The sequence below is a fragment of the Siphateles boraxobius genome, unplaced genomic scaffold (genome assembly GCF_051911475.1).
Source record: "Siphateles boraxobius isolate OS27281-9 unplaced genomic scaffold, OSU_SipBor_1 20, whole genome shotgun sequence".
NCBI lineage: Eukaryota > Metazoa > Chordata > Actinopteri > Cypriniformes > Leuciscidae > Siphateles > Siphateles boraxobius.
In genome coordinates, this window is record NW_027508811.1 from 9,282,002 (window position 1) to 9,403,897 (window position 121,896).

The window sequence follows — 121,896 nt, forward strand, 5'->3', positions numbered from 1 at the left end:
GCTAGGCCAGTCACTCACTGTGAGACTGTTGGGCTTCAAGGCAGCAGCGTCCAATATGATACCCTTTGGTCTCCTGTAAATGAGACCCTTGCAGTGGTGGCTCAGGACCAAAGGGTTTTCCCCGAGGGGGAAACCAACTTCTTATGATCAAGATCACGCGTCGGTGTTTCCGCACCTTGGTTATATGGAGGAAACCTTGGTGCCTATCCCAGGGTCCGGTGATAGGAGCTCTTTTTCATTGAGTTTCGCTCTCAACAGATGTTTCCATCACTGGCTGGGGAGCGGTAATAGCCCTCAGCTCAAGGTCTGGGGAGGAGTCATCATCTTTGAGAAGGGAACGAGACGCTGCATCACTTTGCCATACTCCCTGCATTGCTGTGATCGACTTGCTTCGGCTAAATCGAAGCTAACACCGGTCAGACCGGATGTGCTTTTTATCCTTTTTTTGTCATTGAGTTTCGCTCTTAACAGATGTTTCCCTCACTGGCTGGGGAGCGGTAATAGCGCTCAGCCCAAGGTCTGGGGAGGAGTCATCATCTTTCGTGGCACATAAACTGCCTGGAGATGATGGCGGCCTTCAATGTGTTGAGACACTTCCTTCCAGACCGGAGGGTCCATCGCGTGCTCCACATTTGGGGAGTTTTTGGCCAGGCAAAGGTGGATCTGTTCGCGTCTCAGGATACGACGCACTGTCCACTTTGGTTCTCCCTCACACACCCAGTTCCCTTGGGGATGGACGTTGTTGTACAGACATGGCCGAGGCTACGTCTGTATGGTTTTCCCCGATTACTCTGCTCCCAGGAGTACTGGAGGAGGTCCGCCGAGACGGAATAAGCCAACTACTAGTAGCACCGTACTGGCCGAGCTGACGAGCTGACTGATTCTCTAACCTGGTGTCCCTCCTCGACGGCTCTCCCTCAGAGATTCCGGTCAGGAGGGACCTTCGGTCTCAAGTTGGAGGGGTGATCCTTCACCCCAGCCCAGAGATATGGAACCTGTAGGTTTGGCCTCTGAGTGGGCCCAACTCATAGACTTTGGTCTCTCAACTGAGGTTGTGGAGACCATACTTCACTCCAGATCTCCCTCTATGAGGAAACTGTATGTTTTGAAGTGATGGGTTTTCACTTCATAGTGCGGATCTCGGACAGTGGGCCCCAGTCAGGGGCACGGCTAGAAATGTTGGGTCCTATGAAATAATATGAGGTTGGGCCCCCTACCCCACCCATTCCATTAATAAAATTGATCTCTGGGGGCCCCAAAAGTGTGTGGGCCCTTAGAATCGTCCTAACTTTCCCCCCCTTAGCGGCACCCCTGGCCCCAGTTAACTGCCCGATTGGTACAATGCTGGAGTTACTGCGGGTTTGTTTTCTGAAGGATTATCCCCTTCCACACTGAAGGTGTATGTGGCGACCTTAGCTGCATACCATGTCCCTTTCGGTGGTGTATCCCTGGGGGCAAACCCATTGGTGCATGTTTCCACCGTGGTGCTTGTAGGCCAGGACAGGAGTATGGCGGCTTAGAAAGCCTTATTATATATGGAGTTATCCCCGCAGGATGTGGTATGCAGCAGGCTGGTCCTCTCCGCTCACATTTGTAAAGTTGTACAACTCTAAGTTATGCTCTCAGTATTCACACAGACAGGCTCTGGTTCGTATAGCGTCCGGGCATTCTCGTTCCCAAAGCGCCATCGATGCAGTGTGAGTTCTCTCAAAAGGGAACGTCTCAAGTTATGACTGTAACCCTAGTTCCCTGAGAAGGGAATGAGACGCTGCATCACTTTGCCATACTCCCTGCATTGCTGTGATCGACTTGCTTCGGCTAAATCGAAGCTAACACCGGTCAGACCGGATGTGCTTTTATCCTTTCCTGGGCGTGACGTCACCTGCCCGTGACGCTCACTCTCGCCGTTGGACTTGTTGACACAAGGGCTTCAGACGCAATCAGGCAGGGGCGTTCCCAAAGCGTCATTGACGCAGCATCTCGTTCCCTTACAGGCCGGGTCCAATACAGGCCGGGTCCCTTAGGGAACTAGGGTTACAGTCATAACCTGAGACGTTTGTTCCTCTATTAAAATGGCATTTTAAGGCATGTCATAAGTGTTTTTAGGCTTGAGAAGTACTCTGCTCTTCATGACAAAAGGCATATTGAATGATATGCAAATAAAGAAATTAATTTGCATTGAGTTAACACAACAATAAGTCATGGAAATTTACTTAAATTTACTTATTACTTAAAACAATTACGTGAAGGAATGCAACTCAAAATAACCTTGCAAACATTTTGTTTTTAATGAAAACTCAGCAGAATGAATACACAGAAGTATGTGGTGGATTGCAGGAATCTGGTGAAGTGAATGAAATGACCTCAAAATGACTAGGCAAGTTACACATGGATAGAAATGGTTTAACCTCACCTAAAACATGAGACTGCATCCGCATTTCTAAACTCTAAACATTCCGTGTTCCACAGTTCCGACTTCCAGCTGACCCTCTCTAGACGCGATGGATTGTGGCAATTGACCTAGTCCCACTTCACCTCTGTGAACCTAAAAGCTTTTAGGCATATTTATTTATTCAAAATTAAAATTGGGGTCACTCATTGTTCGAGTTAAGTAAAATCTTCATAATGTTCTGTATAGTTTGCAATCTACACGTGGAAATCATTATGTAAATTAACAAATGTGTCTCTGTGACTCTGTCTCCAGGATCAGGGTTTGAAGACACTTCACTAAGTAGTTAATCTTATTGTTAAATATGTTAAATCTGATTAGGCTGCATAGATTAGGTCAGCTGGAACCAGGGACACTTCTTATAATACCGGATGTACTCGTTACATCATAAGAAGAATGGAATCTAGGTTAATGTTAGTATTTCTGTTTATTGCGAGGTTTACTGAAGTCAGACGGATCTGGGCCGTATCCAGATCAGATGGTGGACCTGCGCCTGGACCCATCCACAACGCATCCCTGAAGTGCCAGCCTCATCAGCCCTGTCATAGACACGATAGCCATCGGTAATGATCCTCAACAAACTCGTCTCCATACCGGCGTGTTGACTCCGACTTCCAACCAGATGGAACTGGATAAATATTCTGAATGTTCTGATCCAATCTGACCTCTGACTTGTAATACTGCCTGAATCATAATCATACACTGTGTTCGATCTTTGGCCAGATGAGAACTGACCCCTGACTGAGCCTGGTTTCTCCCAAGATTTTTTTTCTCCATTCTGTCACCTGATGCAGTTTTGGTTCCTTGCCACTGTTAGCTTGGTTTTTGGCTTGCTTAGTTAGGGACCTTTAATATTCAACAATATTATTGATCTGCCTTACTTAAGGTGGACGATGATGCAGTTTTCTTCTAGAAACAAACCTTGTTGTATTATTTTCATGTTATCACTGCAAAGCTGTTTTGATACAATCTGTATTGTAAAAAGCGCTATATAAATAAAGGTGACTTGACTAAATTGACTTAAGAAGCTTTGACAAAATATTTAACATGTGACTTAAAAGCACAATATCAAATTTAAAAAAATGACAGTACAAAGTTAGAGCAGCAGTTTTTGTAATACTTTCTTTCAGAACATAAACTGTGGTTAAAAGAATCCAAGGCCACAGACTTACTGCAATAATCATTATAGACTCATTGTCGTTGCACAAGGTTAAACCGTGTTTTCTCTACGAATAATTCTGGGATTCCTTGAGTTACAGTTGTAAGGCCGTCTAACTCGATCCAATGGCGGTATTCGAATTAGCGGTGAAGGTCTTTGCGTGTTACTGTCTTTTCTCGTGGCAAAGTATTTTTGGTTAAATGCAATACATTTTATCTTATGTATTAACTCGTTTCATCTGACTCCATAAAATGAAAAGGTTTTTCAATGATATCTGTGCCTCACTAAATATATGTTAATGTTTGACTATTCCTTTTAACTCCAATGAAAATAAAGTCAAAGTCTGTTAGAATAATCAAATATAACAATTTATTATGTCAGGTAAATGTATTATTACAATTCCATAATCAATTGAAAGATAATCAATGCAAACCATCAAATGTTCTAGAACAAAGGGGAAAAAGTTTACCCGACAAGAAATGCGTGAGGCTGAGAGTCTCGCAACTCTCAGCCTCACGGGCCGATCTCAGATATAGAAAAGGCCCTGAGCTCTCGCTGCGTTTCATTATATACCCAGACCTCATTTCAAATCTAAACATCATTCACAGTGGAAATTTACCTGTAAGTCACCATTTGCTAGCAGTGGAAAATTAGCATTCAGTCAAATGGTCGAAGGTGTTAACTCAAAGACACACCCTCCAGTATTGGAGGGTGTGAAAGATATTTCTAAACTTCCTAAGAACTTTATCACCTTTTGGGTTTACTTCTTTGGGAATGAGACATTTGTACCAGTCGTACTGTGACATTTTAAATAATACTAAACATGAAAATACTCTGTGATAATCATTCACATTAAAACTACATTTTCTTGGGTGCATTCAGGTGGGGGTGAGGGGAGATGTAGATGAAGTTGGTTCGGAGGTGAGACTTTCGTCTCAATGGTGCATGAAGGCCAGTTCAAATGGTAATCTCCAGAGAGGTCCTTTTGTCCTCTCAGTGTCTGGTCACCCCCGAAACAGACTGTCTGGAATTTCCTAATTTATCAATTCTTACAGTTCCCTCCTTGACTCTGTGGGTCAAATTCAAATGAGCTCCTATGGAGTCACTTATAAACGTCTGTTGTAATCCTTGAGATGTCACAGAAAAATTGTCTTTTCAATGTTAGTATCTGTAGAAGCTTGCAGATGACTGTGTTCACCTGCAGAACGCCTGGTCTCACCAGGTGTATGTAGCTTGAGTTCAGCAGGTGGATGAATGCGTTCAGGTTTTCTTCTTGCATTTCAGCCTAGAATGTGAGCAAAGTTCATAAAGTCAATCTGGACCTTTGTGACTTGTTCAGTCGACGTGTCATTCCTTCATAGAGAAACTTCTGCTTCTCTGGCACCTTTCCCATGACGATAATCTGACCCTCTTGACCAATCCTGTCACCTCCAGCAGTGTGGTTGTCTGGGCAGACCTCGATGGATGAAGGGGCTCTCCTTGGCTTCACACTGCCTTGTGTGAGACATCTGAAAAGCATCTTAAATGTCCGCTTCACGATTGAACACATATGAACTTGAACTCGTGAAGAAATGCATAGAAACGCATAATGCAACAAAACAAAATCATGTCATGTTCAATGTAAAATACCATGTTCTTGTCAGCAAGTGCGAATGGTACATCTGTCTCATATGTTTCTGAAGGTCCTGAATGGTAAGGATGTCTCATATTAAATATAAGAATAAATATTCTTAAATATATATATTTTTTGGTCTGAATTATATAAAGAAAATGCAGCAAGAGGTCAGTGTAATCAAAGCAATCAAATAGATTCTATGGATCAAGAAGTCATGTAATAACAACAATACTATTCAATAAATGCATGTATATAATAATCAGTGTTTGTTCAGGAATCTTCCAATGCCAGCCACTTATGCAAATCTAAGAAGTGACTTGGAACATGCTTAAATGTATTCAAGAATGGAGATTGTTCATTCCTTGCAACAGGTGTGAGAGTGTGTGTTTGTGTGAGGGTGTGTGTGTTTGTGTGAGGGTGTGTGTGTGTGTCTGTGTGAGTGTGAGAGTTTGTGTGAGAGAAAGAGAGAGAGCGAGAGAGAGTGTGTGTGTGTGTTTGTGTGTGTGTGTGTGTGTTGTTGGCTAAGTCACAGTCAATGACAGGGTTGAATTGTATGCATTGCACTGATTTGTGACTGTAGCCATTAATATGTATATTCCAGTGTTTTCCCATGAGTTGGCAGAGTGTTGTGAATCGCGTATGCTATGTCATGGGATCAGCTTTCCCATCCTATGTGTGTGAAGCTATCCGGATCTGTTAATGTGAATATGTACAATAGGTCTTTAGTGAGGTGATCTTCTTATGATGTATAGTGTTCAGCCTGGATAGATTTGATCTATTCCAGGTGATGGTGATGTGAGGGTGTAGTGATGGAGGAGTGTGTTCAGTGTTCATGTCTAGGAGATGGGTGGAATCTAATCTATAATAATTGTGTTGTAAATTTAGTTCCAGTTCTATACTGGGAGGCCATGCTTATATAGTGGTGTGCTATTGTGTGATGTTAATGGCCTCTTGAAGTGTCTTTTCACCCATCTCCCGAGTCTTAGGTTATGTTCTAACAATCCCGCTGTCCTGGCTCTGATGCAGGTTGGGTCCGGCTCATCCTGGCATCCGTCCTTCAAGGAATTGCAGTAATACACCTGAGACAGAAACAAATGCAGAGAGAACCACAGTTAATTCTGATGTTTTCAACAGTTTCAAATTCAGACATGTGGAATTCTTCTCCTTGCTCCATTATCATGTCCATTCAGTGCAGTGTGTGACACCTAAAAGCTGCTCTTGCAGTGGAGCCTTCACAGTCTGCTGTGTCATGAGCATTAGAGCTCCCAGTTCTGCTGGGGAAATATTCTGGATTAACCAGAGTTTTTCAGACTCATATTTTTATAAAATCAAATGGGTCGATGCCCATGGCTTTATTTCAAAGTTGCTCTCTTTACAGTCAGATCTGTGGGCAGAAATTAGTTCACCTGTTTCGGCGCTGCCCGCTCAGCATTTGCTTTTCTGTGGTGTCATTCACACGTGTGCAGATCTCTTGTGACATGCAAAAGGCTGTGATACTTCTGTTCACATCCTCCTTGTAAATTTAGTTCTCTGATCAGATTCAATTTTAGTTGGTGCGTCCCAGTCAAGGATGATTTGGTTTGCTATTACCTGTGCCACACTTCTGGTTGTGTTTTTGTAAAGGCAAAAAATAAAAGCACATCCCCTCCCCTTTTGGCACTGGGTAGCAGGCCAATGAAATCGAATTGAAAGAATTAATGTCACACTTCTCCAATTAATGCCCTGCTTGGCGATTACAATATAATGTATATTATAATTTGAGTTATAATACAATTATATTATATAAATTAGGAATATAAATTAAATTATATTGTTTCTGGTCTCTAAAGAGTCTCTGGAACAACTTAGTTGTCAAAGTGTCAAAGCTGTACTGGTCAGTGCATTGTAGGCTATGTACAACAACGGCCAGGCTGATAGCCAATGAGGAATTCTGTTGTTGTTAACACCCAATGACCACAAGCACATGCTAAACACATGGTCAAATCTCTGCTCATTCTCATGTCAATACATTTGAATATGAAAAGGTTTCTTGGCTCAGGGCTGATTAGAAGCACATTCGCGGTTTCTGATGTAGATTTCAAATGCCTGTTCGTTTAATTTAATCTTTTTAAAGACTACATAAAGGCAACGTGGCCATTTTAACTTTTGATTATTCTATTTACTCTATTTTATATTTTCCGTTTATAGATCAGGAAACTATATCACTTTGCAGTCCTTCTTCTAAGGATGCACGACACAATCTCGCCAGTCTGACTTATCAAAACAGAGGTAATTGGCTAAATATCTGAGATGTGCCGTATTCACACGTACACAATAACAGACACTTGAATAGCCCCCTTGAATGCCACCTCAGGAACTTAAATTAATTGTTTCAATTAGTAGAGGTCATGATCTAATAGAACATTAAATTAGAACAGAGGTTATGGAACGCACCCGAATCCAGGTTGATCAAACAGCATTTTGCTGATTCTGGACGGAAATAACTCGTTCCCCTCATTCAAGTACACTTGATTCTGATATTCAGTATTAGTCATCACTAATGTCTGGCGCAAACTTGTGGAAATATACGAATCCGGTAATCTATTTTGAAAAATAATTTCAGAGCAATCCAGAATTAGTTCAAACGTGAAAGGGTTTTTGTTTCAGGATTAATGAGATGCGCGTTTGTTGTTTCTCTTTTGTAGATTTCAAATGCACTGTGAAAACACATTGTAGCCACATGGCAATCCTATGCTCCTGTACAAGGAGGCAAACAAATTTCTCATAGACACGTTTACACCGTATACACACGATACATGGCCTAGAATGCATGTCATCTACAGCCTTAACCTAAGTGCTACAACCAACACTTACAGTTAAGTAATCATGTGTTTCAAAGAATAAACTTAACTAGCCTATGTGCACATATAGTAGCACAAACAACCATAAAGTGTGTTCTATGAGCACAATGTGTTAAGCACAATTACAAATCCAAAACTACAAACAGAATTATTGCATGCTCTTTTAGTCCCATATCCTGTTAATCATTTTTGGGAGGCACATGGTCATAGCATTAGCTTAATTAGCCTTGGAATCTGACGCATGGTCATAGCATTTAGCTTAGCTTTGAAATCTAAATTTTAACCTGTGATCATACAATCCTATTTTTTCCCAAATTGCTTTTCATAAACAAATGCATCGACTTGCCTTTTTATATAAAATCACATGTTTTCCGATTGTTTACAAACTTAGAATTTTCTTTCTGTTGTTTGCTCATTTTTAATCACGTGTTGTTCATTTGTTTCAACAAGGCCATGCAACAATGGAGAAAACATGCTGACTTTAAATCTTGAGGCTCAAATTTACAGATCTTAATCGAATAATAGAATATAATTTGGAAGATGTTTTCAACTTTTAGGTTTCGTTTCTCGTTGCGTAGGCAAACAAGGATATCTTTAAAATCTATAAACAAGGGTTTTCATTCTCCATCTGCGCCGCCACTATCACGTCCTCACGTGTTTCAGTTCCGGACTAAACAAATGGCTTTCCGATCCGTAATAATGCAAACAACATTTTCTCAACACTTCTAAAAAAGGGCAGAAAAAGTTGACTTACCATAACGGCGGCTTGTGATGCGAGATCACGGAGGCTGGTCACCACTTTGTAAGGCCGTCTAACTCGATCCAATGGCGTTATTCGAATAGCGGTGAAGGTCTTTGTGTGTTACTGTCTTTTCTCGCGGCAAAGTATTTTTGGTTAAATGCAATACATTTTATCTTATGTATTAACTCGTTTCATCTGACTCCATAAAATGAAAAAGTTTTTCAATGATATCTGTGCATCATTAAATATACGTTAATGTTTGACTATTCCTTTTAACTCCAATGAAAATAAAGTCAAAGTCTGTTAGAATAATCAAATATAACAATTTATTATGTCAGGTAAATGTATTATTACAATTCCATAATCAATTGAAAGATAATCAATGCAAACCATCAAATGTTCTAGAACAAAGGGGAAAAAGTTTACCCGACAAGAAATGCGTGAGGCTGAGAGTCTCGCAACTCTCAGCCTCACGGGCCGATCTCAGATATAGAAAAGGCCCTGAGCTCTCGCTGCGTTTCATTACATACCCAGACCTCATTTCAAATCTAAACATCATTCACAGTGGAAATTTACCTGTAAGTCACCATTTGCTAGCAGTGGAAAATTAGCATTCAGTCAAATGGTCGAAGGTGTTAACTCAAAGACACACCCTCCAGTATTGGAGGGTGTGAAAGATATTTCTAAACTTCCTAAGAACTTTATCACCTTTTGGGTTTACTTCTTTGGGAATGAGACATTTGTACCAGTCGTACTGTGACATTTTAAATAATACTAAACATGAAAATACTCTGTGATAATCATTCACATTAAAACTACATTTTCTTGGGTGCATTCAGGTGGGGGTGAGGGGAGATGTAGATGAAGTTGGTTCGGAGGTGAGACTTTCGTCTCAATGGTGCATGAAGGCCAGTTCAAATGGTAATCTCCAGAGAGGTCCTTTTGTCCTCTCAGTGTCTGGTCACCCCCGAAACAGACTGTCTGGAATTTCCTAATTTATCAATTCTTACACAGTGAATGAAACAACTGTCAGACTCAGACTTCTCTGAGATGGCAATGTTGGCACCACTTTTATAAATTAAGGGACAACTTAAACTAATTTTTATACCGTGTAGTTTTCAATAAGGAGTTCTGGATTTTGTTTTATAGAGGTAACCAGAGACTGTCATTTTGTGATACTTTGCACCTACTTTGGTTGAGATCACGATAGCAGGGACAGATTTATAAAACCAGAACATTAGCTGTAAAGATCTGCAAATCATGCTAACTCGAGCTTGTACAAATAAGGACAAAAGAAATTAAATTGTCAATAGAAACAAAGAAAGAGGGATTTACAAAAATCAAAACCCAGCTGACAGTGGCTGAAGCAGGCAGGCCAGTTTGAATGGTAAAGAATTAAGTTAATATTTATTATATTAAAAAGTATATTCTTTATAAGAATTTAAAGTTTCATTCAAATGTTAAAAATGCATTCAAATTTAGCCTATACAACCAATAAAACATCAAAACATTGTAAAACATCTGAATAAATAGCTACAACACAGGACAAAACAAACATACATAAACTGAAATGCAATATTTATAACCGAAATTAAGTAATTCCAATGTTTTTTAAATATAGATATAAAATGATCCGCAAAACAATGTCAAATAATTGCATATAAGTGTAAAACAGACAGAAAAGTATTCCAAATACAGTAGTCGCCTTGCAAGCACTGTAATTAAATTAAAAAGAGAGAGAAAACAAAGGTTGTTTGTTTCTTTCAAACCCGTTGTCCTCCCTACAACTGCGATTGGTGGATGCGCGAGGCCCCGCCCTAATTCGCAGCGCTGTAGAGAGTGACGTTTGTTTATATAATCTCCGACAGCATTCGATTTGACGACATAAGGGAGAAGAAGGTCAGCCGAGTCAATTAATACAGCTTAAACATGCATCTTAAAATGATTGTGGCGTTTCTGGCGGTGATGTTGGTTGTGGCGAGCGCTGGGCTGGTTGGAGGTCCTGTGGATGCAGACATGAACGACGAAGGAGCTCAGAATGCGTTACAGTTTGCAATGGCCCAGTACAACAGGCAAAGCAATGATGCGTTTGTTCATCAGGTTTCCGAAGTCGTCAAGGTTCAAAAACAAGTAAGTAGCCCTACTTTAAACGTGTGTTTTGTAATTTATACTCGGAACGTCGCTAAATCACACCCAGTGAGAAACATCGGCCGCTGTCATGGTGGCACGTCCTGACTTTGCCGAGACGCGTTACTTTGTTACATAGTCTATGTCAACATTTTTTGTTGATCCTGGTACAACTTTCCTGTCCGTTTTTTAGCATTAACTATATCCCTACACCTAAACCCTACATAACATATAAGTAAGGTTATCCCTAAAATCAGAGGGAAATGATAGGTGAATAAGAATTGTAGAACCAAACCCTGGTTGTAAGTGTAAACCTATCAGTCAAATCTGATTGATTGAGTGGAATGTTGATCCAGGAACATGTTACACTTGGTGAAATCAGATTCTGCGTCATGGTGTGTATGACTGTCACATGGCGAGTATGACTGTCAACAAACCTGATTTAATTGACATAAGCCTGTTTAAAACAAGGCAGTGAGAGTCACAAAGGTGTGACAAGATATGACTGTATACAAATAAATGTATAAAAAAATAAATATTTTTTTTTAAAACTTATTACTTTTTTAATAGTAAGTAATCCAGTAGCAACTAGTATTCAGCTAGTAATTCCATATGTCTATGGCAAACGATTGTTAGTAACAATGGAATAAGGTATTTATTATCAATATTGTTAAAGTGATTTGTAGCAAAGAAGTTAACACTGCCATGAGGAAGTACTTAGTATCTAATGAATAGTTACTAGAGATGTTGGAAAATATACTAGGAATAAATAAAGAATATATGTTAAATAAAGAATATATGTTAAAACAAATACACTTTTTTTAGAACCCTTGACATTTTTGCCAGTTGTATCCAAAGTAATATACAAAGAGAATTGTTGGCCCCAACATGGAAACTATTTATATTATAGGCCACATATGGAATATATAGGCTATATATTTTTAAAGGTAAGACAGTAAAGGATTTTTCAGATGTGATGTTTTAAACAGTATTTGAACTGAAGTATGACCAATGTTTTTTGAAAATTGACAAAACTACAAAAAATTGCTATGAATAACTTTTTACTGCTTAAAATGTCCTCCTTGCTCACATCATGATATGATCATGGTAAGAGGAGACTTTTAAGCATCCGTTAATGTAGGTTGGTTTTGTGAAAGTGTGACGCATTACATCAAGGTTTACTCCGCAATGTCTGAACATGTTTCTGGTTGCTCTAGGTTGTCTCGGGCCTTAAATACATCTTCACTGTGAAAGTGGCCAGAACATCTTGCAGAAAGACTGGAGTTGAGACCCTGTGTGCCGTTCATGAGCACCCTGCTGTTGCAGACGTAAGACACACTCTCTCATTTACAGTATTACAGTTACCTGTTTGCATTTCTCAATTTCCATATTAAAAGAGATTTACTTTTTTTACTTTTAGGTCACTCAGTGCAAAATTGCGGTCTGGAGCCAGCCATGGTTAAACTCAATTAAAGTAGTGGAAAACACCTGCATCTAGAGCATGTTTCTAGTGCAGTTTAAGGCTTTTAACAATCATGCAGCAATACATTTTGTATTGCTAATTATGGTAAACTAGTGTTTACTATTCATAAAATAGGAATTTGATTTGACTTGATACCCTTTGATGTCAACAACAAATCATGATATAAGAATGCTTTACTAACACAATAATCATGTAATCTCATTAGACTCAATTGCTTTGAAAAAAAAATCTACTATTTGTAAGAATTTCTAAATAATAAACTGCATTTTCCTATTTGTTCATCCTTTATTAAAACATGGTTGAATGAAATATGTATGTGCACTGTTTTTTGGTTAAATACATTTTGGGAGTCATACTCATTTGGAGGATTGAGAACACTGTATTTTGTGAATGTATACATAAACAAAGAAAACAACCCAATAGTATTTATGAGTTAATATATCTGGTACAGTTAAATACCAGAACTGATAAATTTGTATGTGATTTAATTAAATTTTTTTTGTTTTATAAATACCTCAATCTTGCACTCACACCTTTTCTCTGAATATGAAATAAACCTCTGCGGAATTAATGCAGTGATACAAGCATTTTGAAACAAGCGTTGAAAACATTTATTTTGTCACAACTGCAAAAGAGTTTGATCAGCTTTATAGTGTTTTGTTTTTCTTTCCCTCATAAAAATGATGAAGGATAATAAGGATATTTCATTTTTATCATGCATGTTCCAATAATCCCTATGGTGTTTGTGTGACAAGCCAGTGGTATGCAGAAATTTATACTGATTACACTGTAGCAATGTAAGGTGTATAGCAGAATTATGTTATTTTAATTTCAGCATAGCTTAGTTGGTACTCTGCTATGAAGCTAATCTATTAATATAGTACCTTCAAAAACATTTCAACAGGAATAAATTGCAATGAACAATTTTGTATAATGTTTGTTATGATGCGAATTGTCAGTTATCGTTTTTCATTACTACTGTATGTTACTACTATTTATGTCTTTTAAAATACATTGATCTTGCCATGTGTCACAATCGGGTATACACACACAATGAAGATGAATCTCCAATAAAGTCTTTGATATGCAAACACAGATAAAGGTAGGTAAATCGAAATAACAAGTATGCATTGGCGAGGCCGAACAACTGCTCGCAAGTCCGTGATGCAGGGAAAGCGACATCCGACCAAGGTGGAGTCAGAGGAATGAGGGAGGCCAATGGACCCGTAAGGCCGAAGGTCTCTGGTGGAGGGAGCAACGAGCTGAGGTGGCAGGAGGCGGAGCCAGGGGATCCACTCGCCCTGCCTGGGCGAGTGGAGGGCCAGGAAGGCGGATCCATGTCACAGAGGGGAGACAGAGGAGGAACTGAGGGGCTGATGGAAGACAGCTAAGAGATGGCGGGAGAGGGAGGCTGGGCAGTGACACTGAATACTTTGTGCTGAACGGGACAAGCAGGGATGCAGGGCTGGCTGGGATCAGTGGGGGTAGAGGCTCATCCTCTCCAAACACCAGCAAACTTTCTACTACAGAGTCCAGCAGCGACTCACTCTCAGTGGAGGGAGAGTAAGTGGGGCTCCTCTTCATACCTTCGTACTCCACAATAGGCTTGTTCGACTTCATACAGCGCTGCACAGACCAATCGGTGGCTGACTTGAAGCAGTGCATGCCGGTTAGAAATTGTGTCCGACTTGAGACAGCGCTGACACCATGTGACTGTGACGGCATCAAAGTACAGCGAGAGTGATCGAGAGCTGCACAAGCTCTGATGACCACACAGCTGTTTCACGATTGGCCAAATCTAACACATGACAATGATCACGTGTGTTTCGTGTTAAATCAAACACCTTCAGTTCCAATAATATTCATGTAACGCAGTTCATTGTTGTGGGAAGAAGGAGGTGGGAACCGGCAAACATTCAAAGACTTTTGTAAAATAAATCAACAACAAAACGAAAGTAAAGGCAGCAGTCCATCACGGACGACTGCTGCCACATATAATAAAACAAAACATCCAATAAAATAGTCCAGGCCTGGTCCTCGCTCATCCTCCACGATCGGCCGCTCCTTTTATGCTAATGCTCCTCCGTGAGAGATACGAGACCGGTGCGTTACGCGTTCTCTCACGGCCCTCTGTCTCATCCTGCTCCCCACAGTTCACAAATCTGTTTTTTATATCAGTAAAAGCATTTTTCATGTAGTCGTGATGTTATATTGTGTCATATTTACAAAAATAAAACTGATTAAAAAACGTAGACCCCACTACATTTGTATAGTATAGGCATGCATACTAACTAATGAACTCAGACATGAAGGAAAACAGAAATGAAAGAAAACAAATTCAAAACATTACTGTACCCTACATAACCGAGAAACCATGAAAATAGCCATCGATGTTGTTGGTATGGCAATAAAACACACTTCAAATAAAACAAATATGAGCAAATTTGATAGCCTAAATAAAACTGTATGTAAAAAATATTTTAACATTTTCTAATCTTATTTTAGTAAGCTTTTAACTTCCAACTTTTTAACTTTTCAAAAATGTCTATTTTATGTTTATATGTAGGCATACAAACAGCTATATCTATTACTTTAACAACGCGAATAGTTAGTGACTTGCTTGAAACCATAGACTGTAGAAACCTTGAAACCTATAATGGTGTGTCTCTTGATAACTTATGATGATAGATAGTGCTCTGCTCTGTCCAGCACCATAGACAAAGTAGCAGCGTGCGACCAAGTCATTAGTATAGCTTGCAGCCCCCTCTGTTGGAGAAAATAAATAAGCACTAAACGATTGCTCTTGTAACCAGCAGACAGTGTTCGTCAGGAGTGTTTGTAGTGTATCTTTTACTGTCTATGTGTATTCGCTGTATAGACTGAAAAATATGGACGTAGTGTCCGTGACGTCAGACCGTTCTGAAGAGCGTTTTTGGAAGCCAGCCAGCGACACGCAGCGACAAAGCGACATGATCCCATTCATTTCATGGAGCACTGGCGTGGCGAGTGACTTCCGGCGACGACACGAGCGACATTGACCGTTGGCGACAGAATGTGGGCGTGTCAAGCGACAAGAGACAAGCGACAGAAGTTGAGAAATTTCAACTTTATGCAAATGAGAAGCGATTTTCGCGAGCGACAACCTCGCGGACGTCTCGAGTGGCAAGACAGAAGACTTCGAGGACGATTTGACTGTTTTATATGAGTTAACTGTAACCACATGTGACCCTGTATCACAAAACCAGTCTTAAGTAGCACGGGTATATTTGTGGCAATAGCCAACAATACATTGTATGTGTCAAAATTATATATTTTTCTTTTATGCCAAAAATCATAAGGATATTAAAGATCATGTTCCATGAAGATATTTTGTAAATGTCCTACCGTAAATGTATAAAACATTTATTTTTGTGAGTGAATGCAGCACAATAGCGAACATAAATGGACAACTTTAAAGGCGATTTTCTCAATGTTTCGATTTTTTTGCACCCTCAGATTCCAGATCTTCAATTAGTATCTCGGCCAAATATTGTCCTATCCTAACATCAATGGAAAGCTTATTTATTCAGCTTTCATATGATGTATAAATCTCAATTTCAAAAAAATTACCCATATAAATGGTTTTGTCATTCAGGGTCACATATATGGATATAATAAAATGATGCATAGAAAAGAAACTGTCGACTGTAATGTTTCCCCTGAATTATGTTGTCTATTAGGGACAAGAAAATCGATTATTTGTCATATTCAAATGACGTTTTAGTAATTTAGGACAGTATGAGTGAGTTTAATTTGTTGATTGATCGATCATTAATCTAGTAAATTATTTAATCTACTGAACACTGCTGTGGTAATATAAAAACACTCTCCCAGCATATAACAGCATACTGTTTCTTTTTTTTTTTTTTTTTTTTTTTTTTACCTTTATTTATCCAGGTAAACTGTTTGAGAACCACTTCTCATTTACAAACATGACCTGGCCTTTTGAGCCTAATTCCTAGTCAAATTAAAATTGTATAGTTGTATATATCACTTGTGATGGTATTTTGTATAGATATGGCCAGATGTGCAGTCTACCAATAACATTAGAGCGACAGTACAAACGCCCACAAGCGACTTCACAGAACAGAGCCTAGCGACATACAGCGACAAAGTCGCTGGCGGTGTGGGCGTGTTAAGCGACAAGAGACAAGCGACATGAGTTGAGAAATTTCAACTTTATGCAAATGAGAAGCGATTTTCGCGAGCGACAACCAATAGGTGAATTTGACAAATAATCGATTTTCTTGTCCCTAATAAACAACATAATGCAGAGGAAACTGTAAAATGAACTGCAGCAGTGCTAAACTTGCATTATAAAACTAGACCACTCGAACTATAAATGTATGAATTAAACTCACTGAGACTGTCGAAAGTTTCTTTTCCATGCATCATTTTATTATATCCATGTGGTTACAGTCAAATCATATAAAACAGTGATATCGTCCTCGAACTCTTCTGTCTTGCCTGCACTCGAGACGGTGACGTGAGCTCCACTGAAAGGCTTCTTTCCTATTGGTTGTCGCTCGCAAAAATCGCTTCTCATTTGCATAAAGTTGAAATTTCTCAACTTTTGTCGCTTCTCGCTTGACACGCCCACATTCTGTCGCCAATGGTCAATGTCACTCGTGTCGCCGGAAGTCGCCAGCGCTCCATTGAAATGAATAGGATCATGTCGCTTTGTCGCTGCGTGTCGCTGGCGGTGTGAACGGGGCTTAACGCTGCTGAAACCACTTGTCCATGCGACACTTCTGTTGCGCCGCACTCCACTTTATTCCTATGGGTGGCGTCAAGCGACTTTGTCGCGCCCGCAAAGCATTCCAGGAAGGCGGCGCTTCATTTTGAAAATTGTCGAGCGTCAAAAAGCTGGCCAATGCCCATCTTTATGCAAATGAAGTTCGTTGAACGTGACGCGTCTATCCAATAGAAGTAGAGCATATGGAGACGGGGGGGGCAGTCTCTCACAGGTCCTCTGTTCTGATACGGAACATTTCACGCTCTGTGAAAACAATGCCCATAGCGGTAAACAGAGGAACGCCCATCAACGTACAAATGTGGGGGAGGCGTCGCGACACCACGCGACAGTCGTGTCGGACAACTGGATCAGCACCTTAAAGTAGGCGCAGCTGGCCGTCGCCATCTTGGCAGCGCGTCACTCCCGGATAACAGAGGGTGTTTCTCGAAACCAAGAATGCAATGATGAATGATGAAATAGCGTACGAAATTGTAGAAAAACGACTTACTGACCTGCCTCTCTCTGCTTCCCGCTCCTTCCTCGAATGCCGAAATGAATGCTGGGATATTTCTGCCGTCAAATTCACAAAATCAATGCATCCTCGGTAAAATGTCCGTGTCAGGAACACTTCCGGGATTTTTAACCATTCTTGCCAAAATGCAAAGTGTGTATTGGGACAGTACTTGGGCCACAAAAGATGACGTTTCACAAGAACACAAGAACAGAGATTGAGAAAGGCCAAGAGAATGGGCAAAGAAGCGGGGCCTGGTGCTGAGACCACGCCAAATATCGACGCGATATTTGTATCATTCATGAGTCATTATTATTCTGCAAGTTAAAATGTATTATCATACAGTAACTTTCGATATTGATTGAGCGTGTGTGTTACAGATTTATGCACATACATGTCAGTCAGCACCGCATCGCACATCAAGTTCGTAGAAAGCTTTATTCATATTCAGTGCATTTTAAATTCTGATTTTGGCCGCCTCTCAAATCAGTCAAACCAAATAATATTTTATTTAACACTAAGAAATTAAATAAGCATACAGTATACCGTTATCTGTTCCTTGAGAGCACTGCAGAATGAGTGTAGCCTCTATATCTATAGACGTTTTTAAATCTGAAAACACTAAAAGCAACAAAATTGTCAGTTCTCAGAGGAAAACATCTGAAATACAGCGCTGGTTGTTCTCTTGATGCGCGACAACGACTGAATCCAATGGCGCTGGCAAAGGTGTAACGTTAATGCGTGTATTAAATTGTATGAAATAATCCCCAAAAAAACGCAAACACGGCAGAGATGCAAAACCTGGGGTGGTGATGGCGCTGTGGATAAGACACATGCCTTTGGTGTGAGAGACCCGGGTTCGAATCCACTGTGAGACACCAATGTGTCCCTGAGCAAGACACTTAACCCCTAGTTGCTCCAGAGGCGTGCAACCTCTGACATATATAGCAATTGTAAGTCGCTTTGGATAAAAGCGTCAGCTAAATGTAAATGTATAATGTATGTATAAATTCAGCAGCTGGAATTAGCTGAGGTGACGTGACGCAGACAAACGGCTCGGCTAGCAATGACCACTGATCAGCGGAAATTTACCTGTGTCACTCAAGTGCAGTTAATTATGCAGAACTTTAAGGCTTAATATAATGTGAACAGATGAGTTATATTAAAAAATCCACCCCCTCACAGTCGTCATGAAGGGAGAGGGAGTAAACTCTTTCCGTGGCAGGGGCAGCTGCCACTGAGACCTGTCACTCCACCCGTCACAGCTATTGACAGCTGTCACTCGACCCGTCACCGATATATGTGACTGTCACTTGACCTGTCACCGCTATATGCGCCTGTCACTCGACCTGTCACCGCATGCGCCTGTCACCCGACCTGTCACGGCTATATGCACCTGTCACTCAACCTGTCACCGCTATATGCGCCTGTCACTCGACCTGTCACCCCATATGCGCCTGTCACTCGATCTGTCACCGCTATATGCGCCTGTCACTCGACCTGTCACCGCTATATGCGCCTGTCACTCGATCTGTCACCGCTATATGCGCCTGTCACTCGACCTGTCACCGCTATATGCGCCTGTCACTCGATCTGTCACCGCTATATGCGCCTGTCACCCGACCTGTCACGGCTATATGCGCCTGTCCCGCGTCCCGTCACGGCTATATACGCCTGTCCCGCGATCCGTCACGGCTATATGTGCCTGTCCCGCGACCCGTCTCACCGCTATATGCGCCTGTCACGGCTAAATGCCCCTGTCACTCGACCTGTCACGGCTATATGCGCCTGTCCCGGGACTTGTCACGGCTATATGCTCCTGTCCCGCGTTCCATCAAGGCTAAATAAACTTATCATTGCATCTAAACCAACAACATGTTTATTAGATCCAATACCCACCAAACTACTGAAAGAAGTGTTACCTGTAGTGGAAGAGCCTCTTCTTAATATTATTAACTCATCTTTATTTTTAGGTCATGTTCAAAAAATATTCAAGCTGGCAGTACTAAAACCTCTCATTAAGAAACCGCAATTAGATCCAAATAACTTAGCAAATTACAGACCCATCTCAAATCTTCCATTTATGTCTAAAATACTAGAAAAAATTGTGTCTGCTCAATTGTGCTCTTTCTTGCAAGAAAATGATATCTATGAAAAATTCCAGTCGGGATTCAGACCGCATCATAGCACAGAAACTCCGCTAGTTAAAATTACAAATGATTTACTTTTAGCTTCTGACCAAGGCTGTATCTCAATACTAGTTCTACTCGATCTTAGCGCTGCGTTCGACACTATAGATCATAAAATACTCTTGGATCGACTACAAAACTACACTGGTGTTCAGGGACAGGCATTAAGCTGGTTTAGATCGTACTTATCAGACCGTTACCATTTTGTCTGTTTAAATGGGGAAAAACCGAAGATAACGTCAGTAGACTATGGAGTGCCGCAAGGATCGGTGTTAGGCCCTCTGCTATTCTCAATATACATGCTGCCACTTGGTAATATTATAAGAAAACATGGAATTAATTTCCACTGTTATGCTGATGACACTCAATTATATATCTCATCACGACCAGATGAAAACACTAACTTATCTAAATTGACAGACTGTCTAAATGATATAAAATGCTGGATGACATGTAATTTCCTGCTATTAAATTCAGATAAAACGGAGGTACTACTTATTGGTCCAAAAAACTACCCACAAAATCCCTTACAATACAACTTTAATTTAGAAGGATGTCCTGTTACTTTATCCACTACAGTAAAAGACCTGGGTGTTATACTAGACCGCAACTTGACTTTCGAAAATCATATTTCATATATTACAAGAACAGCCTTTTTCCACCTTAGAAACATTGCTAAGCTACGTAACATGCTATCTGTTTCTGATGCAGAAAAGCTAGTTCATGCATTCATGACATCCAGACTAGATTACTGTAATGCATTATTAGCTGGTTGTCCTGCATCCTCAATAAACAAGCTACAGTTAGTGCAAAATGCAGCCGCTAGAGTTCTTACTAGATCAAGAAAATATGATCATATAAGACCTATTTTATCATCTCTACACTGGTTACCTATTAAGTTACGTATCAATTACAAAGTATTCCTACTGACCTATAAAGCCCTAAATGGTTTAGCTCCTGTGTATTTAACAGACCTTCTATCGCCATACAATCCATCGCGCTCTTTAAGATCAGTAAATTCGAGGCTTCTGGTCATTCCTAGGATATCGAAGTCCACTAAAGGAGGGAGGGCGTTCTCACATTTAGTTCCTAAACTCTGGAATAGCCTTCCTGATATTGTTCGAGACTCGCTGTCCCAGTTTAAAACTAGATTAAAGACGCATCTCTTTAACCAAGCATTCACTTAATGCTTAACCTTTAATACTACTGCTGAATCAGTTCGAATGAATTAACATTATGAACATCAGCTATGCTAATTATTTCCCATCTGCCTTTCTGCTGTTATCTCGGGACGCTAGTCCCGAGGTAAATAGCGTTCGTCAGCTCCAGTTTGTATCCAGCCTCTCACGGAGACTTCAGATGCCCCAACGCCTGTGAAGAGACGACTCGACGCCTGTGAAGAGACGACTCAAAGCCGGCGATATGTTATGCCATAAATTAATACATGATTAACTGACTGTATTTTTCTATGTACATTTCCGAAATGCACTTTCTGTAAAGCTGCTTTGAGACAATGTGTATTGTGAAAAGCGTGTAATGGAAATTTCTTTTGAATGTATCTTTTGAAACTTATATCTGCTTGTGTGTTTTACAAAACATAGATGTGTTGAGGAAGTTGCAGGATGCATTAATATTCTTTGCAAATAGTTCGATAGTGTCTTCTTTGCAAAGAGGTCAAAGGGACAGTGCAAGGGGACAGAATGATTAGTTTTTCTTAGCAATAGATAATTTAGAGTGCATCAAGAGCGAGACATGTTTGGTTAGGTGTTTCTTAAAGTAACATTTGTGCTGACTGTGGAGATGCATTGATAAGGGTAGGGGAACTGAAAACTGTCCACGTGCAGGGGCCTTAGTCCAAAGATCTTCAGAGGAGGGGTGATCTTTTGGGTATATAAACTCTGTGAAAAGAGAAGACTTTTGCCCTTCTCATGTCAGACTCTGTCTGTGTGTGAACTGCCTTTCTTGCAAGAAATAAATACGTATACTTATAACTTTCGAGATCTTCATTTGTTCTTCAACTGTTGTATAAGGTGTTGAAAGAATTTCCACAACAATCTGGCGACGAGGATGGGATCGCAAAACTGATGACCTCCGTGGGAGAAACAATTGACTGATCACCCCAAAGACAAAAAGTCTATGGCTCCAAACCCCCAACTTTGAGGGACGGGAGAATTGTGGACACCACAGAAGGCCTAGGTGGACGCGATCTTGATTAAAAGAAATCACGCTGCAAAAAGCACGGTGAGAAACATTTTTTACATTAATAAGATATTTCTAAAAGGGCCAGTGAGACGTGCACATTTCCCAAAAGGGCCAGTGAGACGTGGGAGTCTCAGTAAAGACCAATAGTGACGATTATTGGCGGGGTGCGGTGGCCGTACTGGGAAAGTCTCAAAGTAAAGACCAAGTAGTGACGGACTACTAGGCAGGGTGTGGTGGCCACACCGGAAAATTTCCGGAACGGTATACTCTGGAAAAAGGCTAATTAATGTAAAAAATGGGTAGTAGTAATAGTAAAAAGTCGTTGGAGACAGTGGATTTCTCGAAAGGAAATTATAGTTCTATGACAAAGAAAAATGGAACATGGTGGCATCACAGGATACCACAAATGATTAAAAAATATGGGTTTAATGGGGGTTTGAGTGTAAGCCATCTGCAAAAGACTAAAGAAAATTGGACAAAAACAAGTCCAAAAAGAAAAGAAAAAGATGATTATGACCTTGATGGTCAAATTATAGATATATGGTTAAATGAGGCAATTATCAGACAAAGAAAACAGATAAATGCAGCATTAGCACCATTAGGAAATGCAGATAATAAAAATGAAAAGGCAGAAGAGGTCAGAAAAACTTTACTAAACTCTGTTTCTTATTCTTCTGAGGAAATGAGATGCATGAAAACCCGCCTGGCTGAGGATGACCGCTGTCCGGCTCACCGCTCCCCCTACAAACCGCAACTGCCAGTCGACAATGAACCGCAAAGACAGCCAGAGGCGGCTGGAGGACAAGACCCTGACGAAGATGACAAAGAAGAGGACAAGTCAACACCCGTATATCCAAACCTGACAGCTTCAGGTACTTTTCCCTCTGCCCCTCCTGCCTATGCTCCTCCAACACAAAGTTTTGCTGATTCTAAATCACCGACAAAAGGAGGACTCAAAAGAGGGCTCCAGGAAAAACCACCAAGGACAGGTCGAGGTAAAGGAGTTATTAGACCCCAAACCAGATCATTGACAAGAGGTGATTCAGGAAAAAGATTCCTGATCCTGAATGCGGAGGACGATTGGAACACAGCGGAGGAGGAAGATGAGGAGTATGAGGAGATGATGATCAGAGCACCCATGATCGAAGTCGCGGGACACGAAGGTCCAATCCTGATCCACAGACCATGGACACAGGCGGACATCAAAGAAGCAGCCTGTCATTTGTCTGAACTGGACGCAGGAGGAAAACAACTGGGTGAGGAAATTGAAGCATTCTGCAAAGAATTCAGACCAACCATTGATGAACTGATAAGACTTTTGAAACTGAAACATGGTCCTACCAAGCTGTGAAAAATGACTGGGCGCTGGCCCACAAACGCACGCTTGGTGAACCCAATCTGGGAGGACGCGGGCAACGCTGCCTATGTGGGCAAAATCAACGCGCTAAAAACCTCACTTGCAACAGCTTTTCCAACTCACGTCCACACCGACAAGATCAGAGCGTGTAAGCAGAAAGACGGAGAGGACACCGAAGATTTTTTTCAAAGACTGAAAGCAGTATTTGACCAGTGCAGTGGTTTGACTGAACCAGGTCCACCAGCCGAGGGAGCTGTGGTCCCGCCCGGCATAAGTACGTATGAAGAATATTTAAAAACTGTTTTCCTAGATGGCCTGGACCCTGAAATAGGGAAAAAGGTGAAAACATCTTGCGTGGGCTATCATCAAGCGCGCCTGGAAGAAATCCGACGACACGCAACCCATCAACAACAGCTGCTAAGAGATCAAGCCAAGACTAAGCAGAAAAAGACTGACAAAGACACTCAACTTGCTCTGCTGAAAATTGGAAGTTTGATGATGGAAAATCATCCGAGAAGAGGTGGAGATGGAGGTAAAAGAGGAAGAAGGCGAGGAGGAAAAGGACGAGGAGTGGGTAACAGACCCGCAATAGACTCTGAAGCCTGTTTTAACTGCGGACAACAGGGACATTGGAAAAATGACTGTCCATATCCTCCAAGGCAAAAAGGAGTTCAGCAACATCAACAACCAGAGAAGCAAGGAGATTGAGAGGGGGAGGGGAGCGACGGTGAGAGGTCTGACTCCCAGGTGGTAAATATGTCTAATCTCATTTCTATTTCTGCTTCTTGCAATGAAGAAATCTTGCTTGCAAACACTGTACAAATGTATAAAGCATCTGCTAGATTACCAATGATTGAAGTAAAGGTTGAGGGCAGAAAAGTTAAGTTTTTAATTGATTCAGGAGCAACAAACTCCGTAATTAAGCATACAGAATTGCCTGATTTAACTGTATTATCTGGTAAATGGGCAACCTCCAGGAGTGCCACAGGGCATCTGGTGAGGGAACCATATACTACAGATTTATCTTGTCAGATTGGTGATCACTTATTTGCGCACGCTTTTCTTGTGACAAAAACTTGTCCGTGTAATCTGCTGGGCAGAGATTTAATGTGTAAGCTGAAGTTGAATTTGTACTGTGATGACAATGGCCTCACTGCTGATATGACTATGATACAAATGCCTGCTGAAATATTGTATGTGTTTGAATGGAGCACTCCTCAAAGTGGGCTAAAAATCAAAGCCACAAATAGGATGTCTCCTAACCATGATTTCATGGAAGAAAGTGATTTGCATTGTACATGTCACGTCAGCAGTGAGCCAGATGAAATTTTTGCTGAAAAATGGACTGAAATAGAGATTGAGGAACTGCAGTCCTCAGAGCTATTCTGGTCAGATAAGTGGTGTGTTGTAAAGATTGAATTGACTGATAGTCAGCTTGCACTGTATGATGTGGTGGGGGCCGTCCCACACATCTCTCTTGCAAAACCACACACTGCTGAGTGGCAAGATTTGGGGCCTTTTGTGAAACAGTGTGACTCATTAACAGACTGGTTTCCAGCCACTGACAAGAATGTGTGGCAATCTGAGAGCACAGGGTTTTACAAACAGCCACAAAGAAAACAAATAAAGGGGATTAGGACTGTTGAAGTGTTGTGTGATAATACAATGACCAAAAATGAGGAAATGTCTATTCCTGAGGGTTTAGAAGCAGTTCCACAGGGACTCTGGGCACGTGACAAATACGACGTAGGTCTGATTAAAGGGTGTGACCCTGATAAAATCACTCCAAAAAGTGATTACAGACCTAAGAAGATGCAATATGCTCTAAAACAAGAGGCTATTGATGGTATCACTCCAGTATTTAATTCATTACTGGAAAAGGGCGTAATTGTGCCGTGTCCAGATTCACCTGTCAGAACACCTATTTTCCCAGTAAAGAAAAGGGAAGCCGACTGAATGGAGATTCGTCCAGGATCAAGCGGTCAACAGCGCTGTACAGGCCAGAGCTCCGAACGTGCCAAATCCGTATACAATACTGTCTCAAATTCCGCCCAAGACAGTCTGTTACACTGTGGTAGACATTTCAAATGCCTTCTTCAGTGTAGCAGTTGATAAAGACTCTCAATTCTGGTTCGCTTTCAATTTCAATGGAAAACCGTATACGTTTACAAGATTGTGTCAAGGGTATTGCGAAAGCCCAACAATTTATAACGAAGCGCTGAAACGAAGCTTAGAGCCATTATACCTGCCGGAAGGCGTCGCTTTGTTGCAATACGTCGACGATATTTTGCTATGCTGTCCGTCACTGGAAGTATGCAAAGTTGCAACAATGGCTCTGTTGACACATTTGGCTGAGCAGGGTCACAAGGTTAACCCTTGCAAAGTGTCTGTGGCACAGACATCTGTCGTATTTTTAGGACACGTCCTGTCAGCTGAAGGGAAGTCACTCTCAGACAAAAGAGTGACAGCCATTCAGAATATTCCAAAACCTATAACAAAGAAACAAATGATGTCTTTTTTGGGTATGACATCATATTGTAGAACGTTCATCTCAGGTTATACTGATAAAGAGGCACCATTAACAAAAATGATTTATGGTAACAGTATGGCTGCAAAAGATACGTTGACATGGACTCCTGAGGCTGAGCAGGCTTTTGTTGATTTGAAACATGCTTTGCAAACTGCCCCTACTCTTGGGATACCGGACCCAAGCCGACCTTTCACACAAACTGTGGATGAAAGAAAAGGGCATATGGTTTCAGTCTTATTACAGGAGCATGGAGGAAAACTGCGCCCAGTGGGCTATTTCTCCTCCAGACTGGACAGTGTTGCACAGGGACTTCCTCCCTGTCTGAGAGCAGTAGCTGCTGCTGAAAAAGCTGTCATGGCTTCAAATGAGTTTGTGGGGTTTGGGGAATTGACTTTATTAGTCCCTCACGCTGTGGCCATGATTTTGCTAGAACAAAAGACATCACATCTATCAACAGCACGATGGTTGAGGTACAATTTTGTGTTGCTAGAAATGCCAAATGTTCATGTCAAACGATGCACAGTGCTAAATCCAGCTACACTTCTCCCCATTGAGGGGGAGGGGGAGCCCCATTGTTGTATTAGTGTTCTGGAGGAAGTTTGCAACCCCAGAGTGGATTTGCAGAGTGAGGCTTTGATGAACCCCGATCTCATCCTATTCGTGGATGGCTCATCGAGTCGGGACGAGTTTGGCAAAAATAGAGCTGGGTTTGCTGTGGTCTCATCAACTGATATTCTGGCTCAGGAAGCTTTGCCTCCTTCCTTTTCAGCTCAGGGGGCGGAGTTGGTAGCACTCACAACTGCATGTACCCTGGCTGAGGACAAACGTGTCACCATTTACACGGACTCCAGGTATGCTTTTGGTGTTGTGCATGATTTTGGGGCATAATGGAAACACAGGAAGTTCATGAAAGCTGATGGTAAGCCGATCCTGAATCATTCCTTGGTAAAAGTTTTGTTGGATGCTCTTCTACTCCCCTCTGCCATTGCTGTTTGCAAATGCCAGCCTCACACTACAGGCCGAGACGAGGTCTCAGAGGGTAACAGAAAAGCTGATTTAGCTGCAAAAGCTGCAGTCCTGCTTCCTCTTTCTGTGACTCGTGCAGTTAAATTGGCTGTGCGCCCAGAACCTCTGGGTACAGTTCAAGCCATGCAACAATTTAGCTCTGATATTGACAAGAAACAATGGAAGCAGGCAGGGGCTACTTACATTGCAGGTATCTGGAGGGGACCTGATGACAAACCATGTTTACCTAAACATTTCTTTTCAGCTTTTGCTAAGTTGACGCATGGATTGGACCACACGTCAAAAGGAGGGATGCTGAAATGTATGCAAAATAACTGGTTTACAAAAGGTTTTTCCACAGTGGCCCAGGAGTATTGCAGCAGATGCATGATTTGTGCAACAAATAATGTGGGTAAGGGTCAGGCAATGAAACTAGTGGGGCATCCCAGCCCAGACAAACCTTTTAGTCACGTCATGATTGACTACATTGAATTAACACCAAGTGAAGGGAAAAAATACTGTGTGGTCGCAGTAGACATGTTTTCCAAATGGGTCGAAGCAATGCCAACAAAGCAAAGGGAGGGTAAATCTCTCCCCGTTTGAAATCCTCTTTGGGAGACCACCACATATGGGCTGGGAACCACACGATCAAAGAACATTGCCTGACACTGCTTTGTGTGAAAAAGATATGCTGAATTATTGTGTTGAACTGGATAAGGTTTTCTCTGATATATCTCGACAGGTAAAGGCAGCTGTACCGGAGGTGGCAGACGGACCTCTGCATTCCATCCGGCCTGGAGATTTCGTGGTCATCAAGGACTTTAGAAGGAAGCACTGGAAACAAAAGAGGTGGCAAGGGCCATACCAGGTGCTACTGGTCACTCACACTGCTGTGAAGGTCGCAGAGAAGGTGCCGTGGATCCATGGGACGCACTGTCGAAAAGTGCCAGCTCCTGCGGTAGCTGCAACGGTGCCAGCTCATGCGGTAGCTGCAACGGAAGGAGGATCCCATTCACAGCTGACGAGTACGAAACAGGTGCCAGACTAACCAAAGTTGCTTGTCAGCCTGTCGGTTACTCACTAGAAGACCATCGTCATTGGAGAGAGGACGAATCAATAGTACAGGACGATTCTGCAATTTTAGGAGTAGTACGTACCGCGTCAAGAACTCTGTGGTGTTTTGACGGAGTGGGCATTGCAGTTAACTGTCTAATAATATCTACTAGACCTGCCCTGAGACCAACGAGACATAGGGAAACAGGACTCATAGCATTTTCACAAGAACATTTCTTGGCCTGGTGTGGTAATACCAGGTGGCAATATGTTACTAAAAGTTATCCTCTTAATTAGTGGGTGCCTCCAGGTGTTCGGACAGGAAGGTGTCCAATTGGGTATGACAAAAGGGAAAGGATCTAAACTCACAATAATATGTGACCCCATCTCAGCATCAGGGTATGCACAGGAAGAAGCTATTAGAGAGTGGGGAAAGGCTATATATTTTTGTAAGAAGCCATGTGCCTGGAAAGATGTTTATGGGGGTAACCAAGAAGCCATAAAGGCTGTTAAGGCTTGGGCTGTTAAAAAATGCAGGGAAAAGTGAAAATCAGATGGTTTATAAAATGAAATTTGGGGAACTAATCGAAAATCATAATGTAAAATTGAAGGTTACTCTGACTACAGGAAATTGGGGAGATGGTGACTGGGGAGGTACATATTTTTGTGTATGGTGGACTTCAGGAAAAGGCACGTATGTCCCATTTACTATAACAATGCTTGAGCAACCTGAAAATGGAGGGAAATTTGACTCAATGATAAATGACAAAGGTGTAGACGAAGAAGAAGAACAATGGTTAGAACACCAATTTGGGCTAGACCATAAAGATAGAACAGTTCTGCATGCTAGAGCACAATGTGAGGGTAACAAAGCCTGTATGTTGAGTGTTTTGCAGAGACAAGCGCTGGAGATAACAGAATCGTGTTGGTGGTGTCTACAGATGGATAGAACTTGGAAAGCACATCCGTTAAAGAGCCAACACCTGAACGAATTAAAGGGGTTAATTTCGTGTGGAATGTGGGAAACATTGAGAATGACAGAGGTAATGAAAAATAGAAGTAGTGAAGAAAGGGATGTCGGCTGTACAAATCCGACGGAGCATTACACAGGTGGAAAAAAGAATGTATGGGCAGTAAAGCCGCAGGTTGGAGATATATGTATGTGTAGAAAAGGAGGGAAAGAAGTAGATGGGAAAAGACTGATAAAGCTTGGACGATCTTATTGTCATACGGAAGTAGACTTGACAGATAAAGGATGTGAAATAGAGGGAAAAGGCATTGATTGCGCTTTAACAAAGAGTTCGTTTAATGACAGCACCGCTGCTACAGTGTGGGTATGTGGACAAACTGCATATCACTCTTTACCCCAAGATTGGATTGGATGCTGTTATCCAGCCCTTTTAGACGTAGGTACCAGTATATACAGGACAGATGGTAAACAACAACCCAATGACAACCGCAGGGAGAAAAGAGCAGTGTCAAAGAGTATGCCTATGATGTATCAAGGAACAAAGCTATGGGACCCATGGACTAGCAGAGTAGCAATGACAGGATGGTCTTTCTTACCAGGGGGAGGAACTGCTGCAAGTCTGTTAAAGATTAATGGGTTAGCATGGCAGGTTTTAAAACTAGCTAACGATACTGAAGATGCTTTAAATTTGTTAAATGAAGAATTACACGGAATTAGAGAAGCTGTAATCCAGAATAGGCTTGTCTTGGACATGATTACCGCAGTAAAAGGCGGAGTTTGTAAAATGCTGGGGACATCATGCTGTTTCAATTTACCTGATATGCATAAAAATGTGTCAGATATTATCCAACACATGAAAGACACCATAGCCACTCCACACGATATGGGAAGCTTTCTGGATGAGTGGTTTTTGGGGCTAGAAGGGTGGTCCAGGTGGTTAAAATCCATAGGTGCGCCTGTACTGGGTATAAGTCTGATAGTATTAATTTCAATACCGTGTGTAATTTCTTGTACTAAATCAATAATTTCCAGGATTGCAACAAATAGGCTGATGGAAATAGACCTGGGTGGTGAATATGTAACGATGAGAAAATTCAGGCCACGAAACCTGATTAATACAGAAATTCATTCTGCTGAGGTTTTGGATAGTGTGGAAGTAAATGCTCATGAGTTTGACTAATGAAAATGTTATGGGAAAGGTCGGACCGGCAAACCATGACGATGGATGAATATCAAATAGTGTGGTGTTTTCTTTCATCTATTTTCTTTTACTTAATCAAATAGTGTGGTGTTTTTTTTTCTTTCTTTTTTTTTCTTTCATTTCTTTTACTTCATTTCTTATTTTTGTATTATGATTACTTTTATAAATGAAATTTCTGTTTTGTTTTTATTTTCAAGATATGAAAAAGGGGTGGAATGTAATGGAAATTTCTTTTGAATGTATCTTTTGAAACTTATATCTGCTTGTGTGTTTTACAAAACATAGATGTGTTGAGGAAGTTGCAGGATGCATTAATATTCTTTGCAAATAGTTAAATAGTGTCTTCTTTGCAAAGAGGTCAAAGGGACAGTGCAAGGGGACAGAATGATTAGTTTTTCTTAGCAATAGATAATTTAGAGTGCATCAAGAGCGAGACATGTTTGGTTAGGTGTTTCTTAAAGTGACATTTGTGCTGACTGTGGAGATGCATTGATAAGGGTAGGGGAACTGAAAACTGTCCACGTGCAGGGGCCTTAGTCCAAAGATCTTCAGAGGAGGGGTGATCTTTTGGGTATATAAACTCTGTGAAAAGAGAAGACTTTTGCCCTTCTCATGTCAGACTCTGTCTGTGTGTGAACTGCCTTTCTTACAAGAAATAAATACGTATACTTATAACTTTCGAGATCTTCATTTGTTCTTCAACTGTTGCATAAGGTGTTGAAAGAATTTCCACAACAATCGCTATACAAATAAATTTGAATTGAATTGAATTAAAAGATGCGCCGGTCCCGCGACCCGTCTCACCGCTATATGCGACTGTCCCGCGACCCGTCACGGCTATATGTGCCTGTTATGGCAAGCCAAAGTATTCGCCTGGTCAGGCGAATGATTGCACACTGACCTGTCAAAAACGTGCGTTTCGACAGATTTACCCACAGATTTAGGCAAATTATAGCATGCGCTTTGATTCTTTCCATACATTTTTATATGTGTTTGAATTTAAATCAAATATTAACATTACTGCCCTAACTATTTCTGAATAGGATGTGTACTTCATAAATATTTGGAATAGTATGGGAATACAAGGTTCAGATCACTAAGAACATGTATGGAAATCGAAGAGTCATCGGTGGAGTCTGGATGTCATAGTGGAAAAGTTTGGTAACGTTACTGTGCACAAAAAAATCTTCCCTAAAGCTCATTTATTAAGACATCAATCTAAAATCTGGCCCAGAACTTGTTCAGATATGTAGTATTGGTTTTCTTGACGTTTTAGAGTTGAAAATGTTTTGTAAATATATATAAAATACAACAATATGTATTTTATATCTTTTTTTTGAATTTTCATAAACTTCTAAACTTTTAAACTTTACTTTTACAACTTTGTTTTTCTTCTTTAATAATCTGAGAAGTGTGCCCTTTTAGTATCCTGTTAGTTCGCAGCAGGGGTGCCGCTAAGGGGGGAAAAGTTAGGACGATTCTAAGGGCCCACACACTTTTGGGGCCCCCAGAGATCGATTTTATTAATGGAATGGGTGGGGTAGGGGGCCCAACCTCATATTCTTTCATAGGGCCCAACATTTCTAGCCGCGCCCCTGGTTCGCAGTGCATTAAGTAATGTTAACAAATACAACTTTTTATTTTAATAATCAACGTAGTAAACGTTGAAATTAACATTAGCAAAGATCAATAAAGGCTGTAGAAGTGCAGTTCATTATTAGTTCATGTGAACTAATGTAGTTAAATAATGTATTGTAAAGTGTTACCAAAATTACAACTGGACAATTTGCGATATGGTCTGGAATGAAGGGATTAAGGGACTGTCCGGGGTGCTGAAATAAACAACAGTGAACTTGAAACCGAGAGTTGTTTTTCTTTTCTTGTTTCAAAAATACTTCTGAGGCATAAAACCCCAGCCGACAGAAACAATCTCATTATGTCAAATTCCCCCACGACCATTTGAATGAAAAGTTTCATGTTCTCTTAGCAAAACTGTCTGTTTTCTTTCTTTCTTTCTTCTTTTTTTTTACCTAAATGCTAACTACTGGATTATCATTACTCACCAATTATAATCCTCTCCTCTGTCAAATTTGCCATTAAAGTCCCCGTGAACCGGAAGTTGCAAACGACTTTTCTCCAGTGTTGTGACGTATTTCCGAGAGAAACGGAATACTAAATGAGGCAAAATAGTGTGCGTGGCTTTTTTTCCAACTAGCACCTGATTGGATCTAGAAAAGTAGGTGTTTCAATTCAGTACAATGCCTGTGTACTGTCAGTTGGAGGGGCGTGGTTACGGATGTTAAGCAGACACCTAAACCGTCAAACCTACGTCATCAGGGAAGGTCCTCCAATGCAGAGGGGAGGGGAAATTTCAGATTTTGATTAAAGATTACGAAGCCAAAAAATTTTTTTGTGTGGATTGACTTGCATGGATGAATTGTTCACCACAAAACGATCAATTTAGGCAAACAAAGTAAGTATGGTCAATTTTGAATTCATGGGGACTTTAATAATTCCATGCCGTTTTGCTTTGGTTTAATGATAATACAAAAGTCCTAAACCACATAGGCACAAAAGCATGACAGACTCGATCAAGAAGTGAGCACACGCTTTCGACGTGCGATTTCGAGAACACTAATGAGGACGTTCTTTTCGCCCGTTTGTACACTTCACACACGTTTGCACTGCCTGTTAGGTTTACCAGTTTACACGTTCATAACTGCGTTTTGTCCTAGTCTACTCAAAACACACGAATTCGACGCCCATTTTTGTTACGATAAACGCGTGTCAAAAACGTGCGTTTTCGGTGACCCCACCCAGATAGCAAGCACAGTTGGGCCAATTCCGGCCGAAATACGTTACTGTCGGCTCACTGTCGGCATCGGTGAACAGATAATGGGCCAGATCCGAGCCGACTGTGCATAACACATCTGGCTGACTGACGGCTTTTTCTGTATGGGCCAGTATCGGCTGAAAGCAGTTGTACTAGTGTCAGGTCCATACTCAGTGTATTTACCATCAGCCCGAGTTCGTTTTGTCACAAGCGGGCCACTACTAGAATTAAGGAACTCAGCCGCCTGAAAAAAGGTTTTGGCGGTTAATTTAAATCCTGAGGGGATCATGCAGACGCAGACCGACGTTTTCGAGAGGAATCATTCAGCTGAAGAAAACGAGTAAGTAATTTAATTCATTTATTGTTCTAGTGTTGTTTGATGTTTTAACTGTCAAGATAAAAAATAGTTTGTTTTAATAGATGTTTGCGATGATAATTGTGTCTGTAACATCAGAATACCCTTCGGTCCCGGAGGGAGTGTTGATGAGAAGGCCTATAGGCATAGGCCTACGTCTCTTTTTAGGATGATTGTGTATTTTTTTTATTACAAAAACTGCTGTGATGTATCCAGTGCACTGTAATGTTAGCTAATTAAATGATATTGAGTTATATTCCATTTTGTTTGCTAAAATTTAGTCAGTCAATTCGTCTTTTTCAACGAGTGATTAGTTATCGTAGTAAGTTAACGTTGCGCTTTCAGCGCCGTATTTCTCTATTAAGGCAACTCTTTCTGATTTGATTCACTAACCTTTCAAAAGAGTCATTTATTTGTGAATCGAACTACACTGACCACCATGTCATTGCTCCATTAACTTACACCCGTGTAAGTTACACTCTGAAATTAAACAATTATTTTGTTTTAACACTGCTGTGGGGAACTCCGAGTCCGAAACAGAAAAGCGTTATAGATAACGTTAGCTACATAAGAGAAGCTGCCAAATAAGTGCAGCTTCTTGATTCATTGTCTTTGGCACGTCTTGTGTTCTTGAATGTAACGTAATCTGCTTTAGAGCAGGTGCACTTCAGTGAAAGAAAATAATTAAAGCGTATCTCTGTATTACTTAATTAAAATGGCAGTTCTTAAAATTTTTACCACAGTGGGGATGTTAACGTTACTATGAATATAAGCGAAAGTAAACTGAAGTTTCATCTGAACACACTGTTTGGAATCTGACACCAACAGTTTTTACAGATATTTTGGTAACACTACAATAAGGTTTCATTCGTTAATATAAGTTAACTAACGTTACATTATTTAACATGGACTAAGAATGCACAATACTTAAGCATTTATTAATCTTAGTTCATTTTCATTTTGACATTTACTAATACATTATTAAATCAAAAGTGAACAGTTGTATTTTTATTAACTAATGTTAACAAAGATGAATAAATACTGTAACAAATGTATTGTTCATTGTTAATGTTAGTTAACAATAACTAGCTTATTTTTAACAAATGAGACCTTATTGTAAAGTTTTACCGATATTTTAAACTGCTGCGTGAACTTCTGGCAACAACATTTGTCAAACCTATGTGCTTAAACTAATGCTTAAGATTTAATATTGACCTCACAATTTCTATTCCTTTATTTAAAAGATGCAGTTCAGAGAAACCCTCATGTCTAATGCTGCAGAAATGGAGATCGATGGATGAACTGGCAGCAGATCGAGGGGCAGACACAAGATAAGTTTAAATCTATATTAAAATCACACCTCTTTAACGTAGCATAAACATAACACACTCTCACATTTCTATAATTTACATCCGTTAAAGGTAGCTTACACCAAATGTACTTGTTACATCATAAGAAGAATGGCATTTACGCTAATGTTAATCTCTCTGTCTCATTCTTATCCCAAGGTTAGGCTACTGTAGTCAGCCGGATCTAGTCCGCATCCAGACCAGATGGTGGACCTCCACCCTAAGATGACCAACAGCCTGAATGCCAGACGAGAACATCACAACTAGACGGGACCTAGAAACATACTTCTGTGAAGACCTCGTTGACACAACAGTCCTCGGCACAGTCATCGGATCAGATCCACGAGAACAGACCAGTCCACCACACAGACCAAACGGCCAGCTTCAACTCCCCTCTCATCATCGCCGGCGTGATCTCATGAAGGTAAAAGAGGAGCAAAACTCCAGAGCATGTAGATGTGAATTTGAGAACTTTGAAAACCTGTTGAATGTTGAGATTTTTCACTCGCAGACAATAATCACAAACCTGTATTCTGAATTTGAAGCTGCAGACAAGTAGTCACAAATGTGTAAAATGCCATTCACAGATATACAATGACCATTCACATTCACAGTACAACCTCAATTAGGCATTTGCAACTTCTCATCTGCCAGTGCTATTTCAAATCTTCACGCATTGACTTTGCAACTATTTTCGCGATAAATTAGATGCGTAACTAACTTGTGCACTTGATTAAACAAAATGCAATGGCAGATTTGAGAAGTTGCAAATGCCTAATTGAGATTTTCACATTGGAGCTGTGAGTGTACATTTTATTTTACAAATATTTATTGTACAAGTTCTCAAATTCACATTTGCTCTTGAGTTTTGATACTCTTTAACCTTGATGTAATCTTTTCCAATCTTCGAGCAGAAACAGCTGAATAAAATACTCTGAATGATATCAATCCACAATCTGACTTGTGAAGCAGCCTGAATCCGAACACACACCATGTTCGTTGTTTGGCCAGAGGAGAACTGCCCCCCCGACTGAGCCTGGTTTTTTTTCTTCATTCTCTCTCCTGATGGAGTTTGGGTTCTTGCCACTGTCACCTCTGACTTGCTTAGTTGGCGACACTTATTCTTAATTTTATTGATCTGCCTGGATTGACACCATTATATGAGAACTGAACTGAGCTGGACAATGACATCACTGTTTTCTCCAGAGCTGCTTAATAATGAAAATTAACTCTTTTTATAATTGATATACTTTATACAGTTGTTGAACAGAACTGAATCAACACTGAACTGAATTCAGCTGAACAATGACACTATTTTCTTTTTAGAGCAGCTTTGCAGCCAAATTGAACTCTGTTTGCATCATTGATCATTTTCCTGTTTAACCCTGTTAAGCTGCTTTGAAACAGTCATTACTGTATATAGCGATATATGTTTAATGATGACTTGACATTTGCAAAAGTAATTAATTTGGTGTTAAAGAGAGTGAAAAAGTTTGTGTGGGAAAGAGAATAATGTTTTCCTTTTAATCATATACAGTAAATAATTTACTTTTTATTTTGTGGTTTAACAATTGTGTTAATATATAGTGTATTTTGTTTATTGTTAATACATGTTTATATTAAAGTGTATTTGTTAATTTTATAATAAAAACCCTTAAATGGTTGAATTTGTGTTTCACTGTCTGCCAATTTCTAGGCCACATCTGGGCCGGGGACCCAGCCGACTCTCAGCCAGATCTGTCTTACAGGGCCTGGGCCAGACCTGGGCCATATCAATAAATAAGAGTCATTTCACAGGGTGTGGGCCACATCTGGGCCAGAGGAAGTTGTTTGAGTCCGTTTCCAGTGTGTTGGACCAGTTTTGGGCCGGGGACCCAGCCAGAACTGGGCCAGAATTGAAGCAAGGGTGAGGCCCAGAGGTGGGCCATACAAATTTTGCTATGTGGGCAGAGCGCATCGTCGATAACGTTTGATGCAAAAAACGCGCATTTTTTGCGCTGGGGGGATTTAACCTTTACAGGATAAAGTCAATGTATCCTGATTGACTTTATGATTAGTTAAATCTGTTTTGCACATGCATCGCCACAGAGTTAACCATTTCAGACAGTAGGCTACCGGACAACCTCTGTCTCGTTCAATTCACGTCTGTGGGCTTTACGCACAGCTCAGCGAGGCTGCTCCAATTTACCTTCAATGAAATCTAACCTTAATGTAATTGACAGAATTACTAAAAAATATTTTGCTACATAAAAATTAAAGATTTTTAATAAAACTCAAGAGATGGTAGATATGTCCCAGATAGCAAGCACAGTTGGGCCAATTCCGGCCGAAATACGTTACTGTCGGCTCACTGTCGGCATCGGTGAACAGATAATGGGCCAGATCCGAGCCGACTGTGCATAACACATCTGGCTGACTGACGGCTTTTTCTGTATGGGCCAGTATCGGCTGAAAGCAGTTGTACTAGTGTCAGGTCCATACTCAGTGTATTTACCATCAGCCCGAGTTCGTTTTGTCACAAGCGGGCCACTACTAGAATTAAGGAACTCAGCCGCCTGAAAAAAGGTTTTGGCGGTTAATTTAAATCCTGAGGGGATCATGCAGACGCAGACCGACGTTTTCGAGAGGAATCATTCAGCTGAAGAAAACGAGTAAGTAATTTAATTCATTTATTGTTCTAGTGTTGTTTGATGTTTTAACTGTCAAGATAAAAAATAGTTTGTTTTAATAGATGTTTGCGATGATAATTGTGTCTGTAACATCAGAATACCCTTCGGTCCCGGAGGGAGTGTTGATGAGAAGGCCTATAGGCATAGGCCTACGTCTCTTTTTAGGATGATTGTGTATTTTTTTTATTACAAAAACTGCTGTGATGTATCCAGTGCACTGTAATGTTAGCTAATTAAATGATATTGAGTTATATTCCATTTTGTTTGCTAAAATTTAGTCAGTCAATTCGTCTTTTTCAACGAGTGATTAGTTATCGTAGTAAGTTAACGTTGCGCTTTCAGCGCCGTATTTCTCTATTAAGGCAACTCTTTCTGATTTGATTCACTAACCTTTCAAAAGAGTCATTTATTTGTGAATCGAACTACACTGACCACCATGTCATTGCTCCATTAACTTACACCCGTGTAAGTTACACTCTGAAATTAAACAATTATTTTGTTTTAACACTGCTGTGGGGAACTCCGAGTCCGAAACAGAAAAGCGTTATAGATAACGTTAGCTACATAAGAGAAGCTGCCAAATAAGTGCAGCTTCTTGATTCATTGTCTTTGGCACGTCTTGTGTTCTTGAATGTAACGTAATCTGCTTTAGAGCAGGTGCACTTCAGTGAAAGAAAATAATTAAAGCGTATCTCTGTATTACTTAATTAAAATGGCAGTTCTTAAAATTTTTACCACAGTGGGGATGTTAACGTTACTATGAATATAAGCGAAAGTAAACTGAAGTTTCATCTGAACACACTGTTTGGAATCTGACACCAACAGTTTTTACAGATATTTTGGTAACACTACAATAAGGTTTCATTCGTTAATATAAGTTAACTAACGTTACATTATTTAACATGGACTAAGAATGCACAATACTTAAGCATTTATTAATCTTAGTTCATTTTCATTTTGACATTTACTAATACATTATTAAATCAAAAGTGAACAGTTGTATTTTTATTAACTAATGTTAACAAAGATGAATAAATACTGTAACAAATGTATTGTTCATTGTTAATGTTAGTTAACAATAACTAGCTTATTTTTAACAAATGAGACCTTATTGTAAAGTTTTACCGATATTTTAAACTGCTGCGTGAACTTCTGGCAACAACATTTGTCAAACCTATGTGCTTAAACTAATGCTTAAGATTTAATATTGACCTCACAATTTCTATTCCTTTATTTAAAAGATGCAGTTCAGAGAAACCCTCATGTCTAATGCTGCAGAAATGGAGATCGATGGATGAACTGGCAGCAGATCGAGGGGCAGACACAAGATAAGTTTAAATCTATATTAAAATCACACCTCTTTAACGTAGCATAAACATAACACACTCTCACATTTCTATAATTTACATCCGTTAAAGGTAGCTTACACCAAATGTACTTGTTACATCATAAGAAGAATGGCATTTACGCTAATGTTAATCTCTCTGTCTCATTCTTATCCCAAGGTTAGGCTACTGTAGTCAGCCGGATCTAGTCCGCATCCAGACCAGATGGTGGACCTCCACCCTAAGATGACCAACAGCCTGAATGCCAGACGAGAACATCACAACTAGACGGGACCTAGAAACATACTTCTGTGAAGACCTCGTTGACACAACAGTCCTCGGCACAGTCATCGGATCAGATCCACGAGAACAGACCAGTCCACCACACAGACCAAACGGCCAGCTTCAACTCCCCTCTCATCATCGCCGGCGTGATCTCATGAAGGTAAAAGAGGAGCAAAACTCCAGAGCATGTAGATGTGAATTTGAGAACTTTGAAAACCTGTTGAATGTTGAGATTTTTCACTCGCAGACAATAATCACAAACCTGTATTCTGAATTTGAAGCTGCAGACAAGTAGTCACAAATGTGTAAAATGCCATTCACAGATATACAATGACCATTCACATTCACAGTACAACCTCAATTAGGCATTTGCAACTTCTCATCTGCCAGTGCTATTTCAAATCTTCACGCATTGACTTTGCAACTATTTTCGCGATAAATTAGATGCGTAACTAACTTGTGCACTTGATTAAACAAAATGCAATGGCAGATTTGAGAAGTTGCAAATGCCTAATTGAGATTTTCACATTGGAGCTGTGAGTGTACATTTTATTTTACAAATATTTATTGTACAAGTTCTCAAATTCACATTTGCTCTTGAGTTTTGATACTCTTTAACCTTGATGTAATCTTTTCCAATCTTCGAGCAGAAACAGCTGAATAAAATACTCTGAATGATATCAATCCACAATCTGACTTGTGAAGCAGCCTGAATCCGAACACACACCATGTTCGTTGTTTGGCCAGAGGAGAACTGCCCCCCCGACTGAGCCTGGTTTTTTTTCTTCATTCTCTCTCCTGATGGAGTTTGGGTTCTTGCCACTGTCACCTCTGACTTGCTTAGTTGGCGACACTTATTCTTAATTTTATTGATCTGCCTGGATTGACACCATTATATGAGAACTGAACTGAGCTGGACAATGACATCACTGTTTTCTCCAGAGCTGCTTAATAATGAAAATTAACTCTTTTTATAATTGATATACTTTATACAGTTGTTGAACAGAACTGAATCAACACTGAACTGAATTCAGCTGAACAATGACACTATTTTCTTTTTAGAGCAGCTTTGCAGCCAAATTGAACTCTGTTTGCATCATTGATCATTTTCCTGTTTAACCCTGTTAAGCTGCTTTGAAACAGTCATTACTGTATATAGCGATATATGTTTAATGATGACTTGACATTTGCAAAAGTAATTAATTTGGTGTTAAAGAGAGTGAAAAAGTTTGTGTGGGAAAGAGAATAATGTTTTCCTTTTAATCATATACAGTAAATAATTTACTTTTTATTTTGTGGTTTAACAATTGTGTTAATATATAGTGTATTTTGTTTATTGTTAATACATGTTTATATTAAAGTGTATTTGTTAATTTTATAATAAAAACCCTTAAATGGTTGAATTTGTGTTTCACTGTCTGCCAATTTCTAGGCCACATCTGGGCCGGGGACCCAGCCGACTCTCAGCCAGATCTGTCTTACAGGGCCTGGGCCAGACCTGGGCCATATCAATAAATAAGAGTCATTTCACAGGGTGTGGGCCACATCTGGGCCAGAGGAAGTTGTTTGAGTCCGTTTCCAGTGTGTTGGACCAGTTTTGGGCCGGGGACCCAGCCAGAACTGGGCCAGAATTGAAGCAAGGGTGAGGCCCAGAGGTGGGCCATACAAATTTTGCTATGTGGGGTGAAATTTCATGATTTATGAGTGACGTTAGAATTTTCAAAAAAAATATTTTGCTACCTAAAAGTTAAAGGTTTTTTGTGTCACACATGCATGCATCTCCATTTCCCTCATATTAAATATAAAACTCATGTGGACTGATATTTTTCCAATGTCTGGACTCCTTTATTAATGGAGTAGGCTATATAAACTGACGTTTCAATATATTGGTATTAAATGCATTTTCTGAGAATTTATATTTCAAGTCTTTACTGCAAATGTCGAAATGCGCGCTCTTTGGTCCATCAGTGCTCGAGTCACTGATCACATTAGAATAAAATATCTTTTATGAATGTATGCATAGTTCTCATCAGTCGGAAATACAGATAAACGCTTTCATTTGTTGTATTTTTGATCATGAAAGAAAACAGAACAACAGAAGAGCGAATCATAGGCCTACATGGAGTTGTACGTGTGACGCTTAAAAATAAGTTAAAAAACTTAAACATACGTTTCATATATAGCCTATGTTTAAATAATATAATGTTATTTTATTTATTTCATCTATGTTTATTATATGTAAAGGGAACCGCATTAGATGAGTAGGCTAAGATTGGATCATAAGATGCCCAATATACCGGAAAACATTTGGAATGGGTCAGACATAATTTTGACCACTTATTAAGTTTTGTTTTAAGTGAATTTCGTTTTGTATAAATTGTATCTTCTTTTTAATCAATGTTTCATCAACAAATTTACTGGATTAATAAATAAGAAGCAAATATAGTAGACAATATAATTAGGACACGGAGGCGCCGGCGCGTGAACTGGAGCGCGTCTCATAAATTAACCGAAAACTGACAGAAAACACCAGTTTATTAATAAACAATTCAAATGTTTAATGCATAATCCTTAGGTTGGCAGTTTTTTGTGGCAAGCTTTGAGATGCGGAATAGGCAATAGGCTATAAAAATGTATACATAAACACTGGTGTGATCATACGCTCCAGGGACCAGCCTAGACTGATTACACCGTAATCAGTCTTAAAAACAAGGCTTAAAAACAAGAAATTTTATGACACAAACTTTTGAAATGTAGGCTTAAATCAAACACATTTTAATTCAGATTTTGTATTTATACATATATAAAAAAAACAACTGAAAACAAAAACAACGAAAAAAACAGCTGGCTGCTGTTCCAACGTCTATGTAGCCTTGACAGGTCGTGTGACAGGCGCATATAGCGGTGGCAGGTCGGGTGACAGGCGCATATAGCGGTGACAGGTCGAGTGACAGACGCATATAGCGGTGAAAGGTCGCGGGACAGGCGCATATAGCGGTGGCAGGTAGGGTGACAGGCGCATATAGCGGTGACAGGTCGAGTGACAGGCGAATATAGACGTGACAGGTCGGGTGACAGGCGCATATAACGGTGACAGGTCGAGTGACAGGAGCATATAGCGGTGACAGGTTGAGTGACAGGCGCATATAGCGGTGACAGGTCGAGTGACAGCTGTATATAGCGGTGACAGGTCGAGTGACAGGCGCATATAGCCACGACAGGTCGGGTGACAGGCGCATATAGCGGTGACAGGTCGAGTGACAGGTGCATACAGCGGTGACAGGTCGCGGGACAGGTGCATATAGCGGTGGCAGGTAGGGTGACAGGCGCATACAGCCATGAGAGGTCGGGTGACAGGCGCATATAGGCGTGACAGGTCGGGTGACAGGTCCATACAGCCACGACAGGTCGAGTGACAGGCGCATATAGGCGTGACAGGTCGGGTGACAGGTGCATACAGTCACGACAGGTCGGGTGACATGCGCATATAGCTGTGACAGGTCAAGTGACAGGCGCATATAGCGGTGACAGGTCGAGTGAGAGGCGCATATAGCGGTGACAGGTCGAGTGACAGGCGCATATAGGCGTGACAGGTCGGGTGACAGGTGCATACAGTCACGACAGGTCGGGTGACATGCGCATATAGCTGTGACAGGTCAAGTGACAGGCGCATATAGCGGTGACAGGTCGAGTGAGAGGCGCATATAGCGGTGACAGGTCGAGTGACAGACGCATATAGTGGTGACAGGTCGAGTGACAGGCGCATATAGCGGTGACAGGTCGGGTGACAGGCTAGTATAGCCGTGAAAGGTCGAGTGACAGGCGTATATAGCGGTGACAGGTCGAGTGACAGGTGCATATATAGCGGTGACAGGTCGATAGACAGGCGCATATAGCGGTGACAGGTCGGGTGACAGGCGTATATAGCGGTGACAGGTCGAGTGACAGGTGTATATAGCGGTGACAGGTCGAGTGACAGGCGCATATAGGCGTGACAGGTCGGGTGACAGGTGCATACAGCCACGACAGGTCGGGTGACAGGTCAGGTGCATATAGCGGTGGCAGGTAGGGTGACAGGCGCATATAGCGGTGACAGGTCGAGTGACAGGCGCATATAGCGGTGACAGGTCGAGTGACAGACACATATAGCGGTGACAGGTCGAGTGACAGACACATATAGCGGTGACAGGTCGAGTGACAGGCGCATATAGCGGTGACAGGTCGGGTGACAGGCTCGTATAGCCGTGAAAGGTCGAGTGACAGGCGTATATAGCGGTGACAGGTCGAATGACAGGCGCATATATAGCGGTGACAGGTCGAGTGACAGGCGCATATAGCGGTGACAGGTCGGGTGACAGGCTTGTATAACCGTGACAGGTCGGGTGACAGGCTCGTATAGCCGTGAAAGGTCGAGTGACAGGCGTATATAGCGGTGACAGGTCGAGTGAGAGGCGCATATAGCGGTGACAGGTCGAGTGACAGGCGCATATAGGCGTGACAGGTCGGGTGACAGGTGCATACAGTCACGACAGGTCGGGTGACATGCGCATATAGCTGTGACAGGTCAAGTGACAGGCGCATATAGCGGTGACAGGTCGAGTGAGAGGCGCATATAGCGGTGACAGGTCGAGTGACAGGCGCATATAGGCGTGACAGGTCGGGTGACAGGTGCATACAGTCACGACAGGTCGGGTGACATGCGCATATAGCTGTGACAGGTCAAGTGACAGGCGCATATAGCGGTGACAGGTCGAGTGAGAGGCGCATATAGCGGTGACAGGTCGAGTGACAGACGCATATAGTGGTGACAGGTCGAGTGACAGGCGCATATAGCGGTGACAGGTCGGGTGACAGGCTAGTATAGCCGTGAAAGGTCGAGTGACAGGCGTATATAGCGGTGACAGGTCGAGTGACAGGTGCATATATAGCGGTGACAGGTCGATAGACAGGCGCATATAGCGGTGACAGGTCGGGTGACAGGCGTATATAGCGGTGACAGGTCGAGTGACAGGTGTATATAGCGGTGACAGGTCGAGTGACAGGCGCATATAGGCGTGACAGGTCGGGTGACAGGTGCATACAGCCACGACAGGTCGGGTGACAGGTCAGGTGCATATAGCGGTGGCAGGTAGGGTGACAGGCGCATATAGCGGTGACAGGTCGAGTGACAGGCGCATATAGCGGTGACAGGTCGAGTGACAGACACATATAGCGGTGACAGGTCGAGTGACAGACACATATAGCGGTGACAGGTCGAGTGACAGGCGCATATAGCGGTGACAGGTCGGGTGACAGGCTCGTATAGCCGTGAAAGGTCGAGTGACAGGCGTATATAGCGGTGACAGGTCGAATGACAGGCGCATATATAGCGGTGACAGGTCGAGTGACAGGCGCATATAGCGGTGACAGGTCGGGTGACAGGCTTGTATAACCGTGACAGGTCGGGTGACAGGCTCGTATAGCCGTGAAAGGTCGAGTGACAGGCGTATATAGCGGTGACAGGTCGAGTGACAGGCGCATATAGCGGTGACAGGTCGGGTGACAGGCTTGTATAACCGTGACAGGTCGAGTGACAGGCGTATATAGCGTTGACAGGTCGAGTGACAGGCGCATATAGCGGTGACAGGTCGAGTGACGGGCGCATATATAGCGGTGACAGGTCGAGTGACAGGCGCATATAGCGGTGACAGGTCGGGTGACAGGCTTGTATAACCGTGACAGGTCGGGTGACAGGCTCGTATAGCCGTGAAAGGTCGAGTGACAGGCGTATATAGCGGTGACAGGTCGAGTGACAGGCGCATATAGCGGTGACAGGTCGGGTGACAGGCTTGTATAACCGTGACAGGTCGAGTGACAGGCGTATATAGCGTTGACAGGTCGAGTGACAGGCGCATATAGCGGTGACAGGTCGAGTGACGGGCGCATATAGCGGTGACAGGTCGGGTGACAGGCGCATATAGCGGTGACAGGTCGAGTGACAGGCGCATATAGCGGTGACGGGTCGAGTTTATTTTTTATTGCAGATCACATTTGTTACAATTTGCCGAAAAAAGAAATTGAACTTGTAGTACAAAAATCATTTAGTTACAGTTCACGCTTTCATAAAGAATAATAATAAAAAATAAAAAATAAATATAGGCTACATCAGCCAATAGATTGAGAATTGAGGCAAATATCATATAAGTTAAATAATCTGTATAAAAATTATAAACAACAAAAGTACATAGCCAGAGTATCAGACATTAAATATAAGTTAAATTAATTATAAAGTTAAATTAGATAAACATTACATACATTTTGCTGCTGATTTACTATCTAATCCAGAAATACAGTCTATATAATTTTTAGGTCAAGTTTAAAAACATTGAAAAGAGGTTTGTTCTTCACAAATTTTGATTTATGAATAAAGAATTTTCCAAGCAAAATTAATAAGTTGACTATATATTCTAGGCCTACAGAGGAGTTTGAGTCAGAAAAGTAAAAGAAGAACTAGATTAATGTATGTTTGAGCCAAAGGGTCCATTAATTCACTTCCGTGTTGGTTTCAACATGGGTTTCAACAAGAGAGAGACAGGGAGGTTGCCGCTTGATTTGCTGGGTGTTTTGTAGGCTAACTTACATGCTGTCGAACGTGGACATTTTCGGGAACAGCTCTAGTCGGGGACAGCACACATACAAACAAAACCCGGCATTGTCCCGAGAAAACGGTGACCGACGTCACGCTAGGTTAAATATTAGCCTACACATTTCACCAAGAGCTTTTTAAGACGGTGTTTGACTTTGTTCTGGATAAAACATATTTGCCACCTCTGGCAAAATCTTTTTCACATACTGGCAAAGTCAGTTTCACTTTAAAGAATTGACGGATTTTACTATGAAACATGAAACTTTTAAATTCAGATGAGTTAAAAATAGCAGAGACTACTTTATATGCGCATCTGCCTAAATCCATAAAGGTAAGTAGCCTACTATGTTTATTTTATGTCACGGTAATCCGCGAATGCTTACCGTCGCATTTAATCAAATACTTTTTAATTTTTTAATTTTTACTTTTTTAGGTTTATGGCTTTGTTTTTGCTATAAACAGACGGAAACCACACACTTTGGAAGTATTGGTGGATAAGTGGCCAGCTTTTACCACTATCATTGTTCGACCAGATCCAAATGTGAGATTGCGTTGTTTAGCCTATATTAACTATCCAAAACTTTGTCCATACAGTCAACATCACTAATGTTCATCTTAAATCATTAGAATAATCGAGCAAAGGACTTTTTGAAGAAGGTGACTCTTTACAGTAAAGATGAAGACGTCCTGAGAAGAATGCTGACTGTGGAAAATGCAACTGACTGGAGCACATACTTCTTAATAGGAGGTATGTCTTTTCCCCCAATTCTATATTGTATTATTAATGCGACTTCCTGTTGTTTTAATTAGCCTACATTAATGCTAGGATGTGATCTACGTCATTCACCAATGCTGAAGGAAATTGCTGCTTCTCGGGGTGTCATTATGAAAGGTTTCTCCTTAGTGCACCTTATGATATTATCTGATCCCAGTCATTTACCTGAGCTCATTACCAGGTACGATGGTCCCTCTATTTAGTCTGTTTTAAAAGGTTATGTCATAAACTCATAAATATTTATTTTTGTTGCATTATATGCATTTAATTGATAAGGCTTAAAATTTCCCTTATATCTTCGCTTCCTTCCTCAGTGACCTTGAGACCAGAGTGTCTGTCTTGAATGAGTCACATGCCGATGTAGTTAACAAGACGTGGAAATTTGGTGGGGATGACAAAGGTTACAGGACCATCCTGAATCTCATCAGCCATTTCCCCACATGCTGCATTACAGATGAGAACAACCAGCCTGTGTCCTGGGTACTATTGTATGATTACTGTGCCATTGGAATGTTATACACTCTACCAGAGCACCGTGGGAAGGGATATGCCAAAACCCTGGTCACTACAATGGCAAAGAAGCTCCATTCTCAGGGCTATCCTATTTATTGTTTCATAGAAGAATGCAATCAGCTTTCCTACAAACTTTTTACAAGCCTTGGTTTTGCAGAGGACTGCTCTTATAGAGCTGCCTGGTACAAATTCATTTGTTAGAATGAATCCTCACTATTACTCCTATATGTGACTGAAAAAAACCCTCCTTGAATTTCAGCATGAAATCAAAATTGACTATTCTCATTTTTTAATGCGTTTATTATAAATGATTTATTCGTGCACGTGATTATTTTCAAAAAATACAAATGCACTTGTAATCTTTAATCAAAAACATTAACTTTTCCTACCCTTATAAAGGTGCAGTCACTTTCAAAAAGATCTATTTTATACACAGTTGTAACATTTTCTATACATTTTGATGATGACATTGTGTTCTAGACCTTTCAATAAAAATGTTTTATGAATGAAGGTCAAACCACTAAACTTATGTTTGAACATCAGAACTGACGATTACACACGCATAGGGTAATGACACTACTTGCCTCATGTTAGGGGAAATCTCTGTTACGTTAAGTATTAAGTTGAGTTATTGGAGAATGCCTGAGCAATTTCCATTTTAAATAGAAAAATAATTAGCCTAAATACATTTACTCAAATGTAATGATACAATATCCCATCCAGAGTTGTATTTTGCTGGAAATTACTTAGTTTCTCAAATATATTTATAAACCAGCCTCAAATTTTCTGTTGTCAAACTTGAGGCTGCAGTAGCATCTTATTCTTAATAGCCTACATATTTTTGTGGGGGAAATCCTTTTTAATTTTATTTATAAAGTGGGATTCTCAATTCTAGGGCTCCGTGAGATTACTCATTTCTTTTTCCCCCCCGAATGGTGCCAGTGAAATAATATTTCCTCCATCTGGAGACAAAGGTAAAATCGACCCACTGGCACACCTTACCCCACAGCTACCATTTTGGGGGAAAATTTATTTTAAATTTTAATAATTCATAGCTAATCTTAAGTGAAAAAATACACATGGTTCAACACTGACAATTTAACAAGGATGAAGTTTTATTTTTAGACCTGCTTAAAAATTGCCCTGACACAGAATGCCCATATGCATCTCTCAATTACAGGCACTTTAACCATATACATATATATATATATATATATATATATATATATATATATATATATATATATATATATATATTTCATAAAACTATTCTAATTAAATATTGTTCACAAAGGAAATAAATAAAGGTCCCGATCCAGAAACGATTCCACGCTGGGCGCTGTAGATTTAATACGTTGCATGAGCACTTGTGAACTCTCAACTTTAACTTTTACAAACCCATAAATAGCAACCCCTTCCTGCCTACCTAGTACGTACTGGGCAGGGTTGCCAGCTTTGCGTTAAAATCAACACGTACCAAAAATCACAGTTTTATTAATGGTGGAATATATCATTTTTCAATACAAGCATTTGAGTGAAACACAATTTATGCAATACGTCAAAACTTTAATCCGCGGAGAATAAAAAACAACCCGCGGCAACAGTTCAGAAGTAGGCCATTTCCTTGGGAAAACAGCCGATATGGCAACCCTGAAAGCTGGTCTGTTTTGTGGTCCGTAGACTTACCGTTTACACGAAGGGAAAACGCAGATATTTCCCTGCGGGCACTGCGAGGACGCTGACGCCGAAAGAAGAGACCCTCCACAATGCGTCAGCTGACTACTGAGGATCTGAAGACACTGGAAGTAGATCTTAAAAACTACTTTCCACAGTCACTGCAGGTTTGAAAGCATTTATTAAACTAATAAAGTAGCACCTTTAAATGATTATGTAATCAGCATAAAGCCCTATTCGCACGGTATTAGTACTATCTGGGGACCTCGTGTGATTTAAAAATTACCCCGCCACATCTGAATTTCATGTGGCGCATTCGCACGGGATAACCGAAGCCTGTGATTTTACTCAAATTTACCGACTTATCTCCCGGATATGACGTCAATATGATATTGCTTGGAAATGTATTTTCGTTATAGGTCTAGCTGTATGATATATTATGACATAAACAGAATAAAGTTCCTTACCGCATGCTGCTATAGCTACATATCATTCATCTCCATCTAATCATTCTTTTTGTTTTTGCTCTTCTGATGATTTTCAGCTTTCACTTTCTGCAAATTGTGTAGTTGTGTATAGCGATATGACCCAGCACCCAAAATACTATCAAAACACTCCAAACCAGCCTCCATTCTTCGCGAAAGATAGATAAAAAGGCGCACATGAAACAAAAACCTTGAAAAAATGATATACGATCCGGCCAAATCACAGAGATGCCGACGGGACTAATATTATCACAGACCTTGGTGTTAGGCGAAATATAGTAGGTAATTTGCGGGGGAATTTTTACTTTACAAATTACAGACATGGCCGATTCGCACGGGATTAAGATCTCAGACAAACTCCGCAATTATTACAAATGACTAGAGGTCACCAGGTAATACTTATCCCGTGCGAATAGGGCTTAAGTTTGCTACCAAACCTAATACAAAAAATTACTAAAATTCATAGAATGCTTTACTTTAGGCCCACATGCAACTCAACTGTCAGCGTTAGCAGTAAACGTTGTATATATATATATATATATATATATATATATACAGTATATAATATTTTATTTTGTTCTGGATACATATAGGTATATGGATGTGTTGTTCAACTCAACAGAACTGGACAGAGAGCTGATCCTGTTAGTGTGTTTGTTGACCTGTGGCCAGACTTTAGAGTTTTACTCATTAAACCAGAAATTCGTGAGGTATAAGTAATATTGCAAAATTTAAGTGATTGATTGGATATTTCACAATACTTAGGATATGTTGAACAAACCTGTTACCTTTTTTTCTACAGACAGGAGACCTTTTCAAAGACTTGACTGTGTTTTCAAAAAACGATGTCTACCTCAGAGACCTGCTGGCACAGACAGATGTCATTGACTGGAAAATGTATATATGCTTAGGTACTTGTATCTCTTTTCGCAAGTTTTTTTACATTAGTATAAATAACTGAAAAGGTCTCAAACTCTTTTTTTTTTACATGTAAATCTTTGTCTTAAGCCGCTGAGCTTCATCATGAAAAGATGCTGGAATCCGTTGCTATAAACAGAGGTGTGCCCGTGAAGAAAGAAGCAGTGTGCCTCAAGTTGGTTCTTCGAGAGCCATCAAAATGTTCACAAATTGATAGGTGAAGTATGTCCACTGTAATCATTAATGCCGCACTTCAGACACAATTATATGGCAGTTCATAGTTCAAGCTATGTTGCAGTAATTTGTCACTGAGTATAAGCACTGTAAGTGAAACATGTAACCTTTTAATGGCTCATCGGTTGTTGTCATCATCATTGTATCTCACTCTTAACCCTCTGTTGATCTTAAGTAATTTTCAAATGAAAAGATTATGAATTTTCAATTTTTTTTACTTCATTGAAATGGTACGAAACTTGTGTCATTTGCTATATGAACATAAAAAAAATTGTAGACCTTATTAGAAAAGGCTAAATGGTCTTAAAAATATCACACATATGATCTTAACAGTCAAAATGAATGCCATTGGATATAAATGGGAAATTTGAAAATACAAAGCAATTTTTGAGTACATTCTACAAATAAGCCACAATCAAGTAGTCTTCTTTTATGATGTCTAAAATATATATCCAATGCAAAACCTAATTGAAGTAAGTGATAATGTCTTAAAAACATTTTTTATAAGTAACTAGGGATTACACAGCCCAATTATATACATGTATACGGCTATATTGGTATCTAGTGCACTATGGTATTGCATGTGATTTTCTTTATGTTTCCCACCAGATGACACCAACCTGCCTTCCATGCATTGGATTTATAAATAGGGCTACCTTTTTAACAAACTAAATCTACTTAAAACTTAAAAGCTTTTTAAACAACTACAAACTTTCTGGATGGCCAACATAAAGTTTGTCTCAAACATTTTAATCTAGTTTTTCTCATATTTGTATTATTTTAGTGTATAATTTAGAGGTTATGTTGTCTAGTACCGTGAAATCCCCTCAAAATGCAACATACTGCATAATACTGCAATAATTTATTAAAAACAAATGCTACCTTTTTTTCTTTGGTCTGTATTGACCACCAAGGATCGCAAGTGTGACCCCTAAAGGCAGGCTCAAACTCACCATACAGGACTTTTGGCTGGATTTTGCTGTCGCAGACAGACTTCAAAGGTCTGTGACAAAACCCCTGGATCGCCACAAAAATCAGTGCTCGTTGCTGTCACTGAAGCTCGTCAAATATGAGCATGTCAGTGATGTGATCTGAGTCTGTCTCCAGCAACCACACACGCTGCGAAATTTTCAAACCTATTGGATATTATCGCCACGTGATCTTGTAGTGTTAGTGATTAAACAACATGGTAAACTGCTCTAATGATATCATGCACCTAAACGTACATGAATACAAGGCGAAAATTTGATCATAATTGTTTTATACTAAGAATCTAACAAAAATATATATATTAAAAATGTAAATAAGTGGTCTTTGCTCTATACTTAACATTATGATACATTTTATTTACCATCAGTTTTTGCTGAATAGACATGGGCAGCCAACCTGCGTGTATGTCTGCCCACATTTTTTTTTGTATGATCTTTTTTTCTGTACATATGACTTGGGCAGCAAGCATGAGTGGCTCTCTAACGTCTCGCATGAATTCATGTGGAAAAATATTTTTTTACGTTGTTGGTTGGGGTTGCCGCTTGGCCAAAGATCTTGTAGTTTGTGCACCATATCAGAATGTGTTGTTTGGTATGAGCAATGGTAAGACAGGAAGACCACAAGAAAATTTGTTGTGTAGTGTTTGCACTGTGGTGATTCACGTAGCCTCATAGTGCTGCGTGAGCCTGCCTTTAGTGTGGAATATCAGGTTAAACTAAAAAAAAAATTCTTTTTCCTGCAGTTTATCACTGAAGCTGTCTTCTCTCAACGAGTCTCATCTTGCACTAGTCAACAGTAGCTGGAAGTTTGGCTGTGAACACAGCAAAGTAATGATTAAGAATATGATTTTGAACTTTCCCTCTTGTTGTGTCCTGGACGCAGATAATCGACCAGTAGCATGGATATTAACTTATCCCTCCTGTGCTCTGGGAATGCTGTACACGGTTCCAGAACACAGAGGAAAAGGCTATGCAAAAGCACTGGTCAACATTATGTCAAAGAGACTCCACTCTCAAGGCTATCCAGTTTACTGTTTTATAGAGGAGAAGAACCAGTTATCCTACAGGCTCTTTACAAGCCTAGGTTTCACAGAGGAACCGGATTACAAGGCAGCATGGTTTGTATTTAATGATTTTTAATTGGGCCATATCAGTACAATCAATCAGAATTGTTTAGCTTCTGTCTGAAATACTGTGTATTATGTAAAAGCTGTTTTCTGATATAATGTAGTACACAACTTTAAAAAACTTCCACAAGGCCATATCCACAACCAAAACAATTGATTTATAAGGAATTCATCACAATAAAACGTGTACAACACAACTATTTATTCTTTGTATCACATGTAAAACAAACATTTACAGTTAAACTACACATTGTGTAGCATCAGCTTGATTTGTAAGCTGTTTTATTTTTCTGCATACTCTTCTAGTCGAAGCAGCCATTTCTCCCAGAATGGCCTAATCTGCTGTGAGTTCAAGAAGTGAGCATGTGCGGGTGATCCATCTTTGTAGGCCACCACAATTAAACCGTTTTTTACCTATGTGTAAACAACAGAAAATGGTCAACTTCAATAAGCCGTTTAAAGAGAGTAAAAACCTTTAGGCCCTGTATATACCTGGCAAAATGTTCATTGTGTGTTAACATGTGACCACTTTCAAATAGATTTTGAGGGGAGTGGTTTTATGACTACATAATGTGTACATACATGGTACATACACTACTGTAAAAAAGGTTTAGTGTAGGTAAGATTTTTTAAATGCTTCAGGAAGTCTCTTATGTTCATCAATGCAGTATTTATTTGATCAAAAATACAGTTAGATTTTGTGAAATATTACAATTCAAAAAAACTTTAGCAACTTTTAGACTCTACCTTTTTTTAAAAGCTAGCGACAAATCTAGTGACTTTTTGGACTGCTGGTTAGCAAGTAGTCAGTCACTATATCATACTCTTTTCATAATTTGACAGAAAATATGTAAATGAGAACAGTTTTTTGGGATATACGACTATGTATTGTATTAAAATACAGTATGTAAGCACGGATAAGTTGAAAAACAAAAACGGATAAAGTGCCGACAGTTGGCGCATTATGTCATCTGTTTATCATTTTACTTCTTTTTGAGCAGGCTTTTTTTTTTCAATCCTAGCACAAAATTGATAGTTCAAGCTGAATTCTCATTCATGTACCTGCATTAATTAATCTGTGCTACTGTATGTTGACATCAGGCAAAATGTAGTTCTGTGATGTCTTGTGCATATAATAATAATTTGTTACATTTATATAGCGCTTTTCTTTGCACTCAAATCGCTTTACATATGGAAGGAAGAAATCTCCTCAACCACCACCAATGTGAAGTGGCAGCCATACTGTGCCAGAACGCCTACCACACCAGCTTATTGGTGGAGAGGAGCTAGAGTGATGAAGCTAATCAGTATTTATATGGGGATGATTTGGATGGACAGAGGCCAATGGGAAAATTTGGCAAGGGTTAAACCCCTACTCTTTTTCGAAGGACATCCTGGGATTTTTTATGACCACAGAGAGTCCGAATTTTTTTGGTGTGACAGTATAGTGTCCGCATCATTATACCGGGGCGCTAGGACACCCTGCTGGCCTAACTAACATATATATGTTTCAGATCTCAAAACCAGGTGTAAATGGGGTTAGATGTTTACCTGGTAGCTGTAGTTGTTGTCACTGTTCAAGGCTCCAATGTATGCAGCTACTTGTAATGGATTGTCATAAGTATGGCGAAGCAAGGGCTTAGGCTTTTCAGAGGTCTTCCAATCAATGACACACAATGAACCTCTGTATGAAAGCAGATGAACTTTAGTTTTAGGGGACAATTCAACATGACCAGCATATAAAAAAGGACTGAATAACAATGTCAACATGTGCAAGAAAGCATTAAGAATAAATGATTTTAAAAAAAATCCAGGATTCAAATACATTAAAAAGTGTATGATGAATCTGATTATGAATTTTTATATGACTTTTTGATTCAAAGAAATTCATCTCACCTGTACTGTGCAATACAATCTACAATCCCCAGGTACTGTAACGTAGAATGATGCACAGCACTCTCAATAGCTCTCACTCCTGTTATATCATTCAGCACATGAGATGCACTCTCTACAAATCCAGACACCTCCAATAGGCGATCAGGGTCCTCTTTAGAAGGGGTTTCCTGGGTGAAATGGTCCTCAATGGCAGAATGGAACAGCTGTCCTTGTCTGAAAATGTCTAAAACACAAAGCATTAATTAGGAGGAGTATTTATTTTAATATTCAATTAAAGAAAATAAATATTCTTACTCAAGCTGTATTTCTTAAATCCCTCCTCTCCGAGTTCAGCAATCATCCTTCTCTTCCACCTCTCCAGGTAAAAGGCTTGGTCAGGTGGCATGGTCTTCTGTAGGATTCGGGTCACACTAGGTGATGTCGTATTAGAGTCCCTCTGTAATGTTATACGAGCCAAAGGTCCCGGCACATATTCCGACAGACCTTTGGCTTCATTTAACAGTGGATGCAGGTTTTTAGGTACTCTGGGCTGTTGTGAGGGCGGTCTGGATCTTATTACAGGTCCGTACAGCTGACAGTCCTCATCCTCGATGCTCGCAGGAGTCTGGGAGCTGGGTTTTGAGGACAACACAGCGCGCACCAGAGACGAGTATCGCTCTGTGTCCACTGTGCTGTATTGACTGAGCTTTTTGCGTGCTCGCCATTGACAGCTGGTTGAAAAGTTGTCCACACGCGAGAACTGACCAGAGGGGAAGCCCATTGATCTCGCACACTTGAATTGTATCAATAGCTTCAATACTTGCATTGTAATCGCCATACGTAATATTCGTATCCGGTTTCTATGGGGATGTTTACATCTACTTCCCCATGCTTAGGTAAATGGATAGATAGATTTAAATAAATAAACAAACAAAAAAGTTAGCGATCACGATGTTACTACATTTCAGATTCAAATGGAGCGCAGTTTGAACTGGATATACAGGGGAATTATGGGGATTGTCGTTTTAACTTCACCGAACGTACGTTGAACACGTTCCCATAAAACAGCATTTCCCACAATGCAACTTTTAGGAATAGGATTTGAAAGTAGTTTTTATATTTAATTGACAGCAAACGCATACGTTTTATACACAGGCTCAACTTTCTGAAGTAGAAATTAAATAAACAATTGTACTGAAATTACTCGAAGCTTTTTAACACGTTACGACGGTCACAACACGTCCACTTTATATATTCTACAGAAGCTTCTCACAAGTCACATGTTGTTAATGAAGTTATTAATTAAATATTATTAACGTTCTATAAATCGGGCATGTTATATATTTTTCTCTCTCTCTTTTCACGACGATATGTGACTTGTGAGAAGCAGCTGTAGAATCACAATTTCTTTCAAACAAGTCACAACATGAACAACAGAAAGTTTTAAAGACTTTTACTTTGACGTGTTGCCTTGCCAGAAAAAATCGAGCCGGATGTCCACAGTGACAGGCGAGAGTGGAAAGTGAGGAGCACGAGCAGCAGTTGGAAAGTTAAAAGTACAGTTTAATGTGCAACACAGAGACGAAAAAATAAGTGAAATATCTTCTGAACATGACATCTATATCAGAGGACAGTGATAAGGAGAAGGTAAGTGTTGCCATATCTCTCTATTATAGAGTCAAAGTTTGTTAATGAAGACTGTTTTAAGCACTCGTCTTGCTCGGTTGCCTAATAACCGCCCAGCTTTGCTTTGTACTTTATAACTGTTAGTGATTAATCGCACGTTTGTCTCTCACTGATAGCTTTGTCTCTTTACTAGCTGTGTTCCCCAATAATAACAACGGCAAAACAACAGTTTTAAAGCCGTTTTCGTGTCGTAGTTTATCTATCTGTCGTCCGTCCGTCTGTCTGTTTGTTAATAATGAAAATATTTTAGCTGGCTGTGTAATTAACAGTTAGCAGCTATATTGGTGTGATATTGGCCAATGCGTCAGTTGTTTTTGTTTTGTCAATATGTAAAAACGTATCGTCAAATGATGTATATTATTATTCTACATTCTCATTTCTGTAGAAATAGTTTGAATTGAGGAAGTTTCTCTAACTGCTTTTTCCGAATTCTATGACCGTTTACTGCACTGTTTATCTAGTAAACAACAGTATGTTTTGTTGAATATGTGACTGAATAACATTTTTCTTACCAACATGGTTTCATAGGCATATATATATATATATATATATATATATATATATATATATATATATATATATTATTATTATTTTTACAGTCTATGGCATAGACAGAGGAGTAAAATATATATTTTTAATTTACTTGAAACACCCCTCCCTAAATCCATTCAGCAGACAAGACATAAGTACAGTTCTCAGTCTTTGTTTAAAGCGCTCTTGATTTGTCAGATTGAGTTTTTAACAAATCTTGTTTATTATAGATGCGTTCTGTATCAGTCGACTTGAACCACGATGCATCTCTCCTCATCGATATTCCAGATGCCCTCTGTGAGCGTGATAAAGTCAAATTTACCGTCCACACCAAGGTGAGCCAACAGATCAAATTTGCAGCCATTCAAATAAGTCAGTGCTTGACTAGCTTGCATGCATTATGTATTATTTGGTGTAACTTACCATGATCTATAATAGTTTGATTGTCTGTCAGTGTTTTGTCAAATACATTTGATTTAGTTTCATAGTTTTAGATCAACTCATTGACTCATACTGTCAATTTGCTCTACAATTCCTCTCAGACCACACTTAGTTCCTTTCAGAAGCCAGAATTTTCTGTGCCACGACAGCACGAAGATTTCATCTGGCTCCATGACACAATTGTGGAAACTGAGGATTATGCTGGCCTCATTGTAAGTTTAAAACCCATATCTATATTGTCTAGATTTATGAATGCTCATCACCAGCAACGGAAGGCAGATGTTGGCCAACATGCAAACCACAGAGTTTCTCTATTGACCATTTGCATTGTACATGGTTGGAATAGCCAAGTAGTCTCATATTGAATTGGCTTGCTTTTACTGTGTACTTTTCTCCTTCCTCCCTTGTTGATATTTCTTAGATTCCTCCCGCCCCACCAAAACCTGACTTTGAGGGTCCCCGGGAGAAGATGCATAAATTGGGAGAGGGGGAATCGAGCATGACAAAGGAAGAATATGCCAAAATGAAGCAGGAACTTGAGGCGTGAGTCAAATTCTACATGATAAATTTATATTTTTACTTTTTTCTTCTTTTTTGCACATAGGTTGTGGCATTACTGACATTAAAATGTGTATAATTAAATCAGTGTATCGTTTCAGGGAATATCTCGCTGTTTTTAAGAAGACAGTGCAGGTTCATGAAGTTTTTCTTCAGCGACTCTCCTCCCACCCCGTCTTCAGCAAGGACAGAAACTTCCAGATATTCCTGGAATACGACCAGGATGTGAGTCTTCCGCTTTGTCTAAGCCAGTCCTGTTCTCCTCTGACCAGGAAACAGAGAGACAGTGAGAGGGACTGTTGGCATTGTTCATTTCCTGTGAAGCTGCTATGCTGGCAATTTACACAGACATGGAGATAGGTTGGAGTATGAGTGCAGAAGATAAAGTGGGAGGGGAGGAGGGGAGGTTCTCTTCCTGCTTAGTTCAGCACAAAAACTGTCTCTGACTGGACAGCTGTTAAGTCTTGTATTGCACTGATAAGTGTCAGTTATGATAACAAAGACACGGATAACCTTCTTGGATCTCAGCCAGTGGCGATAAAGAGTGCAAACTATGGTTCTGCCTTCTGATCGGTTCATATCATGCTTGACTTTGGAATTCTCTTTTCATTTGTTGTTTAGCTCACCGTAAGGAGGAAAAATGCTAAGGAAATGTTTGGAGGGTTCTTTAAGAACATGGTAAAGACCGCTGATGAGGTCCTCATCTCAGGGGTCAAGGTCAGTGAGTCAATCACAACTGGCAGCTTTGTTCTGTCTCATGTCATGATATGCCAATTTTTTTATTCTTTTTGCAGGAGGTTGATGAGTTTTTTGAACAGGAGAAGACTTTTCTGTTGGATTATTCCGTTAAGATCAAAGATTCCGCTGCTAAGGCTGAGAAAATGACCCGTTCACACAAAAGTGAGACCATTTCATCCAAACGAATCATCTGGCTGAAAACGTTTTGGCTATTTGTTTATGCTAAGAGATATTCATATTCACAAAAAGATTGTCTTTCTTTTTTTAGATGTTGCTGATGATTATAACCACATTTCTGGGGCTCTAAACAGCACTGCTGCAGACAACAACTCTGCCTTTAAAAAGTGAGAAGTGTATTTCATCTTGCTTCCCATAAAAACAGCATTATCAAAGAACAGCAATAAATGTTTCCTACATTAAGCAGCGTAGCATAATTAATTGATATACAAGTGAAACTAGTAAAGTTAGTAGTTGCATTTATTAGAGGGTTTTCTTTTACTTCCCCTGCCAAATTTTTCACTAGCACCATTGCAAAAAATTTAAACATGTTCTTTTTTTACATTATTTACTTTTAAAGCAGCAGAATTTATAACAACAAATACATTCCACAAAAACAAGTGTTGAAGCTTGATGTAAGATTTTTTTTCTCCTCCCAGGCACTTAGAAAAATGTGCTGACGTGTTTGAAAAGCTTCGAGTGAGTACCTCTGTAGGATTTATCTTACCAACTTACAAACTGACTGTTGCCATGTTCAGAAGATCAAGTAACATGCTATGTCATGTTTGTGTTTTGCAGAAAGTGGAGGACAGGGTGGCATCAGATCAAGAGCTCAAGCTGACAGAATTGTTAAGATACTACACAAGGGACATCCAGGCTGCTAAGGTGAAACCTTCCCTCTGTTTGTGTAACATCAGTTGTATATTAAATGGATTGTATAATTCAACCAAGTATATTAGATTGTATGTTTTATAGTTATTTCCAGAATGTGTTCATTGTAGGGTGGAAACTCACATTTTTGCTCACCAGACCTGCCTTGGTTTTTTTGCCAGTCAGTCAGACATGCACATCGTTGTGTTCCTCAAGTGCAGATCATTGGTTCTTACAGCAACAGAATTTCTTTTTAATCTGATAAATCTTATACTGTAGCTCGCCTGGCTGCCATTGTGTAAAGAGAACCCACAATTGGCTGACCACTCTGGGTCATTGTTTACTGACACTTAAATAAGTTGATTTATCCAAATGATAAGTTTATCAATAATGTATGCCATTGCTTCCTTAAGGACCTTTTGTATAGACGTGCACGGGCACTTGCTGATTACGAGAATTCCAATAAAGCTCTTGACAAGGCTCGACTGAAGGGTAAGGACATTGCGCAGGCTGAGGAGAACCAGAAGCAGTGTCTGCAAAAGTTTGACAAGCTCTCCGAGTCTGGCAGGAGAGGTGTGTTTTACAATCAAAACCTCTTTTTATTTATTACTCTTATGGTCTGAGTTTATAATATATGAAGAGTTAATATGGTGTTTATAGATCCAGGCAGGTAGCCAATTGAATGTAGGTTTGAATTCTGCAAGGAGTAATCTCTATGAACTATTGTAATTGTGCCTGGTAAGCTGGTTAATTGCAGAGAAAGTTGGAAGAATATTGTTGAGTTATCATACAAGAGGTTCTGTTTTAGGTGAACTTCCTTTAAGTGAGTAATTAGGCTACTAACATTGACACCTACACACCTACTAACATTGATTTCATATGTTTGTAGAGCTCACCAGCTTCAAGGCAAGACGTGTTATAGCCTTTCGTAAGAACTTGATCGAGATGACTGAGCTGGAAATAAAACATGCCAAGGTGAGGATAATGAAGTGTCATGTGTCCAGGTGGCACATATGTTCCTACAGTCGTGGAACACCTAGTAAATCAGAGAATTTTAAAGTTGTAATTATACACTACCATTTAAAATAAATAAATACTTTTATTCAGCAAGGAATATTTTTACTGACCCCAAACATTTAAACAGTACTCTATAAAACAAAAGTTTTCTATTTCAAATAAATGCTATTCTTTTTAACTTTCTTTTAAAAAAAAAAGTATTACAATTTCCTAAAAAAATATTAAGCAGCACAGCTGTTTTCAACAATTAATATTATTAAAAATTAGAAATCTTGATGTGACACTGAAAATGATGATGATGCAGCAAAATTCAGCTTTGCCAACACAGTAAAAAATTACATTTTAAAATATATTAATTTTAAATTTTACTGTAAACCTTTGAACGGTAAACCTTTGAATGGTAGTGTACATCTTTCTAGATATACTTAGCTATAACATATATCAACAACTATGAATGTTTATCATTTAAAAAGAAAATTAAATAGAGTAATGTATAGTAAATATAGTAAAATGATCGACTAAGAAACTCATGAGTATCTGTTAAAGGTCCAAATTTTGTGCACAATGTTTTATTTTAGGTTTTGATGTCCTTTAGAATATATATTTGTGGATTTAAGTACCAAAAACCACCCCAATATATTTTTACAGCTCCTGCTATGCTAAGAACAGGTCGATTTTGGCCTTTCTAATTAATATTCATGAGCCTCTCTCTGATTGGCCTGTTGTTTTCTGAGTGACGCACGGCCAGGCCAACCACAGGTAGTTAGGGTCATGTATGCTGTAGCCTGCTGTGGCTTGGTGATGCTCACAAGTAAGGTAAATAAAACCCTAATGACATTAGGACATTATCCGGCCTTATATCTTTGAGCCGGAGTTAGAGTCGACGACAGAAGACAGCCCACCACCTCCCCAAATGCGCTTACAGAAGGCTGTTTCAGAATGGTAATTAATGTTTTTTTTTTTGTTTTTTACTCTCGGCGTTATTGTAAAAGTTTTATAATTACATCAATGCTGCACGCAGATTTAACGTTTATGCTAATTTAAACTATTTGTAAACAAAATCAGATTTTTTTTGGCCAAATTCGATGTAAATGTCTAAATTATGTACATTAATAGCTAGTTATACTGCTTTTATAATATATGACGTTAGCAGACACCGAATAGAGTAAGCTACGTATCTATTGGTTTCCTACTGATACAGTTAGTTGACATGCTACAATTTCTTTCACAATGTTACTTTTTTTATTTTTTTTACCAATGCCATGTCTGTCCCACAGACAAAAATAAAAACACAGAGACTGAGTGACCTCAATCTCACCGTCTTTTACTCAATAAAAACAGGGTCGGTGTCTGTAACTTAGGAAAACAAACAATGTATTTTGTCTTGTTTCCAACAGATATTCTATCAAAGCTTGTGGCAACCATAGACTGTACAAAACAACACTTCAGCATCTATTTTAGCAACACGTTAGTGTTGCATATCCGTTTAAAAACTATAATTTCAGATTATGCTGGCTCCATAATATAACATAAAATGTGTTAGAAGTTTACTTACGGGTTGTGAATTTGAGGTCGGACCGAACAATGTAGGGAGTGTAGCATCTTTGATGAGAAGCTTCTTTGAAAAGCCGGCATTGAACTGTGCCTGATTGACGAAGCAGTCACTTTTGAAATGTGCAGAACAGACGGTTAAGGTCGAACTAAATTGCTCTGTTATTTCTGAATAAATAAACAGTAGCCACTGGTCTCTTACATTAATGTTGTTCGGAAGCCTGGGCAATGATGTAGTTTCCTGACATCCATCGACTGAACAGCGTTTTCTCGACATGTTACCGTGTTGTTGTTGCTCAGCAACCGCATGGACGCGATGTTGTCTGGGGTTGGGCCAAAGGAGGGAGGGACGCTGGGCTGAGCTCGGGAGGTGACTGAAGGCGGTGACTGAGTAATTCCGACATCACATTTATACGGAAGTCACAACGGCTCGTGAAAAGGCACAGCTATTTTTGTCCAGGCTGTGTGCATTTGTCTGTTGATTGAATGGTTTGAAACGTATATTTTAGTTACATAACCCCTAGACCTCTGTTATCATGAAAAAAGCCAGGAAATTTCAGTTTTGACCTTTAATCAATCGGTGTGAGAACCTTGATTTTTAACATGGTTTGGCCCAATATGTTGACTTTCTTCCATCTGTTCTCTCTCCCTATTTTACTCTGTCGTGTTCTCTGTTCTCTACACTCACTACAGAACAGTGTGTCCCTTCTGCAAGGCAGCATTGAGATGCTCAAAGGCAACTGACCCACACGATGAGGTCACTGGACCATCTTGAGCTTCTAGCATTGTTACCAACCCAATAGAGGGGAACCTGGATGCATCTACTTCAAATGTCCTTAATGTGATTCAATATTCACTCTAAAACGTAAAACAGAGCCACCACCAGCAATGTCTCTTCCATGTTTACACTATATCTATATTTTTTTCCTCATGCCCATTTTTACTGCCTGAGTCTTGCCACCTAACTGAGGGCAGTACACGACATCACCCTAAGCTCTCCCATTTATTTAAGTTCAATAACACAATTGCTGTGTTTAGTATTCCAGGTCTTGCAAGCATTAGCTGAGATGTTTTAGCTCAGATTATGCAGACAGTTATAAACCACCACAATGACAGAAGAAACAAAAGCACACAATGTGATTTTCTTTTGTTTTTGACTGCAATTTTGTACCTTTAAATGTGATTATTTTGCTTTTTGCTGTCACACTGGAAAGCTGATGCATAATAATCATAAACTGATATATAAAACTTGCCATGTGATGACAGAGCAGTATAAATCACAGAAGTGTGGATTTCTTCAGATATCTTTGTAACAATTTTCTCTTCAATTGAGACTCATCTAAAGACACGACCCAATTTGTCATAGATTACTAGACAAAAATATAAGCGCCATGGGAATGTTGACATTAATTTACATTCTGTAATATGCAATACAATACAAATTCTGTCAAATTACACTGTCAGGGTCAAAAACAGCACTATTTGTATTACATTTGGTTATTTTTATGTTAAACGTAAAGGACGGACTGTGAAATTGCAGACTGACTGATGTCCCCTTTTGGTTTATGTGGGTGAATCTTTCTTTTTGTTTTGTTACTATTAGTAGTTTGTGGAATCCAGATTTTTATGGTAAAGGTTATGCAGCCATGAATAAGATGGTGCTTGCTTCCATTTATGTTTTCCTCAACCTCATGTTTCCCCTGAACTCATACTTTTTTGATGACTGAAGTCAGATCCTATAGAGTCATGTGAAAAATGCTAATTTAGTTTAATAGTTTGCATCCACACCCTTTCTCTATCAAATATAAATCAGCATTCTTTATTCAAATGTATTTTTTTACTTCACTAAATGTTTTCTCTTGATGTTACTAACAATTTAAGACTTGCTACATTTAAATTCAGAGGACCAATATGTGTGTAAAGTTTGGTTTTATGTAAAGCCACAAAAATATGTAACTGTGCTGTTTTTATTATGGAGATTGTTTTGTAAAAGCACTATTATAATGTTGTGCAAACTCAGATGACAAATTTTATAAATGATTGTATAGATGAAAAGGGTGTTTTCATATGGAGTATCATCATTTTTATGAAAACTTGCAATAATGAAAATGAATATGCCCTGCTTCCCATTTTGTGGTTTTTTATGTCTTTTCATTCCTCCTTTTTTATGATGTAAATGTGAGTTTTTAAATATGAGATGTTGATGTCGAGTGGTCTAAATTTCAACGTGAAGATTTACCTTAAGGTTATTTGATTACAAACCTACATATTCTCACATTTAGTCTCATTGTTCATTGAATGACATTTGGTCTTTCAAACATCAGTTATTAATGTTTTAAATTAGCCCTTTTTTCCACCAGAGGGTGTCGGTGCTTAGGTATTTCAATGACGTGTCACTTTACTTTTGCTTGCTGTGAGAAATGCTAAATATCAGACATCAGAGCTGAGATTAAAAAAAGTTAGGACACACTCTAGCAGCTAAAAAAAAAAAAAAAATAGCTCCTTACCCCAATGGCTTTGGAGGAGCCTTTATTATATTTTATGGATACCACCACAGCTGGAGATCAATTAATGGGACTAACAGGCACAATTACTGCATTGTCTTCCTCATTCCCTTTTGCCAAAAGCACACGGACTGAAGTTTTTCTCAACTTTTCGGCAGTAGGGCTCATTACATTATCCACTGATTCATATTTTTCTGTCGATGAGAAGAGGAACTGGTTACTTCTCCATTTATGTGATTGTTTCACTGTCATTGGCCTCTGAACTGTAGGTCTGCATGCCTTAATTTAGACTTCATGGCCCACTATTTTTGGATATTGTTCAGCTAATGTTCCCAGAGACACAATGACTTAAATATTTGTTAAAGAAAAAAAACAGTATTTAGCTCATTAATATTATATAATTATAGGGGAGGGGCAGACCAATGTGCCATGCTCTGCCAAAAAATAAAAAGCTTAATTTGTTAAATCAATGAAGAGGGAAGCTGGACTTTCAAGCAAGTGGGAAAATGTTTTCATTTCAGTCAGGATGTGGGTCAGCTCTTCCGAAGCACAATAGATATTGTTGATGTCAGCAGTTGAGGTGGACATTTTGTGGTTTTACATTCTAATTGTTGTACATAAGTGTAGAGTTCCTCATCTTCTGTATATCTGGAAGCTAACCAGTGACTATTAGATCAGATGTGCAATTCAGTGATAAACAACCTAGTAGCACTAGGAGTTTTTATGGTCTTTTTTTACTATCCACTATGTTGTGCTTTGACCCTGAAGCATGATTGAAACTTTGAACAACAAATTAATGAAAGACAAAGCCTTTAGCCCAAATAACAGAAATTGAATATCCATTTATTTGTTTATTTGATAGCCTATATTAAAAAATGAATTAATGTTAGTCTGTTGATCATAATAACAAAGCAATCCCCCACAGGGAGTTCGGGACCCTGAAGGGAAGTGCGCAGACTGAGTGTACATTCTTCCTTACATATCCAGTAGCTACAGCTGAAAGAAATATAAGATGCTAATTGGGTCATCCAATACAATTCCTCCCACTTTCCAGTCATACTAGACTTTCATTGTGCACTTACGATGTCATTAAATCTTTATATAGGCTACTTGTCCCAGTTTCCTTTTAACCACAATCTAAAAATCATTTTAAGGACCTACTTTTCTACAGAATTTCAATATTGTCCTTATTACCCAATCACATGTCAGAATTCTGTGTCAGAGTGTCTTGTCCCGTGTCAAAATTACGGCACCTGCACAAAATAGGAGACAGCATAGGATGGGTTCCCAAAATGGGTTCCCCGGCCCTACCTCAATGACTTTTGATAGAGAGAGAGAGAGAGAGAGAGAGAGAGAGAGAGAGGGAGGGAGGGAGGGGGGGGGGATGCAATGAATCACTTAAAAATAGCCTTGGGTAAAGTTGATGTTATAGGCTATGGCACTTCTTGGTATTTGTAAAGTTACGGGTTTTAAAAAAAAATCATTTTTAAAGTGATGGTTGATTACAGTTTAATATTTTAGGTTTTTTAAGTGGACAGAACTTAAATCTTGAAACTAACAAAAGAAACAGTGAAGTTGATAGTGACATAAATGCGAAACTGCTGCGTTTCACAATCACAGCCAAAAATAAGATATTTATGAGTATATATTTTCAATGTCTATTAGGCTATATTTCCTGAACAATAAGGAGCATGTATTTAGACCAATGAGATGGGCGGGGCTATCCAGCAAGACACTACAAAGGTTTGTAGTGTCTCGCTGGATAGCCCCGCACATTATGAAATCTCATTGGTCTAAAAACATGCTCCTTATTCACACTGACAGACAAAATATGCTGTAAACCAGACAGCACGGATAGTTAGAAACTCAGTTGCTTAAAGTGCATTGAGGTATTCCATGATGTTCTCTAAAGTCAATGGAGGGCATCTGTTCTGGACTCTCAGTCCATTAAGACAGAAGTGGGGGTTAGGTACGAGTGCTCTCTTGGTAGAAGTTAGCGTGCCTTAGGCACAGCAGCAAAAATAAATACAGTGTGACTTTTCCATAGGCCTATCTTCAACAAGCAGACCAGTTTGTCCACGCACTTCTCTTGATAAAGATAAAGAGAACCAGTTTTGTTTACTCTGAACAGACATCAAACACTACAGTAACAGCTGAACACTGCCATGCAGTAATTTATAGGTAATATAATGTTCTGGGCTCCATCTGTGCTCTAGACTAGAGAAAAATGCACAAGACATTTAAATTGCAGACTGTTACTGTATGTTTTGTTTAAAAGCAAAAACGTCTTATTTTCCCCCTGAATATCCAACTTGATTTCTGAATTGAAAACATTTCTGTAATGGTAACATTTAATGTTAATATTCTTTCGTATTTATATGCATGCCGTTAAGGTTAGGGTTTATTAAACAAGCAATGAATAATACTCCTATGACATATACTTTTCAGACCATGTGCTACTGCAGCTCTGACTCTCTCACACACTAAGCAAACAGACCACGTTGACATGACCTCGAATGGCTGACCGATAAATATGTGAGACAACTAGTTCCATGCCAGATATTTCTAACATTTACATGCGGGACCTGTTGTAAAACGATTATGAATCAAGACGATCATGAACCAATTATGAAGCATTTTGAGGGCAGTTTTTTTAAGGGTGAATAAACATTTGGAAATATTAGGGTATTTATGTTGATTTGATTTTTAAGGATAATGTATTTATCTTGTAGATCTCACAGTATACATTTTTCAAGCATGTGTGATCTGTATTAATTGTAGGGGCAAGAGTCTCAGAGGATTATGTAACTATAAAGAAGGGAACCAAGTCTGAATAATGCAGTCCATATTTGTGTCCCTATATATTGAGAATGCTTATATAGAAGTATGCGCTGCAAAGTGAAAAAAAGACATTTGATCGATGAAATAATTAAATATAAAGCAGGTTGGAAATTACTTGAGAGGTGTTTCTTAGGATAGGCATGAAAACGTTTGGATTTACATTCAGGTAAATCTGCTATAGACTAATCTATGTTTTGTTCTTTCAACGCCCTCTTGTTCAATTTGATGTTGAGTTTGTTACTACACAATAAAGAAATGAATGTGGAATGTGCATCCACTCCTTATTTAGTTCAGTGCTTCTGAATCTGTCCTCATATTTTTTCCTGCTGTGAATTGTACAGAATTATAATTAAATTATGTTGTGTTTATAATATGAAATAATATGTACAATTTGAAAGGTTTTAAAACGGTTCTACTGATTTTATATGCCACATTCTTGCAGATAGAAACCACACCCGCTGCTAAACAAATGAATGTGACACACAACCACACCACAGACTAACCTTTCAAAAGTAAATTAAGATTTTTTTATAGTCACCGTTCAGTAAACAGCTCCATAACTTAGTGTCTAGGTATAAGCTTAAGGCAAAGATAAATAAAGACTGATCCTATATTGATCTGTAACGACATTCACTTTTAGCAATAAATAATTCACACATTGTTTTAAACATTTATTTTACAACAGTCTTTGTATATCTTAGTACAGCCTACCTTTAAATTTAGGTATTTGAATACCTTTCCTTTAGGTCTCATAATAATGTTAAAAATGGTAGTTCATGCGTCTAACCAGTTCCAATGAAGTTGGATTTTAATATTATATAAATTCAGCAATGTATTAGCCTATTTCTTAACTTTCCACACCATCTTTGCTTTCAGTCGTTTAAATGTTATTTTCATGGGAGATACAAAGAAAAATTAAATTGATTCATATTCCATCTGAAAATAATAAATGAAGGCCTATGTTTCGGAATATTTAAAATAGGCTATAAATAAATAAATAGATAGATAAATAAATAAATAAATTTTAAAATAAAAAAAAATAAAAAAGGAATGGTTAAAATGCAGACAAGCAAGCAACCAGACTGGTGACTTAAAAGGTTGCTAAAATTAATAGTTGGGTAGTCAAATGAAGTCTGTGACGGTAATTTTTGAAACCCTTTTTGAAAAATGAATAAAAAAAACTACAACTCCCATTCGAGTCAAAAAGACCAGCCTTCTTTTCGATAGCAAAATTCTATTGGTTCGCAACTGTTTGACTGACTCTACTCTAGCCAATCAGCTGTCCCCTGGATGGACGGAATGTGGGCCACTGCCGGCGTAATGCCAGCGCGAGAAAGTGCCACGACTCCACACAGACATCGTCTGACTCTCAAACTGGGAATAAGATTTTTTTTTTGTTTTTTTGTTTTGTTTGTTTTTTGCTGGCGTGATAAGGCACGAGATAATAATTTCTGTTTAAAATCTTCCTGAAGTTATTCATCCAACGGAAATCTGCCGTCAGAGGAGGTGAGATTTAAAGCTTTTGTAATGGCGTTATTCATTAAAAGCTTAAAAGATTTTCAGTAGCAATTAGACGTAAACTTTGATCTCTCCCATGTATGCACTCTCCTCTTTAACTATATCGTAACTCAAGTGGGTTAAAGACATCTTATAGTAGTCACGAAGCGAATGGCATGACTATGATAAGTGGTTTCACATTTTGATTTTGGGTGATGCTCCGTTGTAGGCAGACAGTTAATATCAGGTTTTCCTTTGTGACCTAGGATATTAATACTGTCTATTAAATACACATTTCAGCTCCTATAACTGCTTTAATGTCTGTAATTATCCGAAAACTGTTTAATCATGATTCTGGTTGTTCATTCACTTTTCAGGGAGAAAAGTAGCTACAGCTGTTGAGTTGTCTCACTCTTCATTTCTTATTGAATTCAACAGCTACCTTTTGAATAGGTGTCAAAAGCGAGCATGGAGTACAAACAAACACTTTTCCAACTAATATTTATCAGCCTTTTTATTCAGTTTCGAAGCAAAATGTTGTGAGTCTCCCCTCTTAATTTAATTTCTTATAATGGATTTATATATGTAAGAAACAAAAGAAATCAACTTAAAGGTGGTCCCCATCTCCCATTGGCCCATTTTACTTTTAGTAATCAGGTTTATTATAAATGGATGTCATGGTATTAGCATAATACATGTTTGTTAGATCTAATATTGATTTGGCTTTTTTGATTTAATTTTAAGTCAATGTAAGTCTGTGTGTGTGTGTGTGTGTGTGTGTGTGTGTGTGTGTGTATATATATATATATATATATATATATATATATATATATATATATATATATATATATATATATATAACATAGTCAAGGGCTATGTGAAATGGAGCAGTCTTAAGTGCATCTGTTTCCCCAGAAATGTAGCATTCCTACGTACAAATTACAGATTGACACTAAACCTCATTATCATATGTATTGTGTGCTGAAGGCTGTCTAGATTGTTCTTGCTTCTAGAATATGAAGTTGTGTTTTTTTTTTTTTTTGCCACCATGCATTCATGCTTTGGTGCACATTTGAAGTGTAAGATCAGTATGGCAAGAATCCCATGGAAGCAGCAGAGGACTGAAATTTGTTTTGGCAGAGCGCATGGTGGAATGGAAAACTCTGTTGCATGCGTGGTGTTCACATACTGTATAGATGTAGCTTTTTTTTCAAAGTTTATAGTAGAAGTTGAGGGTAGCATAGGCCTACTTGGATGTCTTTTCCTACTACAAGTTTCTATAGAAAACTTGTTTTTGGTTGCATGATCCTCTTCTATACTAAATGCATTGTTTGCACATTTCATGTGGAGCTTTTTGTTAAAATTTTGTAATAGAAGTTGTGGGTAGCATGCTTGGTCATATTTTTTCTACTTGCAAGTTTTTGTAGAAACTTGTTTTTTGGTTGAATGGAACTCCTATCCAAATTAATAAACTAGATGCTTCTGGAACAGGGAATGTCTATTATGCAGTGTAAAATTTCAGACTTTCTTTCTTGCCTCCAGGCCAACATTCAAAAGCCAGCTTTTATGTCCTTAGAATAAATTGTTAAATAGTAAAGCGATAAATATGTGTTTGATAAAGGAAATCTAGGAAATCCTATAAGGTAAGATGGCCTCACCTTACTGGGGCATTAACACTTAAGGTGCCACTCTTGTGTTTAAAAAGCCTTTATGTGGAACATTAATTGAATATATAAAACATGATAATATTGACATAAAAATGCCACAAACCTCACCCTTTTTTCCTTCCATTTATTTTTTATTTTTTAGAAAGGACACTACCAGTCATGGACATCTATGATCCTCAGACCCTTGGAATAGTGGTGTTTGGTGGCTTCATGGTGTTCTCAGCTATTGGGATTGCACTGGTCTCAACATTTTCCATGAAGGAGACCTCCTACGAAGAAGCTTTAGCCAAGCAGCGGAAGGAGCAAGGGAAGACGCAATCCAATCAACGATCAGACAAAAAGAAAAAGGACAAGGCAGCAGAGAAGAAAATTCGTGGTAAGAAAAAGGATGATAAGCCCAACGGGAAGCTCCTGGTGTCAGAGGCCACCCCTGAGGTCACAGAAGTACCAGCCGAGCCCAGTCCTCTAATTCTTCCAGCCCTTGAACAAGTTGCTGCACCGGGACCTAAACAAGATGCCCCAGCTCAGTCCCCCCAACCCAGCTTTTCTCAAAAGCCCGCTCCACCAGTCCAGAAGTCAGCTCCTCCTGCTCAGAAGTCCTCTCCAGCTCCTCCTGCTCAGAAACCCTCTCAAGCTCCTCCTCCTCCTCCTCAGAAACTCTCTCAAGCTCCTCCTGCCCAGAAATCTTCTCCAGCTCCTCCTGCCCAGAAACCTTCTCAAGCTCCTCCTGCCCAGAAACCTTCTCAAGCTCCTCCTGCCCAGAAACCTTCTCAAGCTCCTCCTGCCCAGAAACCTTCTCAAGCTCCTCCTGCCCAGAAACCCTCTCAAGCTCCTCCTGCCCAGAAACCTTCTCAAGCTCCTCCTGCCCAGAAATCCTCTCCAGCTCCTCCTGCCCAGAAATCCTCTCCAGCTCCTCCTGCCCAGAAACCCTCTCCAGCTCCTCCTGCCCAGAAACCCTCTCCAGCTCCTCCTGCCCAGAAACCCTCTCAAGCTCCTCCTGCTCAGAAACCCTCTCAAGCTCCTCCTCCTCCTCCTCACAAACCCTCTCAAGCTCCTCCTCCTCCTCCTCACAAACCCTCTCAAGCTCCTCCAGCCCAGAAATCCGCTTCAACTGCCTCAGCCCAAAAGTCTGTTCCAGCTGCCCCTTCACAGAAGTCTGCTTCAAATGCTCCAGCCCAGAAAGCTGCCTCACCTGTTGCCGCACAAAAATCTGCACAAGCCCAAAAGGCTGTTTCAAATGTTCCAGCTCAGAAATCCTCTCTACCTGCACCATCCCAGAAGTCTGCTTCAAATTCTCCAGCCCTGAAATCTTCTCCGCCGGCCCAGAATGCTGCTCCACCCACCCAAGCCCAGAAATCCACTCCACCTGAACAAAAACCCAGTACACCTGCCCCGGCCCCTTCCCAAAAGGCTGCTACAGGTGCTACTGCATCCCATCCTACTCCTGAAGAAGCCCAACCTGCCCCATCTCCTAAGGAGAAAAGGAAAAGGAAAGTCAAAGCAGAGTCTTCTTCTGCTGAGTTTCAGCCCAAATCAGTGGCTCCATTGGAGATGGTTACCAAAAAGGTTCCTGTTATGGCAGTGCCTCCAGTGGGCACTCCAAAAGCTGCCGCAGTGACTGCTTTGCCGGCCAAAGCAGAAGAGCCCAAACAGGATGTTCCACCCAAGAAGAAAGCAGGATCCAAGAAAAAGGCAGAGCCAGGTATGCTCTTATCTCCACAAAAATCCATATTAAGTGGTCAGATAATTATTAGGCAGGATACACAGACCTGATGATGTAAAGGAGGCTACTCTCTCCTGGTTCTTGTTGAAACTCAAATTTGTTAACATTAGACATTTTACTTAATTAGCATTATGGATGCTAATGATTAATTTTGATCGATTAATTGTCATTTTAGTTGGAAAAAACGTATTGATGGTAGATTACGCAAGGTCGTCATTTCAGTGTGTAGATTTGAGGTGCATGATGGCTCATAAGCAAAACAAGTGCATCAGACACTCAAGGAAAAATTAAGCGACCGTGCTGTAGTTAAGGAAGCTAAACAAAGCTATAGCGTTATGAGATATCACAGGGACGGATATAGCCTGTGTTCATGAAGAATCCAATCTGTTTTGTCACTGAATGAACATATTATAGTGAAGAATTACTAAAATATCAATATATATATATTAAGAACTACCCAGGAAGATTGTTTATAAATCAAGGAAAATGTCGGAGTATTCTAGAGGCTCTGATATAATTCAAGCAAAACGAAACATTATGGAGATTGAATAAAAGTACTCTTTCTTTCATATATAACTAAAAAATTTCTGTAATAAGCACAATATCCTATGCACATTTGGGAAGAAAATAATTATAATTACAGCAGAACAACCCATTTGCTCACATGTATCTCCCATACAAATGCGCACACATACAGTACAGACATGCACATGGAAAAATACATGTGCACGAAACTTGTACAACTATCCTATTATTTTGAGTAAAAAAATAATTATTTTGTGAGGAAACTGCTGTTTTGGGTGGCATCTATTTTATTTTATTTTTTTCATTTTGCATATTAAGGTTAGCCATTAGCCTAATCATTTAAATGGCGATCGATCAGAGGTGGACACTAATAAAGTATTTTTTGTTACGAAGTTAAGTAAAGTTTTCAAGTGTCTGTACTTTTTATGTTAGTATTTTTATTTTGGAAACCTTTTACTTAACTACCGTACATTCCAATGCATAATATCCCACTGCATTTCATAATAACATGTCGTTCCTTGTTATGTTGTACTGAAGAGACACGATGGCAGTGTCCGTTTCATAAGCAAGCTGATTATTTTCATAACATGTTAAATCAGCTTGCAAATCGCACTGAACAATTCATTCATCAATTAGACCAGTCTGTATCACTTAACAATTCTCTGAATTCACAAGTCTGATTTGCTAGATGCACAAAATGAGCCAAGCATGGGAGATCCTTGGAGCCTAAGTTACTAATTACTAATGTGGAATTTTAGGATTATTGTTGTAAATGAAAATCCTATGTAGGTCACGACTTTCAGTTGTTTGTGAACTAAATCTGCTGGAAAAGAGCAAGCTGTTCAAGTCCATTGAATGAAATGCTTGAATGTTGATGACAATTAAAGACCTCATATTATGCATCTTCATGTGCAGCTGCAGCATCTCTTCAACGCTTTAACCTAGGGACCATATTAGGTTAACATTCATTTCAAATAATATTCATTGTCTTTAATATCTTTATTTAATATATATATATATATATATATTTGAATTGACTGAAAATAACTAACTTTTAAAATCATTATCAGCTTGATGTAGTAGACACTAATATTAGACACTAATGAAAAAAGCCAGTCCAAATGTTTGTGCAGGACCCAGGTATGTCTTAAAGGAAGTTTGGTTTCAGTATGCAATAACAGGATACTTCTGATTGGTTTGCCAGAGCCTTAAATACAAAGAGATAAAACTGTTTTGGCTAGACCGCCGCACAATGACATCTACATGTAATAAACCTCCAAGCTGAGCCTGGAAAACCTGAATATATGGTGTGTGTGAAGTGGCTGACTCAGGAGTTTATATGCTTGTTACTTCCTGATGTCATTCATCTAATTCAGAGTACCGTCTGGATTGTCTCTTCTGACAAATAGCGCTTATGTGCTCAATTTCCTTTGTGGGCGGTGTGTTGGAATAGCACTAGTCCTTATTTGCTGATGCTGGCTCTGATTGGTTGCAGAGAGCCCAGAGTGGGTTTATGTCTGAAGTTCTACTAACAGGGGAATTGAGGCATTGAGCTGCATTCTTATGCTCATGTGCTCTATTTCATGCACGTGTGTGCTAGTACACCGGCTATTAGGGACATGAGATAGTTTGAGTTTCATTTTATAATGGTTTCATAGTCTGGACATGTCCTTGATTCTCATGCTCTTATGCATAAGTTTGGCTTTACTTTAACCCCCCCAAAAAATCTAGATAATTTACCCAACCTCACTCATTAGTTAATCTATTGTTTGAAGAGTCAACCATCCAATGTTATCATTAACTAAAACTTAAAGTATATATATTTTTTTTCAGTTATTTGCAAGGCAACATTTCTAATTTTTGTTTCACTTTAAGTTGAAGTACCAAAACTAATATAAGGAAAGTTATCTAAAAAAGAAAACCTAATAAACAACAAAATAACTAAAACTGTGTATAATTCAAAAAATTTATAAATACCGTAATATATTAATGAAACTAAAATAATAGTCTTATATATATACAGGTCCTTCTAAAAAAATTAGCATATTGTGATAAAGTTCATTATTTTCCCTAATGTAATGATAAAAATTAAACTTTCATATATTTTAGATTCATTGCACACCAACTGAAATATTTCAGGTCTTTTATTGTTTTAATACTGATGATTTTGGCATACAGCTCATGAAAACCCAAAATTCCTATCTCAAAAAATTAGCATATTTCATCCGACCAATAAAATAAGTGTTTTTAATACAAAAAAAGTCAACCTTCAAATAATTATGTTCAGTTATGCACTCAATACTTGGTCGGGAATCCTTTTGCAGAAATGACTGCTTCAATGCGGCGTGGCATGGAGGCGATCAGCCTGTGGCACTGCTGAGGTGTTATGGAGGCCCAGGATGCTTCGATAGCGGCCTTAAGCTCATCCAGAGTGTTGGGTCTTGCGTCTCTCAACTTTCTCTTCACAATATCCCACAGATTCTCTATGGGGTTCAGGTCAGGAGAGTTGGCAGGCCAATTGAGCACAGTAATACCATGGTCAGTAAACCATTTACCAGTGGTTTTGGCACTGTGAGCAGGTGCCAGGTCGTGCTGAAAAATGAAATCTTCATCTCATAAAGCTTTTCAGCAGATGGAAGCATGAAGTGCTCCAAAATCTCCTGATAGCTAGCTGCATTGACCCTGCCCTTGATAAAACACAGTGGACCAACACCAGCAGCTGACATGGCACCCCAGACCATCACTGACTGTGGGTACTTGTCACTGGACTTCAGGCATTTTGGCATTTCCTTCTCCCCAGTATTCCTCCAGACTCTGGCACCTTGATTTCCGAATGACATGCAAAATTTGCTTTGGACCACTGAGCAACAGTCCAGTGCTGCTTCTCTGTAGCCCAGGTCAGGCGCTTCTGCCGCTGTTTCTGGTTCAAAAGTGGCTTGACCTGGGGAATGCGGCACCTGTAGCCCATTTCCTGCACACGCCTGTGCATGGTGGCTCTGGATGTTTCTACTCCAGACTCAGTCCACTGCTTCTGCAGGTCCCCCAAGGTCTGAAATCAGTCCTTCTCCACAATCTTCCTCAGGGTCCAGTCACCTCTTCTCGTTGTGCAGCGTTTTTTGCCACACTTTTTCTTCCCACAGACTTCCCACTGAGGTGCCTTGATACAGCACTCTGGGAACAGCCTATTTGTTCAGAAATTTCTTTCTGTGTCTTACCCTCTTGCTTGAGGGTGTCAATGATGGCCTTTCTTTACAGCAGTCAGGTCGGCAGTCTTACCCATGATTGCGGTTTTGAGTAATGAAACAGGCTGGGAGTTTTTAAAAGCCTCAGGAATCTTTTGTAGGTGTTTAGAGTTAATTAGTTGATTTAGCTGATTATGTTAATAGCTCGTTTAGAGACCCTTTTCATGATATGCTAATCTTTTGAGATAGGAATTTAGGGTTTTCATGAGCTGTATGCCAAAATCATCAGTATTAAAACAATAAAAGATCTGAAATATTTCAGTTGGTGTGCAATGAATCTAAAATATATGAAAGTTTAATTTTTATCATTACATTATGGAAAATAATGAACTTTATCACAATATGCTAATTTTTTGAGAAGGACCTGTATATATATCACACTCAGGTATTGCACTGCTTTGACCATGGGAAAATACAGAGAGTTTTGTGCCAGCATTCAGGCGGATTTCCAAATGCACTCAGAATTCCACTCCTCTCTACGAAGTTTTGCCCTCTCTATTGGCCTTGTTCAAACAATACTTTTGCCTCAGCTCCTCCATTAGGGGAGCACACAAAGGCCTTTAGTGACTGGACAACAGGAGTTTATTGCCAGTCCTGGGTGCCATCTCACCCTCGTGCCACACTCTGGTGCCATGCTGGCACTGTCTAAATAACAAAGTGAGTCGATAAAGGACATGATAGCAGCACATGCACACACCACTGTACGAGTCCAGTTAACTGTATCGTACACGTCATTCCCTTGAAGCTCCACTTCAACAGGGCTGTCTGTTTTGTTTTTATTACTGTGCTGATCTGAATTGGATGCTGATTATGCTGTGGGTGTTAGGAGTGTAATAAATGGGATGGAAAATTCACTCTTAAACACAAGTTTATTAGACACTGTGCTGGGCCAGAGACTGATCTGCTGCAAAGCACTTCTTAGCTTTCTAATTCGCCGTCAAAACAACACTGGCACTACAAAAGGGGGCAACTGTATCTTCTCTGTGGATGGCAGTTATCTCTGTGATTTTTGTGATTTATGTCCCTTTTATTCGTGCATAAACTTAATTATTTAATTTGTTTTTTGTCTCTTTCTCCCTCTCTAGCGGTGGCTGCAGACTCCGCAGACAGCCCATTGTACCTGCCCTATAAGGCTCTGCTTTCCACGGTGAGGAATATGGAGTTCACTGAAGTAGAGGCCAAGAAGCTCATTGAGATTCTGTCTGATAAAACTGGTATTAATCAAGACACATGGCACAAGGTATGGCCAACTTCCTAAAGTTATGTTTTTATGTCTTGTTTTATATTTTAAGTGAGTATTATTATACCCATCACTTTATTAAAACTCATGCAAAAGTTTGTCTAAACAGTGTTTCGTGCATGTTTATAGGCCACACAGAAGGGTGATCCTGTGGTTGTGCTGAAGAAACAGCTGGAGGAACGAGACAAGCAGCTGGTAGCTGAGCAGGAAGACTCAGCAGCTGCTAAAAGCAGACTGAGGGATTTGACTAAAGTAAGGCCTGAAACACTCAAGCTAGTATAAAAAAATTAAGAAAAGTTTGATATGTGCATATGCATCAAGCATTACAAGTACTCTATCATTAAGGACTCTATTAGGTGAAAATTTGACAGTCCTTTTATTAAATGTTTTGCTTTAGTCTGATATTGACAGTTGCAAGGTTTGAACCTATGATGTCATTCAAAAGTTTGGGGTTGGTAAGATTTTGTAATGTTTTTAAAAGGAGTCTCACTCATTTATGGCAAAAATACAGTTAAAAACAGTAATATTGTGAAATATTTACAGCTATTTTCTATTTCAATCTGTTTTAAAATTTAATTTATTCCAGTGATTCTAATGCTGAATTTGAGCGGCCATTACTGCAGGCTTTAGTGTCATTTGATCATTCAGAAAACATTCTATTATGCTGATTTGGTTCTCAAGAAATGTTCTTATAAACAATGTTGAAAACAAATGTGCTACTTAATATCTTTATGGAAACCATGATACATTTTTTAGGATTCTTTTCAGGACATTTTCGTTACATTTATTTTTGTACCATTGTCAAATTATTTATTTTGATAGATTTAAATATGTCCTAGCTGAAAAAAAGTATTAATTTCTTAAAAATATATGTATCTCATAGCGACCCCAAACTTATGAACAGTAGTGTACAAATGTTTGTTTTGCAGCTCAGATGTTTTAAGCTCTACACAGGACTTGAACAAGAAGCCACAAGTATTGTGATGGCCTATTTTCACTCCAGATCATGACCTGTGTTTGTTTTGTGTGTAGGAGCTGTCTGTGGAGAAGTCAAAGGTGGCATCTGTAGAGACCAGGTTGAGCTCTCAGCTGAGCAAGCGAGAGCAGGACATTATCGCCCTGCAAGCTCGCATGCAGGCCAGTTATCAAGACCACCTCGCTGAGTCTCAGCAGCTCAATGCCAAAGTGAGAATTCAGCACAGATTCTCTACTGTTCACCTACATGCTAGCAAGACTCTATGAAAATTTATGAAATTGCAAGGACATCAGGCAAAAAAATTATTTAGTAGGACAGTAAATTAAAATAATAACTGCATGGTAATTTGGGTAATTAATATGATTAACCTCAAATAATGAATTGGCTTAAGTATGATTAATTAAATGTTTTTTGTAAATATTTGTAGTAGATTGTACCAGCGATGGTTTTGTAATCAATATTAGTTGTAATGTCAAATTAGGTAAATGTATTCAATTTAACAGGATTAGATACTTTTAATTAATCACATTAGTGAGCTTTGGCAACCCTAATTATTACGTGACATGCCTAAGTCCTTTCTGTTCGTTCCCAGGTCTCGGCTCTCCAGGACCAGTTGGAGAAAGGCCCTAATGCTCAGCTGGCCCGTCTACAGCAAGAGAACTCCATCCTCAGAGATGCGCTTAACCAAGCCACCAGTCAGACGGAGAGCAAGTATGAACCTACTGCTCCTGCCTGTCTTGCTTGCTAAATTTATCTTTTTCAGAGACCACACCTTGATGTTCAGAACCTTTGACTGATGACATAGCAACAGACTACCTAGCATGACATATCAAATATAGGAACCAAGCAGCCGTGGTTTCCTACTACAAAATTGAGTTCTTTTTATTTGAAACGTGCACATTCCGGATCTTTGTGTGCACGATTCTTCATGATTCATTCCAATTTTTTTTCATTGTCTTCATAATTTATCAAATATAATGATTCTGCCTCCATTTAAATTTATTTTTTATTTCTTTATTGGTCCAGACAAAATGCTGAATTGGCCAAACTGTTGTTGTTGTTTTTTGCTTGTGTGTATCCAAGATTTTTTTTTTAAACGGGATTCTTCAGTGATAAATTTAAAAATAGATATATATGCATGCATACATGCATACATTCCTTCAAGTCCCTGGCACCATTCTGATACGTAACATACATTTTGATAGAAAGCAGATAGAATTTGGATGTATATCAATTACAATAGCAAAATGTGTTGCGAAAGGTGTTTCATGTTGACTTTAATACTACACTGGTGTGTTCAGAATGGTGTTTTTTTTTCTCCCCATTTAATTGTTGTTATTTTTTGGTGCATCAGACAAAATGCTGAATTGGCCAAACTGCATCAGGATGCCATTCGGCTCAATAAGGAACTGGTAGAGAAGAATGACGCCTTGCAGGCTGAAGAACAACTCAGGAAAAATCTGGAATCTAAAGCTGCCACAGCTGAGAAACAACTGACCCAGCTGCAGGTCAGAGGCCCATCCTTTCTGTGCACCACAGACCCCACAAATTTGTTTAGTTTGCTGAATTGTAGTTAGTTTTGTACCAAAGAGCTGAACAACAATAGCCCAAGTAGTGCCTCTTATGAAAGAGTTTAAAATGCCACTCTAATTCTTATAAAACCTCTCCCAGCATGAGCACCAGCCTCATTAGAGCATTCTGCTACCACTTGCTGGGCTGTTTAGCCTTGCACATCGACAGTTATGAAGCATAGTTTCTTGTAATCTGTGTGCATTAAAGAAGCTTGATTAGCCCCCCTGGTGCTGGTGCTGGTGCCTCTACTAATGGGATTGTTCTCATGCTGGCAGAACATTTGATTGCCAGTTTGATCGCTCAGCAGTGCTCCGTGAGTTGGAACATGGCCAGAGCTACAAGAAAGTGCTTCATCGAGCGATTTAGAATGTGAGCCTGCCTAAGTAGTACAGTTTCAGACAGAAGTATTTGATTATTCATATTGGAAGCACAGATAAAATGGCTTTAGCTTTGAGAACAAACTGCGTTTTTTTGCTAATCCACTGCTACAAATCAAAGGCCACCAGATAAAAAGCTGCCTTTTGTTGAAGTGTTTACTGAGCTCATTTTGAGCATCTAGACGGTGTACTGCATGGGAGAGACATGGGTAATGTCTGGAGAGTCAATGTTCCCATGTTACGTTTGCATAGTCCCTGTTTAGAATTTAGTCCAAAAAATGAACAATGATCTAATGTAATGTACAGTGGTTCCAAAAAGTAATTGGACTCCTAAGCCACCCGTAAAACTATATGAATGCCTTTTTCATAATGTATAAAATTATCAGATTGCATTATATATATTATATTACCAAATATCACACACCTTTTTTTTCTTTTTTCTTTTTCGAAGAAAAATGTTAGCATTATTTGTTTGCAGATGGGTCATTGCATGTCAAATCAACCAAATTTTGGAAAAATTTATCCAGCTCAAACTTTAGATTTTGTTCATATTTTTTTCTGAAGAAAGACAAATATAAATGAAGAAACCCAAAATATTAAATGTTATGCATGTATATTGACTGAGTAATCCACTATTTTGTAGAGGGGAGTCAAAATGACATTGGAGCCAACTTAAAGGGTGGTAAAAATGACTTATGACTTAAGATGGCAGCATCATTATTTTATTTTTACACAGAGATTGGTAGGTCTATTAATACAATCTGTAGACTTCAGCAATCTTCGTTGCATTATATGCCAACGATGACACTACAAAAAAGCACTTCTTGTGATTTTTGCCCCAAGTTTGCATGCCTGTAACTCAAGAAGTATTAAAGGTCTCTAAATAACCTTTTAAATTCTGATTCTTACACTTTTCTTTTGGAATCTTAATCTTTTTAAGACCCAATATGGTTCAATCCCAGAGATATGGGGATCTCAATGTGACTCCATGAGTAAATTGGTAATTTGTACACATTTTCAGTGGTCAAACACCAAATGTGGGTCACTTTCATTGTTAATGTTGATAGCAAATTTTAATTTAGTTTTAGTCATAGTCTTTTGACTAATGCCATTTAGTTTTAGTCATATTTTAGTCATCTGAATTGTTAGTTTTAGTCTAGTTTTAGTCGACGAAATACAATAAGATTTAGTCGACTAAATCTATTGTAGATTTTGTCGACTAAAACTAGTCTAAAACAATTCAGATGACTAAAATATAATGGGTTTAGTTAAATTGTAATGTATTAATTTAGATTTTCTCTAAAATTTCCAAACCCATATGCTCCCGTTGAAAACATCTTGTTAATATGAATGAGTTTAAAGTTTGAACATGCAATACAGATACAGATTTAACTACTGTGACTTAAAAAAATATTTTAAAATTAAATAAAACCACATTTCCTAAAATAGGACAGTCTTCTTTTCAATGAATGATGTATGCATTCTTGATGACTACTTGCATACATCATTCTTTATTTTTTCAAGCAGCAGACATATTTATTTGCATGAATTAAATATAATGAACCCTTATTAAAGCTATTAACAAGCAGTGAATGCTTTTCTCTTTTTCTTTTGTTGCTTGATCAATATTAAAGACACAGACCGCATTAGGTTTATTATCCACTATCACTTTAAGACATCGGAAGTCCATGACACTGATGCTCATCCGATACACTCACAATTGTTTAAGACAAAACCAACATAGTTTACGTGAATACTCTCCAAAACGGACATTTCGACATAATGGTGTGTGTATTTGACCACTCAGACACGAAAGGGAGCTCAATTCAGTCCTCGAGCGCTGTGTGGCAGTTTAAGGCTGCACGCTTAGGGTTGGGTGTGTGCACACAGAAAACCGTACCGAATAGAGCTTTACGTTTTTAGAGACGTTTACGTTTTATGAGACATGCAGCGCATGCAAACTCGTGTCCCGCTGGGTAGATCAGCAGTACAAATGTGCGCATCTACCACAAACACAGGACATCAGTTCTGACTTGGTCACTTCCCAAATCGTCACTATCTAAGGTTTTCGTCTAGTTTTTATTCTTTGACGAAAATGTCAATAGATTTTCGTCAGTTTTTGTCATTCAAAACTAGTTTTTATTTAGTTATCGTCTCCTTTTCGTCTGTGAAAAAATTTTGTTGACGAAAATAATGACAAATTATGAAACGAAATTAAAACTTTGCATACATCTGACACTTTTTTTAATTGTATTTTTTTAATGGGAATATCTGAAGAACAAATAATATTTTATCAACACAATTGTCATTTTTCACCCCCCTCTACAAATGAGTGGATTACTCAGTAAATATACATCCATTTCATTTAATATTTGGATTTCTTCTTAACTTGTGTATTTTTTTCACCAGAAATAATAAATCAAAATAATTTTTAGCCGGGGACCTTTGGTTGAGTTGACATGGAATGGCCCAGATTTCGTGTCTTGGTTTGATGTTTTGTTATAAAATGTAATAACATTTTTGTGGATCCACTTTGTTGGTTTTAACATGTTCAAATCTGTTTTGTTCATTAAGACTTTGAATTAAGCTGAGTTGTGCGATCAAACTTGACGTGTTTTCTGTGTTATGGTTTGTCCCCTGTAGGCGAACTGGATAAGCAGCGAACAGGCCCTGCAGAAGCATCTGGAGGAAGTGAGTGAGGAGCTCAGACAGACCCAGAGCAGCAGAAACAGCTTTCAGACACAACTTGAGCAGAAAAACACCACTGCTCATGCAGGTCAGCACCCACTTTGTTCTTAAGCAAGGAAGCACATTGTTAAATCACAAGATGGATCCAGATTGCTTCAAATCATTTCTGTATGATTGGAAAAGGAAGATAATGGTTCTATGTGGGCTTTAAATCCTGCAAGGTGTGATACTTGTAGTATCACCAAAGTGCCCTTGAGCAAAACACTTAACCTCAGGTTGCTTTGGACAAAATCATCAGCTATATGATGAATTAATAATAAGAAATAAGTGTTCTCTTCCTAACTGCACTGTTTCAGAGGCTCAAGCTCGTGTGGCCAGTGTGGAGGCGGAATTGAAAGAGCGGAGCAAACAGTTGGAGAGTCTGCAAAGCCAGCTGAAACATATACAGGCTGAGAGAGAGCAGCAACTGGAGGCCAGCCAGAACAAAGAACAAAACCACAATTCAGAGGTGACACTCCACTTTCCATGCCCCATTATATGTTGTGTGTATCACTCATTCAAAGTCTCATAAAATAATTTGTAGATGTCAAACTGAATAAATGGGTTGAAGTTTGTTAAACATTTAGTTATTTGCATGTTAACTTTTTAAATTCCTAATTAGGGATGTAACAATACATCGATATGGATCAATGCATCGATGCCACACATTTTGATATTGATATACGGTACCTTTATTTTGACACTCTTCACATCCTCACGTAATTTTCCCAGCTGAAATAGACGCCTAACAAGATTGACTGAATCCAAACACGTTTTGTCACCAAAGCCGGTATTGTCCACTGTCAAGGCATCGCGAGTTCATGTTATACTAGGGGTGGGAATCTCCAGGCACCTTACGATTCGATTACGACTCAGAGACCTGCGATTGTAAAAATATTATCAATGCATCTTTTTTGTGTGTGTGTGACTACTTGGTACTTTTAAAGCAAAGTATTTATAATGAGCCATAAAAAATTTACTTTCAATATATTTTATTAATAAAACAAATGGAAGTGATTTGGCAAGTCAACTGTAAGGTTATAATGTCCCAACATTGCAAAGAACCAACAGGAAAAAAAATGTTTGCCTGTACTAGCAGCATACATGTAGTAAATGAATAAACTACAGCATGTTCTGAATCTCTAACATGAAATAATAGACTTCTGTCCAACATCCTCCTGTTATGTGCAATGAGCAATATAATCCTTAAGACATAAAAAAAAAACATTTTGCTTTAGCAAAATCACAAACAGCTTCCATACCAAAAAAAAAAAAAAAATGGAATGCTGTACCAGCAGCTCTCATAAAAAAATAATGCTTGTGGACTTGCGCATATTCTGAATAATTAGTAACATACAAAGTTGCTCTTATACACAAATAAATAAAAAAGAGTCTAAGACTTATGACTTGAAATTGTTGCTGTATACCACAATCAAAAAAAAGAAAAGTCTGTTTTAGCGATTCAGCTCGCAGTATTCTGGTCAGGTGACAAAGGCTGTTAGTCACTTCGAAAAGATGCGTTAGCCAAGAGGAGTTTCGTCAAAGCTGACTAAAAGTGATCGAGGATGGATAATTTCAACGAACTTGATGAACCGTGATATCTAAAAGCTGAAACTTTTTCACGCAACATTGCTAAAGTTAGTGGTGAGGGAAAAGCTCCCTGTATTGCGTGTAATCACAACAATAAAGTTTGTCAGGCGTCTATGTCAGCTGAGGAGATTAACGTTTCAAAGATTAACCGAGTGTTTTATGTATCATAGCAATAACTTGGTTTTGTTTAACTCTGAAACATGAAATGTGGAGTTATCTGCTTTTGCCAAAAAAACGATTGTTGGAGATATCTGCTTTTGCAAAACAAAAAAAAACTTTATATATATATATATATATATATATATATATATACACACACAGGTCCTTTCATATATTTTAGATTCATTGCACACTAACTGAAATATTTCAGGTCTTTTATTGTTTTAATAGTGATGATTTTGGAATACAGCTCATGAAAACCCAAAATTCCCATCTCAAAAAATGAGCATATCATGAAAAGGTTCTCTAAACGAGCTATTAACCTAATCATATGAATCAACTAATTAACTCTAAACACCTGCAAAAGATTCCTGAGGCTTTTAAAAACTCCCAGCCTGTTTCATTACTCAAAACCGCAATCATGGGTAAGACTGCCGACCTGACTGCTGTCCAGAAGGCCATCATTGACATCCTCAAGCAAGAGGGTAAGACACAGAAAGAAATTTCTGAACAAAGGCTGTTCCCAGAGTGCTGTATCAAGGCACCTCAGTGGGAAGTCTGTGGGAAGGAAAAAGTGTGGCAAAAAACACTGCACAACGAGAAGAGGTGACCGGACCCTGAGGAACATTGTGGAGAAGGACCGATTTCAGACCTTGGGGGACCTGCGGAAGCAGTGGACTGAGTCTGGAGTAGAAACATCCAGAACCACCGTGCACAGGCGTGTGCAGGAAATGGGCTACTGGTGCCGCATTCCCCAGGTCAAGCCACTTTTGAACCAGAAACAGTGGCAGAAGCGCCTGACCTGGGCTACAGAGAAGCAGCACTGGACTTCAGGCATTTTGGCATTTCCTTCTCCCCAGTCTTCCTCCAGACTCTGGCACCTTGATTTCCAGATAGACATGCAAAATTTGCTTTCATTCGAAAAAAGTACTTTGGACCACTGAGCAACAGTCCAGTGCTGCTTAGTGTTTTTTTTACAGTGTGTTCAGGGGACAGGCAGCTAGCGGATAGTGTGAAATGTTTTGGCCTAAAAAACGTGTGACATCTCTTAGAGCACCTTTAATCAAAACAACCCAGCTGCAGTTTGATTGATATAACAAGATCGGAGTTATTTGATTTTGCAAATGAACTCTTCTGTTGTTAATGTCCCAATTTGGAGAGGGTGTGCAATTTTCAAAGTGTTTAATTAAACGTTCATATTATTTATTTTGGTTGCATTTGTGAGTTAATAAACGTAACTGGTTGTGTAAACTTGGCACATAATATCTAGATATCGATATAGCCCTGAATCGAATTGAATCGTAATTGTATTGCAGAATTTTTTGAGGTATCGGCATATATCGTATCGTTGGCTGGGAGAATCGATATCGTATCGTATCATGATGAACTGTCCGATTTACACCCCTATTCCTAATAAGACCTGTTCATCTGTATCAGTCTATACATTTTCATGTACATTTATTAATTTAGCAGAGGCTTTTATCTAAAGCAGGGGTGTCCCTGCCTCTGGAGGGCCACTGTCCTGCAAAGTTTAGCTACAACCCCAATTAAACACATCTGAATAGCTAATCAAGGTATTACTAGGAATACTAGAAACCTTTAAGGCTAGTTGGAGCTAAACTCGGCAGGACAGTTGCCCTCCAGGACCAAGTTTGGACACCCCTGCCCTGATCTAAAGCAACTTACAGATGGGGTATATAACAAGTGAGATACATATGTATGAATATAATATAAGGTGTAGCAGTAATTTCCTAAGCATTTGCATTTATCATCATTACAGGCTTTCATGGCTGAACTGGAGCAAGCAAAGAGCAGGTACGATTTACTGTTTGTGTATGCTTTTTTTATTATTTTTATTATTGTTTAGCCTTGTTTTCCAATGAAAATATCTATATATCCTTAAAACATGGCTTTAACTTGAAACAGGGCATTTACTTGAGATGCAGAATTGCATAAGATAAAACTTTTCAGATGACATTGTATTGACATTTACTTGTATTTAGCATTAACTTCACACAATTTTAGTGCATTAATACATTTGAAACAGCTTTGCGCACTCAACATTTGTTGACCATGAATTCACATTACCCGTTTAATTTCTAGCCTGAAAGAGAAAGAAACTAGAGTTTCAAATCTTGAAGAAGAGCTGACCCAACTCAAAAACACCATCGCCAATCAGGTGCCAGTTTCATTAGTAAATTTAACTTGTAGTGTGTAACACGTTTTGTTTATTTTTTTGTTTATTGTACTACCTTATTTGAACCAATCACATGTCCTCTTCAGGTGGATAACACAACAGAGAGGCAGCAACTGCAACTCAGGTACAAAGAGGATGCTTTCTTCTGCTTTACTAGTATAATTCAGTAGTGCTTAGATGATTTGAATGATTTTTATTTGTTTATTTTATCTCTTCTTTTGAATTAAAGCATAAAAGAAAAGGATGAGCAAATAGCAACTCTTCAGGGAGAACTCCAACAGGTTAAAGAAAAAAGTTCAGACCTCAACACAGTAAGTTTATCATATGCAACTTGCAGACCTCAAATAACAATTAAATTCAGTCTTAACCATTCATGCCGTTTTTTATTTATAGCTTGAAAACACAGAAATGCTGGAAAAGCTACAAAACAGGTATGCGTCATTTGTGATCCAAGTAACAGCTTCAAATTCATGTTTTTTTCACATTCTGTTAAGATTTAATGCCATGTGTCCTCTCTTTCCTGTTCTTGTAGTTTGAAAGAAAAAGAGTCTCAGGTGGTTTCGTTTGAAGAAGAGATAAGGCAGTATAAAGAACAGTACAACACTCAAGTTAGTGAGACTTTGCTGTTTAAAAAAATTATTCTGTTTTTTTAAAGCTAAAGTGTATAATTTTGTTCGTTTAAAGGGATCCTATTATGCTTTTTTATATTTTCAACTTTCTTTAGTGTGTAGTGTTTCTGTTTGAACAAGAAAAATCTCTGCAAAGTTACAAAGCACAAAGTCCAATTCAAAGAGAGTTATCCTCTATATCAGTAAGCACCAGTGTTGGGCATGTTACTTAAAAAAAGTAATTAGTTATAGTTACTAGTTACTTCTCACAAATAGTAACTGAGTTAGTAACTGAGTTACATCCTTATAAAAGTAACCTATTTCCAGAGATAATAACTATTGTTACTTAAAAAAAAAAAATCAAATAGGCCTATGTTAAATAACTTGGATGCCCCCAGTATTAAATAGGCTATGTTAAATGAATGAAATGGACACTTAATAGAATAAATTATTATTATTATAAAACATTGAACACTAATCCACACTATTTTAATGTTGCTGTGGGACAATGTGAGAGACACCTATTAAATTCAATATATTATTCTAAATATTATCATTACTATAGTAGAACAATAAAACATAATAGATGGTTTATACTTAATATCGCACAGACCACAACTGGCCAACAAATAAGTTTAAAAATAAATTATAAATTATAAACATTAAGAAATGTACCAAAAATGAATAAATAATTATAAAAATTATACATACTCTTTGTAGTGCATATTAAAATGCTAAAACTGTTACACAACTTGACAACTAGTAGACATACTGTAGCCTAAGTATTTTCTTAAGAAGTTCTCTCTCAATATAATACTGAACAATTTACCAAAATAATAATAATAATAAAATATAATATTTTGGCCGGGGGTTTATTTTTATAACCTACAGAGAACGTCATCAGAGGTTATTTAAGCCAAATTCTAGGCATGTTTGCCGCACGTGTTTACAACCGTCAAACAAAGATGTTTTCTGAGAATGTTCTCTGCAGGTTATTTTCGGGTTTTATATTATAACCTAAAACGTTGCAGATTATACCAATTGGCTATAGAGATTATTCTAATGCTGAAATTTGTAATTTATTTATAAACAAACTATATAATGCTCGGACACCCTCGGTCTCTCTTGCCCAACTGTTGAGCGCGCTCTCAGTCACACTCGTTCTCTCTCGCGCATTGTTGAGCGCACTCGCGGCGTTCGCTTCGCTTTTGTCCACACACACACACACACACACACACAGGGTGTCCGCGGGTCCTTAAAAAGTCTTAAATTAGATTTAAAAAATGTAAGGCCTTTAAAGTCTTGTTTTTACTTATGAAAGGTCTTAAATTTTCGATGGCAATTTGACTTAGACATATCTAAATGTTTTCCAAATTAAAGCTATCTAATTAGCGTACTTTTTTATTTATTATTCGTTCTTTGTGGATTTGCTCGTTCACGTGACATTTCGCGTCACATTCGCGCCAGCATTACGTCTGTCTCCTGCACGTGAAACAGCAGGAGAGAAGGATGAGAAAGCTGGTTAATTTCAGTTCAATTGTAAGTTCATTCTTTATGTGCGTAGTGGTGTGCGACGTGTATTGTCTATTATGATATTGTAATCATTGTTTTACTTTAACGTTAACTTTGTAGGCGACTAGCGCGCACTGCGAGCTGACATCTTATTGTCTCTCATGCTTGCTTTCACTGCGTGATGTGTCAGTGCAGTTTTATAGGTATGTTCCCTAATAGACGTATAAAGTTTTGGTATTTTATATATCATATGTTGCTATCATACAATATTACATCAGCAAGAGGGCTGTTTTCCGTGCACAATAGCAAATATGATATTTATTTAATATAACAGTTAAATTAACATTGTTACATTTTATAAACAATATTGTCAATATTGTTTGTTTTCCCTTTATTTCGCTGATGAGAATTTCAAAATGAAACCGTAGCAGAGTCTCAATGCAAAAGATTTCTTGACTGAAATCCGCGTTTTGAACGAATCATTTTAACGATTCAATGAATAATCACTTGCACTTCCTGAATGAATCAGCCGTTTGAACAAATCGGTTGAATGAATGACTCCCTGAGACAGTGATTTGCCGCCCCCTACTGGCGGGTTTAGTTTCACATTTAAAGTACCATTCAATTAAAATGTTACAATTAGAAATCAGTTCATATTTAAATATTGAATTAAGAATTGAATATATCATAGCTTTATTTATGCAATTGTAAATGGAGTGTAAATATATTAATGCCAGATCTGATGCTGCTTCTGTGTCTCCTCTGCACTGCAAAGATGGATTTTGATTTAATGATTTAATTTAACTGGTAACAGTGGTGTTGTGTTATTATTCTAATATAATTGAATTTGAATGTTAGAATTTGACATAAAAGGTGATGCATACCTCTAAGTAAAAAAAAAGTCCATATATGGGTGAAAATGCCCCTGGGACTCAATTTAAGGTTGCAAATATTGCCCTTTAATAAAAAAATTTAATTTCTTTCACTGCTGTGAACTGACAACTGTATAGAATATGAAAAATATGAATATCTTTGTGAGTCAGCTGTCAACAACAGGCCTAAACCAGCCATGGTACCAGTACACAAACACAATCAGTAAAATATCATCTAATTATCAACAACAAACCTTTGAAAATATTGAGACATTTTTGTCAATATTGCGCACCCCTAATGTAAGGTATTAATTTTGATTTCTTCAGGTCTTAAAAAGGTCTTAAAAAGCCTTAAATTTGACTTTAAAAAGTGTGCAGATACCCTGCTCACACCAGAGTAAAAACTTTGCAGGTCCTATGGTGGAGAGAGAGCCTACTCGGATGAAAACCGCTTCAGTGAGTTCAATTATAGTAACGCGGCTAACGCCACATTAATTTGTCAGTAACGGTAACTGCGTTGTAACGGGGCAACAGTAATTCGTTTGATTACTCGTTACTGGAAAAGATAATGCCTTTAGTAACGCCCGTTTATTTATAACGCCGTTATTCCCATCACTGGTAAGCCCTGTTTCTGAACCTGAAATACTTCTGAAACACGCTCGAAGCAGTGGTTCAATCACAGCACACTGGTCCAGCCGACCATTCAGAGCACATTTTGCTTTCGGAAGGAGGGGCTTCATAGAGACTAGAACTAAGCTAAGGCTACATCCTAAATCACGTACTTCCCTACTATATAGAAGGCGAAAAACAATATGTGACGAAAGAAGTACGTACGAATTCACAGTATTCATAAAAGGGTAGTCAAAGTACCCAGTACTTTCTACTTCTGGTGAGATTCTGTAGTGTGCATATGATGGACATATGAGGCCCATGAGGCCACGGGAGAGGATTTTTTAATGGCAGTGAAGCTGACCCTGGTAGGTCACATTGCATAGTCAACATGGTGAATGTAGTGCGTCCAGATTACATTCATAATACACGCATTCATACTGTATATAACATACTTTTTTAGCGGTCGCAAAGTAAGAACTTGCTCAAGAGAATGTGATTTCGGATGCAGCCAGAGCATTACAGGTGCTGTAACAATGTAAATTATTTTTTGAACATTCAAGCATAAAAACCTATTCTAGTAGACCCCAAAAATTTAAGGGCATAATAGGTCCCCTTTAAAAAAAACAAAAAATAACATGTTTTGGACCATTTCTATAAATGCACTCTTCATTTGCAGCTGGAAGACCGCACAGCCAAACTGGAGTCACTACATAAAAGGTACATATTCAGTACTACTGAAGGCCACTGCATCTTTGTTCCTGTCAGCCACCCACATTACTATCATTCTTTGTTGAGTGGTTTTTCGTGATGTTTTTCAGTCTATCTGAAAAAGAGAGCCTAGTGACATCACTACAACAGGAAGTGCAGCAGCTCAAGAAACTAAATCAGTCACAAGGCAAGAGTTGCGTAAGTACCCGAGACAATTGTGGACGTGTTATCTTGCATGTACACAGTGATTCATAAAAATATGCGTAGGCAACACACCATCATGTCAGCTGGGTAAATGGCATTGCTGTATAAAGCAGATTGTTGCAGAGCTCTTGCATTTCCATTTCAGGAGTGTTGACGTAAAGATACTATATAGGTTTTTCTGCGTGTGTAAAATGTGACCGGTACTACAGGTATCGAAAATGGTGACACCATATCAAGGATCAAGGAAGTGTTATTTTACGCTGCAGTTCTCAAATCTTACTTAAAATCTTTTCACATTGTTTCACTATTTGAAAGTTTCTTTTGGATTAGTCAGTGTTTAGTTGTGCTAAGAGTCTAATACCTAAGACAGAAAATAGAATGTCAAGTTTAAGACGTTTTGTGCTGTTAATGTAAATGGTGTGTTCAGTTGTCTCTGAGCATATAATGTCATTACAGGAGAGTTTGGAGGGCATGCTGAAATCTTTCCAGGCTGAGACCAAAGAAGTTCTTCACTCTCTTTTTCCACACATCAACATAGAGACAGCACAGGTGTCTTGGATTTCAGTTTTCTGGTTGTTTCATTTCTCAGTTTTGTTTTGGATTCACTTGTAATGTTGGCTTGTTTTTGAAATGCAAATACATGTAACATCAGTGCCTCTATACGTACACTACAAAAAGTTTGGGGTTGGAAAGAATTTTTTTAATGTTTTTGAAAGAAATCTCTTATGCTCACTAAGGCTGCATTTATTTAATCAAAAAACAGTCATATGTGAAATTTTATTACCATTTAAAATAAAGTTTTTCTATTTTAATATCTTTTAAAATGTAATCTATTCCTATGATGACAAATTAATTTTAAGCAGAATTACTACAGTCTTCAGTGTCACATGATCTTTCAGAAATAATTAAAATATTCTGATTTGGTGCACAAGAAGCGTTTCTTATCAATGTTGAAAACAGTTGTGTTGGTTAATATCTTTTGTGAAAACCATGATAATTTTTTTGTGTCAGCATTTATTTACATTAGAAATATTTTGTAATGTCTTTACTGTCACTTTTGAGCTATTAAATGCATTGTTGCTTAAAGAATTTCTTTCTAACCAAAAATCTTAGTCACCCCAAGTGGTAGTGTACTTGATCTTGTCATGAACATTAAATGGAGTCACTTTATTAATAAATGGATGTTAATAAATATATGTTCATCACTTCCTATATTCACATCCTTAAGTGCTGTCTAATCCTGAGTCTCTATTTTTTTTCCTTCAGACCAAATGGCTTCAGGACTTTGCTGTGAATGCACAAGAGGTGCTTAATCAGAAGCAACAGACCCAAGAATCCCAGCAAAGCACAGAGATGGAGGTGAGCATGCTGCAGTTTCTGGCCTTGTGCTTTTTATTATCTTAGTGTCTCTTCATCGCTCCCTAGTGGGCATGTAAGGCATATTTGTAGTTATTACAATGTTCTTTTATTATATAGGAGTTAATGGGGAAATTACAGGCAGCCCAGGAGAGTCAGTGCACACTACAGTCTGAGTGTGAACAGTACAGGAGCGTACTGGCTGAGACGGTGAGATTATACACTAATAATCCATTAAATTTTAATGGGAATGACATTGAGCCATATTTGTTTAATCTTATTCTGTAGGAGGGGATGCTGAAAACACTTCAGAAGAGCGTAGAGGAGGAGGAGACTGTGTGGAGGACCCAGATAATGGAGTCAGATGACAAACTGAAGATGGTGGGTTTATACACTAACACACACATTTCTGCAGACACATAGAAAGTGTTTTCTTTGATCATAGAAAATATCTTTTAGATTTGGTTATGAATTTGTTATCAAAGTTTTATTGGACAAGTTGTGTTTATGGATAACGTTTCAGTGGAAATTTGGAAGATCACTACCACCAAGGGACAGTGAGTGTGTGAAAGTTTCAATCTGTCATGTTGTGTTTTCATAGGCACTCAAGAAGGTGCAGGAATTAGAAGAGACAACACAGAGCTTGAGAGCGGCAAACCAGAGCACCCAACAGGTACAAATTTCATCAGTGGAAATTAGTTTTTGTACTGTAGGACACTGTATGAATACAAAAGATGAATATCTAAATCATATTAAGAAATCCAGGAGCGATACAGCCTATTAAATGTAAAAAGGGATTATTATCTTCAAAATTTTATGATTTAATTAAATGTGAGCACTGCACTTTTCAAAATAACATTGCGTCGCTGTTGCACATTTTACAGGCTCGCGGCTTAAGTGCAGTTCACAATCAGTTAATACCACACATTAATGCAAACCGATTTCTTATGATCTACTGTTGATGACTTATGACATTGTTCACATTGTAATATGTTGAAGATGGTTGTAAGAGTGCATTTTTTATCTCCCTCATCTGTTTGAATGAGCAGTAATTTAGTGAAGTTTAGACATTTAAAATAGCCTCAGTGTATTTCAGGCTTGTTTATAATTAAGTCCAGCATCATGCATAAAATCTTCTTTATCCTGGTTATTATTGGTATTTTGGATACACACAAACTAAATCTGTAATTTAATTCAACATAAACTCTTGTAGCTTCTGGGCCACCCTATTCGATATAACGACTAAGAAGTTTTTTTTTAACACATTTAGCATATAGATTTAACTAGTATTAGCACAATAATGTGTCTTTTTAAAAAAACTCATTATTATTGTATCAGCAAAATCTAATATCAGTAATTTGTATGTATTATTATATTGGTACATAAACCAATATCATTACCAAAAAAAAGTATTTTAAAACTGCAGTTACCTTTTTTTGAAAAGCAGCTTTAAGTCCTTCTAGGATTACATGATACTGAGATGCATGATTTATTTTGAGATGTATCGGTTTGTTCTGGATGGACATACAGTATTATTTTATTTGTGCAGGTAAATTTGATATGAAAAACACTGCAGATACCCTGCATTTATACTCAAAACAAGCTAATGTTTCGTTTTGTTACTTCAGTAGTTTGAACCAATAAAGAATTACATTTATGACAGTTCTCAATATTTCTCATTGAATCTGTTCCCATCTTTCCATGTTTTTTCCCTGAGTGCAGCTGGAGGAGAAAGTGATGCTGCTTGAGGCCCAGGTGGAGAAACAGCTGCAGTCAGCTTCCACTGACAGCCAGAGCCAATCTGAAGAGAGGACGCACGTGAGCGCACACTCCTGCCTAAAGGCCTATTCACTAAAACACAATATGAGATACAAAAGTCATCTTAGTCATTCAATCCATTATAAATGTCTTATAAATAAGAGTTTGATGGCTTGATCTACATGGTGTAATTTCATCTGACGTTGTGAATAGGTCTTGAGCTTCTGATACGTAACACATGACTTGCTTGTGGCTCGTTCTGGTCTGCCATTTAACAGTTGGTTTGTTTGTTTTCAGTTGAAGCAGGTTTTAGCAGAATCTGAAAGACAGCTGAGTGTGGCCATGATGGAGGCACAGAAACAGAGGGAGGAACTTTCACAGGTTGGTTTCCTTTGAAATCCAAACATTTGTTAAGGGTTTACACCCATTATCCTGTGTTTACTCACAATCCTGTGCCAGACATGAGGCTTTGCCAAAGAAAAAAGCTGTTGGTTTTGTTGAGTGACAGCCTCCTTTTCCAGGTCAGGCAGCAACTGAGTGACGTGACAAAGCGAGCTCAGGGAGTGGCGGAGAATGGGCAGCCTGAAGCAGAGGAGTGTCAGGTTAGGGTGTGACGCAGAAAGGCACCCTGCATCTCACTTGGCAGCATTAGATAGATTATTTAGCACTATGGCTGTGTCTCAAAGCGAAGCAATGGATACAGAAGTAGTCTTTCAAAAAATGGTTGCTGACAAAAAATGGCTCCTTCAGAAATCATTTTAATATGCTTATTTGATACTCAGTTATTATCAGTGTTTGAAACAGTTGTGCTGATGAATATTTTTGGAACCTGTGGTACTTTTTTTCAGGATTTATTGATCCAAAAGTTAAAAAGAACAGCATTTATTCAAAATAGAAATATTTTCTAATAATATAAATCTTTACTTTACATTTTTATCAATTTAACGCATCCCTGCTGAATAAAAGTATTAGTAAAAAAAAGCTTTTGAACGGTAATGTATATTGTTACAAAAGATTTTTATTTTAAATAAATGCTGTTCTTTTTTAACTTTTTATTCTTCAAAGAATCCTAAAAAAGTATCACAGGTTATAAACAAATATTAAGCAGCACAATTGTTTCAAACATTAGATAATAAATCAGCATATCAGAAAGATTTCTGAAGGATAGTGTGACACTGGAGACTGGAGTAATGATGCTGAAAATTCAGCTTCACAGATTCACAAATTCTGCATCACAGAAATAAATTATATTTTAAAGTATATTAAAATAAAAAAACATTATTTTAAATTGTAATAATATTTCACAATACTGTTTTTACTGTATATTTGATTAAATAAATGCAGGCTTCATGAGCATAAGAGACTTCTTTCAAAAACATAAAAAAAAGTAATGTTTCCAAACTTTTGACCGGATACACTATTGTTATTATTTACAAAAAAAGTCAGTGTTACAATGTCTCAAATTTGGTCATATTGTTTAAATTACTTGACCATATATTATTTTTATTTTTGAGGATAATTTCCCCCTATACTAGAGGCTATAATTATGTACCATACACATCTTTTTTTCCCTATCCAGTGCTGCCAATGAGGAGACGTTTTTCTCATAACTCTAACCGCTCATATTTCTGCATTTTTGTTTCAGCGGCTTCTGTTAACCTAGGTGCCTGTTTTCACCTCTGAATATCTCATCCACTTTTGGGTTTTCTCTCACACTCACCATTTTAACCACTAACATGTCTTTCGATTTGAAACGCGCACTTCTTTTTTTTTTATGCTTGTATTTTGAATGCAGTGCAACTAATGCAGCTCTTGTGTTGGATGGCATGGAAAGGTTTTTCAGTAGCTCTCATTGCTGATGTGGTACCGCTTTGTTGGCTTGGTCAGGTCCAGGCTCAGCTGGAACAGACATTGGAAAAACTGCAGGGTGAACAGACTCTAAACCAGCAGCTCTCTGCAGAAGTGGAGCAGGTACAGCAGTGTCCATGACCTTGTTTCTTGATTTTTAAAGCCCATTATTCATTAAACTCTTTAATTCCATCCTTTTTAGGCTCAGGAGGCCCTCAAAAGACAGCTTCAGAGCCATCTAGAACAGATGAAGGCAGCTGAAGACACTGCCGCCATGGGTGATGTTGTTCAGCTGAAGGTACATTTTGACTAAATGATAAACTGTATGATCGTTTTTTGTGCCTATGTTCACAAGTTCTAGAGTTTGATGTTGCATGTGAAATCACTCTCAAAGGGTGGAACGATTTAGTACTTTTTTTTTAATGTAGTCTTTAATGCTGACATGACAATGATGCTTGTGACTTGTTGTTTTAGGAGTGTCTAGAGAAGGAGCGAAAGATGACCAAAGATTTGGGCCAGGCAGCCACCAAACTCCAGCAGCTGCTGAGAAACAGTCAGGACCAACTTGCCAAAGAGAAAGAGAAAGTCAGAAACCTGCAGGATCAGTTGCAAGACAAGGTAAAAACATTATACAATATCTCCCAAAAGTGAGTTCATCCCTCACATTTCAGCAAACATTTTAGTATATCTTCTCAAGGGAAAATGCTATAGAAATGAAACTATATATTTTAGAGTAGTCAATATGCTGCTTGTATAGCCGTATATATTTACTGACCTCTGAAAATAAATCAACAAACAGCCATTATTTTCAAAATAGCTGGCAACAAATGTGAGTACACCCTAAAGTGAACATATCTAAACTGTGTCCAAAGTGTTAATATTTTGTGTCAGCACCATTGTTATCTAGCCTTAATCCTCCTGGCCATGGAATTCACCAGAGCTTCACAGGTTGTTGCTGGGATCCTCTTCCACTCCTCCATAATGACATCATGCAGCTGCTGGATGTTAGACACATGGCGCTTCTCCACCTTCCATTTGAGGATGCCCCACAGGTGCTCAATAGGGTTTAGGTCTGAAGACATACTTGGCCACTCCACCTTCAGCTTCCTCAGCAAGGCAGTTGTCTTCTTGGCGGTGTGTTTGGGGTCGTTGTCATGCCGTTCGGCCCAGTTTCTGAAGGGAGGTTTCAGAATGTCACAGTACATATTGGAATCCATGTTTCCCTCAATGAAGCTCAGCTCCCCAGTACCAGCAGCACTCATATTCCGGAAAATACACGGATAAAGTGACCCGGGTTCGTTTGATTTTGGTTCATTCACACTGCCAGTGATTTTTCAGAATCAGAGTGCGTTCACACACAACCCATAAAATTTCCTTAAAGACACGTGACATCGATGTGACATGTAATGTGTCAGCAGCGTCTATAGTTTGCTTATGAGCTGCGATCTCTCTTGAGAAACCACGCTTGTGCATTTTTTTTTCTTTGATTCAATCATAAACTAGCGCATTACGTACCGTTTCACTAGCCTGCTTTCACTTCAGCGTCATCATTACGACACGGCATTCATTACGGCTTTTGTTCACACAGAGCGCGTTCCTGGACTGATCCCGGCAATGTTACTAGGTCCCTGACCCGGCATCGATCCCAGGATCAATCCCGGGTCGTGTTTGCGTTCACACAGAAGGCGTTCTGGCAATTTCCCGGGATCAACGCGCTGTGTGAAAGGGGCTTTAGAGAGTTCTTTGCCATGAGGTGCCATGTTGAACATCCAGTGGTCCTTATGAGAGAATTGTACTCAAAGCACAAATTTTTATTTTAATCTTGCTCTAATACAAGATACACCAATTTGTATGGTCCTGTCAAGCAGATGAAAACATGAACATGTTGAATAGGACATTTGCATGGCTCTGCATGGTTAAAACGACGTACAGCTATTATCACTTAGGGTGTACTCACTTTTGTTGCCAGCTATTTTGACAATAATTGCTGTATGTTGAGTTATTTTCAGAGGACAGTAAATGTATACTGCTATACAAGCAGCACATTGACTACTCTAAAATATATCCGTTTAATTTCTATAGTATTGTCCCTTGAGAAGATATACTAAAATGTTTGCTAAAATGTGAGGGGTGTACTCACTTTTGTGAGATACTGTACATAAGTTTATATAGTAGCATGAATAGCTGCATGTCTGTTAATGTTGTTTGTGCTTTGATTTCCAGGAGGGTGATGGAGAGCTGAAGCAAGGCACTTCTGTTTGAGGTGGAAAACAAAACGTTTTGCCAAAAATTGCCTTAAGATGACCAAAATGAAGCATTCCTGAAATTTTTTTTCACTTTTTTTTCCCTTGGTCTATAGTCTTGGTAGAAATTGTTGAGAAATGTAACTAGTGCAAAGAAAATTAGGTGTGCTGGAACTATTTTCACTTTACATTCCAGCTTAAACCTTCTGACCATGTCAGAAATGATTCCTCAACTGCCTTATTATATTCTTAGTGTTCTTGCATCTCCTCCTGATGTCAGTGTTAAAAGGGAAACTGTATGTACGTTATTCGTACATCAACTAGTGCAATTAATTACTTGTAAGTGAATGAGTATGCATAATCGTATGGTACATGGGAACAGCATTTGGAATGCCCTCTCTGTAGCTGGCTTCAACACCACTGTATAAGTTTGATGATTAATAAATAAACAGCAATATGGCTTTCAATGTTTCAAAAAGGCTGATCCTTTCTGCAAAGATTTATCTGGATTTAGAATTCAAAAAATACTTTGGAAAAACATTTTATAATGTCCAACATGACAAACTGTATAAAAGTTTTTGGTACCTCTTGTATAAAATTACGAGTTAAGACACATTCAAAGTTTTTGAAAATCACATGATTTTATTTAAGTACACACTGCTGCTAAGGATGGGTGACATCTTATAGTGCACTTTTGAGAGCGGTAACTCAACATGAAGCTGCGGGAATCTCCAGTTGGGACGCCGCCAGGTTGCTTCGAGGAGGAAGACTCCGTCCTACAACGACGTCCACACCGCCCGCGGCTATGTGCGCATGCCCTCCGCCGAGGACACCGTCGCTGTGCACCTGTGCCCGTACTTTTCGTCTCTGGGCACGGATCTCAGCCTGCAGTCCAAGCCTTGCAAGTTCACAGCTCATCTGGCTGACAAGGCCTATGCTTCTGCAGGCGAAGCGGCATCCGCTCTGCATTTCATGGCAGTATTGCCAGGTGTTTCAGGCAAAGCTTCTGTGGTCCCTGGATGGCTGCGTCGTGGACGCGGACGTCGTGAAAGACCTGCGTGCGGCAACAGACTTCGCGCTCATGTTTACAAAGCGTTCCGCCCAGGCCATTGGTCGCTCCATGGTCGTCCTTAACAGGCACCTGTGGTTAACCCTAACTGACCTAAAGGACGAAGACCGCGAGACGCTCCTAAATGCTCCAATCACTTACTGCGGCCTCTTTGGTGACGCCGTGGAGTCAGTTACTGAGCGTTTCTCTGAGGCGCAAAAGCGTTTGAAGGCTATCAGTCACTTGATGCCCCGTTCCATCCCTCGTAGAGGTCTTGCTCTTCATGACCTCGCCCCCGGTCAAAGAACGGCTAAGCAGTCCGCTGTGGCTCCCAGTCCCGAGCCCGGATCTTCTCCGTAGGCAGTGGCCGGGACCGTGAAAAAAATGACAGAAGAAAGAAGTGTCACAGACCAGGGAGTGCGCGCCGTCGCCGTAACCCCACACTAACACAGTAGCATAATTAGGGTCTCTAACAAAGTTCTCAATGCTTCGGTTTGCAGGTAGTGTACAAACAGTTTAATAAGAAGATGCTTTATAAAGAGTACACTTCGCGTATACAAGCAGGAGCCATCTTTGGAAAACAGTCTCGACCAGTTGAACCACGAACGCCGTGCTACGTGCTGGTTGATAGTCACAGTTCAGCTCACGTAGCACGGCGTTTGTGGTTCGACTGGTCGAGACTGTGATGGCTCCTAATCTGTGGTTAAACTAAAACTAACGTTAAAACTGGGTACATTCGATTATCATGAAAATGCATCCCAGAGAACGGTCAACTCTGTACCCATGTGTTATTTAGCCCTAGGTTCATTTTTGTCCGGAGTTGTCCTTTAAGTACGCCAGGATTTCCTAACAGATGACTTTGAGGAAGACACAATTGAAACAAATAGCAGATTGTTGTATGAACCTCATAAAATGATCTGTATTAGATTAGGCAGACACAGGACTACAACTTACCAATTTTTATTATTTTTAATCTTCATTCCATAGGTATTACCCATCTTTATATATGCTTTAGTTTAAGGTATGAGATCTGAACCAGTTTGTGGCCTTCACATTCCTTTACAAACAAGTTGAAACAAGAAGCCGAGTTCTTGTTACCTCAAGACGATGTGGGTTAAGTAAACTCAGGAATGTATCTGATACAAAATAATAACACCGTAAGTAGGTCTTACAAGTAGTTCTTCTCAAAGATTACTTAGACCTTATGACCAATGAAAACTTTGATGTTGTCTCTGTCACCTGTTAGTCACAGTCTTCACTACATGTCCCATCATCCTCTGTGGCACACACCCGAACCTACTTCACAATTACCCGCACCTGCCAGCGATCATCATCACTCACCATGTTCAGCTGTTGTCACCTTGTCTTGCTATTTCATCTGTGTATTTACTGTAAGTTCCTCATGGTTTTCTGCTCACTGTCGGTTCTCGTCAACACTGAGTTGTAATTTTGGATGTTTCTGTTTATATTAAATTCCTGTTGTCACTTCATCTTGTCGTCTGAGTCTGCTTTGACGTGCCTCACACAGCCAAAAGTGTGACAGAAGAACCGACCAAAAGGAAAACAGAATGGTTGTTCTTCTCACCCCTTCTGATCCTGTCTCTCGACTGGTGACCACCTTCCAGGAGGGCCGCCAGATCGAGGAATATGTCGCGAGTTCCTGGAGATTTCTGAAAGGGTAAGCTGGGCAGATGACATCCCAAAAAAATTATTTTGGTGCGGATTGGACACGCATCTGTACAAGCAAGCTCCAGCGGCATCAATCCCAAGCACGTTTGCCCAATATCTGGACCACGTGCTATTGTTGAGCGGACCAGCGGTTCACCCTTCACTGTGGGTTAGGCTGATGGTGACATCGCCAGTCAACCACCATCACCAGCCATCTTCCTCTGCACATATTTTTAGAGTCAGAAACCTGATTAGTTCTAAAAAACAGTTTACTATATTATCTATTAAAAATCCATCACAGCCCTCAGCCTGGATGGCTGCCGCCAAGTCAGTGCCTGTTCCTGTCCCTAGACCTGGATTCTGGTCTCCACCTCCAACCTCCACGACCAGGACTCCAGCTCGGCCCGTTGATCCATCAGCTCAATCTTGGCTCCTACCTATCTCATCTCCACCATGGCCCATCAGTCCACCAGCTCCGCTGTCTTCCCTCGTCTCCCCGGCTCCGCCTCGGTCATTCGTCGGCCTGCCCTCGCCTCTGGACTACACTCCTCTGGCTTCGTTAGGCTCCTCACTCCCTCCAGCTCCACCATGGTCCTCTGTCGCTCCGGCTCCACTGCAGCCTTCTGAATCCCCGCCTGCGTCTCGGTCGCCAGAGCCATCGGCATCGCCATGTCCCTCGAGATCCTCATTATCGCCTTGGCCCGTTGGCTCTCTGGCTCTCTCTCGTCGGTTCTTCCACCTGCTCCACCTCCATCAGTCGGCCCCCTGGAGTCGCCAGCCCTGCCTCCACCATGGCTCCTCCCTCCGCCTGCTCCGCCCTGGCCGTCTGCACAGCCTGCTCCACCCTGGCCTCCTGCACAACCTTCTCTGACCTGCTCTGCCTGTACCATCCTGGAGTCTTCAGACCCTGCCGACCCTCCAGAGGATGTCTCAGGATGCCCGCCCACCCTCCCCGGTTGCACTGTATACGGCGCGAGGACGCGCCTATCGGGAGGGGGGAGTACTGTCACGGTCACCTGTTAGTCACCGTCTTCACTACATGTCCCATCATCCTCTCCGGCTCACACCTGCACCTATTTCACAATTACCCGCACCTGCCAGCGATTATCATCACTCACCATGACCTATTTCATCTGTGTATTTAAGTTCCTCATGGTTCTCTGTTCACTGTCGGTTCTCGTCAACACTGAGTTGTAGTTTTGATAGTTTCTGTTTATATTAAATTCCTGTTGTCACTTCATCCTGTTGTCTGAGACTGCTTTGACGTAGAGGTCTGCACTCCCGCGGGGGACCCGCGGGTCCCGACGCAAAACAGTGCGGCTCGGGACAAATTTTTAAAGGTCATTGCGGGAGCGGGCGGGATGATGAGGTGCACTTGCGGGTGCGGGCGGGAGGGATGATACGCTGCACTCCCGCAAATTAAATATGAGTATAAAGTAAAATATATAAATGATTAAAGTAGCGTACATAATTTGTAGTTGTGAGGGAGATTCTGATTGGCAGCAATAAAAACGTTTTAAGCAGCCTAAACTTGTGAATGTTGTCGGGTAGGGCGGGGCCTAATCTCACGCACACTTGTTTAGAGACAATTCCTTTCCCGCTGCTCCGAGTTCGAATTCGAAAGCTAGTTCAAGTTCAAAATAGACAGCATGGACGAGGAACAGAGCGCCTCTAGTGCTTCAGATAAAGTACTGTTGTGAATATTATGCTGTTCGTAATATGGGACCAATAAATGTTACCAAGTATTGGTAAGGAATTTTGTGTGCACGCATTTTTTTCCTCAAGACCTTTCGTCAGACAGAAAGTGCGGGCGGGAGCGGGACATTATATCACAGATGCGGGCGGGAGCGGTACTAAAAATGACAAATCTTTGCGGGAGCGGGCGGGAGCGGGACTGAACACTGCGGGAGCGGGCGGGAGCGGGACTGAACACTGCGGGAGCGGGCGGGAGCGGGTCTGAAAATTGTGTCCCGCGCAGACCTCTACTTTGACGTGCCTCACGCAGCCAAAAGCGTGACAGATGTAAGGTGTAAGACTGGAAAATTTTAAGAATGTAGGAGAAGCCTACTCTCTGAGAGAACAAAGGAAATTACCATTTGGACCCCCTCATGCCCACCATTCGAGACGCAAATCTCACTTCAGAATCATTCTAATTTACATCTCTTTCCCTCGACCCCCACTCGTGGTGAGATCTCCCAAACACACACAAGCATCTAAATGGTTTAATGTGAATAATTATCGAGTTTTATACATGTTTGGTATTACTTTGAAATGTCTCAGTGCGACTGGTAGAAATGTCTCATTCCCAAAGAAGTAAACCAAAAGGTAATAAAGTTCTTAAGAAGTTTAGAAATATCTTCCACACTGGAGGGTGTGTCTTTGAGTTAACACCTTCTGACCATTTGATTTGACCATCTGAATGCAAATTTTCCACTGCTAGCAAATTGCAGGTAAATTTCCACTGTGGACGATGTTTAGATTTGAAATGAGGTCTGGGTATATAATGAAATGCAGCGAGAGCTCGGGGATCTCTTTTCTGTATCCAGATCAGCCCGTGATGTCGAGAGCCGAGTCTCTCTGCATCACGTATTTCTTGTCGGGTATTTTCCTCTTGGTTCTAGAGCATTTGATGTTTACCATTGATTATCTTTGAATTGATTATGAAATTGTAATGCTACATTTACCTGACATAAATTGTTATATTGATTATTCTAATTGACTTTGACATTATTTTCATTCGACACTGTAAAAAAAATCTGTAGAAATTACAGTATTACTGGCAGCTGCTTGCCAGTAACTTACTGTAGATTTAAATTGATGTATATTTACTGGCAACAGTTTGTTCAAAGTTAAATGAACTTAAACATTAACAAATCTTTATCTTTACAGAATAAAACTAAAATAACAGCCTCATGCAAAGCATTCTGGGAACCAAAATCTGAAGGGAAAAAAAAACAGAAAAAGGTTGATGAAAATTTCTGGTTCCCAGAATGCTTTGCATTAGATTGTTATTTTTTTTATTCTGTAAAGACAAAGACTTGTTAATGTTTAATGTTCATTTAACTTTGAACAAACTGTTGCCAGTAAATATACATCAATTTAAATCTACAGTAAGTTACTGGCAAACAGCTGCATAACTACAGCAATTTTTTTAACGTGAAGAGTTTAAAAAGAATAGTAAAACATTCGCTCACATTTAATGATACACGGATATCATTAAAACCCTTTTCATTTATGGAGTCAGATGAAATAACGAGTTAATACATATGAGAAATGTATTGCATTTAAACAATTCCTTTGCCATGAGAAAAGACAGTAACATGCAGAGACCTGTGCTGGTCGGATGCCAGACTTTGGGCCGATCGAGCGCGACAAAGGCATTGCCTAATAATTTCTGTTCTCTACAAATTATTCTCTATAAAATCATTACAATAAATAAATATAGGAAAATCAGCCAATAGAAATGACTTTTCCGCCCAGTTTCGCCAACATGCCAATAATATATTATTGTTATTAACTAAAAAAATAAATGTATACACCATCACCTGTTTCCGTCACTAGTTCTTTCAGATTAGGTTTCAGTAAATAAATATTTTATTTAGTTCACTAATCAATGAGAGACCATGAAAATCACAAGCAGGTATTAGCAGAATGCAGTTTCATATAGTTATAGATTGAGTTTAGTAGGCTATCACACTGTAGCACATGTAGCCTACGGGTTTGAACAGATGCAATTCAAATAATTGCATTGCATTAATGAGAGCCATTTTTTTTATATATATATACTGTATATATAGGCCTATTCATTTAATATACACAATTAATTACAAAATGATTGTGTTGGGATATATCCTACTGTCATCCTGTTATTTATATTTTGTATTTGTGATAAAGTCAGAAGAAAGAGATATGTTTATGACACATGAAAGATTTCAGTTGAGTCAGATGCAGTTTGGAGGTGGAGACTGAACAAAACGCCCTTATAAGGAAGACAGTGTATTTCAGGCTCGTTCATAATTAAAAGTCCAGCATCATGCACAAAATCTTCTTTATCCTGGTTATTATTGGTATTTTGGTTACACAAAAAGTAAATCTTTTGAATTGAATTCAACAAACTCTTGTAGTTTCCAAGCCACCCTGTTAGATATAAAGACTTTTTTAAAGAACTTTTTTAGCACAATAATGTTTGGTGTCTTGAGTATTTTAAAACTGCAGTTACCCTTTTTTGATAAGCAGCATTAAGTCCTAATAGGATTACATGATACTGAGATGCATGATTTATTTTGAGATGTATCGGTTTGTTCTGGATGGACATACAGTATTATTTTATTGGTGGAGGTAAATTTGATTTGAAAAACACTGCAGATACCCTGCATTTATAAGCTAATGTTTGGTTTTATGTTACTTCAGTAATTTGAAGCAAGTGTATATTAAAAATTACATTTATGACAGCTCTCAATATTTCTCATTGAATCTGTTCCCTTATCTTTCCATGTTTTTTCCCTGAGTGCAGCTCAGGAGTCAGATGGAGTCAGATTATGGAGCATTTATGGAGTCAGATGAAATAACGAGTTAATACATATGAGAAATGTATTGCATTTAAACAATTCCTTTGCCATGAGAAAAGACAGTAACATGCAGAGACCTGTGCTGGTCGGATGCCAGACTTTGGGCCGATCGAGCGCGACTTACAAAGGCATTGCCTAATAATTTCTGTTCTCTACAAATTATTCTCTATAAAATCATTACAATAAATAAATATAGGAAAATCAGCCAATAGAAATGACTTTTCCACCCAGTTTCGCCAACATGCCAATAATATATTATTGTTATTAACTAAAAAAATAAATGTATACACCATCACCTGTTTCCGTCACTAGTTCTTTCAGATTAGGTTTCAGTAAATAAATATTTTATTTAGTTCACTAATCAATGAGAGACCATGAAAATCACAAGCAGGTATTTGGTTTTATGTTACTTCAGTAATTTGAAGCAAGTGTATATTAAAAATTACATTTATGACAGCTCTCAATATTTCTCATTGAATCTGTTCCCTTATCTTTCCATGTTTTTTCCCTGAGTGCAGCTGGAGGAGAAAGTGATGCTGCTTGAGGCCCAGGTGGAGAAACAGCTGCAGTCAGCTTCCACTGACAGCCAGAGCCAATCTGCAGAGAGGACGCACGTGAGCGCACACTCCTGCCTAAAGGCCTATTCACTAAAACACAATATGAGATACAAAAGTCATCTTAGTCATTCAATCCATTATAAATGTCTTATAAATAAGAGTTTGATGGCTTGATCTACATGGTGTAATTTCATCTGACGTTGTGAATAGGTCTTGAGCTTCTGATACGTAACACATGACTTGCTTGTGGCTCGTTCTGGTCTGCCATTTAACAGTTGGTTTGTTTGTTTTCAGTTGAAGCAGGTTTTAGCAGAATCTGAAAGACAGCTGAGTGTGGCCATGATGGAGGCACAGAAACAGAGGGAGGAACTTTCACAGGTTGGTTTCCTTTGAAATCCAAACATTTGTTAAGGGTTTACACCCATTATCTTTTGTTTACTCACAATCCTGTGCCAGACACGAGGTTTTGCCAAAGAAAAAAGCTGTTGATTTTGAAGCAAATTAGCTCTAAAGAAATATTAATAATCAATCATAACTTGTTATAATTGATTATGAATATTTGGATCAGTTAATAGAATTAACTTAATGTAGTAAAATGAATATTACAATCAATCCACCTGTTCATCCCATAAACACTCAGTGTTAATTGTTTATCAATTCTAAGTAATGTTCATTTCCGGGGGAGGGAAATGACTTTCTTACTGTACAGTACTTAGAGCTTGTAGTCAAAATCTAAATCATAAAATACACCTTGTTGCAAGCAGAGAATCAGAACCAAATACATATTGTGCACACATATTATTAACTAAATCACAAACATAACTAAACCAAACATACATACATACATACATAGGTAAAATGGTGAGTGACAGAATGAAACCGGAAGCAGGAAATGGAACTATGGAAAAAGATCCATTTAACTATGAAAAGAACCATAAGCTTATCATTTTCAGAGCACATCATTAAATGTATACTTGCATGGCCTTTGCAGTGAAACATTTTGTGAAGATCCTGAAGAAGGATTTTTGATGGTCTCATGAGTCTCAATCGATTTCTTCGGCGTTGACTGAAGAAATGGTGATGAACTTTTGTGGTTGGTTTGAGACTGTTCCCATGGCTGGAGTGCAGATTGTGGTCTGCCGGCCCTGTGCCGGAGAGGACATGCAGAGCAAACAGGAGAAGGGAGGAAGTTGGAAGAGTTGATGATGGGAGTTGTGATGGACTTCTTCTGCATTGAATGAAAACGTTGTGACAAACTCCTGAGGTTGTCCTTGATTCTGTTGTGGTTGAGAGAGTCCTCTCTCTCCTGAATGAGCACATGGATGGTTGTGAGTTAAGGCCTGCTGCCGTGGGGTCTGCAGGACAGCAACCCGAACATACAAGACAGGGCCAAGAGAGAGAAGGGCTTGTGTAGAGGCCATTTAAAGCCCGAGAAAGGTCCCACCTTTCAGGGTTGGCTCAACCATTAGGAAAGGGGGGATTTCTAAGCAGGAGATTCCTCTGTTGGGAGGATTTATGACGCTATCTCAAGTGTGGTTAGACATATACCTTGCCGTTTGTGTCCATTTATACTCAGATAGATATAACAAACACACACTACATTCTAAGAGAAGGTGATGTACACTAAAGTGTGAGTCATTAAATGAGGATTAATTAGATAGGAGACACGATACAGGTGGGGTTACATTGACCGTTGGTTGTATAATAAAATACATACTGTAGTATCAAAGACATAATAGTACACAAGACAATAAATCATTCACAGTGTCCTGGGGTGGATGTTCATTTATAGATCCGTTCGTCCATAAATTGATGCAAAATCTGTTTTAAGGACTGTGTGTCTTTTCTATGGCCTCTGCTTTTTCTACATGACCACATTTTTAACAGCAATAAAACCAACTTATCTGATCGTAGTCATGGTAACCAAGACCCTTCTTGCGCTTGTTGGGGGGATAGGACTGTAGATCCCAGAGTGATCTCGGTATTCGGAAAGTTCGGTATTTTACACTTAAAGCCCTGTTTTAAGATCGGTTCTGATGAAATAGAACGGTTAAGATTGAAATTTGGACACATGCTGCTGGCCTGAGAATTTTCGGTTTCTGTGAATAATAGACACTCCAGCCCAGTTGGTGGCGATAATACACCTTTGAATGTTTGGATAGTGCATAAGACTAAGACTACATCTACATACTAAGACTGCATAAGACTACAGAAAGAATACAAACAACCCCATTTCGGTTTCCGGCGGCGGAGTAATACCGTACCTCACAGAACATCCAATACAAGTCAATGGAGTTGGACAAAAACTACGATAAAACCTGTTGGAAAGTATCTTTTGCAGCGATTCTGGGGTGCTACCACAGAAACCGAAAATTCTCGGGCCAGCAGCATGTGTCCAAATTTCAATCTTAACCGTTCTATTTCATCAGAACCGATCTTAAAACAGGGCTTTAAGTTTAAAATACCAAACTTGTCCTTTAAAGATTATTTGTTAAATATAAAAAATACTTGTGTCGGATTTGTCTCAGTCGTTATAGTTTTGTTAAGAGCTTCTTTTTCCAGGTCAGGCAGCAACTGAGTGACGTGACAAAGCGAGCTCAGGGATTGGCGGAGAATGGGCAGCCTGAAGCAGAGGAGTGTCAGGTTAGGGTGTGACGCAGAAAGGCACCCTGCATCTCACTTGGCAGCATTAGATAGATTATTTAGCACTATGGCTGTGTCTCAAAGCGAAGCAATGCATACAGAAGTATCGCTCAAAAAATGGTTGCTGACAAAAAATGATTTGCAGACTACATTTTGAGACAGTCTGTATTAATTGCCAAATATATATATATACACACACATACATACAGCACCATTTAAATTTTGGATAATTACTATTTTTAATGATTTTGAAAGAAGTCTCATCAAGCCTGCATTTATTTGATCAAAAATACATGGATACAGTAATATTGTGAAATATTATTACAATTTAAAATATTATTTATGTGATGCAAAGCTGAATTTTCATCAGCAATTACTCCAGTCATTGTTACATGATCCTTCAGAAATCATTTTAAAAAGCCCATTATTCAATAAACTCTTTAATTCCATCCTTTTTAGGCTCAGGAGGCCCTCAAAAGACAGCTTCAGAGCCATCTAGAACAGATGAAGGCAGCTGAAGACACTGCCGCCATGGGTGATGTTGTTCAGCTGAAGGTACATTTTGACTAGATAAACAGTATGATCATTTTTTTGTGCCTTTTTTATGTTCACAAGTTCTAGAGTTTGATGTTGCATGTGAAATCACTCTCAAAGGATGGAACGATTAAGTACTTTTTTAATTTTGAATGTAGTCTTTAATTCTGACATGACAATAATGCTTGTGACTTGGTGTTTTATGAGTGTCTAGATAAGGAGTGAAAGATGACCAAAGATTTGGGCCAGGCAGCCACCAAACTCCAGCAGCTGCTGAGAAACAGTCAGGACCAACTTGCCAAAGACAAAAAGAGAAAGTCAGAACCCTGCAGGATCAGTTGCAAGACAAGGTAAAACATTATATATAAAAAGTTTAAATAGTAGCATGAATAGCTGCATATCTATGTTAATGTTGTTTATGTGCTTTGATTTCCAGGAGGGTGATGGTGGAGAGCTTAAACATTCTATGTCAGAAATGATTCCTCAACTGCCTTGTATATTCTTGGTGTTCCCGCATTTCCTACTGATGTCAGTTTTAAAAGGGAAACTGTATGTACGTTATTCGTACATCAACTAGTGCAATTAATTACTTGTAAGTGAATGAGTATGCATAACTGTATGGTACATGGGAACAGCATTTGGAATGCCCTCTCTGTAGCTGGCTTCAACACATAGGAGTTTGATGATTAATAAATAAACAGCAATATGGCGTTCAATGTTTCAAAAAGGCTGCTCATTTCGGCAAAGATGCATCTGGATTTAGAATTCAAAAAATAATTTGGATTAACATTTTATAATGTCCAATATGACAGTTTTTGGTATTTTTTGTAAAACATTATGAGTTGAGACACACATTCAAAGTTTTTGAAAATCACTTGATTTTATTTTTCCAGTACACACTGCTGCTTTAGGTAACAGTCCTATTGTAATTTGTGGCATGGGATTTTGGATGTCACTATATTATATTTGATGGTTTGTTATTGTGAACAGCGTTAATTTTTGAATAATGATCATCAATGTAAATGGATAAATATGGGTTTTTCTCACTTGATCAAATGACATACAAATACTGGTTCCAATGAAATACAAAGTTTATTATTAATTATTACCCCAAAACACATTTCTCAGAGGTAAAAATCTTTCATTTTGACCAAAAGGCTGATAGTGGGGTGTTGGGTCAGTGGTCTTATTGGTGTAATTTTACCAAATTTTCCCCTCCAAAGACTTTACTACATCCCGCCCACCAAGTTTCTCCACAAGAGTTGATGCTTCTCTGTCTGCGTAATCATTAATTTGCCACTCAAATTTCAAACCTGTAGGGAGAAAAAAAAAAGCACCATGTATTTTATTTTTAACTTCTTAGTTTTCCTTTTTCTGTAAAACTGCTTTGGAACCATGTGTATGGTAAGAAACGCTTTAAAAATAAATTGAAATATTCATTATAACATTAAAAGGACAATAACCAACCTGGCATTTTGGCCTTGACAGCAGACTTTGAACTTGCATAGACCATTTTATTCCTCATGGGGGCGTCCTCAGGGGCACTGTCCAATAAAGAGGAACAAAAGCAAGATGGTGAAAATTTGTAAAAAGTTTGGAAAATATGCTGTCCTTATGGCTGCTTCACACAAAATCCATTGTTACACTGTGTCGCTTTTTTATTATTTTTATATAAAAACATGTGCTAGATGGACATCTTTGACCATTGCATCATGTCCCGCACCAGCCCTACATTTGATATATTTATAGACATTTAAAAACCCAGCCTTATTTTCATATAATTAGCAGTTTAATACAATTCTGCAGGGGCTAATCTTTTTAAAAGCAAAAAACACATTCTGTTATTCTGTGTAAATGGCCCCTATGAGCTGATGTTATATTTCTGTGATTTTCTGCTGGGTGTTCAAGTTCCCACCAAAACTCACTTTCAAATGTCAACAATAAGAGACATTCTTGACAACTGACAAAGTTACAGCAAAAATATGTGCACTTATTGTAAGAGTAGCTTATCGAATTGCCATAATCTTATTATTCTATCACTAGATTATATTATATCATCACTAATATACTTAACACAAGCAAACAGCCACACAGAACACAAGTCTGCAAAAGTAGATTAATCAGTGTTACTCTTACGAAAAGATGAAGACCAGGTCCTCCTTCACACTCTCCTTGTTCATATAGGTGCAGTCGTACAGGGCGTAGCGGCACTCTTTGGAAGGAAGCTTGTTGATGACCGTCTTAAAGACATCCCCCGTGTTCTCCACATCTTTGACTCTTAGGCAGTTTTCGTGGTCCACTATGATGCTCTTTTGGTCTTCACTCAAACGCATGATTACTAACTTAAACCTTTCTTTCTCGTTGGCACCTTGGAAGCGCACCTTGATTGCTTCATAGTGGGTTACCACCTCATCACTGATAGCTACACCTGAGGCCTGGGTGAAATTAGGGAAAGAATAATGATAAAACATGTAGAAATGATAACTATAAAAGTGAACTATTAAGTAAGATGGCATTTCCTTCCAGATAACTTTGAGGAAGACACAATTGAAACGCATACCAGATCTTTGTATGAATGAACCTCATAAAATGATCTGTATTAGATTAGGCAGACACAGGACTGCAACTTCATTTTTATTCTTTTTAATCTTCATCTTTATTTAATTACCCATCTTTATCTATGCTTTAGTTTAAGGTATGAGATCTGAATCAGTTAACGGCCTTCACATTCCATCCCTTTACAAACAAGTTGAAACAAGAAGCAGAGTTACACCTCAAGAAGCTGTGGGTTAAGTAAACTCAGGAATGTATCTGAATAATATTTTAGTAAGACTTTCCATTACAGTGTCCATGTCTATAATTTTATATACAACAATAGTACGAGTTTTCCACCTTACTAGACCCAGTCAGACTTTCAGCTCACCCAGGAACCACTAGTATAAATATAATCAACATTATACATAATTATATACATTTATAATCAATTACTACATTATATAACGGTCAACTGATAATTAGTTATAAAGTCAGAATATAGTTCTAAATGTCATGAAATCTTAATATCTGTATGCTATATCTTCTCCACAGGCCCAGTGGAGTATCTTGGTGGACTCCCAAGGGACCACAGCCTCCTTGTTGAAAACACTAGTAATAGCAATAATATATAATTCTAATCTGCTCAATCAAAAAATAATAACACATCAAGTAGGTCTTACAAGTAATTCATAAACATTACTCAGACCTCACAGACCTTATGACATATGAACACCTTGATGTTAGGTGTGGCCCAATAATTTTTGTCCTCTCCAAATAATTCTCTATAGAATCATTACGATCAATCAATAAATAAACATTCCATGTAGTTCGTTAATCAATGATAGACCATGAACATCACAAGCAGGAATTAGCAGAATGCTGTTTCAAATAGTTATAGATTGAGTTTGGTAGGCTATCACTCTGTAGCACATGTAGCCTACGGTTTTGAACAGATGCAATTCAAATAACTGCATTGCATTAACGAGAGGCAGTTTTTACCAAATGGTTTTACCGCATGCAAAACGCACACTGAAAGAAAACTGTCCCGGTCTGAGGACTTACCATTCCTGCCGCTTGTTCTGAGACGGAAGAGAGAAGTGCGTAGTTGACTAAACATTACGGAAGCGACTCGGATATGAACACGCCCTCTTCAGAGATCAGTCCTGATGACCTGCTTACTTTCCACCTGTTGTCCGCAACTGCAAACACCTTTAATTACAGAATGATTGTGTTGTGATATATCCTGTTGACGTCCTGTTATTTATATTTTTTATTTGTGAAAAGAAAGTCAGATAAAAGTGATATGTTTATGACACATGAAATGAAAGATTTCAGGTGAGTCAGACGCAGTTTGGAGGTGGAGACTGAACAAAACGCCCTTATAAGGAAGACAGAATCTTGACAGAAAGCCTGACAACAGACAAAACACCTTATTTGGCGAGAGGGGCACAAATATTACATTTACGTTGATGGAAGGATCCATGTGTAAAAATGCACACTTGACGTATAGGACAATCATGATGATTATTATAGACCAGCAAATAGTTTTTAATGTTTCATGTTAATGATTAAGTTTAGGCATATTTCTGCTTAGTTACTCATGGCGTGATTCTTCAGAGGCAGTGATGTTTTTTAACCATATGGCCCATTCCAGAATTGCTACGTTTTTATTCAACTATTTATACTTCAAAACTCATAGAACACTTTAAATGTACAGTATTGATCTCAAACCTGTAAGATTTAAAATGTTTATTCTGAAAATTAATTTGCAAGAAAAAAAGTAAACTTTAAGACAAATTAGGTCAAATATATAGTCAACAAATATAATTTCCTCTGGTTATAGCTTTAAAAATAAATGAAATGCTTTGAAATTTCATGTAGTAAGAATGTTAGTTATGACACAACTATGTCTATGACACAACTATGACACAAGAGTTGACATTGAGTGATGAATAACAGTAACACCCATAGTCAAAAGACCAAAAACAACATTTTCTGCCTGACACTGAAAGTTTTGAAACCATTTTAATGTATAAAATTGGTTAGTTTTTCCGTTTTCAGCAAAATATATCATGAGAGTCCTCATTTTATTTTTCTTCACCCTGACCTTTTCTTAAACAATAAAAACAAATTAAATTCAAATTTAAAGGTAGGGTACGCAATTTTTTTCACAAGCCCTTTTTGTTATTCTTGTTGAAACATCCTGATAGCAATCAATCAAATAATTGGTCTATATATATATATATATAAACATTTTTTTTTTTACATATATTGTCTTTGAAAGTCTCAGAACAAAAAAATGTTCGTCCAATCATTGCATTCGGTCATGTCCTGCCTGTCACCACAAACAAACAGCAGCCGCCTATTTTTCTTGCTTAGAACATTGCTAACTCCTTCATCCTTAACAATTGAAAGTTATATTTTTCCAATGGGCCAAATAAAAATAACATAGCAGTTTGAAAAAGTGCTAGCATGAGTTTTGCATGTTCTTTAAAGACATATGTTTACATTTGCATTTGTAAACATTAGAGCAATACATGCATATTTAATTAAAATACATAAACAAACCACGCAAAAATCTATCTATCTATCTATCTATCTATCTATCTATCTATCTATCTATCTATCTATCTATCTATCTATCTATCTATCCATCTATCTATCTATCTATCTATCTATCTATCTATCTATCTATCTATCTATCTATCTATCTATCTATCTATCTATCTATATGGATATATATCTATGGATTGGATGTTCTCTCTGTGTAGTTGTGGGTTTCCTTATATGTTTTCACCCACAATCCAAAAGACATGCAAGATGGTGAATTGGAGTAACTGATCACTAACTGCATGCTGTTGCGAATGTGTGCGTCTTTGTATGAGCCCTGCAATGGACCGGTCATCTCTCCAAGGTGTTTCTTGTGCCAGTGGCACGAGATGCTGCTCCTGCATTCCAGGAAAGAATGAAGTGGTTTGGAGGATTAATTGATTAATGCATTTATTTATTTTTATGTTGGAGAGGAAGAGGCCAAAATAGTGATTTCAACTCTCACATTTTAGAAACATGTAATTAGAGACAGAATTAAAATCTATTCTTTAAAAATAGAATGACTGTTTTATTTTTTTATAGAATAATTTGTGTTTTTTCCCCCCAGAATCATTCTAGGGGAACCCAAGTTTACCCAATTGAAGAATAATATGCGTATTGTAGGAAAATTGCACTCAGTGCTGTTTTGCTTTTCTTTGGTTTTATGGTTTATTATAATCCATGATGATGATTAAAAGGCTTAACTAGTCATTCACTTTAAACCTTTTAACAAAACGTGTCTGTTTTGTTGCATTCTTTATCTGTTGTTGCATTTTGGCAAAGTGTGGACATTCATTCATTTCACTCATTGGTTATAGCCTGTATTTCATTTGTAGACACTTTTGCTCTGTAAGAGTAGAGGGACTTACGGCACATCTATAATTGTTTTAAAGTATGAATCTTCGTCGGTCCAGCTGAGCATGATGGTACAGGTTCTCTGCTCATGGAGGAATGTGTATGCATGTGCAGTCCTGATAAAGACATATCGTCTACACTCTTGCTGTAAAGGTGCACATTAACTAATATTACATTTATTATAACATGTAAGCTCCATTTATTTAATTTGATTGGAGAAACAGCATGGCTGATATAGAATCTGCACTGAGACTTTCACTACATCGCTCCTCTCTGCAGCCTCTTGTTTACTGGTGATTCAAATCCGTGCTACTTTTTATTAGGTGTATACAGCACTCTTGCTCTTGAGATATAGTCTGATTAAATTACACAAAGTTGTGATACTTCATGCTCGCTGTATGCAGATGTCAGTAGCTGGTTGAAATATGTGACAATAGCTGTTTCTGATATTGTTAATGCATGTTACTACTGAGATTTGACATCAACATTTTCTTTGGGAAACTTTTCAGGGGGTACAGGCAGCGATGACGTTAACCATATTTGGCAATAGGTACATGGAAAGTGCCTCAATTTAATAATAATAATTAATAGTAGCGTTTAATTCACTAGATGGCGCTATTACACCGCCATAAAAACTGCATTGAACTGGTTTCTCTTCAATTACCTAAACAATTATCTATCACACAGACAATCGACTGTGTCCAAGTCACCTATGCTGCATGTCTTTTGAATGTGGGGAAAAATTATGACACATAATTAGAATAGAGCAGTGTAGCCTACCAATAAGCCTCTAATTGCAGTGCATTAAAGTCCCCATGAAATAAAAAAATGGAAGCTTTTTGGCTGTTAGTTTGATTATGTTAGCTTTAATTTTATGTACAGGCCTAATAGTGCCCTCGAAACAATGACAAAATTCGCATTTGAAAGATAAGGCTACCCATTTAAAAAAGCAGTTCTCTCTGCCACTGATACGAATTAACGATTTTGATTAGGCCTACATCATTCCACTTCCACACCCAACCCGATCTCACGGCAATTTGTACGAATTTTCTGAGGTGTCTAATAATTCGCACGAATTATTCATTCCCCGCCCCTAAACCTACCCATCACATGGGTTTAGACAAATCGTACAAATTCGTAGTGAGGTTGTATGAATTCGTACGAAATAGCCACCTTCTAATCACTCGTACAAATTCGTACGAGTTGGTCGTGCGATTTTCTGTCCAATCAAATATACTCTATTAAATCTAAAGCATCTAACCCCTACATTATTCGGTGTTTTATTTTGTGAATGGCAGTGCACTATATAGGCAACAGTGAATTGATGCAGTGTAAATATGCTTTCAGTTTGGGTGAACGGAGCACAACGTGTAGGAGACTCATTCGAAATCTACACAGAATAATATATTTTAAAGCGCGAGGAGATCAAACACAAGAGATAATCCACCGACATAAATTACAAGCTTTTCAAATGTCACATAATCACCTTTACTAAAATGACAATTGTTTTATATATAACAGTTTCATGTTAAATCTAAAGGTGGAATGGTATTCATTAGACAGTAGCCTATTCTTATTACAACTATGGCTTTCACAAACTGTCAAATGCAGCTTCGGCGGGCTGTGACATGAACGAAACGCTGTGCTTGTCAAGGCAGTTCACTGGGGTTTTAATTCAGAATTACTGACCTATAATACCAGATTGTACCAAGGAAATTTCTTGAGGTTACCCTAGAGACCAATAAAAATGTTATTAGGTCAGCCACTGAAGGAAAAGATAAATGCAAATGAAAAAGAGGGGGACAGATAGAAACAGGAGACAAGTGTGAAAACCATAACATCAGTATTGTACAGAGGGATTCCAGTTCACTCACACACACACACACACACACACACACACACACACACACACACACACACACACACACACACACACACACACACACACACACACACACACACACACACACACACAGACACACACACACACACACACACACACACACACACACACACACACACACACACACACACACACACACACACACACACACACACACACACGGCTTCGCTATCTTTGTGGGGACTCTCCATAGGCGTAATGATTTTTATACTGTACAAACTGTATATTCTATCCTCTACCCCTAAACCTACCTATCACAGTAGGCCTATAGGGTAAATTAAAAATTTTACATTTTCATTAAAAAAAACATCATTACATATGTTTATTAATCAATTTCCCTCATGGGGACCACTGGCTGGCCCCCACAGTGTGATCTCAGTTCCTTGTGGGGACATATGGTCAGACAACCTGTACACACACACACACACATGGGTTTTTGTGTTTTATGGTGACATTCCATATAGACATAATGATTTTGATACAATACAAACTATATTCTGTCCCCTAACCCTAAATGTACCCATCACAGAAAACTTTCTGTATTTTTAGATTTTCAAATTACATCACCAAAATATCAAAAAAGGACAAAGATTTTGGATATTTCCATTTTTGTGAGGACATTGTGCATGCAAAACATAACTAGTGACCAATGTTGGATTTTAGGGTACTATTTAAATGTAGACTTATATCTGTATTAATCTAATGTTTTAATATTTGGAATAATCACTGTAACAATATTTATTTATATCTCTGTATTTTCAAGCAATTATATGTCATACAGGTAGTTGTGTAGACTCAAGCTATTGAAGAAACTCATTTCTGGAATAAAGAGGATAGAGAGAATAAAGAGGAGAGCATTTTTCTTCAAACATTAGAAGAAGTGAATATAAGTAAGATTGGTGTGGGCACCGGTCGCCATGATTTTGCTCCTGGATTAACATCTTTTGTTGATCCTGGAACGACATTCCTGTTCAAAAACATAGCCCTAACCCTATCCCTACCCCTAAACCCAACCCTACCCATAACTTATCGCTAAAACCAGAGGGAAATGATAGGTGGATAAGAATGGCGTAGGAGCACCTAACCCTTGTTGAAAGGCTAAACTTGACATTAACTGTAAACTTGTCCCTCAAATCTGGTTGGTTGATTGGAACAAGGATGTTGATCCAGGAAAATATTCTAATTGATGAAATCCCGATCACCGTAAGCACCACATGTCCTATTGCAAATAATTTGTTTTTGTGGGCTGTTGTCAGAGTCAGAAATTATTTGCTGTGCAAAATTACTAAAAATGAATAAATACATGTCAAGAGCAATCACTACTGCAACAGGATAGCAAGAAAAGACATGTCTGTTTCCTTGGATTATGCTTAGTACATATATTTACTGTGGAGCATTAAGTATTGTTCATGATAGAGGTTTAACCAGAATATGAACCTTAATCAGAAAATTGCATGTAAAAATGGACCGAGAAACTTATTCCAGAGAAACCCGTTGTAAACTGTTCTTGAATTTACTATCGAGCAATACTTTGCTGTGCATCATGCCAAAGTTTCAGCACTGTAATTGTTCTCTAGTTGTGCACTTATGTAAGTGTGTGGTTATGCAGTTTTGCAATGCTAATTTAAAATGTCTTTATGTTACGGAACCGTTGCTCTGTATCTGTGCCGAAGTGACTGTTAAAATAGAATTACACACAGCGTGCTGATGAAGCAAGCGTGTCGATTGCTCAAAAGACTCTGTGTAGAAGCGTTTCGTTGGTATAAAAGAGATAGTCGATGTCTGATTGGCTGCTGAGAAGGGGGCGGTTACTCATCTGGAGCAGAAAGAGATGTTCTTTTTGAACCCTGTTAGATCAGGGGTCTCTTGTGAGCTTACACAACAGGCTTAATGTCCACTGGGTCCTACTGGACGTGACCACCAGATTTTCCAAATCAAAAGTTCCTGTGTGCGCTAGTGTGTGCATGTGTGAGTTAATCTGCCAGCAAAATCGACCTCAGCTCTGTGCATTATCCTCTCTCTCTCTCTCTCTCTCTCTCTCTCTCTCTCTCTCTCTCTCTCTCTCTCTCTCTCTCTCTCTCTCTCTCTCTCTCTCTCTCTCTCTCTCTCTCTCTCTCTCTCTCTCTCTGTGTGTGTGTGTGTGTGTATGTTTATGGACAGATCTGCTACTATGAACTCCATAACCTGAGCTAGGGGAGAAGAGGTTAAAGGTTGTTTCAACACAACTGTTTTTGCCCCTCCTAAATAATTTCGAACACATGCAGCAACTAAAGATGATGACAAATATCAAGGCCCATTTGAGAAAATTTCTGGCCTCTGATGGCTTTGGAAACATCTCCCCCCTACAGTGTGCACACTGTAACTGTATTATGTTATGGTATTATTCTGAAAATGGCAGTACACATTCTTTTGTGGTTGTGGTTATATGAAGTCAGTCTTGTGGCTGAAATCCCTAAATGAAATGGCAGTGTTGTTTAACAATGTCAGTTTTGAAGATGAAGATTACAGAATGAGTGTGCACTTTCAGCCACTAAATCCAAGCATATATTATTAATGCTGCTCGCATTTGATTTTAGGTTGTTAAAAGGAAAAAACAGCTTCACTTTTTAAGCTATGAAAGCGTGAATCTCAAGGTACCATGAAGAACACACACACACACACACACACACACACACACACACACACACACACACACACACACACACACACACACACACACACACACACACACACACACACACACACACACACACACACACACACACACACAGTTTATTGACCAGCTGCTATGGTTACAAAGCAGAAAGGCAGTGAAATTATTTCACTGCAGTCAGATAATGATTTATGACTTCATAAAAGGAGAACAGAGAGCTGATTAAAGAGTGTCATGGAAAACAACATGAAGGGACGCTGGTGCCACCAATGAACCCCAAGTATTTCCACTTCTCTCTCTCACACGTTCTTTTCTTCTTTCTCTTCTAACTCTTATTAAAAAAAAGCTTTTGAAAAAACTCTGTGAGTATAAAATCAGCGGTCCTTTTAGATGTTGTTATAAAGGTCTGTAATAATGTTGGAGTTCACCAGTCAGCTCTATTCATCTGAGAGGTGAAAACATCCTATTTGCCAATGAAAGTAGTTCACAAAACATTAAATCAAATCATTTTGATGCAGAGGGACATACAAATGTAAAAAAGTCATCTTGAGATGAACAGCCTGGATTGGGAAATATAGCGTGGCTTAAAGCCACACACAGGTGTTTCTTTCCTGAATTAATCAATTTTGTTGAACCAATCGGATGAGAGATTGATTCAATGATTCTCTCATGAGTACAGTCTTGTTTAGTTCCAGAATGGGTCAGTGTTTTTGAATGAATCAGTTCAATTAATGATAAGTAGATAATTTGTTGCCATCTACTTCTACATCAATTATGTTACCTAACAAATTTCGAGGACGACTGGAACTATTAAAAGTGACCCTAATCGTATATTTAAATCAACCATTTAAATTTTTTATTAATTAAAAAATAACTCATTTTATTTATGTTTATTTTTCAGATTGAAATTGTCCCTGAGTATTCCCAAAGGACACTGCATCAGATTTAACTCACAAAATTGCCCTCAGACTACTGAGTAAGCCAAACACATTCTCCTTTATTTCATGCAAATGTGCTCACACACACTCCCCCACAAAACAGCAACTGATAAGAAACTGTTGAGAGCAGTTGAGGGCACAAAAATATCAGTTTACATCCCACCTGTCTTACCCCTCCCTTTGTCTTCCACGAGTAGATTATTGAACAAATAGAATAATAAAACACATTGAGCCTAATAAGGCCACTTTAGCTAAAGGGAGTATAGAACCGTTGGTTGGACATGAGTGATAAAGGACTATTAGGCAAGATATGATGCACTGAGAAATAAAGAGATACAAAAGGGAAAGATGGATAGAAAGACCGAAAGAGGAAGAGAGAAAAAGAGGGCATGAGGTTTTTCTCACCACACCTGTCCATATGAAGGATATCCGCTCTGGGTCCATTGTTCCTGAACCTTGATGTGGTAACAAGCCCCCAGGATATAAACACACACTTACACACAGAAAGGATGAGGGCAAAGCATGGGGATCTTTACATGCATCCTGTACAGCTTCAGAGAGAAAGTGCTGTGCTGAGTATCATAGATCTTCATAAAATAACCTGACGCTTTTTATGGCTACGTTTCTGTCACATCTCTTTCCTCTTTTTCCGTTTCTGTCAATTTTCCAGTGATGGCACAATCATCTCATTTACCATCTGAAGCTCTTTTAAAGCTCATTTTTTTCAGTTGAATGCGTACATGGCGATTCAACACAGCAAGGCATTAATATATCATGCAATTGTGCCACAAGCATACCATAGTTTGGTTTTGAGGGCTATGTATAAAGTTTTTAAATTTGATATAAGTAAAATGATTTAAATCACAAAAAGCATAAAACATTTATCATATAAAAAATAGGAAATGCATCGCAAAAACATAGACAAAAATAAAAGAAAAAATTAGTCCATGTATTAGAATGTTTATTTGTAAAATATTTGTCTAGAATGATAGCTTATATAATTCCATGCATCCAATAACGCATAAATCCGTTTGAAAAATACTGTAAACTGTTTATCAAACACCATCGCTCACTGGGAGTGCAAACAGAACAACATCTTAAAATGATACTCTTATCTTGGTAGCAGGTGATCGTTTCAGAGTGTGGCACCCTCCGTTGACTGATGCATTGTGGGGATTCTTGTGAGCGACACAGTTCCCCTTCAGAGGTTTTGTTCCTCC

The 121,896-nt window shown here is 38.9% G+C and overlaps 7 protein-coding genes and 1 long non-coding RNA gene across 11 annotated transcripts; 6 read left to right on the forward strand and 2 right to left on the reverse strand.

The window, feature by feature from the left end:
* Positions 1–10,607: 10,607 nt before the first annotated feature.
* Positions 10,608–12,724, forward strand: LOC143744871 (cystatin-like). Its single transcript, XM_077236567.1, has 3 exons — positions 10,608–10,935; positions 12,150–12,260; positions 12,353–12,724. Exons 1-3 carry the CDS (start codon positions 10,735–10,737, stop codon positions 12,428–12,430), a joined length of 390 nt encoding a protein of 129 aa, XP_077092682.1. The 5' UTR covers positions 10,608–10,734; the 3' UTR covers positions 12,431–12,724.
* Positions 12,725–45,552: 32,828 nt separating this feature from the next.
* On the forward strand, positions 45,553–47,453 carry LOC143744872 (glycine N-acyltransferase-like protein 3). The gene is made up of 5 exons (XM_077236568.1): positions 45,553–45,979; positions 46,082–46,189; positions 46,276–46,396; positions 46,475–46,604; positions 46,738–47,453. Exons 1-5 carry the CDS (start codon positions 45,905–45,907, stop codon positions 47,135–47,137), a joined length of 834 nt encoding a protein of 277 aa, XP_077092683.1. The 5' UTR covers positions 45,553–45,904; the 3' UTR covers positions 47,138–47,453.
* Positions 47,454–48,599: 1,146 nt separating this feature from the next.
* On the forward strand, positions 48,600–52,560 carry LOC143744876 (glycine N-acyltransferase). Its single transcript, XM_077236571.1, has 5 exons — positions 48,600–48,777; positions 49,689–49,805; positions 49,898–50,006; positions 50,104–50,230; positions 51,980–52,560. The coding sequence occupies exons 1-5, from the start codon at positions 48,703–48,705 to the stop codon at positions 52,374–52,376; spliced, it is 825 nt and encodes a 274-aa protein (XP_077092686.1). The 5' UTR covers positions 48,600–48,702; the 3' UTR covers positions 52,377–52,560.
* On the reverse strand, positions 52,549–55,241 carry mgme1 (mitochondrial genome maintenance exonuclease 1). Its single transcript, XM_077236570.1, has 4 exons — positions 54,554–55,241; positions 54,260–54,482; positions 53,915–54,047; positions 52,549–52,777 (listed from the first exon to the last, which is right to left on the reverse strand). The coding sequence occupies exons 1-4, from the start codon at positions 55,074–55,076 to the stop codon at positions 52,646–52,648; spliced, it is 1,011 nt and encodes a 336-aa protein (XP_077092685.1). The 5' UTR covers positions 55,077–55,241; the 3' UTR covers positions 52,549–52,645.
* A 94-nt stretch (positions 55,242–55,335) lies between these two features.
* On the forward strand, positions 55,336–63,756 carry snx5 (sorting nexin 5). Its single transcript, XM_077236569.1, has 13 exons — positions 55,336–55,885; positions 56,686–56,790; positions 56,998–57,108; positions 57,318–57,439; positions 57,556–57,679; positions 58,076–58,171; positions 58,249–58,354; positions 58,461–58,536; positions 58,849–58,888; positions 58,988–59,074; positions 59,473–59,632; positions 59,949–60,034; positions 62,321–63,756. The coding sequence occupies exons 1-13, from the start codon at positions 55,850–55,852 to the stop codon at positions 62,369–62,371; spliced, it is 1,200 nt and encodes a 399-aa protein (XP_077092684.1). The 5' UTR covers positions 55,336–55,849; the 3' UTR covers positions 62,372–63,756.
* Positions 63,757–68,241: 4,485 nt separating this feature from the next.
* On the forward strand, positions 68,242–98,663 carry rrbp1a (ribosome binding protein 1a). Of its 4 annotated transcripts, none has more exons than XM_077236604.1 (30): positions 68,242–68,478; positions 70,279–71,154; positions 71,191–71,838; positions 76,712–76,866; positions 76,996–77,118; positions 77,899–78,051; positions 78,435–78,553; positions 79,197–79,350; positions 82,435–82,567; positions 82,836–82,987; positions 86,048–86,082; positions 86,371–86,446; positions 86,551–86,588; positions 86,694–86,775; positions 86,858–86,895; positions 86,997–87,072; positions 90,745–90,785; positions 90,887–90,974; positions 91,437–91,529; positions 92,247–92,339; positions 92,457–92,546; positions 92,625–92,717; positions 92,938–93,009; positions 94,059–94,154; positions 94,392–94,475; positions 94,616–94,696; positions 95,982–96,065; positions 96,145–96,240; positions 96,417–96,560; positions 98,166–98,663. In XM_077236604.1, exons 2-30 carry the CDS (start codon positions 70,296–70,298, stop codon positions 98,202–98,204), a joined length of 4,035 nt encoding a protein of 1,344 aa, XP_077092719.1. In that variant the 5' UTR covers positions 68,242–68,478; positions 70,279–70,295; the 3' UTR covers positions 98,205–98,663. The 4 variants fall into 4 exon arrangements, with proteins under 4 accessions (XP_077092719.1, XP_077092718.1, XP_077092720.1 ...); XM_077236606.1 differs by having other exon boundaries at positions 68,301–68,478; positions 70,279–70,824; positions 70,957–71,838; XM_077236603.1 differs by having other exon boundaries at positions 70,279–71,838.
* Positions 98,664–105,934: 7,271 nt separating this feature from the next.
* Positions 105,935–109,239, forward strand: LOC143745363 (uncharacterized). Its single transcript, XR_013205981.1, has 3 exons — positions 105,935–106,083; positions 106,321–106,404; positions 109,129–109,239. It is a non-coding gene; the product is annotated as an uncharacterized LOC143745363 (long non-coding RNA).
* A 1,037-nt stretch (positions 109,240–110,276) lies between these two features.
* On the reverse strand, positions 110,277–113,097 carry cfl1l (cofilin 1 (non-muscle), like). Its single transcript, XM_077236572.1, has 4 exons — positions 112,801–113,097; positions 111,340–111,638; positions 110,671–110,747; positions 110,277–110,516 (listed from the first exon to the last, which is right to left on the reverse strand). The coding sequence occupies exons 1-4, from the start codon at positions 112,801–112,803 to the stop codon at positions 110,404–110,406; spliced, it is 492 nt and encodes a 163-aa protein (XP_077092687.1). The 5' UTR covers positions 112,804–113,097; the 3' UTR covers positions 110,277–110,403.
* Positions 113,098–121,896: the final 8,799 nt, after the last annotated feature.

What these genes read in the sequence shown, in the direction of transcription:
- LOC143744872 (XM_077236568.1), top strand. Translation starts at nt 45,905, where the DNA reads ATGAAACTTTTAAATTCAGATGAGTTAAAAATAGCAGAGACTACTTTA. An exon ending in TTGTTCGACCAGATCCAAAT is followed by an intron (nt 46,190 to 46,275) that starts GTGAGATTGCGT and finishes TTAAATCATTAG; the next exon opens with AATAATCGAGCAAAGGACTT. An exon ending in CACATACTTCTTAATAGGAG is followed by an intron (nt 46,397 to 46,474) that starts GTATGTCTTTTC and finishes CATTAATGCTAG; the next exon opens with GATGTGATCTACGTCATTCA.
- LOC143744876 (XM_077236571.1), top strand. Translation starts at nt 48,703, where the DNA reads ATGCGTCAGCTGACTACTGAGGATCTGAAGACACTGGAAGTAGATCTT. An exon ending in ACTTTCCACAGTCACTGCAG is followed by an intron (nt 48,778 to 49,688) that starts GTTTGAAAGCAT and finishes GGATACATATAG; the next exon opens with GTATATGGATGTGTTGTTCA. An exon ending in AAATGTTCACAAATTGATAG is followed by an intron (nt 50,231 to 51,979) that starts GTGAAGTATGTC and finishes TTTTTCCTGCAG; the next exon opens with TTTATCACTGAAGCTGTCTT.
- cfl1l (XM_077236572.1), bottom strand. An exon ending in GACCTGGTCTTCATCTTTTC is followed by an intron (nt 110,748 to 111,339) that starts GTAAGAGTAACA and finishes TTTATTGGACAG; the next exon opens with TGCCCCTGAGGACGCCCCCA. An exon ending in TGTCAAGGCCAAAATGCCAG is followed by an intron (nt 110,517 to 110,670) that starts GTTGGTTATTGT and finishes TTCTCCCTACAG; the next exon opens with GTTTGAAATTTGAGTGGCAA.
- mgme1 (XM_077236570.1), bottom strand. Translation starts at nt 55,076, where the DNA reads ATGGCGATTACAATGCAAGTATTGAAGCTATTGATACAATTCAAGTGT. An exon ending in ATTTAAGAAATACAGCTTGA is followed by an intron (nt 54,483 to 54,553) that starts GTAAGAATATTT and finishes TTTGTGTTTTAG; the next exon opens with ACATTTTCAGACAAGGACAG. An exon ending in GATTGTATTGCACAGTACAG is followed by an intron (nt 54,048 to 54,259) that starts GTGAGATGAATT and finishes GCTTTCATACAG; the next exon opens with AGGTTCATTGTGTGTCATTG.
- rrbp1a (XM_077236603.1), top strand. Translation starts at nt 70,296, where the DNA reads ATGGACATCTATGATCCTCAGACCCTTGGAATAGTGGTGTTTGGTGGC. An exon ending in GACTGAGGGATTTGACTAAA is followed by an intron (nt 77,119 to 77,898) that starts GTAAGGCCTGAA and finishes TTTTGTGTGTAG; the next exon opens with GAGCTGTCTGTGGAGAAGTC. An exon ending in AATCTGAAGAGAGGACGCAC is followed by an intron (nt 94,155 to 94,391) that starts GTGAGCGCACAC and finishes GTTTGTTTTCAG; the next exon opens with TTGAAGCAGGTTTTAGCAGA.
- LOC143744871 (XM_077236567.1), top strand. Translation starts at nt 10,735, where the DNA reads ATGCATCTTAAAATGATTGTGGCGTTTCTGGCGGTGATGTTGGTTGTG. An exon ending in TCGTCAAGGTTCAAAAACAA is followed by an intron (nt 10,936 to 12,149) that starts GTAAGTAGCCCT and finishes TGGTTGCTCTAG; the next exon opens with GTTGTCTCGGGCCTTAAATA. An exon ending in AGCACCCTGCTGTTGCAGAC is followed by an intron (nt 12,261 to 12,352) that starts GTAAGACACACT and finishes TTTTACTTTTAG; the next exon opens with GTCACTCAGTGCAAAATTGC.
- snx5 (XM_077236569.1), top strand. Translation starts at nt 55,850, where the DNA reads ATGACATCTATATCAGAGGACAGTGATAAGGAGAAG. An exon ending in TCCTCATCTCAGGGGTCAAG is followed by an intron (nt 58,172 to 58,248) that starts GTCAGTGAGTCA and finishes TTCTTTTTGCAG; the next exon opens with GAGGTTGATGAGTTTTTTGA. An exon ending in AACAACTCTGCCTTTAAAAA is followed by an intron (nt 58,537 to 58,848) that starts GTGAGAAGTGTA and finishes TTCTCCTCCCAG; the next exon opens with GCACTTAGAAAAATGTGCTG.